At 37.6% G+C, this 143,748-nt stretch overlaps 1 protein-coding gene and 1 long non-coding RNA gene across 2 annotated transcripts; both read right to left on the reverse strand.

Moving 5' to 3' along the window:
- Positions 1 to 8,329: 8,329 nt before the first annotated feature.
- LOC101163490 (opsin-5-like) lies at positions 8,330 to 91,727 on the reverse strand. The gene is made up of 6 exons (XM_004070754.4): positions 91,201 to 91,727; positions 36,053 to 36,140; positions 35,802 to 35,964; positions 30,553 to 30,680; positions 13,936 to 14,270; positions 8,330 to 13,823 (listed from the first exon to the last, which is right to left on the reverse strand). Exons 2-6 carry the CDS (start codon positions 36,138 to 36,140, stop codon positions 13,326 to 13,328), a joined length of 1,212 nt encoding a protein of 403 aa, XP_004070802.1. The 5' UTR covers positions 91,201 to 91,727; the 3' UTR covers positions 8,330 to 13,325.
- Positions 91,728 to 115,074: 23,347 nt separating this feature from the next.
- LOC110015357 lies at positions 115,075 to 121,227 on the reverse strand. Its single transcript, XR_002290546.1, has 2 exons — positions 121,000 to 121,227; positions 115,075 to 118,685 (listed from the first exon to the last, which is right to left on the reverse strand). It is a non-coding gene; the product is annotated as an uncharacterized LOC110015357 (long non-coding RNA).
- Between the last annotated feature and the right edge of the window lie 22,521 nt (positions 121,228 to 143,748).

The raw sequence follows: 143,748 nt of genomic DNA on the forward strand, positions 1-143,748 counted from the left end.
TAAAAAGAACCATCAATAGAAGTTAATACATTTTTAAAAACAGATAAATATGTTTTCATCTTTACTTGATTAACGCTTAGTCATAAATTGGTTTGTCAGGTTGAAATGTGTGCATACTGAACATTTGTCATTCACTGGCACAGAACTTTGTGGGAGATTCAGTAAATGCCAGCCTCTCTAGTGAGTTGTTACATGTCCAGAGTCTGATCACAAAAAAATTATAATGTTATTAGAAAATGATCATAAACATAAGACTCATAGAGGTTGAGTTCCACATTAAAGCCAGTTAAGCAAACTGGTGTTAAAGTTAAGTAGATGAGATCAATAAAATTCATCTCTTTGTCAAAATGTTGTGTTTATGCATAAAGAGATTAGTTTACATTATTTAGAACATTAATTCTTGCAAAAGTGCCAACCCAAACAGAAGGAAAAAAATAGGATTTTGATGTTGATGTTATTACTTCACTGCTGGCATAAATGATAGATTTTGCTCTTGCAGTCAGCAGTTCGAATACATGTTTCTGTCCTGATCTAATGCAGACCTGGCAGAGTGCAGATAGTTTGGCAGATGGTGTTCAGCAGGGACATGTTGTTAAGGTGAAAGAGGCAGATCAATTCCATCTGCTAGCATTCAGTGTAACACACTCATGTCTAGATCTAAGGGGTTATTGCAACATGGCCAGGTGTGCAAGGGCAAAATAATACAAAAAAGTGGAAGGCAAAAAACAGCAAGAGCAGATTTGTATTTATTTGTTTAGTAGAACCAAGTGGAAAGTAAATTTTGACCTTAGCTGAAGGTCCGAGATGAGACTAAACTTCAAATTAGTGTAATCAATCATCACTTTTCATATACAAAAATATAAAATTGGAATATTAGTCAGAATATTATTAAAGATGCCATGGTGCGGGTAAATACTCGATCCTGATTGGCTGCTGGATGTGGATTAAAAGTGATAATCCACACGGCTAAAAAAGAAGTTCCGGTCACATAGCATACATGTTCTATATCACTGCGCTGGCTTCTGTAACCCTATCCTAGGCACTTTAACATTGGGAGTTGGGTCATCTAGACCAGTGTTTTTCAACCAGTGTGCCGCGGCACACTAGTGTGCCGTGGGAGATGGTCAAGTGTGCCGTGGGAAATTGCCCTCATTAACTGATTTAACAACATTTCCCATCTCCAGGATTTCAGCTCTCTGTTCATTCAAACAGGCCCTGATAAAACACTGAGGAGTTAGGAATATAAAAGATCGTAAAATACTTTTTCTTTGCGTTTATTTTATTTTATTAAAGACATTTTGATAAGAATGACGTTACCACGATTCAGCTGCAGCTCCGGCTGTATTTTGGAAAAGTCCCGTCGCTTTAACTGTCTCCACCAATCATTCTTGGGGAGCTTAATCACATGTCATCAGTCTGACCATTCAAAAGTGGTTAAAGTCTTCACTTCCTTGCTCTTGATTTAGCTCGTAAAGTCGCTCAGTTATAACAAAAATACCAGCTAAAGCTCGTCTTTAGCGGTGTAGCTTTGCACAGAATCCGGTGTCAGACCGTGGAACAAGTGAACAAAACAATGAAGCTCCGAAAAGCGATCTTTTGCCGTTTTATGCACTACATTTCCCATGATGCATTGGGTTGTGAGAGTGACAGCGCACAAGGAGATCTGTTGTTAAACGTCTTGAAACCAACAAACACACATTAAACTGTTTTTAAATCTTCTGACTTAACTTTTATTGCATCTTTTAGAAAAAAACAGCTGCAGTTTCCAGCTTTTTCTGTAACAATTATCTCAAAAATGCATGTGAGATTGTGGAGGGGCTGTAGATCAATACAGACTGAGTTTCTCCTTTTTTTTTTAATTTTTGGATGCTGGTGTGCCGCAGGATTTTTTTTAAGGTTAAAGTGTGCTGTGGCTCAGAAAAGGTTGAAAAACACTGATCTAGACCCACTAGACAGTGCGCTGAACTTTTTTTCTTCAATGATTTGTGATCTTCACTGGTGTCCATGGATTACATGAAATCGTTCCACCTTTATCCACCTTCATCAAGGTAGGGAGAACACGTCAATGTAAGGGTGGGTTCATCTAAGATAGCACAAGGGTTAACCGTTGTGAGGTTCACAAATCATTGAAGAAAAAAGGTTTAACGCACTGTCTACATGACCCAACTCCCAATGTTAAAGTGGCTAGGATAGCACAAGGGTTAAAACAACCTTTTACTTCATCATCTGGACAAAAACAAGCGGTAAGAGGTGAACTTTCTCTGAACTGACGCTTTATATAACACATAATGACAATCAGCGCATTTATCACCTTCTTTTGCTGCTGCAGTCAAGCCGGGGATCACATCACACCTGAGCCAGGGGTGTCCGTGTCCCTGTGGTGTGGGTTCTGGTCCTTGCCCCTGGGTGCTGGGCCTCGCCAAATTTCCAACTGTTGCCCAGCCTGGTCGGGCCATCTTTACAACACCCCTCGTGGGCCCCCATTTTCCCCTGGGTGCCCCCCTCCTAGGCGGGGACGGCTGGCCCCTGCCTTGCTCCTTCCTGGACCAACCGTGGGCCTGGTGGGTGGCTGTGTGGAGCGCGGAGCGGGTCACCCTTGGGGTGTCCTGGCTCGTACCTGGGGTTGGGGTGGGGGGATGCCCAGAACTCCTGGGTGGTGATGAGGTGCTTGTCTGAGGCTGTGGGCACACCCGGCGTTGGGCCCTCCCGGCGTTGGGCCCTCCCAGCGCGGCGGCTGCTCTCCTGGTTGGGGCGGGGCTGCGCTCTCTGTCCTCCCGTGCCTCCCTGCTCTCTGGCTCTGGGGGCCCCGCCGCGGTCCTGCTGGCCCCGGCCTGGGTGGCGGATGTGATCGCCCGGGGGGCGGTTGTTCTCTGCTTGCTGCCGTGTGGCGTTGGGGGGTTCTGGCTGCCGCGGCTGCTGCGGCGGGGGTCTTGGTGTGGGGATGGCTGGGCACCCTCCCTCCTTCTTTTCACATTCCACCATCCATTTTAGAAGAACATAAACACTCAATTGAGCACAGTTGTTAGCTCATCTTTGCACTAATAGTTTTTGTGATTGAATGAAATATTTCACACTAGTTGGCTTGAAGGCGTAAGTATGCATGTGTGAACACTATCTGTATTGTGTACATGTTGACATGTGGACATTTTTGCAGCTAACAGGTGGGTTTATAACATTTGAGTGTGTGTGTGGAGTGGACAGGCCCCGCCCTTTGAGATTTGTATTACATCTGAATCTTACCGTAATGATAAACATCCAGTAGCTTGTTGCTTTATGCTGCTTCTTGGTTTGACCCCCCCACTCCTATAATCACCCTCCTATCCCCCCTCTCTAACATCCCTCTCTTTTCTTCCCTTCTTTCCTTTTCCGTCCGGTCCAACACAAAAGATTTTCAAATATGATTAAAATGAATAAAGTTTGGCCTCGATTACAAAAGGGGTTTATTCAGATATACCTCTGGTTTGTCAGAAGATTAATAACCCCTGTTGTTAAAGTAAAATATGTCCAACACAAGAGGCCTTCAGCTCTCATCTGTTTGCCCAGCTGTTGGACAGGACAAAAAAAAAGGTCGGTGCCGGCTTAGCTGGCCAAGTGGCGCGTTGTCATGGTAACGGGACAATGCGCCAAACCACATAACAAATAGTCTGCTTTTTGTGAAAAGACCTATCCACACCGAAAAAATAAGAATAAAATCCTAAAAACTGAATAGTTTTTCTTTTATAAGTGACCATGATATGGGCGGGATAATTGTCTTTAAGTGTGCATTATCAGAAATTAACATAGGCTTCCACGGCGTGCATTATTTCTGACAATACAGACTTTGTCGGCCATCAACCCTTACTTATAAGATGAAAACAAATTAAAGACAAAATATCAGGGTTAACTAGAAAAAAATAGACTGAATTATCCAAGTTACAAGAATCCTGAAAGAATCTTAAATACTAGTCTTTTTGTGGCTGATTAGAGGACAGACCACATATGCCGACAAAAGTAAATATCTTATGCATGACAAAATTTCAGTCCTTACCAAAAAAAGTTCATATAAGTTTGGATCATTTCCTAATATGCTTGTTGCCATTGCCACCAAATTATTCTTATTATTCTTAATTTGTTTTCAATCAGAAACCATCTATATTTGGTGTTTCAACAGCCCTGAGTCCCAGATATTTGCTCTGTTTGCAAATCTCTAAGCAGGGGCTGGGGCTGTAAACAGCTCCGGTCTACTTCCCTGACGTGTCTGTGAGCCGCGACTCTAGTCTCGTGGGTCGCGACTCGCGAAAGCTTGAGCTGTGAGCTGTGACCCGCGAGCTGGCTCACTAAAGCTTCAATATAATTTTTGCCTTAAATTGAGCGTCGCAGCGGCTTTTGGGCTTGTAAATTCAGAATCAGAATCAGAAATACTTTATTGATCCCACATGTGGGTATTTTCTTTGTCACCATAGCAACTGACAGCAGAGGAAAAAAAAAGACTTAAGGCCTGTTCACACCGGGACGAATTTCGCCGGCGATTTTCGCCGACGTTTAACGCCTCGTGACTAAACAAAGGGCACCAATGTGAGTGTGCACACCGACGCGAAAAAACGCCACGCGCCGAAGCGTCAAAAAAAAAAAAAAACGCCTCGGGTTCGTTTTTTTTTTTCTACGCGTTGCGTCGAAATCTATTCAACCAATGAGAATGGCGCTTTTGCACACGTGTCTGGAGCTTCTGAAGTTACAGTAAAACACAACTTGACCACACATACCAGCGAAGAAGATAGACGCCAAGTAGCGTCTACACCGCCGTGAAGAAATAATGACGGACATTATAAAATATCCCCTTACCAAGTACCAGTTGGAGCTACTGATGCTTGAAATATTCATGTTTTCTTTGTATGATTCTGACAAGCACGTAAATTCTTGCTCTCTTCTTCTGAGTGAAAAGCGACTTTAAGAATCGTAAAGTTGCGCAGCGCCACCTTGTGTACAGGAGTATTTCTGTTTACATTAAGCGCCATCTAATGTCAGGGAATGAAATTGCATGTTCGCTCGGCTCATCGTCAGCGAAAATCGCCTGGGTGTGAACACAAAAAACGTGGCGAAAAACGCTGCCGAATAACGCCTGGCGAATATTCGTCCCGGTGTGTACGGGCCTTTAGAATGATATAAAAAAACAAGAACAAAGAAAATGTAGCATTAATGCAAACATCAAGGTAGTCAGCTGCGACCCACGAGTGGCTCTGCGCGCGGACTTCTGCCGTGGAATGCTTATTGATATCATGTTGACAACCACAGTTTATTATAACAGCATGACAGTAGAAAAGTCACGACTATAACCTCCTCTGCTGCAGTGCGTGCTCTGTTACCACGACAACGTATGCACTGCGTATCAAATAGGTAGTAGTCTGCTTTTCGTGAAAAACTATTTCAACTTAAAACATATTTATGAAAATACTAATATTTGATCTTATTCTTTTCCTTCTGCAATTAAACTATTAACGGAGTTAACCAAGTATTTAAGTACGATGCTGATATACTTTGTTACCTGAAGCGGTAGACAGAATGCTTTCCCCCCTTTTGTTGTCAGCAGAACTAAGAAACGGTAAATAACGTATCTATGGGTTCAAGACCAATGATCACATGATTTGGGGAATAAAACTGAATGCATAATGTTTCTCTCAAAAATGATTCCCCAAAATTAATACAACAATTGCACCACGCATGAAGTAAACAACTAAATAACTCACTATTACTAATTTAAACTGTTTTCTTAAATGTTATAAGTGTAAAAAATCAAATCTAAAAGATTCTGTCATTTTAGATGATAGATATTTTGGTTTAAATAATTGCTTTATCTTCAGTAGAAGCCTTTCAATAGTGTTAACGTTTAGTTCTTGATAGCACTAACACCCCAAAGGACAAAAGCAAATTCACAGAAAAAAAAGAATGATGGTGAAGGGTTGTGAACTTTCACACATTTGGTGTGAGGAACCTGCTTTCAGGTTCTGTCTCCTTTTCTGACACAATTCAGACTGTGAAAAACAAACCAAAAACAACTCTATTACTTCTCTGTAAACTGTTAAATTAACCATCAGCATACAAGATGTGTGTTCTATTAGGTTTAGGGAGGTCATATTCTTCTACACCAATTATGGACCATGATTTGTTATCTGATGTTCAGTCATGTTGGAGTAGAAGGGGTCCATCCCCAAACTCCTCCATCAGATTACCCGTTAAAGACGTGTGCTTTGTCTCTTCAGACAATATGTCTCTGATGCTCCAGTGGCATCTACCGGTAATTGAAGTACCACTCTGGAGTCATGTATCTCTGTTGATAGGACTGATCTGCCACAAATATTTATTGGGGCAATTACGGTAAGGGTATTTAAATACAAGAGAAAAAAAGAGAAATAAGATGAAGCTGGGTTCTTTATTTCATCCAGTATATTTGTGTCTGATCATCTTTTTTTTTATAACTTCTGTAATTAATGATTTATCTGTATTTAATAGGTGAGTTATGTTGATTCGCTGTAGCAACCCCTGAAGGGAAAAGCTGAAAAGAAAAGACAAAGTGATTGAGAGCAGGGTTCAAACTGTTCTACCATGGTTTGGATGGCAAGAGGAGCAGAGTTGGACTGATCCTGGCATTTTGCTGAAAAAATTCTGGAGGTGAAGAGAATGTCATGAGGTGAAGAAAAAGAGTTGAAGAATTGATGTTGATGGGAAAGTTTGTTTTTTAGGACAAACAGATGGTGGGAAGCTTTGATAAAAAGATGGAAATGTCAGTGGTGAATATATTTTCCAAAAAACAGAGGACAATATGATCTCAAATCAGTGGTGGGCGAAGAACACAGGTTGATCAAATCTCATGCAGATGTCATGATCTGAAAGAGCGCAGTGACTGCAACAATGTGGCCGGGGCAGTATAGTCAGCCGTGATAGGACGGTGGTGTGTAGAAGGACTCTGGTAGTGAGAAAGATGAAGAGCCACAACAGAAAAACAAGTTTTGGAAGCTAAATAATAAAGATTGCTGTTTGTTTTTTAGGGAGGAGTTAAATCTGGCTTTGATAAATCAGGGGATTCTCTCAGATGACTGAGCAGCAACACCTAAAGTGATCAGGAAGACTGGGAGGAAGATACTTGCTGAATAAAGAAAACAAATAAGGAGAATTGGTGGTGGAATCAAGAAACTTTGAAAGTATGTGAGAGGAAAATGTTAGCTGAGAAAGCGTGGGACACAGAGAGGACAAAAGAAAGAAAACAGGAACACACAGAGATGGAGAACAAAGTGAAGGGGGGGGGGGGGGGGGGGGGGTCAAATGAAGGGCATCTGAGGACTTGATAGGTTGGACACAAAAGAGGTAAAAGTGGATTTGTACAAGTTGGCAAAACAGAGTAACAGAGATGGAAATAACGTGCAGCAGGTTATGGAGGATCAATGACAGGGATGGAAATGTAGTGACAGATTTCACAAGTGTGATGGAAAGATGACGATCTTTGAAGAGCTGATAAATGAGGAAAATGTTAGAAAGCCAGAGGTTTCTGTGGTGAAGCAGGAAATAGAAAGCATCAGTAAGGATGAAGTGAGAAAGATGTTGAAGAGGAGGAAGAGTTGAAAGGCAGTTGGTCCTGACAACGTATCAGTGGAGATGGGGAAGTGTTCAGAAGAGGTGACAGTAGGGACTGGGTTGTTTAACAAGATCTTGGAGAGTTAGAAGATGCTTTAGGCGTGGAGAAGTGCTCTGGTGTCCATTTTTAAGACCAAGGGAGAAGTGCTGAAATCTGGAAACTACAGAAAATAAAGCTGATGAATCACATGAAGGAAATTATGAGAAGTAATAGTAGAAGCAAAGCTGAAGTTAGAAGTGAGTATGTGTGAGCAGCAGTATGGTTTCAAGCAAAGGTGAGTCTGATGCAAAGACTGACAGATGAAGTTAGACAGGAACTGTGGACCATGATCAGCGTAAAAAAACATGTTGGGTAACACCATTACATTTTTTACATATGGGTAATCTATCTCGTGACAGTTTTTTGTTGTTAAAATGCCATTTTCTGAGTGATAAACCCACTTCATTACTATGAATTAATTAAATAAACTGTACTAACCAAACCCACCTCTGTTGAGCTGTAAAGGGACTGTCAGAAAGGGAAATATGGGTGGATAAACAGGATAAGGGATTATAATAGGTTAAGGCTGTGTTTTTTTCAAGGTAGCCAATCAGAGGCAATGTTGGTTTACATGAAAGTCAGGACACTCGTCACACACACATCAAATTGTAGAGGCTGCTGAAAGAGGTGAGAGCAGCTGAAAATCAAAGACGTCCCATGCAGTAGGACTGAATGACTCAGTTGTGTTATTCTGAATTATTTTTATTTTAAATTTACATTACACTTCTGAACAAATTATATACCCTTGAGTAGATGCACTTTACACTTTTCATTTAATTCTTTATATTTCATGACCCAAAAAAAAGTATGTAAACAGTATCACAGTGCATCTGAAAGATAACTGACAACTATTATAATAATTTAATAACCTTAATCTTTTTTTTAAATATTTCAAGTTAAACGTAGCTTTTCATATTTGAACATGTGCACATCACATTCAATCTTGTTTGCGTCTTATACAAAGGGGAGTCAGAGTCTACAAAACTTATGATGTGAGTCATCTGCTGTGGGTATAGTCATACAGTCTGCTCCAAAGCTGAAAATCTCCTGAGGACAAGATGTTTTCTATTCAAAAGAAAGATGTTTAGCGATTCAATAAACTTTCAATTTATTCCTGCGTCTTCCTGATCATATTCAGCTTTATAAATAGTGGATTAGAGTTTGTATTTAAACAGTATTTTTGTGCAAACGGATTTGAATTTGAATCTATTTAATTGTTACATAAATAGTTTGTCCTGATTTAGAGGCTTGCTTTCAAAATAAGATTAGGAAAATCATTGTCGAGTTTCCAGCTAATGTGCTGACAAATACGATTCTGATCCAACAAGAAGAAGACATTTGTCAAAGACTGATATAGGGGGCTTTTATCTGCACCGATGGCAGCAGCACAGCTCAATTCAAGGGATAATCATATCTGCTTCAAGCCTCATGAACACTCCTGCTACATCATCACTGTGGTTATTTAAAGTTATCTTAGCATTTTGGTGCCAAATACCTTTGCATTTCGGTAACAATACATGTTTAAATCTCCTAATTCAATTCTATCAACAAAATGCATTCTGGTATAAATCCGAACTAAACATATACTGATAATCGTATAGAGATGATTGACTTTTAATGAATTAAAATGTGGTTTATGTCTTTTTTTTCTTGTGGTTCTGCCAATATTTGCCCAAAATTATGACCAAAAGGTCAAGAATGCATTTAGATACTTTTGTCGCAATTTTTATTTGTTGTTGTTGGAGGGGAAAGCACAAAGGTACTTTTTTGGATTACATATAATGCTTCTTCCTCAAAACCATTGAATGAAGATAAAAACTTTTGTTAATTTGATGGGAATGTTCCTCAGTCTAACCCAGGTTATTGTACCAGAGCGTTTATAGAAAACTAGCTTTTCCAGATAGTGCTGCTTGCCTAGCTTGTGTTTTTACAGGAAACTGTACATGTGCAAAGGCAAATGGTCATGTCATGACAAATTTAAAGCGCTCAAGGAGAATGGATTCCAGCTCCAGCCTGAAAATTCAAAGACCCTGCAGCTATTTTGCACCAAAATGTCATAATGGGGAAAAAAAATGTCAAACCCTTTGAATGTGAACAGCCGGAAACTGAAACAACATTAGGAAATAAGACCCATCTTCCCCATTTCAAGACGCAGCAAGAATCTCTATTTTGGTTGGTATTTATGTATAATCTAGGAATTTGGCATTGTACAAGCACATCATATGTACATATTTGCAAGCAGGCAACAACAATATTAACAGCATGTCGAGCAACTGTAACAGCTAAAACCAGTGTAAATGACCCAGGTGGGAATGGCTAATATTACAAAATACACAGGTACATACTTTTCTAATATGAATAGAATACAATACAATAAAAAAAAAAAAAATCACAGGCAGATCTTTTCACAGTTTTTCTGGTTTGTTCATCCATCTTTTCCCACATTTTCCACTTAAAAGCCTCTCCAGCTCAAAACCTCAAGCCAAGTCTTTGATATGTATGCTCGGTTCATGTTGACCTGCATATTGGTAGAAAAATAAGAGTGTCCAAAACAGCACATTGGCTTTGATGAATATAAAGGTAATTGTAGCCTTTGGCTGCAGCATGACAAGCACAACGTTCTTGTTGCATTGCACTGGTCATTTATTCTGTTCCAGTCTGCATGAAATCATGTGAGGGGTAGGTTCAACCGTTCTGCACTTATTCTGGGAGGTTGGAATCATGTCTTGTACTGTAAGTAGCTTATCTCATCCTGTACCATCCGAACTGTTTCAGATCACAAGCTGTCAGATACATCCTGTCTATGAAAAGTTTAAGACAGCCATCCTGCTTTACTGCATTGACTAAAGCACATCTGCTCAAAGGTCTGTTTGCCTCCAAAAATGGTCCTTATTGTTACAGCAGTGAGATTTTCACAAGTAGCTCCATGCGTCATCCGAAAGGAACCCTGCCTTCAAACAGCCCGAGGCATCTTTCATTCTATCTCACATCCCAGTAATTCTCACTTGATTTTCACAAGTTTGCACTGAGGTTTGAAGAATGTTTATGGTAGATAACAGTTGATATCATTAGACTGCTTTTATACACCTGTCATTTAAACCTCTTTTTTGTTTTCTTTTTAAGATTTGAAATTTAAAAATGACAACCACAGGTTGAGTAGTTTACTTTACCAGTGAAGATCACAAATCATTGAAGAAAAAAGGTTCAGCGCACTGTCTAGTGGGTCTAGATGACCCAACTCCCAATGTTCAAGTGCCTAGGATAGCACAAGGGTTAAATCAACTGAGATTCTTTAATTAGTGTGAACACCCTGCTTTCATTGAACACTGAGGCAGTCTGTGAACATTGAACCGATTGAGTAAAAACACAGGTTATCAACTAAAAGTTAGACTTTATTTTTTTATTAACTTGCAAGAAAATGCTGGAAGAAAGACTTTTAGTAATGAAAAGTTCAAACTCTGACAACAATGATGATAGCAATAGTCTTTATCCTCCATTTAGAGCTAAAGAGGTAGAAATGATTCTTTGTGGTTGGCGACGATTTGCATTTGAGAGCAGGTCAAAAGTAATCTAAGTGTTGCTAGACATCGCTTTAATATAACTGAGCTGTTTTTGAAAATCTACTACTTAAGTGCAATAGCTGAGTGAAAAAAGGCAGCTTTATTCTTTATGCAGAGTTAATAACTGCTGGAGCACTTTAGTCCTTAGCAAACAATGATAAAAGCCCTGTACGCATGAGGATCTGACCCTCCAGCCACGTGCAGTGTTAAAAGCCCAAGTTGCCTGTTAGTTCAGATGATAATGATAACTTAGATTTTTCCACAGTCTCCTTGAGTGTAACCCAAGGAGTGGGGCAACCACAAAGACCTGATTGTTTTAGCATGATATATTATGGCAGTCAGAGAGTGAAAAAAAAAAAAAGGTCTGTGTTAAGGTAGTTTGTGGGAACTGAATAGAGCAGTCCTCTCCCCTCTAAACACAAAATAAAGAAGAATCATGAAAACCACAGTATTCAACCAGCCCATGTAATCGAATAGATCAGCTTTATCTTGTATGTCTAATCTCATTTTGTTCCCCAGTTTGGTGACTTATGCTGCCAGAGGAAAACAGAAAAAGTGCTTTGGGGCAAATACTGCCATGAAGCTCATTTTCCTTCATGGGCGTTTTCTTTCAGAACAATGTTGGCATGTGCTGAGGAAAAGCTTCCCCGTTGTTACAGTTTTAATAAACTACAGGCAGTAAAAGCACTAAAGGCAGGTGTTCAATGTTCATGCATAGCCGTGACATACTAGATCCTGCTCCTTTTTTTTTGGTGGGAATAAATAAGTGTTAAAAGCCCATTTTAGAGTTCCCTTTTGTGCTGAATTCTGTCAAAGAATTGCTGCTATTCTTTTCCTCATTGCTGCATATACGTAGTTATGCCAATAAAGCAAAAAGAAGCATTTTAGAAAAATGCACAAGATTTGAAAAAAAAAAGTTCCTCTGATCTGACTTTAATTAGTTAAAATTGTTGGACTGAGGAAAAAACCTCAAAATCTGTGGTAATATGTAAGCTATTAAATAAGCTATTTGATAGAATTTAAGAAGCTGTTAACCTTTTCCAGAGATATCAAGAAGATATCCCAATAGATTCGTAAATTGTTAAATCACATACTCCAACATGACTAGATTTAACTATACTTTTAATAACCCATAAATTGTCATACTGAGAATATCCATAAGCACAATAAATAAATAAATACATAAAAACAAAAATAGAATGGCATAATTACTACTATGCCTGCATGTTTGTCCAGCTCCATCTACCTCTTATTGTCTTTGTCCAGCTGTCTGAATGAACCACACTTCAGGCTTTTTTATATTTTATAAGAATTTTCAGGTTCTGTAAATAATTACAAGGTAATTTACTACTGGTGAGAGTTGCAAGTTTGTAAGTCTTTTTTTTAAGATTAAAAAAAATTAATTGACAGAACTGGCACGTCTTCTTTGTGAGGCATCAATACAAGCCTCTGGCCACACTTTACAGGTAACATGGGGGTGATAAAGCAGAATCTTACCCTGTATGCATTTTTTTTTAAATCTTCTCAAATCGGTTTCGTTTTTTCATTTTTTTATGAATTTCCTTTTGTTTAGTTCATTGCTTTAGAAAAAGGTGAGCAGTAAAAACTTTTTTCTGTTGGAAAATGAAAACAACTAAGTGGTCCTTTTAGTTTGCATGCATATTAAAATACATATACATCAACAATCATAAAAAGCACATAAAGGGCTGTTGAGGGAGTCAAAAGTGTCAGTGTCCCTTCCTCTATCTGAAAAAGCAAACATCAAAAATAAAAATGCATTGAAATTTGTCAGTCTTGTTTCCTCGATACTGATTGTTAAGATAAGATATTTCTTTTTTTTTTTTGCTTGTAACTTATTTAAACCCTAATGTTTACATTTGTGAACAGTTTGGCTTTTGTATTGTCCTATTTTGACTTTTAACTTCTTTTGTTTGCTGTTCTATCCTTTTTTATTCTTCTTCGGCACATATTTGAGGCATGACACAAGCTTGGATTTTCCAAAATCATGACACTTCTGAGGTCTCTGCTCATCTTTATGTTTGATATGTTTCACGTTTTTTTCTTCTATTTCTTTAAATGTCTTCATGGTTCAATTGTCTTGCAGTGTCTTTTCTGTTCACTTAAAGGAAGTCGCTCTGCATTTCATTAGAGAGCTGACTGACAGCCATCTCGCTGTGCAGAGATCCTTTCAGGATTCTGGCTGTTTGTTGGGGGCTATAGTCTCCACAATTTTCCCTGGCACCCGTGTCTGTTTCAGGGCAAGGACAGTGTCTGCAGGTCCTGTGATTCTCAGGTAGTCCATTGGACAACCGGGTTGAATTGCACTCTTCATTATGAGACTGTCTACATGTTCCCTTCTGTGCAGAGCTGTGCCAGCACACACATCCAAATAGTGTGCTTCTGCATTTGGCCACATCCCGACATAGTGACTTGCGAAAATTGGGTTTGAACGCCAGGTAAACAACTGGATTGTAAATGGTGGAGGACTTGGCAAAGATAGCTGCCAAAGCAAAAGCCATGGGTGGCACTTCTGTTGAGTTACCAAATGCTGCCCACATGGAAACCACAGCATATGGACTCCATGCTGTCAGGAAACCGATGCAAACCGCCACAGAGAGCTGCAAGGGTAGAACAAAATGCTCAAAAACAGTTTTCATATCAGTCAAAAACTCATTTCATGGCTAATACATGAGTGGTGTAGTATAATGCAAAGTCAGAATAAGTATTTACCTTAACAATAAGTGCATGAGCGTTGGTGATCTTGTTCTGTGGTGACATATGCTGCTGTACAGCCTGCCGAGACCCTCTTACTGTCAGCAGGATGAACGTGTAAGACAGAAAGATGACAGTGCAGGGCACAATGTAGCAGAAGAAGAAGAGGCAAATGATGTAGCTCATAGCTGCAGAACTTTGGCTGGGAGCATGCCAGTCAATGCAGCACGCTGTTCCATAAGGTTCAGCCCCGTACTGCCCCCAGCCTGACAATGGACCAACAGCAAACACTCCAGCGTAGCACCAGACACAAGCCACCAGCAGGCAGGCATGGCTGTATGAAAACTTGTTACCTGTAAAGAACATAATAATGCAGAGTTTCAAATGAACACCACACCAACAACAGACTGCTGAAACATGTAGCAACATGGAGACACATTCACCAAGAAATGTTAAAAAATGTTGCATTTGCTTTCAGCCATCGGATAAGCTTAGGGAGAAGAGTCAGTTTCCCGAAAAACAGAAAATTTCTATTGTCCATTGGCCATGCATATTTGACCTCAGGCATGTTCCTGATTAGAAGTCACATGGTCTGCAGAGATGTTCGAGTGGATTTAATTATTGAAATATATCTAGCAACTCAAGAACAAACAAAAGCACAGGACATTTGCTTGGGGGGGAGAACATGTGAGATAAACCACAACAGAAATACAGATAGAGAAGAAGAGCTCCCCACTGCTTTAGACCTGTGCACACAAAATCATAGCAAAAAGTCACATCTGTTCTATTGGGTGACCATTGCTCTAAGCATCTGCCTGAAAGCACATTTATCCATGAATGGAGCACCTTTTTATCTTTCTACATCAAAGCTTTTGTTTAAATTACCAATGTCAATGATTGTGTAGCAGAAATTGTAAAGAGTGAATCTCTTGCTCCTTGTATATTTTTTGGAAGGATTTCGTGATTTTCCATGTTTTAAACATTACAATCTGCAATGTTGTAGAGCTCTAACTTGCTATTGTACTTGTACCAAAGTATGAATAAGAGGATCCACGGGGAAAAAAAAAAACATTGAAGCAGTCCTCTCTAAATCTGCTGTAATTGATTTAAGCAAGGACTTCTTCAGTGCACAATCGGAGGAGGACGAGAACACAGGCAGTCTTATCTGACACCACCCAGCCTCTTCAGCAGGATGTCAGTTCCTTTTAGTCTTCAAGCTGTGGGTGAGAGGAAGTGATTACACCCAGTGGCACTCATGGAACTGTGTGGCGCTAAGGCAGCATAGTTAGTTATTATAGATGGCTTTTATTTGATGTGAAGCATCTCTGCTCTCATCAAAAAACTCAAGCTATTAATGTGGCTTATCGAGGATCCACAGAGGGAAACTAATTTCAAAGAAAAGTGTATTAAAACAGTATGCGCTCAGATATTTTAACGGGAGATACACCAACTCTTTCTGATTTCATCATCTCAGAAATGATCGGTTAGGCTCTCATAGAAACTGCTCAAATGATACCAACCCTCTCTTTTGAATCCATAAACCTTATTGCATTGAACTCGTTTGAATAATTGCTCATTTATACATTATCTAAGACAATAAATAACTTTTGGTGGCATGTTGCGCCTGGGGTAATACAATACATAATGGTGGTCGGGAACTTCAATGATGTTCGCCATCTAAGAGCCGTGAAATAAGATATTTTTATAATTAATACATAAATGTACGGAAGAGAATTAGGGCCACGGAGAAAGAAAAAAAGAAAATTCTGACTTTAATCTCAGAGTTCTGACTTTAATCTCAGAATTCTGACTTTAATCTCAGAATTATGCGCTACTGCCGCATGTGAGCCATCCTTCAGCACTGCAGAGTCCGAGGAGCTGCAGGAGTGAAACCAACAAAATTGAGATCTGTAAGTGTCTTTTTGCACGCTCAAGGCTTACCGGAGGAGGTCATTTTGCTAATGGATGAACGGAAGGTAAGTAAAAAAGAAACGGTTTTAAACTGGATCTTGTAAATGAAAAGGCAGCAGGCTATGCTAGCATTTTGCAACAGCCATGCGGGGCTTTGCATTGCTGCTGCAAAAAGGGCTGTGTCTAGATGTATTTAGCACCCCCCATTGTCATGCCTGTTTATATCAACAACTACCTTGTAATCTCGTTTTTTATAGCCTTCAGAAAATTCTTTCTACATTTGTCAAACAGATTGTCGTGTTTTACTATGCATGACACCCACCGATCTTTACACTCCATTAATAACATTCAGTTTTCAGCCTTCTCCTCGCGTGACACTTTCTCTCTTTCTATTATCTCATTGCCAAACAAACACTCTGCAAACGACAGTCCCCCGTCATTGAATCATACCCTTTCATAACATTTAATACGATATAGTTTTTGTTATTCTGTATCTGCGTGAGTTTAAATAAAGTTCAGGTGGTGGAAGTCACGTGACACCTCAGAGTAGTGTTGCGTATCCATGGCAACCGCCGTTTCTTCTTTGTGGAACAGAGAACCGCAGCAATGTGTTTACTATGTTCAAAGCACATTAGCACCCACATTAGCGAATCTATCGACACCGCTACAAACTTTACAGGGTACAGTTTATTATATTTCTACAGGGCGGGGTTTATCTGTTTTTTTCGGGAGTGGTTTTTTGAAGCACCGGAAAGCTTGAACGTCACGTCATTATGTTCGTAGTTCTGCAGAATCAGATGATTGACTCTTTTGTAGTCTACTATTTCCTCTCAGCTGCATTTTCATAGTCTGTTCGGATTACCTACGAAAACAAGATAATTTAACTGTTATAGAAACAATCAAGTTTTATTTCATTCTGTTCTATTTTATCCATTTTATCTAACTTTTGTTTTTTGTTTGTTGCTATCACTGCTGTCAAATGATCTTGATTTTTATTTATTTTGTCGTTTTTTTTCTAATTTATATATGCAATGGTACATATCTGAGAAAACCTGCAGATAACTGACATACCTTTTTTCAGTATTTCCATAATAGATGCGTCAAATGCATCTGTTATGGAAATACAGACCTACCTTTTTAATTTAGCTTTTAGTTGAATTTTAGGAATTTATTTGATATTTTAATTATTTATTTTCTCTTTTTACTGGTTTTATGTGTGTATGTATATACATTTATTTATTTGTATTTATTTTATTTATTTTTAATTTTTTAGTCACACCATTTTATATGTCTATTATGGTTTATGTAATTATTTGTTTCTTGTTCATGTTTTAAATATATTTCAATTTTAATTTTATTTCTTTTACATTTTATTTGTAACTCCAGTATGTTCCTCTGAGGGACCCTCCACATCGGTGACTGACTCTTCTCAGTGAACAGGGTCGTTGCAATAGGATCTCCCGGGTCTGACTCTTTTGATCGGATCTGGGGGGTTCTGTGGTAGTGTTCTCCGTGAACTTGGGTGGGGGGTCACTGATGTGGACATGTCCCCAAAATATTGTTTCCCCACTTCAGGAGGAAGCCAGGTCTCTACATTCCATAATTTTATCACTTTTTTATCATGGTGTGTCTCTGTGTGTGTGTTTTTTGCATAGCACTTTGAGTGACATGTGTTGTTGTTAAAGTGCTATATAAATAAAGGTTGATTTGATTTGATCAAATGATAGTAGAAAGTATTAAATCAACTAAATTTCCATTACATGATTCATTTAAATCCTTATGAAATATTCCGTCGCTTGCGTTACATGTATTAGTTCTGCCCTTGTAAATAATGTTTGCAACTCCTATTTAATTTACCCATATGGTAAAAAAGGTATTTTTGACGTAATACTTAAGTAACTCATCTTTGTCATGTGCTTTATCGATATCTTATGATTCTTAATTCTGTCTGATAAAAGCTAGGAACCGGATATTGATAAATCATGTAATAAAATGGTTATAGTATAACGGGGTGGGATTATATAAGTTCGCTTCCTTCCACTCCCTTTCAAGCAATATTTATTAATATGTCTAATTATCCTAAGTTTGATTAGTTACTGTATGAATGTATAACTGATGATTATATTGCTGTTGTGTATTATTTCTACTTAATTGCTTGAAATAAACCATTTCAAAAAAATTAAAATAAAAAATTCATACAAAAACATTTTAGAAGAAAAACCTTTATTCATACATTTTTTATAGAAATATTATAGTTTATAATTTTTAACATAGCAACCATTTATCATTGTTAAGTTATGCATATAATAATAGGGAACGAATTAAATAAGTTTGCTTCTTCCCTTCCCGTTTCAAGCATTAACGGTTTAGTTTGTATTATGACAAGTAAGATACAAGGATGTATACTCACAGATTGTGACTTGTTTTTATTTATTTATATTGGAATACTTTATACAAGTTATCTCATATTTGCTTTTATGCATTACCTTGCTATATAGGTGAGATCATCATGTTTGCAGAAGTGTGTGGTGTGTCCAACTATGTTTCACCGGAAGGTGGAGGTGAAACCCTTGGGGGGTAACCAACTATCTTTGCCTCTTCCCAGCATTAGCATGAGAACTTGCGTGTTAGCTGTGTCTAGACTTGAATCGAAGTACACTCTGTGTTAGTTATCCGTGACAAAAGGCTTTGCAGGTCCGAAGATTGATTTTTTTTGATTTATTGATTTATTTCAAGCATTGTAGTCAAAGCAATAAAAAAAAAAAATTTACACATATTTATCAAACTCATTACAGAAATGATGAAATGCATAGATTAAAAAGACAGAAAACAAAACAAAAATGTCATTTAAATCACATTTGCTTAATTAAATACAGTGATCATTAACTGAAGTATAAGTAGAGTTTGATTTATTGCTTGAAAAGGAGTGGGAAGAAGCAAGCTTATATAATCCCACCCAAGATGATGTGGGAAGGCTGTGAAAAGACAGACATGTCGCAATTAATGTTTTCTGATCGCGCTGAAGCTGTGCTTTTATGTTTCCCCCTCACTTTAGAGCACAGCGCATGTGTAACTTAGGGAAAACCCAACAAACGTAATAAAGGAGGAAGCGACAGAATATGTGCCAGAGTGGAGAGAGCTTGTTGCTGGGTATTATCTCTGTTCGTTCTCCTCGTAAAAGGTACCTTGGTCTGTTGTCTTTCTTTCCTTAAGTTGTTATTCTGATGTTGTATGTAGGTTGGTTTAACCCAACAATTGATATATGTGCTGTTCCTGTGTTGAAGGAAGCATGTTCCAATTGACCATGCTTGAAACAATAAACTGAAATTAATATTGTTTCTAACAACTGCTTTTAACTTAGAATGGTCTTATTTTCCAATATAAACTTGTCACAGCTGCACAATGACGTACTGGTTAGCAGGCGTGCCTCATAGAAAGATGGCTCTGGTTCAAATCCCAAAAGGGTCCTTTCTGTGTGGAGTTAGCATGTTCTCCTGGATGCATCAGTGGGTTTTCTGCAGCTTCTTCCATCAGTCCAAAAAAACGTGATTAATGTAAAGTGTGTGAATGGTGATTGTGTGTGTGTGTTGTCTCTGTCCGAGAGCTGCATCATCCTCCAAAGCGATGACATCACGGTCAATCTGCACAAAAGAAAAATAAATTGATAATACTAATCATTTTTAAAAAGTAAATAAGTATTATTTGATGTCACACAGTAAAAATATAAGAAAATAACTATCTACTTTGTCTTAAAATTAAGTCTTGGCACCTGGAGTTCCATCTTTTTTTTCCAAGAAAGATTTGAAATCCAGATGCCAAGACTCAACTTCAAGACATCACCTGGATAAATGAGAACTTTCACCAACATGGAGCCTCCATATTGCTGTGCGCAAACATTTGACATTTGATACCTGGGAGAAATCAGGTGCATCCAAAATCCTGATCTACACTGAGTCAATTATCGGATTTATTTTGGAGAACTACCTGATGATGTTGCATTGAAACTGTCCCTAACTCTCAAAACTACACCTGTCAAAAAATTAAAGTATATTCTCTGTAAACATTGTAGCAGCATTGATAGACATGAAGTGGTAACGCTTTCTTTTGCAGTACAGTACTTACAGTGTATACTTATAGTGTAACTACTTGGTACTTACAGGGTATTCATATGGTACTTTTTATGGAATTTACTGGGTACTTACAGGATATTTACATGGTACTTTTAATGACTATATCAAAGTTGTTATGCTTTTTATGTCAATTTGAGCTTGTATTGGGATTTTTATTGCAGTTACCACCCCTGAAGAAGTCCTGCACCGTTACCAAACTCTGCTGAAGGAATTTCGACGGACAAACAACACGACCCTCACATGTGGCCAGTGTAATATGGACAAAAATACAATAGATTTGACTGCAACTATTGCAGAAATGACTTTGGTTGGAAAAGGTGAGAATCTGGGGCCATTTCCTGTTTTCACGGTGGGTGACAAACTCATGAGCTATGCAAAGGAGTGTGAATCATTTCTGGAACAACACAAAACTCTGGAAGAAAAGATAAATAATATGAAAAATAATCTGTTCTGTGGAATGCTCCTTTTTACTGTTTTGTTGAGAACTTAAAACAAATTTCATTGTGATGACACTTTGTATGCTGCAGAAGTGTGTCATATTAAAGATTTTTGTTTTCACTGCTGTCTTGTTTCTCTTTAAATTTGCCACATGTTACAAGAAGTAATCAGGCCAGAATATGTTTTTTCAATGCAGTTACTTCACCCTTCCCAACAAGTTAGCATTGTCTCATTTGGTAAGGTCAGAAGACCAAGTGTGTATGTACACTGTACGGGAAGGTAATACGTGAACATACCCAGCATTTACTACTGAAAGTACCAATTAATAGAGTGGAAATAGGGCTGACTTTCTTTTACAGTCCAGTTTCATTGTACTTAAGGGGTAGTTTCTGTAGTAAATTCATGGTAAATACCATGAAACAAACAACAAGTGCAGACTTAAATTCAGGGTACTTTATTTGTACTTACCTTGTTCTTACATGTGGTTAGTGCCACAAAAGACACCTTTGCACAGCATGTAAATACCCAGTAGGTATATTATAAATACCCAGGATGTACCACATAAGTATGAACCAAATAGTACCACATGTACAAAATAAAGATTGGTGGCCATTACAGTCACCCATACTTAGAAAACACAACAATCTGTCGGATAAAAACAAGTACAGTAGTATTTTCAGAACGTAAATCATCTGTAACCCTTGTGCTATCCTAGGCACTTTAACATTAGAAGTTGGGTCATCTAGACCCACTACAGTGCGCTGAACCTTTTTTCTTCAATGATCTTCACTGGTTTCCATGGATTACATGAAATCTTTCCACCTTTATCCATCTTTGTTATGGTAGGAATAACACGTCAATGTAAGATAGCACAAGAGTTAAATTGTCTTTAAATCTCCAGAAATAAAATGATCAGGTAGCTGAATGTAAACAGGCTGCATGCAAACAAAACTTCAGTGTGCACAAATGCACAACTTGAAACTCTGTGAGACTATGTGGCAGTCACAGATGTTTACCTTGATATTTCAACGGCATACGTACGTTTTAAAATACGTTTTACAGTTACAAAATGCTAGCACAGTATGTCGCGGTTTTATTAACAAATTCCAAATATATAAATCTCTTTTTACTCACCTTGTGTTGTGCTGTTAACACAGTGGCCTCCTCTGGTAAACTTCAAGGACTCAACAAGAAACTTTTCGTTAGTTCCACTCGCCATGTATGACTCCACAGTGCTGCTAATGCTAACTGAATGAAGTAGCTCACAGGCCTCCGTAGTTCTGAGATTAAAGTCAGAATTCTGACTTTTTTCTCAGAATTCTGAGTTTGAAGTCAGAATTTTCTATGCCATTCTTTTCCTTCTCCATGGCCCTAATCCTTTTCCACATAAATGGGATCTAAGACTGGAGATGCAGTATTATCTGATCAAAGCAGAGACAAGAAAAATTCTTTAGCATATAGCTTTTGCTTTATTGGTTTTCACTCAGCCTCGTCATAAATTACAAAATGGTTATAACATTGCACAGCCAATGATTAGTTGAAAAAAAAAATCATTATTTTTTTCAAATGTGACTAATGGATGATGTCTCTAACAAACAAACAAATGCTAATGACCAACATCTTGGCAGATGTGGGAGATAACCCACACTGACCAAAAATATAAACGCAACACTTTTGTTATTGCTCCCATTTTTTATGGTATGAACTCAAAGATGTGAAACATTTTCCACATACACAAAATAACCAGTTCTCTGAAATATTGTTCAGAAATCTGTCTAAATCATTGATAGTGAGCACTTCTCCTTTGCCAAGACAATCCATTCCACCTCGCAGGTGTGCCATATCAAGATGCTGATTAGACAGCATGATTATTGCACAGGTGTGCCTTAGACTGGCCACAAGAAAAGGCCACTCTGAAATCTTCAGTTTTCATAAATAAACAAATCCTCTTAAAATTAAGAAACTGCAGTGATTAAAAAATAATAATTTTGCACCGTCTGCCTTATACTGTGATAAATAATATATCTGTTGTAATTGTTTTTATTTATGACTCCTTTCTTGTGATTTTCTTTGTATTAGACGTCAGTTGTTGTTTTTTTAAGTTCCCAAGTTTAAACCCTATTGTTTTAAATTGTAGTTTAAATCCATTTTTGTTCTTCATTGTTTAACTATTTAACTGTTTTAACTTGGTAGATTGACACAGTCAATTTTGGTTTTTACTTAACTTAAATGCAATTATTAATTGTTTTTCTGATGGTTTTGATGATTTTACCCATGATTTGGAAAGCTTTTTTTGTTGAGTGTCTTTATGTTATTGTTTTCTTTCTCAATCTAATGGTGTTGAAATCTTTATGAGCATAACTGCAGAGCAGTGTAGTATGACGTTACTCAAAAATAACATTTAAACATCTTCACTTGACATTGTGACTTCATAAGTCTAAGCAAAATCTCATTATTTCTTTTATCCAAATAAAAATCATCTGACAACCTCAACCCATGACAATTGAAGCATTTTAACAGATTTCTTGCTTGACAGTTTAAAAAAATCTATCCATTTCTATAAAGCTGTATTTAATAATATAATAAATTGATTATTTACAATTTAATAGATAATTAATTATCATAATAGTATTATTTTGGTCTCATAAATCTGAGTTATTCTAGTTTCATGAGAAAATCATCTGCTTTAAAATATTTACCATTATTAACACATACAGGTTAATATAGAACCTTTTTTTTAACCAGGTAGGTCAACTGAGAACTATTTTTTATTTACAATGACACCCAGGCCAAAAAGACCAGTCAAGATGGAAATGTACAGCAAACTATAAATATTATATACATTACAGCAAAGTGTTACATGATTAGTCTAATAGTTCATGACAAGTATAGCAATCTTGGCTTGTAGGGAGTTTTCAAAAGTGGACAGTGGTTTAAATGGGCTAAGACCTTATTGTCCCTTTTTGGTCAAACTTTGACGTGGTTTAACTTTTGACTTCCGTTCAAGGGGCGTGGACTTTGCTGCAAATGATTAGTTAGTGCTGGTGCAAAACCCATGCAGGGAAAGTCAAGCAGGTCCGAGCTTTAGCTTATGTGCTGAAAGACAAATGAAAGGAGCGCGTCATAGAAACCTCAAAGTGACAGACAGCAGTTCTCACAAGCAGAATTATGTCATTAAATGTGGTTTATTAAACATTCGATCCATTTCCTCCAAGTCCCTCTTAGTCAATGAGTTAATCATTGATAACAATCTTAGTCTTTTAGCCTTAACAGAAACTTGGCTCCAACAGGATGACTATGTTAGATTGAATGAAGCACCCCCCCCCCCCCCCCCACTTATGCTAACTATCAGAAATCCAGGATTTCAGGGAAAGGAGGTGGTTTGGCAGTAATATCACAGTCTAGCTTACTTCTCAGCTCTAAAGTTAAAAATGCTTATAATTCATTTGAAAACATCATATTGTCTATAAATCACCCACACAGGAAGACTCGAAAACCTGTTTTATTCATAATTATTTATCGCCCCCCCCGGCCCGTATTCAGAATTTTTAACTGAGTTTTCCGACTTCCTATCGACTATTGTCTTAGATTCTGATCAAACTATAATAATAGGGGATTTCACTATTCATGTTGATGACCCCAGTGATTGTCTAGGAAAGGCCTTTGCAGCTTTATTAGATGATGTTGGTTTCACCCAAAGTGTGAATGAACCCACTCACTGTCATAAGCACACCCTGGACCTTGTTCTAACCCCTGGCATAGAGATCAACCAGCTGAGTGTCCTTCCTCTTAACCCCATAATTTATGATCACTTTATGATTACCTTCCGGTTTACACTGGAACATCCTTCTGTCCCAGTGAATAAGAAACAGCTTAGAAGAACCTTAACTGACCGTTCTGTGTCTGAGTTTAAACACACAGTTCAGCCAGTACTTAGAGATATTCTGAGAAAATACTCTGAGTCCAGCTCCCATAGCATCAGTCCTAGTATAAATGACCACTTTGTTAATGATGCCTTACAAGCCCTCAGGAGTACACTCGATGTTGTTGCCCCCTTGAAACCTAAGTTCGTCAGACAAAACCGAGTAGCACTGTGGTTTAACGCTGAAACTCGTTCTCTTAAACAAGAAACCCGTAAGTTGGAAAGAGAATGGCGCCGCTCAGGTTCAGAGCAGTCTCTGGATATCTGGAAACATAGCCTATTAAATTATAAAAAAGCTCTGCGTAGAGCTAGAAGCCAGTACTATTCAACCTTAATATCAGAGAATGGAAACAATCCAAGATTTCTTTTTAGCACTATTGCTAAATTAACTCGCAGTCAGAGCTCATTAGAACCACAAGTTCCTGTTTCTCTCAGCTCTGATGATTTTCTTACATTTTTCGATAGTAAAATCTCAAATATTAGACATAAGTTAAATCAAGTTATTCCTACTATCAGCCCAGAACAGGCTGAAGCGGTAGAAATGGAGGCATCCATAGAAACCTCTGTAACATTGGACTGCTTCACTATTGTGGATCAAGCGGAAATAACATCAATTATTACATCCTCCAAATCCTCAACTTGTCTGTTAGACCCAATTCCCACTAGACTTTTTAAAGAAACTTTTCCCCTAATTAATGATCCCATATTAACAATGATAAATACCTCTCTGGAAACGGGTTACGTGCCACAGTCTTTTAAATATGCAGTTGTTAAACCTCTTCTGAAAAAGCCCAGTTTGGATCCTAGCATCTTGGCCAACTATAGACCGATATCAAACCTGCCCTTTATTTCTAAAATCCTAGAAAGAGTTGTAGTTAAGCAGCTTTACTGCCACCTACAGGACAACAGCCACTTTGAAGACTTTCAGTCGGGGTTTAGACCCCACCACAGTACGGAAACTGCGCTAGTTAGAGTCTCTAATGACTTATTACTGGCCTCAGAAAAGGGACTACTTTCTATTCTTGTCCTGTTAGACCTCAGTGCTGCCTTTGACACTATCGACCACGGTATTTTACTCCATAGACTAGAGCAGGACATAGGGATCAGAGGATCTGCTCTCCACTGGTTTAAATCCCATCTGTCCGATAGGTATCAGTTCGTCAATGTAAATGGCCATTCCTCTCAGTGCACTCAAGTCAACTATGGAGTCCGACAGGGCTCAGTCTTGGGACCGATCCTGTTTACGCTTTATATGCTACCCCTAGGAAACATAATCAGGAAACACAGCATTAATTTTCATTGTTATGCCGACGATACGCAGTTGTATTTATCCATGAAGCCTGACCAGAATGACCAGATAGAGAAAATGAACGCCTGCATCAGTGACATCAAGACCTGGATGACAATCAGTTACCTCCTCTTGAACCCAGAAAAAACTGAGGTCATTATACTTGGTCCTAAAAACCTCAGAGATACTCTGTCTGCTCAGATAGTCTCCCTGGATGGCATAAGTATAGCCCCTAATTCCACAGTTAGAAACCTTGGGGTTTTATTTGACCAGGATTTATCATTTAAGGCTCATATATCTCAGGCGTATAGAACTGCCTTTTTTCACCTACGGAATATTGCTAAGATCAGAAATATACTTTCTAAGAGTGATGCTGAAAAACTCATCCATGCATTTGTTACGTCGAGGCTGGATTACTGTAACTCCTTGTTAGCAGCGTGTCCTAAGAGTTCCTTAAGAAGTCTCCAGCTTGTTCAGAACGCAGCAGCTAGATTGTTAGCTGGAACTAGCAGAAGAGATCACATCACTCCTGTGTTAGTTTCGCTCCATTGGCTCCCAGTTGTTTATAGAATCAAGTTCAAGATCCTCCTGTTAACCTATAAGGCCTTACATGGAATGGCCCCGTCCTATATTAAGGACCTCATAGTCCCTTACCATCCAATGAGAACACTTCGCTCGCAAAATGCAGGACTGCTTGTGGTTCCTAGAATCAGTAAAAGTACGGTTGGAGGTAGAGCGTTTAGCCACCAAGCCCCTGTCTTATGGAATAAACTCCCAGCTCATGTAAGAGAGGCCGACTCAGTTTCTACATTCAAAGTTAGACTGAAAACATTCCTCTTTGGACAGGCTTATTGTCAGACTAGTTAGTATTTAGAGATTATTTAACTTAATGTTAATTTGTTTAAATTAAACTTAAAAACTATTTCTTTTAAAAGGCTGCTAGAAGTTGAAGCTGGAGTAACTATGGTGCACTGGGGTTCTGTCCTCTGTCCTCTTTTCTCTTCTACTTCTACCCTTCCTCTCCTCTATTCTTGACCATAATTTATCATTTAGTTCTCCATGCCTCTGTTTGGTACAGTGCGATTCATGTATTGTCCCTCTTTTCCTCTCCCCTCCTGGGGAGTGGGAGTGCTTCCAGAATCCAGTTGGTTCATCCGTGCTCCAGTTCCTGACCGTTTACCTCGCCTTTGCTCCTGCTCCTACACCTGGCTGTGGATCCTGCCTCTGGCTCATCTCTGCTCTGTACCTGACCGAGTACCTCGTCTCTGCTCCTGCTCCTACACCTGGCTGTGGTTCCTGTCTCCGGCTCGACTCGCGCCTTTGACTGTCCCCCCAACCACGGCTGGATGAAGCTCGTCTGCTGGACTTTAAATGTGTAGTTGTAGATTTAGATAAGTAAATTCTTCTCTTTGAGTTCTGGTAAATCGCCTGTCCGTCCTGGGGGAGGATCCCTCCTTCATGTGGGCACCCCTGAGGTTTCTTCGTTTTTCCGGAATCCGGTTTTTTGGGAGTTTTTCCTTACCGCGAAGGGGGGTCTAAGGGCAGGGATGCCAGTATAGCTTAGTCAGTTTGTTAGTTCATTTTAGTATTTTACTATTGCACTCTTTGTATTCACGATCCTTTTGAGTTCATGTTTCACTTTGAAGCCCATCGAGACGACTGTTGTTGTGATTTTGGGCTATACAAATAAAATTGAATTGAATTGAATTGATTCCAGTAATTAGAAGCAGAGAGCTGAAAAGAAGAGCAACCAAAAGAGGCTCGGAATGGAAGGTTTGGAGTGACAAGACTATGAAACTCCTGGAACAAAGGCTATACAACTACAGTTGTGAATATTAAGAAGGTATTGCAGATATGAAGGAATTTTTCCAATTAGATTTTTGTAGTTAAAATACCAACCAAATTTTCTATGAGAATGTAAGACGGCCAGCTTGATAGAGTGTAGAGATTGTCATAACGGATATTAGAAGAGGCCCAGTTACAAGGTGGTTTTTAGGGGTTGTTCAGCAAGTTGTGTAAATGAAGATTTGTTGCAATTGAAAAAAAAAAACTGTTTTAGATTTGACCTTTACTAATATATCATTTAAATGTGTTAAATGAAAGGGACTAGTCCAGATGCCGAAGTGTTTGTAACAGTCAAAAAAGTTTATCTTAAAACCATCCAAAGAGGATTTTAGCATCATTAAATTAATGAAAGATGTATCTCTCACTGCATGTTTCCACATCATGTTGGAAATTAAAGGAAAAGCACAATCCTCCATGGCAGGTCACCACCATGAGTGCACAAAGGTAAAGCATAAAAACACAAGACTATCTACCCTGCAATCATCGCTACCACTTATATTACTTTATTTTTCACACTGTAGGGCGCACTGGATTATGCACCATCAAGGAATGGTCTATTTTCCGATTATGTCTTATATAAGACACACCGAACTATAAGGCACAGTGACCCTGAGAGAGATAAGTCCATCAGTCAGTCAGGCCTTATTTACTGCATACACAGTAACACTAGAACTTGTTTGTAATACTCTGCTCATTAGCCACGTAAGCCACTTTAGCGGATTCACGATACCTGTAACCCCCAACCCCATTTGCATCATGTAAAAACAGACTGATATCGCTAAAACAAATGTTTCTGTGACTACACTAACTCCCAACCTTGTCAAGAAAATCCTACATAAAACTGACATTTAGACTGAGCGCCGTGTACATCTCAAAATCGCTTTGACATCAGTAAATACAACAAGAATTTATCAATATATAAGGGGCTCCAGGTAATAAGATGCACTGAAAAAACATAAGGCCTTTAAGGGCACATTATAGTGCGGAAAATGTGTTAGTTTTGGTTGCAAGATAAAAATCTTAATTGCTACAGTTATCACAACATCTAGGAAATCCACAAGTGTTTTTATCATTCTATTTTTAAATGAAAAATTCAGTTTATGACAATCATGACTGCTCATTTTATATGCATGTTTCTCTCAGTTTAATTCTGATCCTATTTTGCGAGCCTCATTAGATTGTGTTAGCAGTGTTTCATTGTTTGGTAACATCACAGTGCTCTCTGCTGGAAAGCTGCAAGTAAGCAAATTCATCTAATTAACATTCCAAACAAAAGTAACCAGGGTTTGCATTGAACTGTGACCAAAAGAAGATCTTATTATTCCAATTTTTCTGTCCACTCCATGAGAAGTAAATCTATAACGCTTCTCTTGCAGATCTTTGAAATTCTGGAAAACTTCAGAGCAGACCTGCATAAGTAGGACATGGAAACTGCTGCAAGTCTACCACTGAGGTCTGAAATCAGTCCTCTTGCAAAGGAGACATATATTTAAATTAATCTACTGAACAAAATGCTTTGGTTGTTTCTGGGGTGGTTACGCTGCAGGGTAGAAATTTGAATTCAAAGCAATTTGCAAAACCAATTGAGCATTACCCTTCCTAAAATTTAGAATGAGTTAAAACATTTCTCTTCATCCGATTAATAACCAAGTTATCATTTATTTTAAAGCTGTATTTTTTACTTCAATGACCACAGGTTTGTTCTTTTCTGGTTTTGCAGGATATTAGAGCACAGCGATAGATGGTTGTGTCTCACCTGGACATGAACACATCAGGACATGAAGGAATCGTGCTGTTTGTGACTGTTTATGTTGGGCAAAAACACTGTCACTTTTGAACTATTAAAAGGCAACAAATTACTGATTTCAATGGGTAATATTAGTTCAAATTTTTGGATTGATTGTTCAAACTCTAGAAAAAAATTGTGCATCTAGTGCTACGTTCACACCGGTCATGTGACGCACGTTCAAGAACGGCCAAAGTCTTCACACTGGACAAGTGGGGAAGGGCTTCTTCTTTTTTCTACTGTTTACTAGTGCAAATCCACCACCTGCAGTTGGAAGAGGCTTAGTGCAGTATGTTGAAGCAGTGCAAATCTTGCATATCTTGCTTCAGGCTTTTTCTTACACAGCTTTATTCCTCTCTATTTTATGAAAGACTTGGTGTCATATGAGCAAATATCAATTTCTCCTTCATGATCCATTTTTAAATGATTGGCACTTCCGTGAATTAAAGGGGTCGTCATCCATTCACCACCACCAAATTCAAGCCTCTGATTGATTAAAGTTTGACCTGGTTTAACTTTTAGCACCTGTTTACTACATAGACCCCAAAATGGTCGTAGAAACTTGTGTAGTGACAAGGGAACGCGAAATTTGTAACGCGGAAGCACAGAACGTGCGTTTACATGGACTTCTCATTGGATGTAGTCGCTTGAATGCACATTGCTGGGCCGGTGTAAATGTAGCTTGAATGTTCTTTTGTATTCTGTTTTGCTCAAAAAGATAGTATTTCAATTATCTTTTTGAGAATTTTGCAGAAAATGCACTTTCCATTACAAAAAAATCTTCTTAGAAAAAACTACAGGCACACACAAAAAAACATGCATGGAAAACCATCCAAAGTCTAAAAAGTATTATTTCTACACTGTATAATTTTAACAAATAAAAGTGTCTTTTGAGATGTCATCACAGCTCTACACACCCTACTCATTTCAGTTTTGATTGAAATAGTGCGTTGCTTTACTGTGATGAAGATAGCAAAGCCTGGTGTAATCACAGAAAGAAAGAATGATCCAGCTTAATTTTCATCACTGCTCTGCCTTATATTCTTTCTGATTTTTCTTAGCCAGAGAACAGAGAACAACCTTTTTCTTTCGATTTCTTCACTTAGAATTACTTTTACTTTTAATTAAATTAAACCAACAGTCTAAAAGTTTGCAATGCTGCTACGCAAACTTTTCTCCTCCTCATTGAAATCAAAATTCTGCACATTGGCAAACATCGTCTGATCCATTATTAGAAGCGTTTTCCAGAAACCTGTAATTGTACTTTTATACTAAACAATATATCACATTATAAATATTAAAATGATTGGGTTACCATAGTTGGGGCAGCAGACCTTCAGCCAGCAGACACAAGAGAGCACAGTGAGGTTGGTCAGACTGCACAGTCCAAACAAAACACCACAAAAGGCGTATACAGTGCAGGTCATCCTGTTGAATAACCACCTGCATAGAGAAAGAAGAAGAAAAAAATACCTTTTTTACTGATTGATGACCTAATATTGAAGTGAAGGTTTTTGTCCAGATTCCTTCAGGTGGAATATAATAATTTATATTCAGAAGATGACAGGTGATACATTTTCTGGTGTTCCGTAACGTCACACACAACTGTGGTGATACACTTTGAACCAACACAGGACAGCTGGCACCCACACATCATCATCAGGGGATAAGAATAGGAAGCAGGAAAGGTCATTAAATGAGGTGAAAAACATTGACTGAAGGTAGTTCAGTTGTCTTTTCTACTTATATTACCACAGTGGTGTGGATGGAATCTGTTTGTTCGTTATAGTAAAACACATTTCCACTGTAGCAAGAAATTTACAAACGGGTGTTTGAGTGCATATGGTCACCAATAGCTATCCAATATATATACATACTTTTTACATTATTAAGATGCTAAAAACTGATTTCAAACTTTTAAAGCATGCACATCCAAGAAAAACATTTTTAGTTACCGTTTCTAAAAGCTACAATACAAATAATCGACACTACTGAGAGTAATACCAAATACCAAAAGGTACTTGACAAGAAGTGCATGAATGTTTTTTTTATTTTTTACACCAAGGCTTGTCTGAAAAAAATAAAATAAAACAATTAATTTTCATTAAATTTCAAAAAAAACCTTTCCACTTTTTCAGTTCACTTTATGGTAGATTTGTTAAAGAAAAACAAGAGCCTACACCTAACAGCAATTCAAAATGCTCATAATCACCAATCAGCAGTAACGCAATGACTGTACAGTTGGCCCTCACAGTTAACATCTCAGTACATTTAAACATGTCTGTGATACACTTAAAACTAAATATGCTTTTTTTTAAATGGTCAGAAAAAATGTTTCAATAATTTTGAAATGGTTATACTTGAGGCTGTTGCCACATCTGTATATGTTGTGGTAGCAAAAAAAAAAAAAAACATGTCATCTTGACATCTCTCAATAATTGCCTGAAAGTTTGTTACTTTGTAGAAAGCTGACCTTCAGTTTTTGTGTATGTGTGTAGTGTCTGTGTGTATGAAGGACCCACACAGACACAGTCAGAGAGCATCACAAAAAGGCTCAAACCCACTGTGAGTGGTCGTAGGATTGGCTATAGGAGTTTTGCTTTATCTGCAAATCCCACTGGGCAGGGTACAGATGTGGAGTTGCTCCAAGTACTGTCCATGCAGCAAAAGTCATAAAATCATGAGGGTGCCTCAAGGTTATGTGCGAAGTGTAAATGTACCATTTTATTTTGAAAATCCAGCGGATATTCTCTTTAATCCATACCCAAGTAAGGCATCATGAGCTCTTGTGATTCTGCTTCACAGCAACAGAAGATACTCTATGTCTGTCTTTATCGCAGCAGCTTAGGGTGCTAGTTCTGGGGTGCTTTTAAAACACAACGTTATGATTCTTGTGTGACCACACGAAGAGACTAGAATGAGTCCTTTCCATTGCTGCAAAAACTATGTGCTGTGACCATGCCTAATGTGTCCGGTCCTCGAGGGATGAAGCACAGACAGCAGGGTCAAATGGAAACAGCTGATTTACTGTGGTGACCTTGTAAAAAATATCAGTAGGAAAATAAAAATAAGAAACTCAAAAGTCTGGTGCTGTGTTAAATCTAGTAGTTTCGAATTGTTATTAGTTTTTTTTTCAGTTTTTCTGGTTTTCTAAATTACCCTTTCATTTTGCTGAAGTTCCTCGTGTCAGGCAGTCATCTTCACACAATTGCCTTCAGCTTTTCATCCTAAATCTTCTCATCAACCATGCGGGTCAAGTAAAAAAGAAAGTGTTATCATTCTCTTTTGATGCTGGGAAATGAATCTAAGGATCCAAAGAACCCTCGGCATGAATGGAAACATTGCTGTGCTAGCGGCAGCAGTAATATAAGTGTCAGTGCATTGTGCATCTGACAGTTGTGTTCCACCACTTACATCAGCAGATGATACTTTAGAAGACGCTTTTCTCCATTTTTTCAACAATGAAAAGAGCTGCAAAGAGTTTGCATAAGGAAGTCTTCTTCAGGCCTCATTATCCAGTCAGAAATTATTAAAGAAAGCAGTGTTAATTAGTTTTTTTTTTCCATGGTAATATTCTCTGAACTTGATTTGGTGTCAGAAGTGAGCGTGTAGACCCTTCTAATCTGACCTAACAAAGCCAGTAAAAGCAGTCTTCAACCTTTTCACACAGACAGTCGCTAGCACCTTATTATCCTTACAGTTAATCCACCTCTCAGACTTACAAGATAGCTCTACACAATTGAATCTGTTACTTTAAGTAATTAAGATAATATTTATTCTAGTGATGATACAAGATGGTGAATGAAGCTTTTGTGCCCTATAGAATGAGTGTGCCAAGAACTTTTGCAACTGAAAATGGTTTTCCCTTTCAAAGGGTAATGAGGTCTAAGAGGTGCAAATGAGATTAGAAGTTGGCATCCAACTAAAACAACAACCTCTTCTCTTTCAGTCAGTGGACTTAACAAAAAAAATAAAATATTCACCATAATTTATTTAAAAACTATCACTGGCAGTTTTGGACAAATTGGCACTACCCCATTAAACTTATATTATTGTGAGCCCCTTTGCACATTTAGAAAACTTCTAGGAGTAAAGTTGAAACACTCCAATATAAACTCAAAACCAAGTCCAGTTAACTGCTCTTTTTATACCGACTACATTTATAGAATCAACCTAAATGAATGAGAATCAACACAGATGTGAACAAAGTCAATCTTAACCTAAACCTGGAATCTGAGAGGGAATTTGCTTTCAGATTTAATGCAACCATCTGTCATGGACTTAATGAAAGTCAAATCAGGATAAAACAATAAGTGAGACAAATGCCCATCAGAGTTTGTCTTACCCTTGTTATTTCACTCCGATGTCTATGAGTAAGACCACTGACCCCTGTTCACTTTAGTGGATCTGCTTAGTGGCCTATACATTGATGAATGTATTTTCCTTGAATAAAAATAACAATTATTAAAGACCTAGCTTATTGGTTTTGTTTGGGCACAATATTCTCTGACATACCAGGAATAATTGTAATCGTTATTGAGTACAGATTTAATTTCCAACCTAGAATGCCTTCAGCAGAGCTAGATTTTAGTAAATCTGAGTCTGCACACAGTCTCTGTCCCCTTGTGAGTGTGCCAGAACACTGCACATTGCCTCTAGACTAAGAGGCAAGATGGAAGTGCTTGCCACAATTGCTACCATACCCACATCAATGAAAAAAGAAGTTGCCGTGGCGATGGCTGAGCTGCTCAGAAAGCTTACTTTTCACCTGTAAAGCTTGATAAGCACTCTGGAGAATCTGATCATTGTGCATTGCATCTGGTCCTCTGGCCTACAGAAGAAGAATTGACTCAAGTCTGAACATTGATGCTAAGGAGTGTGTATTTCTAAAGAATGCCTTAGTCAAGCTGGGACAATGTGTATCAAGATTCTTTCCTCCAAAGTCCAGCTGTAAGATTGCACAGCAATCCGTCTCCGGACAGGTAACAACTTCCTCCAAAAACTAAAAAAAGAAATTTCATGACATCCAACAGTATGTGTAGGGGTGGGGGATACTGGGAATTGGGTATTGATCCAATACCAAGTAATAACAGGGCCAGTATCACCGATATCGATACTTTCTTCTTGAAATGTTTGATTACAGAATACTTTTGGAAATACACATTTTTTTGTTGTTAATTAAGTGTATATTAAAACATTTGAACCGTACCGTAATGATAAACAACCAGTAAACCTGTCTGCTCTATGCTGCTTCATGGTCTTACCCCCCTTCCCCTCCTATTATCACCCTCCTACCCCCCCCTCTCTCTAATGTCCCTCTCTCTTCTTCCCTTCTTTCCTTTTCCGTCCGGTCCAACACCAAAGATTTTCAAACATGATTGAAATTAATAAAGTTTGGCCTCAATTACAAAAGGGGTTTATTCAGACATACCTTTGGTTTGTCTGAAGATTAATTACCCCTCTTGTTAAAATAAAATATGTCCAACACAAGAGGCCCTCAGCTCTCATCTGTCTGCCTAGCTGTTGGACAGGACAAGTTTAAAAAAAAAAAAAAAAAAAAAGTGTATATTAAAACACAGGATAGAGACTTTTGGCAAGTAAAATGTTAATTAAATAATAACAACAATCTTAGTTGTCACACCTGGTGTGTGAAACGCTGTATACACAGACAGAAAGTTTGCTGTATTTGCTTTAAAGCTTTATTGCAGTTCACCTTTTGTGGTCTTGCTGTTTCACAAATTGTTTCTTTAATCCTTTATTGCATGCTTTATTTTATTTTATTTTTCTACGGTCCATTGTGGTATGTGATTGGCTGTAATCCAATGTCACTGCCTGTGTCTCCTACACAGAGTTTGTTCAGCCTTCCACACTTCCAATCTTCTAACTCAAGCAGATCTTTGGCTTGATTCTATAAAGGGTTTAACATTGAGAGTATTTGAACAAAAAAGAAAATGTTAATTTGTCTCAGAGAAAAGTCTGTAAAGTGTGTAACGAAGAGTTTTACAACCTTAAAACATCCATGATGACTAAAAAATAAAGATGTCTACTTTGAAATTTCATCTTTAAAGCTCACTTTAAAAATAACTCCTGCAATAAAGGAGGGGCCACTGTATAGACACTGGGCTCGACTTGTTTTTTGTGACTCTTTGGCTTGCTGTTGTTGCATCGTGATACTAATTATTTGAATACCCATAAATTACACCCCAACACAAAAATGGCTAATCCAAAGGCTTACTTGAGTTTCCTTAAGATTTACACTTTCTAAATTAAAATGACTTTATTTTATGTCAGGCTAGGTACAGATCCTTCTTCTGCAGGTCCAAGAGCACTTCAGAATATAAAACTGAGAATGCAATCACAAGCTTTCTGCAGATGCATTAATAACTTCTCCAAGGGACACTGCTCCACTTTTACTTTCACTGCAGAGTTAAACTACACCTCACCATCCCATCTTTCTCTGAATATTCAGGAAACACAAAAGATGAACTAGTGAAAGGCTGGACGAATAAAATGGGAAGATGTTATGAGAACCAAAATTATGATATGTGCATTTATGTAACTTACATGTGCCAAAAAGCTGAAGGAATTGCAAGCGGAAACAGAGTTAGGGTCATGCTCAGGTCACTGATGGCCAGATTGACAACGAAAAACTCTGCTGGCTTTAAGGAAGACTTCTTTCTGTAAGCCACGAACAACAAGATACCATTCCCCAGCAAAGACAGGGCCCCTGTGGAACAAACAATGAACACAAACAAGATCACTCAGATAGTCCACTCTCAGATATGTAAATAACAAATCCAAAACAATTAATTTACCAAAAATGGTGTAGAGAGTTCCCATGAGGAAGTCATTGCTTTTGGATATTCTGGAAACGAACAAATATGATTCAGAGGCATTTCCCATCTGGAAGAAAAATAGAAAGTAGAAAGATGAAAATATATATATATAGAAATATTTTTAACTTAGACAGTTTGAAAAAAATCATTTACAGTAATTCTATTTTTGTGCAAAGCACTTTGAGTGACCTGAATTGTAAAAGTGCAATATAAATAAAGCTTGATTTGATTTGATTTGATTCTCCACCAAACAAAACATCCAGCATTATTCTGCAATCATCTGCTTTTTTTATATAGCATCTTTATACATAGGCAAGGCAAGGCAAGGCAAGTTTATTTGTATAGCACAATTCGTACACAAAGTAATTCAAGGTGCTTCACAAAACAGAAAAATGCATTAAAATCACAATACATCATAGAAATAATCAACATAAAATTCACTTTAAAAGAAAAGAAAAAAAATTTTGAAAATTGATTTAAAAATAAAGGAAGGAAAGGAAAGAAAAGTGCAGATAGGACCTTTCAGTCATATACACGGCTAAACAGAAATGTTTTAAGTCTAGATTTGAACATGAACACAGAAGAGGCCTGTCTTACGACTTCAGGGAGGCTGTTCCAGATTTTAGCTGCAGAATGTTGAAACGCTGATTCCCCTTGTTTAGTTCTGACTCTGGGAATCAACAGGAGGCCGGCCCCTGAGGTCCTCAGAGTACGAGATGGTTCATATGGCACTAACATGTCAGAGATGTACTTTGGTGAGCGGCCATAGAGACTTGTACACAAGCAAAGCTGCTTTGAAGTCTATTATTTGAGGTACAGGGAGCCAGTGTAGAGACCTGAGCACAGGACTAATGTGATCATACTTCCTGGTTCTGGTCAGGACTCGAGCAGCAGCATTCTGGATGTACTGAAGCTGTTTTACAGCTCGTTTGGAGAGGCCGGTGAGCAGGCCGTTACAGTAGTCTAACCTACTGGAGACAAATGCATGAAAAAGTATCTCCAGGTCTGGCTTTGACACTATGTTTTTGATTTTGGCAATGTTTTTCAGATGGTAAAATGCCGCTGATGTTACTGACTTGATATGGCTGTTAAAGTTCAGGTCAGAGTCCATGATTACCCCTAGATTTCTGACTTGATTTGAGGATTTAAGAGACAGAGAGTGAAGGTAGCTGCTGACAACCTGTTGTCAGTGACACATAGATCTGAGTATCATCTGCATAGTTGTGATAAGATATGTTATTACTGCGTATTAACTGCCCTAGTGGCAGCATGTAGAGGTTGAACAGAAGGGGTCCCAGGATCGATCCCTGGGGCACACCACAAGTCAAGGCCATGAAGTCTGAGACACAACTCCCAATTTCAACAAAATATTTCCTGTCTTCCAGATAAGACTTGAGCCAACTTAGGGCAGATCCAGAGATGCCAACCCAGTCTTGGAGTCTGTACAAAAGGATCCCATGATCAACAGTATCAAAAGCAGCACTCAGGTCTAGCAGGATTAAGACAGTGACTTTGCCATCATCAGTGTTTAGGTGGATGTCGTTGGTTACCTTGATAAGAGCAGTTTCTGTGCTATGATGGGGTCTAAAACCTGACTGGAAAACATCAAATGAATTGTTTAATAAGAGAAAATCAGTGAGCTGTTGGTAGACAACTTTTTCAAGGACTTTTCCTAAAAATGGCAGATTAGAGATAGGTCTGTAATTATTCAGTACAGTGGGATCAAGACCGCTTTTCTTCAGGGGAGGTTTAATGACTGCAGTTTTTAAGGCCTCTGGAAATATTCCAGATTGAAGAGACATGTTAACTATTTGAGTAATTGATGGCAACACACTGTTCAGGGCAGACTTTAGAAATCTAGTGGGTAACACATCAAGGCAGCATGTAGACGAGCTCAGACGGGTGATGGTCTCTTGGACAGTTTGGTCAGTGACAGGTACAAAGTGAGTCAGTTTAGAGTGAGTAGGTGGCCGTTCGATAGTTATATGTGTTGTGGAGTTGATAGCTTTTTTAATGCCCTGAACCTTGTCATTAAAAAATACAGCAAACTCATTACATTTAGGTGTGCAAACCAGTTCAATTGGTAGCTGGGTTGGAGGGTTAGTTAATCTGTTTACTGTTGTGAACAGGACACAAGGGTTGCTGCTGCAACTTCCAATGATTTCAGAGAAGTACCTTTCCCTTGTTCTGCATAAGATCTGGTTGTAAGCATACAACTCCCCCTTATACATTTCATATTGAACCTGGAGTTTTGACTTGCGCCACTTTCGCTCAGCTCTGCGGCACTGTTGTTTCTGTGCCCTGACTAGATCATCATTCCTCCAGGGAGCTTTCTGTCTATGTTTTCTCAAATTAACCTTCATAGGGGCAATGGCATCCAGAACATTCAAGATGCTAGAAGTAACAGAATTCAGCATTTCATCAACATTGGCACCAGAGGCGTTTTCAGGGTTTATCATTTCTACAAACTGTGTCCTAGTGCTCTCATTTATTTGTCTCCTTTGGACAACTGCAGGGCCAGGCGGTGGTTTGGGAGCAACAGACAGGTCAAAGAATACACAGAAATGATCAGAGAGGGCGACATCAACCACACTGACATTGTAAATATTTACCCCCTTTGTGATGAGCAGGTCCAGAGTGTGCCCTCTGCTGTGGGTGGGGCAACTTACATGCTGAATTAGATCAAAGGTTTCAAGGACAGCATTGAGCTCTTTTGCATTTCTGTCATTGACATTATCAACATGAACATTAAAATCACCTGTAATGACTAGACCATCAAAGTCTGTGCACACAACTGAGAGCATTTCAGTGAAATCATCAATGAAACTTTGGCTGTGCTGAGGAGGTTTGTACATGACTATGCAGAGTAAGGGAGGAGTTTGTTTTAACTCAATCTTAAAGGACACATACTCAAATGATGAAAACACACCAAATGATAGTCTGCGGGTTGCAATATTACCTCTAAACAGTGCAGAAACGCCTCCACCCTTTTTATTTTCTCGTATTTCCGATACATGTTTGTAGTTGGGGGGAGTTGATTCGACTAGAACTATGTTTCCTGTGTTTTTGTCAAGCCATGTTTCAGTTAAAAACATAAAATCAAGATTAAAAGAAGAGATAAGATTATTGATTAAAAATGATTTGTTGCATAAAGATCTGACATTGAGTGCAGCAAGTTTGAGATTAGTTTCCTTGGGACTGGTCAAAACCTTCTTGCAAGGGATATCAACTAGATTTCTTTGATTGGACAGTCTAACTGCCCTTTTTGCATTCTACGTGGTGCAACTACAGGTATATCACCAGAAGGAAGCTGTTCATCACAGGGCCCCAGTTTGACATAACCTTTCCTAGGACACTGGGGGCCCGTTTCATCCTGGCTCTGGGGGATAGCACGTCTAGAGGCGTGCAGGGGAGGTCGAGTTGAGGGTAGTTTGGGTGATGGACCACATAAAAGCATTTCAAAATTCTTTAAAGACAGTCAGGACCATAAATATTTGGACAGAGACCCATTCTTTCTCATTTTGTTTCTGTACATTACCACAGTGAATTTTAAATAAAACAACTCAGATGTCATTGACGTGCAGACTTTCAGCTTTTATTCCTTGGGTTGAACAAAAAGATTAAAAAGATTAAAGATTAAAAAGATAAAAATTTGAAAAACTAAAGCATTTTTAAACACAATCCCTTCATTTCATTGGCTCTTAGGTTATTGGACAAATGAAATAACTGAAAACAAAATGGTCTTTACTAATATTTGGTTGAAAACCCTTTGTTGGCAACCCTGAAGTCTTGAACTCATGGACATCACCAGATGCTTGGGTTTTCTCCTTCTGAATGCTCTGCCAGGTCTTTACTGCAGCGGCTTTCAGTCGCTGTTTGTTTGTGGGCCTTTCTGTCTGAAGTTTAGTCTTTAACAAGTGAAATGCTCAATTGGGTTCAGATCAGGTAACTGAGTTGGCCATTCAAGAATATTCCACTTCTTTGCTGTAGTACCCTCCTGAGTTGCTTTGGCTGTATGTTTTGGTCGTTGTCCATCTGTATTATGAAACGCCGCCTAATCAGTTTGGCTGCATTCACCTGGATCTGTGCAGACAGTAAGTCTCTGAACACCTCAGTATTCATTGGTCTGCTTCTGTCCTGTGTCACATCATCAATAAACACTAGTGTCCCAGTGCCACTAGCAGCCATGCACGCCCAGACCATCACAATGCCTCCACAGTGTTTTACTGATGATGTAGTGTGCTTTGGGTCATGAGCTTCTCCACGCCTTTTACATACTTTTTCTCTTGCCATCATTCTGGTAGAGGTTGATTTTGGTTTCATCTGTCCAAAGAATGTTTTTCCAGAACTGTGCTGGCTTTTTTAGATGCTTTTTAGCAAAGTCCAATCTACCTTCCTATTCTTGAGGCTTATGAGTGGCCGCATCTTGCAGTGTACCCTCTGTATCTACTTTCATGCAGTCTTCGTTTTATGGTTGACTTGGATATTGATACACCTACCTCCTGGAGTGTGTTGTTCACTGTTGTGAACGGGTTCCTCTTCACCATGGAAATGATTCTGCAATCATCCACCACTGTTTTCCGTTTACGTCCAGGTCTTTTTGCGTTGCTGAGTTCACCAGTGCTTTCTTTCTTTCTCAGGATGTACCACACTGTTGATTTTGTCACTCCTAATCCAGTGGCAAATTCTCGCATGGTTTTTTCTGTTTTCTCAGCTTGATGATGGCTCCTTTTACCTGCATGGAGAGCTGCTTTGACTACATGTTGTCTGTTCACAGCAAAATCTTCAAAATGCAAGCACGAGCCCTCTAATCAACTCCAGGCCTTTTATCTGCTTCACTCATGATGACATAAAGGAATTGCCCACACCTGCCCATGCAATAGCATGGAAGTCCATTGTCCAATTACTTATGAGCCCATGAAATTAAGGGATTGTGTTTAAAAAATGCTTTAGTTTTTCACATTTTTATGCAATCTTTTGTTCAACCCATGGAATAAAAGCTGAAAGTCTGCACTTCAATGGCATCAGAGTTGTTTTATTTAAAATTCACTGTGGTAATGTACAGAAACAAAATTAGAAAAAATGTGTAAGTCCAAATATTTATGGTCCTGACTGTAGATGCAGTAGCTTTGATGCACTGAAAAAAAGTAAAAATAAATAATAAATAAATAACAAAATACATTAAAGGACATTTAATTAAACTATCAGTCATTTAAACAAGCACAGAAAACCTCAACATAATATTTTATGTTGACGTTTAAAAATTATTTGACAGATTGAAATGTAGTTAGACAACATCAGAGTTTATCTGGAACTTGGTTCTATCTGTGAACAGCATGACTGCTGAACGCAGCTGCATCCTGTTTGCTTCTGATTCTAGCTTCTACAGGATGATTGTGTCCTGCAGATCCCAGAGCCCTGCTGAACTTGAGAACCACGAGTAGATGTCCAGAGTGTTTGTAAGTCCAAGTGCAACATATTAACGTTACCGTAATTGTTGTGAGCACATACAGTGTGGAAAAAGTGGGGAAGTACAGTATAAAGAAAGTTGCAGAAGCAATAAATAAATAAAACATCTTCTCTTCCAAGAAGGTGGATCAAAAAGCGTTTATTTTGCAGTGAACTCTGCAGAAACTAACTGAAAAAAAACTTTTAGTTAGAATAAAAAAAATTAGTATTTTTTTTTATATAAAATGACAAACACAAGTTCTTCTCATGCCAAGACACTAACCTGCCACAGTAAAAGAAAAAAAGAGAACTTAATTTATTAATTGTTAATTTATTACAACATTCTTCTCCTCTAATAAAGTTTTATGTTTCAGAGATAGGTTTCATTCAAATAAACATTATTTTGAAATGCTTTTCTTATTTTTTATGAAAATGTAATTATTGTGAGGTAAAATTCTCATTTAGTTAGTCAAATTATCAGAGTCTCAAAAAAAAAGGATTCTCACACACCAATAAATTTCAAAAGGAAAGTTTTTGGGATGGTTGAAAACGTAAACATTTATCAAGTTAACAATCTCTGGGCTCCCAGAAGCAATCTTAGTTGACCTCAGGGTCATACTACAGTAATAAAACAATGCAATCGCATAAACATAACCTTACACATCACCAAAAAGTTATTTTGGTTAATTTTCAGTCCAAGGTTGCTTTTTACAAGTATAAACCCATTGTGATCCAAATATAATGGTCAATGCTCATTTTAACGGTCTGGTCAATTATCTATTCTATAAGATGTTTTGTCACTATTAAAAATGAGAAAAATGACTTAAATCTGAAAGATAGTATAAACAAAAAATACCTCTTTTATAACATGAAACTTTCTTTTAAAACAATTTTCCTAACATTTCAATACTTAACACACTACTTTGATTAGTTTGAACTTTGTAGTTTGACAAGAGAAAAAAATCAAGTCATGGAGCCATGAAGCTTACGGTGTTTCAAAACATAATCTGTTTCATCCTGAAATTCTGGGACTGATTTGCATACAGTGCATGAGCTAATGCCAATATTGTGACCAAGAGACGTTACTGAGGCAAAATTCCAGTTTGACTGATCTTTCAAGTTAAATTTATGACAAGAGATGATATGGAAATATATTCATAGCCATTCTGTTTACTTAATGCTTTCACCTGTATTGCTCGCATTTACATATGAAGGAAGGGGAGACGAATTCAATGTCCTCAAATTAGGCGGACAGCTACGGTACTTTTTGAGAAATTACTGAACAATAAAAAGGAGCATATTCACTGTAGCTAATTTTCGAGAGAAAGCAAAGGTGGTAAACTATTTGCTGTTTTGTGTGAACCTGTGTTATTTTGATTTTATACTGTTTGGATGTTCATCAGTGTACATTGTATAAATACATGAGGTTTTAATTGTGTAATTAACTGTGTAAAATGTTAAGTCAAGTACCGGTATATCAGTCACTATAACTGTGCATGCTTATTACAGAAAGTCAGAAGAATAATCTTTAAAATATCCTTAGCATTTATCAAAAAAAGGGTATTTATTATTCAATTGGGTTTAGTTTGTTTTTCAAAATCTAACTGTGTTGAAGTTGTGGCATTGGAAGAACCAGCAAATAACTGCCCACATGATTTTAAAAAATAGCTTTCTCTACATATTAGTTCACAGCATACACAGCACTAAGCTAGTAGCTAATGTGCTACTAAAGGTTTGAACAGAGAAAGCATGTAATACATTACAGGTCAAACGCTTTAGAACATTTCAAATATCCAAGGTAATTATTCTATTACAGGTGATCGTTTCAATAAATAGCTTGATATGATAAAATTGTTAGCTGCCAGAAGATCCAAGTAAAAGGTTTATTACTGAAAGATCCAAATTTGTGTTCATAATTACAGGTAACACAAAACACAACATCGTTAACAAAGCCTTACAAGTACGGTAACTCAACAGCTGTTCCAAATTTTCTTTATAATGCATCCATCCTGCCTTGTATCAATGGTTCAGGCTGGTGGTGGTGGTATAATGGTGCGGGGAATATTTTCTTGGCACACTTTGGGCCCCCTAGTACCAACTGAGCATGAATACAACACCAGTCTACCCAGGTTTTGTTGCTGACCATCTCCATCTCTTTATGACAACAGTGTACCATCTTCTGATGGCTACTTCCAGCAGGACAACACGCCAGGTCAGAAAGCTAGAATCCTCTCAGACTGGTTTCTTGAACATGACAATGAATTCACTGGACTCAAATGGTTCCACAGTCACCAGATTACAACCCAATAGATCCCCTCTGGGATGTGGTGGAATGGGAGATTGGCATCATGGATGTGCAGCTGACAAATCTGTAACAACTGTGTGATAATGTAATGTCAATATGGACCAAACTTTCTTAGGAATGTTTCCAGTACCTTGTTGCCATAAAAGATTAAGAAGGTTCTGGAGGCAAAAGGAGTCCAACCCAGATACTAGCAATGTGCACCTGATAAACTGAAGCATTATTTTTTTACCATACACTCTTGACGTCATGACATTTAGAGGAAATTGTGCAGGTATGTTAGCTGGACAAATAATTTGATTGCATTAGAGCAGAGGTGTCAAACTCATTTTCACTGAGGGCCACATCAGCATAGCGGCTGTCCTCAAAGGGCCAGATATGACTTATACATGTAACTAAATGTAATGTTGCCCAATACCATATTTCAAGTCTGATTCCCCCAAGATATGAATAAATACACACCAATTTTTATTTTTTATTCTAAGAAATTAAAAACTTTTATGCTGTTGCGGGCCACATAAAATGACATGGCGGGCCACATTTGGCCCGCGGGCCTTGAGTTTGACACTTGCATTAGAGTATGTGTGATATCACATGTTAAAAACCTGAATGAAAATTATCAAAGCAATTATTCAACAAAACTTCACTTGGCCAGTCTAAGGCACACCTGTGCAATAATCATGCTGTCTAATCAGCATCTTGATATAGCACACCTGCGAGGTGGAATGGATTGTCTTGGCAAAGGAGAAGTGCTCACTATCACAGATTTAGACAGATTTGTGAACAATATTTCAGAGAACTGGTTATTTTGTGTATGTGGATAATGTTTCACATCTTTGAGTTTATACCATAAAAAATGGGAGCAATAACAAAAGTGTTGCGTTTATAATTTTGGTCAGTGTAATTTATTGTTATCCCATTTTGTTCTACAGCAGAAGATAGTATGCTATCTAAACTATCTTGAGACTGTTATGAACATAATTTGTCATGATTTACTATTAATTTCCTGTAGTCAATATTAACATCATCTTGTTGATATGATCCGTGAATATTTCAAATGCATCTTTACCTTCCTTAGAGAAAATATAATAACATCTGAGATTACAAGTGTCTCTTTGACTTGTAAAAGTCCCTTTATGTTATGACTGAAGAGTTGTTCAAATGAAAGAAATTGGACAACAGACAGAATTTTGTGAGAATTAACCAATTTAAATGATTCAAAACCACAAAAAGTAAGTTTTTTATTACCATTTCTCATCATGGTTTTCAGAAAATGTTTTCTTCCAGAAGATGTGCTAACCATAATAGGAGCATTAGCCAGTCAGAAAGGAGTGTGTGTCTTTTCTGAGATGCATAACTACTTTTTTTTTTTAATTGAAAAGCTTTCTCCGCCTCAAGTTTACATACATACAGACTCTTTTCTATATCAGACAGAAAATCCTAGATTACTTTTCCTTTTTCTCTTCATGTGTGGTAAAGTTGCATTTATTAAGTTCTCCAAAATATCTAAAGATTTTTCACATTCAAACACATGAAGCAAAACTATAACAATATGTGAATAAAACCGTGAATTAGAACTTAGCTTAATTTCGAACTGAATGAACTGTTGGCTAAGTCCCTTTCTGCTGTCTGTTTTTCTCTGAAGTGTCAGCGGTTCAAGTGGGAAGATCAACAGTCTGCGAAGATGAAAGGAAGAGTGTGAGACACTTTAAAGGACAGAAAAAGGCAGAGGAGTTTAAGGGAAGTCTCCAAAGTCTCTGTGCTCACCCCAATTACTTTAAGAGGGAAAAGTGTCACGCAAAGAGTGTGAAAGTCACAAATTGTCTATAAGCCTGGCTTTGAATTGTGGTATTATGGATAATCATTGCAGCGGACGTCTTTGCCAACTTAACCTTTGCTTTCATGTGAATGGAACTTGCAGTTTGCACACCCTCACGTGTTCGGACACACTTCCAGTTTAAAGAACTGACAGGGAACAGACTTGGCAAGGAGAATGACAGAGATTAAGAATGTTGTGAGAGGACTGACGTCTTAGAAAAAAAAGGTAAGTGAAGACAAAGAGATAAAGAGATCCCTGAAGTGAAACCTGCAGAAGTGAAGGATTGAAAGCTGAATGATGAAGCATCGAAGAAACAAGACAAAAGGAAGTTCTGAGAAAATCCGCACTGCACTCATTTAAAAACCCATTGTGACTAAAAACTGATTATGAATGCAGTAGAATAAATTTATGTTTAGATACATTTGAAAGATAAATTAACATATTTTAGATCACCACGGAGAGTTGGTTTTTTTTCCCCCCCACATTTTTAATTTACTGGTTGGGGTGTTGGGGCTCAGCTTTTTGCCAGTAATTATTGACTCGTTTTAGCTGTTAATAATACGCTGCATTCTTGAAATTAGAGCATCATTTCCAAGCATTTTTAGCCTGTGCTCGATGAAACTACACAGCAAGAAGTTAAATTCTGAAACCAGATTATGATAATGACCCAAATCATACCTCATTCTAATTAAACTTTCTAACAATGGAGACTCCTGGCAGTAAATAATAGTGTCAATAAATTACAGCTTTGAGTGAAATGCTTTAGGTTAACAGATGCTACAAAGAAAAATGATCTTTTAGCTGTCATTAAAAAAAAAATTGTTCAGTGGGATGCAACTAGGAGTCAACACTAAACAAAATGTTTGAATGCATTAAAAATTCAACAGAAGGTAGCAAATAACATGAATATGCAAAAATAATCCATAATTAAAAAAATGATAGATAAATGGATAAATCAATACTTGTTTTTTTTTTGATATTGTGAAATCTATTTTTGTTATAAAATGTATCCTCCTGAGACCCGGCCCATTCACTAATGTCCTCTATAATGGACATTTTGTTTACCTGTATATTTCTAAGGAATTAAGAGATGCCTTTCCAAATCCTATTCTACTCTGTAGAGGACATCCTGGGCTTTCCATTGATGTGTCATGTGATGAGTTTGCATGCTGGAAACTTTAAGTTTTATCTCTACAAAGATGGCTTCCATGCCATTTACCTAATTTTATGGAAAGGTGAAAGGCAAGTCAAATATTATGTATCTATTCCTTTTTTTACCATGATAATTATATATATTCTTGGTCATAAACATGTTAGGAACAATATTTTTAGATCTGAAAAAGGTTTCATGTTTTCGGTTTTAAAACAGCAGGCATTTAATGAATGTCCACTGTAGAGGACACCGGGACCATTTTAATGTATTTAATGGCTGCACATAATGTATGGAGAAAAAAGTGAAGCAGAGAGGATTCTAGACCAGATAGTTGAGAGAGATTCAGATTTGGAGCTTTATGATGATAAAAAGGTTGAGATTCAGGAAGAAATAACTGTTATTTTTCAAAATAACTTGATTTTTTTGTGTTTTTTAATCATAAGAGGTTTACACCTGTGCTACCAGGGCGCCCTGCCTATCAAGATGACGCCAAAGTTTGTGAATACCGGAGTTCAATCTCGTACTATTCACAGTACATTGATAACATTTTTGAGGATCTGTTTTTGATCTAGTTTTGTTCCAACTACCAGGGAATCACACTCCTCAGCCTCTCTAGGAAAGTCTATAGGCCACAGTACTGAAGAAGACAGTCGGTCCGATAGTCGAACCAGGATCCAGGAACAACAGTTAGGTTTTCGTCCTGGTCGTGGAACAGTATAACAGCTCTACACCCGCTCTAGGGTGCTGGAGGGAATGCGGGAGTTCGCTCATTCAGTCCAGATGTGTTTTGTGGATTTGGACAAGGCGTTTGACCACGTCCGTCCCCCGTATCCTGTGGAGGGTGCTATGGGAGTATGGGGTCCGGGGAGCCTTACTGAGGGCTGTCCGGTCTCTGCATGACCGGAGCAAGACCTTGGTTCGCATAGCCGGCAGTAAGTCAAACCTGTTCCCGGTGCACGTTGGAGTCCAGCAGGTCTGCCTTTTATCACCGGTTCTGTTCATAGTTTTTATGGACAGAATTTCTAGGGCACAGGCAGGGGCCAGAGGGGGTCTGGTTTGGGGACCATAGGGTTTCATCTCTGCTCTTTGCAGATGATGTTGTCCTGTTGGCTTCATTAAGCCGGGACCTCCAGCATGCATTGGAGTGGTTTGTGGTAGAGTATGAAATGGCCGGGATGAGGGTCAGCATTTCTAAATCTGAGGCCATGGTTCTCGACCAAAGAAAGGTAGTTTGCCATCTCTCGGTGGGTAGAGTGTCCCTGCCCCAGGTGGAGAAGTTTAAATATCTTGGAGTCTTGTCCATGAGTATGGGAAAACAGGAGCATGAGATTGACAGGCGGATCGGAGCAGCGTCCGTAGTTATGCGGTCGCTGTATCGGTCCGTTGTGGTGAGGAGAGAGCTGAGCCAATAAGCAAAGCTCTCAATTTACCGGTCGATCTTCCTCTGTAGCAGATGGTCCAACAAGTAACAAAAAAGTGATGCAGAATTTCCTTGTTTTAGAACAAAATTTAATGTTTTTTGGGTAAATATCACTCTAAAGATTTAATCTGCTCTTTTTTCTGATTATCCAAATTGACTTCTATTTTCACAGAAATATCGTCCTGTTGTCCTCTACAGTGGACGTGTTGGGAAATTAAAATAAAAAACATTTTTAAAAAAATTAAAATTGTAAGGTGTTTATTTAGGCCCAAATGGATAGGAAATCACAAAAAAACAGAAATTGTAACACTTTTTTTCCTCGGTTCTCAGGAGGGTATTTCTCATTTTTCAGAATTATTTAGTATGTCATTTTATTTTGCATTTTTCTTCACATGTTTTATTTAGTGCTGTCTATCAATTAAAAAATCAATCACGATTAATCACAATGTTTTACTGAATAAATGTCACATGACAAAATGCAACCATTGAACAAAGACTTGCCAGAGATAATTTTTTCTTCATTTTGTTGTCCAAAATTTTAAAATTTGTAACGTTTTATTTGATTAGATTTGTTTTAACTCAGATATCCCAGAAGTGTAATTTGTGTGCACAAAACATATCAACAGTAAGATAAGCACAACTTTAAAGACTTTTATGTCTGCAGTATTAAGAAAACAAAGACACTGACATACAGCCATAAGAAGCAAACATTGTGTTTCTGCATTTTAAATGAACTTATACCACGGTCCAGGTGAATACTTAATTCTGATTGGCATTTTGTCTGGACAATAAAAAAAAAGTTTCAAGAGATGAACTTTCTCTCTGAACTGATGCTTTATTTATCTTATCGTGTCAAGCAGCATATAAATCGCTTTTCTTTGCCTCTGCAGCTGAGGTCGGTGCTGGCTCAGTGATGAGTTGTCGTGTTACCGTGACAACGGGCCGCACTACGTATCAAATAGGCTGCTTTTTGTGAAAATGGGATCTAAATTGAAAAAAATAACAAGAACAAAGTATTAAAAATCGGTTGAACATTTACTTCTTCTGTAAGTTACCATAAGTGGAATAAAGCCAGACGCAGTTTGCATCTTCAGAAATTACGCAAAGCATAAGACGGTTGCTTCGGGAAGTTTAATTAATTTGTGTTAATGAATACTAACCAGTTCATTTTTTTTATTAATCACATGCGTTAAAACATTAATGTTGACAACTCTAGTTTTATTGCACAACCCCGATTAAGAAGATTTTCAGTACTAGCTTGATTCTTGCTGTTTTGCGCTGCGTTTGTTGTACAGGTAAATGCATGTCTCCTGGAATTGTCAGTCATAACCTGTTTCAGATCAAATGAAAAGCAAAAAAAATAAACTTCATTTGGTTGCAAAATGAAAAGAAAATTGTGTCTGCAGAAATTCTGTCAAAAAACTGTTTATTTGCCCTTTATGTCAGTTATTTGTCAAATGTTTCTTACGTCTCATTTAAAAAACAGTAAATCTATTTTGACAAATAATACAAACAAAAACGAATAAATAAAGGGAAATTGCAAAAAGATCTGAACTATAATTGGTACATATATAAATGGCACATCACCCAAACAAACCAGCACAAAAATGACAGAACAGCCTGTATTTTTCTGTTTTTGTCATTTTTCCTTTTTTTTTATTGTACTTTTTTCACTATATTAAATTCTAGGTTACAGTTTCATTTAAACTTTACATATTTTTTCACTCACTTGTATACATTTTCCACCACATTTCAGCTATTCTCATTGTGACTTAATGGCCCATGTCAATCCAGATAAAAGAGCTCATGATTACAAGCTGCATATTTATTTCCCAAAAGCATTCATCACTTAACTGTCATATAAACTCTTCAGTTTAAAACTCATTTATCACTTCACTCTATTTCCTGTTATGATTTAGTGTTATCCTTTAAAGGTACTATTGCTCATGTGCAGTTAGCATATTTGTAGAATCCCTAACATTTGGGGAACGTTTTGGGATGAATCAGCAAGGACACGAGGAACAATAAAAAGAATGACGACTTTCATTAAAGTTGTACAAAAGTAAAGATGTGGAAGAGTAAATGCTTATTTATAGTCTCTTGACATCTGTTTGTAATAAAATCTTGGTAACACTTTATATTAAGATTCCTTAACAAGCTCTGTCAACACATTAACAAGCATTATAAATGAATTTATAGGGTGTTAGTAAGACATTTATTAGTACAATAAGTCTAATAAGGTTTATTAAATTGCTTAGTTAACACATTTACAAGCATTATTATTAGGATGTTTTCAAGATGCTAATGATGCATTTACTGATATTATAGGTGCCTAACAAATGTGTCAGTGTTAATAAGCTTAATAAGATTTATTAACAACCTTTGTTAACAAATTAAGAAGTATTATTTTTGTTTGGGGTTCTAGTAAGATATTTATTAGCATTATAGACGCCTGACACAAGCCTAAGTGTTAATAAGCTTAATAAGTTTTATTAACTAACTTAACAAATTCATAGGCTTTATTAATGTGTCAGATGCTAGTAAGATATCTATTAGCATTATAGATGTCTTGCAAATACCTGAAAGTGTTAATAACATTTAATAACATCTAAAGTCAGACCATTGTCTTCTAAATCCATATTACTAAACTGCTTATAAGCTTTACAAATGTATTAATTAACTTTGTTAATAGTTTATTAATTGTTTTGCAGCACCTCATCTAAAGTGTGGACGTTTTTTACCACAAAAAACCACAAAGCATAAAGATTGTAAAAAGAACTTTATGACATTAAAACAGACTAAACATACACAAATCGTTCTGTAAAAGATATATAATAATTTAATTCAGACAAATATTTAAAAAAAAAAAACATACTGGTGTTGGATGACTAGCATCATAGCTAATAAGGATAAAGTATTAGCATCTATCCTGAGTGAAACATTCATTGCAAATCCCATCACCAAGAGACAATTCTCTGCATTCAATGCCAACTGCATTCAACCACTGTTGCCTTGCTTCAAAGTCCACAAAAAAGTTGCACAAGCCAGTCATTTTTGAAGACCGAAAGCAAAAAACCTACAGGAGCCATGCTAAAGCTAACACGCTAACCTGCCCATCTCTGAATAAAGATGGGCATAAAGATGGGCAGGTTAACTAAGGTCACCATTGGCTAATGAATCTGTCAATCAAACTCATCAGCAAAACAGGCGTGCTCACTTTCAGCCAATTGAATGGCCTCTTAGACTTTGCTTTCACACAGGTGACAAAAAAAGCCCCGCCCATCTTTGATTCTGTACCGGTCGGTCGTTAGCCTGTTAGCTTTAGCATGGCTCCTGTAGGTTTATTGTCTTTGTTCTTCAAAAATTACTGGCTTGTGCAACTTTCTTGTGGACTTTGAAGCAAGGCAACAGGGGTTGAATGCATTTGCAGTGAATGCAGAGAATTGTCTTCTGGTGATGGGATTTGCAATGAATGTTTCACTCAGGATAGATGCTAATACTTATCCTTATTAGCTATGATGCTAGTCATCAAACACCAGTATGTTTTTTTTTTTAAAAATATTTGTCTGAATTAGATTATTATATATCTTTTACAGAACGATTTGTGTATGTTTAGTCTGTTTTAATGTCATAAAGTTCTTTTTACAATCTTTATGCTTTGTGGTTGTTTGTGGTAAAAAACGTCCACACTTTAGATGAGGTGCTGCAAAACAATTAATAAACTATTAACAAAGTTAATTAATACATTTGTAAAGCTTATTAGCAGTTTAGTAATATGGATTCAGAAGACAATGGTCTGACCTCAGATGTTAATAAATCTTATTAACACTTTCAGGTATTTGCAAGACATCTATAATGCTAAGAAATATCTTACTAGCATCTGACACATTAATAAAGCCGATTAATTTGTTAAGTTAGTTAATAAAACTTATTAAGCTTATTAACACTTAGGCTTGTGTCAGGCGTCTATAATGCTAATAAATATCTTACTAGAACCCCAAACAAAAATAATACTTCTTAATTTGTTAACAAAGGTTGTTAATAAATCTTATTAAGCTTATTAACACTGACACATTTGTTTAGCACCTATAATATCAGTAAATGCATCATTAGCATCTTAAAAACATCCTAATAATAATGCTTGTAAATGTGTTAACTAAGTAATTTAATAAACCTTATTAGACTTATTGTACTAATAAATGTCTTACTAACACCCTATAAATTCATTTATAATGCTTGTTAATGTGTTAACAAAGCTTGTGAAGGAATCTTAATATAAAGTGTTACCAAAATCTTCTGTAGATGTTAAATGTGTCAGCCATACTGGGTGTTTATTAACTTTTACACTAAACTTTTTTCATACCTGCAAAGAGAATATTTCATGTGCCTTACAGACAGCCAATTTGAAGATAAACCTGGACACCCACAATAATCTTAAATGAAATTTTCTCTGGTAAGGACTCCCCATGACATTCTCCTTAAATCACAGGATGCTGAACCCATACATCTCCATCTGAGTGTGAGTTTGCACTTTTGGGTGCTTTTTCAGCCAGTACTAAAAAATATTGCTTTTTTTTTGTCAAGCAAATAAGTTAATTTGTTTATTTACTTTTGCCAGGCATAAAAGTAAAGTCAGCGGAAAACTTGACTGTCAAATATACCTTTGCATATGCTGCAAAATCTGTCTTTCTGCAATTCCGCTGTGTAGGTGTATGTGCCCCTTACCTTTGTGGAGGTCAGAGAGCACTTGTATGTGCTTCTTAGTCTCACTCCTCCAATAAAAATAGGATTTCTCATAATACATGTGGGGGTTTTACCACAGACGAGATTCTGTAAGTTCAGGGGTCAAACTTGAGAATTCTCACAGTCATCCTTTAAGAACTGCTTTCGGGAACTTGAAATCGAACAGAAGTGGAGACATGCACAAGCTGCCAAGAGAGGTTTTAACCAGAAAAGAGAAAGCTTCTCTAAACTGCTGCAAGGGATCCATCTGAATCTGCAAACCTTAAAAGTGTGTTAGAAGATTTAGAGAGAAACTTTATTTAAGTTTTTTGTGCCTCACAAAAGGACGACTTAAAAACTCATCCCTTTGGTCAAGGTTTTAACTGAACCTCCATCAAAGACTGGTGACTTGTATTCTACACTGTTCAATGGCATTTTCAATTGAAAACACTAATAATAATTTTCAGTAGCATGGAGTGAAACTTTTTGTTACATGAAATTCTGCATGCACCTTAAAAACAAGGGCACAGTTAGAAAAAACAAACGTCTTAGAAATAGAGGGATCTCAGAAATGAGCAGATTCTGGAGCCAATTTTTACAAATAAGCATGATTATGTAAACAGGACAGGGGTGATTATCTTTTTTTCTCTCCACACATCACAGATGGGAGGATTAAAGACACAAGACCATTCTGTTTTTTGTTTTTTTATCACTATATAAAACATTTTTTAAATAAATTCCAGAAAAACAATTATTAAAAAATAAACATAAATGCATACTTCATTCTTACTCAGCTGGCTAAATAAATATTCCGGTTTTTGTCTTTCAGAGGACGTAGATACAAAATGCCATTCACAGCTGGCTTTTTTAGATTTAAAATGTGAGGGCAGCTCATGTTGGAGCAGCTTAGATGCACAGCAGGGGAGTAAAGCCCATCATAGTCAGAGCATCAATCCCTACAGTTTATTGCTTGAAATGGTGCCACTTAGTGTTGTCACTCATATTTTTAGTGTTGTTTTTTTGTGTTAGCTGCAGCTTGTGACTCCAATTTTATATATAGTCTTTGCCACTTAATCAATATTTTAGTCTCCCTTGGGGCTATTTTGTCCTGTTCTTGTCTCTTACCCCTGTCGTGCTCCACTGCTGTTTTTAAGAGCAGCAGTTATGCAAGTGCAAATGCTACGATATTTATTACTTTTTTTATGAGTACATTTCTTCAGCTTTTGCTCTCACGTTCTACTCAAGGCCTTTCATCCATAATTCTGAATAATTCTGTGCTCGACAGATTTTGAAGTGTCAGGTCACTGTTGAGGTGCTGCAACAATTTGAGATTTTAAAACACATGTGAACAAAGAACAACTGAAGTACCGTGGTTAAGTGGCTATGTTTTTGATTTCTGAATATGAATCCTTTCTTTAAAACTACTTCAAGGACAGTAAAGTGAGCTTTAATCAGCAGGTCTCTCTGATCGTAATGCAATGGGTTTTTTTTATACTTTCCAACTAAATATATTTACAACTCTGTTAAAGGTTAACAATAGAAGCATCTACTTTTCAATGAAAGACACTTGAATCATGCCACACATTTCAAAATTCTTGAAGGCTTAAATTGAACATTTCTTAAAGAAATATAAAGTAATTGCACACTTTTTAACCACCACTAAAAACACTTAAAGACCCACTCCAATGAAAATCGTGTTTTTGCTGTTTTTAACATGTTTAACATTTTTCTCATAATGGAAAATAGGTGGGAAAATTAGGCTTAAATTTGCATGACTGAGTATTTCTTAACTCAAATGTTTGTAAATCAGTAGCAGATGAAAAAATGTCATTGTTAAAAGCCTGTAGCTGTGACTGAGGTGCTACAGTCAGCCGCTCCATTCCAGTGCATTCACTTGTAGACAAATGCATGCATGTACGTCTTCATATTCCTTGTTTGAGCTGGCATCTGGCTTTAAACTGTACAGATGGATGGCTCCAATGTTGTGCTATTGCCCTGGTAATGTTAGTTTGGGGGTGTGAGGGGCTGTAAGCTAGCTGGAGAGAGTGTAAGCAAAGGGATGATGGGAAATGACAACAGGCTTACTCCATGCCAGAAAATTGTATAATCATTATTAAAGAAACACTGGGAACGCTTTTACAATGGATCAAAACATGATTGGAGTGGGACTTTCAGTTCCATGGAGTCAACTCAAAAAATGGAATTACAGTTGGGGGAGAAAATAGCGAAAACAGTGGGAAATGGCATTCAAGATTGAAGAGGCAGCAACACAACAGTATAGGTGATCAGAGGATGAGAACGAATCTGCAACACCCTCCAACTCTAAATCCTTTTTCCACAAACAGCACAGTTTGATTAATGTTACTGAATTTTTCTTTCTGCTGGAAGCTTTTCAAGAGAAATCAAATACAACTTCCCCACTGATTTCCTTCAAACCACAACCATCACCATGCTCACATTCCTTTGTGTAAGTTTCTGTAGCTTTTGTGTGGGCCAGCAGCCGCTCCCCTCAAGGTAAGCAGATGGGAGCAGGTGTTATAGGTTATATTGAAGCTGCTCATGGTTATAATCTAACCAGTGAATGTCATTGTTTGAACTGGATGCTCATGCAGAGAAAAACAGGTAAACACAATGGAATTCAGTGCATAAGGAAAAACAGCAATTTTTCTTTATGTTTTTTAAAGGCTGCATGGAGTAAAACAATGAAAAGAGCATTTTGGGGGGATTTGGTGGATATATTTTTGGTCTATAAAGCCAGTGAGAAATAGTGGACCATTTGAAAATAAAAAAGTCAAGTTAAAGTCATGTGGTCTTTTGCAAAAATGCTGAAAACATGATTTCAGTCAATGTAAGACTTGAACTTAAGTGTACTTTAGGGATTTCCAGCACGAGTCACCCGCACAGTTTACAGCATATTATATAATCACCATCATCACTGTGTTTTACAGGAGATGTGTCTTCCAACTTACTTTAAAATCATCAATAATGTCATGTTTTGTCTTGGCTTTTTAACTTGGTGTCTAAAGACAAGCCTTCATTTAATCTTTCATCAGTTTTGACAAACCCCAATTCCACAGTTTTTGTGTCATGGAGTTAACCACATCTGGTGCCAATCATTGTAATTGTAATGACGCATTTATAATCTGTTGAACATCTACATGAACACTACTTATCTCCAATTTCAAGGGAAACTATTCAGGTAACAACACAGCTGTACCGTGGGATCATCAATGTCCCCACAATAGACAATCTGCACAAGGAACAATAAGAAAACAAAACCATAACATACTTCAATGGAACTGCACCAAAATTGGTTAAGACAAATGGATGAGACATAGGTTGAAATAAAACTCAGAAAGTAGAAAAATTCATTCACCACATCAATGCAATGTACAGATGCATAAGGTTTTCCCCCGAGAATTGCCAAGAACCCTTTTTACCCTTTTCAGACAGCTTTGTACATGCGAAGGCTGGAATCTGAACATTTAGGTGTACAGGAAACTCACTTACACTGACAAGTATCGTATGTCTGACTTCCACCACCCTCTTAGAAATAGGATATTAGTATTCAGTTTATTACAGAATTCAACAGAAACCATATCAACCTCGAAGGAACCAACAGAGAAAAAGAGTCATATTAACAATGCCTTCAGGAGCTGCACTTATCCCAGCTAGACTTTGGTGAAAGTCCAGAAACTGAGAACTTGCAGGACTGAGCCCAGGAAAAAAGGGAGTGACAGAGAAACAACATTATTGTATAACATAATAGATAGTATGTTATGTCTCAGCTTTGTCTGAAAAACTCAGAAGGATCGTCAACAAGATATACCGATGTCTGTACTTTCAAAACTCAAACACAATAAGATGAAAACAGCTCAGAAGAGTAAAAAAAAGGGGGTTGGGAAACAAAACAAGCCCTTCATAAAAGGAGGACACTCTTTTCACACTGTTTTGACACCTTTTTTTAGGAAACTAGCATCCCATTCAGCCCAGTAACACACAAGTCATAAACCACTAAGAAATAGCCCCACCTCTGAGTCACAAGCAAGACCTCCACCAAGACACAGGACATTAATGAGCCGACTGTTCTGATGATCACTGGATCATTGACATTAGCCTCTGCTCACATGGAGTCTAATTGTATAACTTTTTTCTACACCTCTGAGGTAGTTGGCACATAAATTACCTTATTTCCTTCTGAGCAGTTAAAACCAAAGAATCTACTCTGATGAGCAGCCAAACAACTTCTAGACCAGCCTTCAAAGCTCAGTAACATAGAATCCTGTGATGACATGACCTGATTGACTGAGAGCCTTTAACTATGTCTATACCTCTGCGCCTCCCTGCTCTCTGGCTCTGGGGGCCTCGCGGCGGTCCGGCTGGCCCTGGCCTGGGTGGCGGTCTTGGTCGCCCGGGGGGCGGTTGTTCCCTGCCTGTTCCCGTGTGGCGTTGGGGGAATTCCGGCTGCCGCTGCTGCTGCGGCGGGGGTATGGGTGTGGGGGTGGCTGGGCGCTCCTCCTCCTTCTTTTCACATTCCACCATCCATTTTAGAAGAACATAAACACTCACCTGAGCACAGGTGTTAGCTCACCTTTGCACTAATAGTTTGCATGATTGAATGAATGAAAGATTTCACACTAGTTGGTTTAAAGGCATAGGTATGCGTTCGTGAACACTATCTGTTTTGTGTGCATGTTGACATGTGGACATTTTTGCGGCTAGCAGGTGTGTTGATAATATTTGAGTGTGTGTGAACAGGCCCCGCCCTTTTTGTACTACATTTGAACCGTACCGTAACGATAAACAACCAGTAAACCTGTCTGCTCTATGCTGCTTCATGGTCTTACCCCCCTTCCCCTCCTATTATCACCCTCCTACCCCCCCCCTCTCTTTAACGTCCCTCTCTCTTCTTCCCCTCTTTCCTTTTCCGTCCGGTCCAACACCAAAGATTTTCAAACATGATTGAAATTAATAAATTTTGGCCTCAATTACAAAAGGGGTTTATTCAGACATACCTTTGGTTTGTCTGAAGATGAATAACCCCTCTTGTTAAAATAAAATATGTCCAACACAAGAGGCCCTCAGCTCTCATCTGTTTGCCTAGCTGTTGGACAGGACAAGTTAAAAAAAAAAAAAAAAAAAAAAAAAAAAAAAGAAATAGCCCCACCTCTGAGTCACAAGCAAGACCTCCACCAAGACACAGGACATTAATGAGCCGACTGTTCTGATGATCACTGGATCATTGACATTAGCCTCTGCTCACATGGAGTCTAATTGTATAACTTTTTTCTACACCTCTGAGGTAGTTGGCACATAAATTACCTTATTTCCTTCTGAGCAGTTAAAACCAAAGAATCTACTCTGATGAGCAGCCAAACAACTTCTAGACCAGCCTTCAAAGCTCAGTAACATAGAATCCTGTGATGACATGACCTGATTGACTGAGAGCCTTTAACTACAAAATCCTTATGCAGGTAATATTTTTGAGACATTTAGCATCAGAATTTTGCTTAAGACAACCTTATGTATGGTCTTTATATTATGTATGTTTTGGCCTAGGAGGTAATGCCTGATTAAACCAAGTATGATTCAAACAAAATATATATATACAGTATACATCCAAATTGTTTTTTATTCATTTCATTTTTAAAAACATCTTTTTTTCTTCTTCACAATTTTGACATTATGATTTAAGTCAGGCTTGGGAATTGTGACTTGAATAAGACAATCCTTCCTTAATAAATGGTGTGACAATCTTTGAAAAACAAACAATGTACACATTTATATCAGTCAAACGTAAGTCGTTTTCTGCTATGATCCTGCTTTTCTGTCATTATTAACACATAGCATCAGGAGTCGATTGACCATCAATTTTTAATATATTCATTTGCACTCGAGTTTTTGTATGTTATCTTGTTGATTGTTTTATCTCATTATCCAAAACTGTTTGTGAAGTGAAAAAAATAATAATTCAAACAAAAGAAGCAGGTGAACTAATTGTTACTGAAATTAACAAGTATCTAAAGTCATATAATGGTTTGTGATGGGAGACTGACTTAATGGGTCTATCAATGTTCAGACAATGATGCAATTTAACATTTAACAGAAGGCAGTTTTGTTTCATTTTTCTCTGTTCAAACACTGCCCATTCCCACAGCCATGTTAAAACTGCTCTAGCTTGCCTATTCTTTCTCATTTGCTTTTTCAGGTTCTGATATTGAAACTAAAAAGCATCTCAGTACAATAATAGATCAACCTGCAGTCAGTAACATTTGAAAAAAAAAACAACATAATTTTTGTTTTGGTTGGATGTTAATTCTTTTCCATCAGAGCCTTATCTAACTAAAATCATCACTTGATTGGGTGAAAGACATCTGTGCAGTGATTGTGCCTGCATGTTCTGTGATGTCTAACAGACTCCTAACACTCCACAGGGACAGTGCTTGCACATGTGGAAACAGCTTGCAGGCACTGCTGGCTTGGACAGAACAGAGTGGAGGTAGAGAGTAGAGAGAGGTGGTCCTGCTGCAGAAAAAGACTAACTTGCAGAGCAGCAAACTGCTAAGTTGGCAACATGTTGGTGTGTTCTTTTAAGCTTTGGCTTCAGCAGTTGGTGAATTGATTTTCATTGCACGTCTAAGATGTTTGTGACCATTCATGGAAAAAAGGATTTGTTGGTTTAAGCCATGCATTGGAGCAAAATGAAACTACTTAAAAAATGGAAAAGATCTTTCTTTAAAAATGAATAAACAATATAAATAAGATGATGTTTCTTTACAGTTGTTTGTAAATGAAATAACAAAGCTATTAAAGTTTTCTTGTAATAATAATTAAATAACTCCTGTCTGCTTTTATGATGTTGTACCTTGGAGGCTTTTCCAATTAATGCAGTGAATTTATCAAGCTAGAATTAATGAAGCATATGTGTACTCCTGTAAATAAGGAGGTGTGTTCCAACTGATGGTTGGGGCTTTCTATGCACTCCATCTCTAAACCATGTAAAGGGCACGCGTGAGCAGCTTTCATCACCACACAGCACGGCTGTGGAGAATTCTAATGAGGCAGACCTGAAATCCAGTTTAAAGCTCAGTTTGGCAGAGGACATTGCATAAACCCAGTGAAAGAAAAAGGCAGAAAGAAAAAGTAAAAGATCCAACTTTTTTTCTGTAATGTTTTTGTCGACTCTTGATTCTCGCAGCTGGCATGCTGAGATCTCAGAGAAAACCAAGACTTTTGAAACTAAAGCCAGTAAAGAGAAAAGGATCCAAAATAAGAAAGAGAACAAGATTTTCTTGTCGAGTCTGACATGTTTGTTGGAGACAGACGAAGGACCTGGTGGAGCAAACAGACAAAGCAACAAGCAAACACTCACTCCTTTGTACTGTTCTGAGAATATATATGTGTTTAGAAGAATGTTGTGACTGTTACTGCTCCCACAATCCTTGGGTGTGCAATAAATGCCACGACTCAGCATGTGTGACTCTTGCTAATAATGCCTTAATTAAAGGAATTATATTCTAAATAGATGTTTAAGCATGCCTGTACTATCTCATTCCTGCTCTGGCCATCATGCTTCTTTGCATTTGTTGCATAAAAAAATAATAATTAACATTTTTAGCATATCAAACTGAGCTTTCCACTTGCTTCTGATGGAATTACCTTTAGAAAGCTAATGTCAGGGTCATGAAGACGGTAAGAAGAGCAATAATATTTACTGCTAATGAAACTCTCGGGATTTAAGTCAAACAAATCCCCCAACGTTTCATTACTGATTACACACCAAAGCTACTGGAAAAATCTTGATTACAGACAGAATGCCATTGCAGCTCAGTAAGGAGAGAAATTAAGCAAAAGACTTATTATGGCAAATGAGACTTTGGTTGAAGAAATAAATTAAGTAACAAAAGCAAAGCGGCTCTTCATTGTCAAAGAAGAGGAATATAAATAAAACAATTGTTCTCCTGGGGTAAAAGTCTAAACTTTAGTTTCATTCGTTCTTTCTGCTTAAATAAACCTTTTTAAAGGTAGATAATTCAAAACAACAGATCTATTTCATGTTAAAGTAAGGTGTTTTACTCTGAATTTCTTCAGCTAATCATGTCTTTGCTTTACAGACTGCACAAAGGTTTTTTAATTAACCACCAGAGATCTGGACTTTTGCCTGGAGAGCATTTATATTTCTCTAAGCTGTGTCCCCTTTGTGGATACAACCAGTGGATCAAAGGAAAAAAAAAGTTTTTAAATGTTTCTGAACATTGGCTCCTGACCATTTCCCTTCTGATTCTCCACATCCAAAGAGACTCAATAAGAGTCAGAATTAAACAGGAAATGTTATTGTTTCACTGTTTATAAGCTTTGGCTTTAAATCTGACCTGTTTTCTAAAATCATACTTTTTTCATTCTAAAAAGAATTTGCAAAAGTCTACCACTTATAATAATAGTAATAATAATAATTACAATATAGCGTTTTATTTGTGTGCCACTTTTCACAGAACCCAAGACTGCTGTAAAATACATATAACACTAAAGATATTACTTTTTAGATGAGAGAGACGTAGATAATATCTATTGCTAAACTTGTAAAAAGTGACAAATTTTCAGTCAATAAGTAGTTGTTCTCTTTTCTGTCTGTTCCTCACAGCTTCAATCTGACAGTGACAGAAGTTTTTTTCTCACAGTCACATGTGCACAGGGCCGGCCCTGGTCTTCTGGGGGCCCTAAGCGAAATTTAATTTGTGGGCCCTCTAACTGGTCAGCAGCACCAAAAAACGCAACTGTTGTTGTAATATAAATGAGATCTCTCTATTAATACATTTGTGAATTATGGTTGCTGCCAAATAATTGAATACAGTATATTGCCTGCATGTTGGATGCACATTAAGTGGTGCCAAACAAATTTTAAATGCAAAGAAAAAAAATCAATGACAAATGTATATAGATATATAGATATATATGTTTTAATGTATTATTAGGCAGTCAACAAATGACATTCACAAAACTCCAACTTATTAAAAACAGCAACTTAATAGCAAATCAAATGACAATAAAACAATCCAACATAAAGAAAACAACAGCTCAATGAGGGGGAGTTTGGAAAGTCAGAGTCTTTCTCAGTCTGAAAAGGACCTCTTTGCACCAAATCCATTCTTACTGGATCAGAGAGTGTGGTTAGACATTCAGCTGGACCAACTGGATTTGAGGTAGGTGGAATTTTGGATCCAGTCGGCTCCTCTTCCATATACGCCTCTCTTGGAGCCCCTGGAACATAAAAGACAGAACTTCAATAAAAGCAAACAGTGAAAAGTCAAACAGTCAAATGTTTCCCCTTTCAACAGTAGATGTGGTGACAGGAGTTTCTTCTGCAGCTAAAAAACAAGAATTATTATTATACAATAATCAATGATAAAGCTAATAAAATATATTTAGCAGAATACTAATAATACTTTAGTGGCTCATTTAAAATCTGTGTGCAGGTTTTTCACAATTTCATGATCTTTTGATATATTTATGAGAGGTTTATTGTTTGATTGTATATTTGCATAAGGTCATATTTCATTAATTTAATTATGAACAGTTTGGAGCTCCATACTCTTCAGCTGCTGTTTATGAAAAAAAGGGTTTATGCAGACACTGTTTTTTTTATTACTTTACATGCTTTTAAAATTACCTGAGATGACATCTTCAGTGAAGTCAGGAACATCTTGGGATGTGGACGCTGCACCACCTCCAATACTTTTTGATACTTTTTGAGAGCAGAAGAAACTGTCGGCTGAGACGGAACTGTGCAAAACATCATCATTATGTAGAATCAAAACTGCAAAATACAAATAAGAAATAAATGTACCTACTTATAAATAATAAAACGTGAACACTAATTTGAGAATAAGTGGAAATATAAGCCTTTTATACACTTCTTTTTGTATTATTTTGTATGTTCATAATTTTAAAATTAGTACATTTATTTTGTTTGTCATTTATAGATGAGAACCTTTATTTCCTATGTATTTGGTAGTTTTTATTCTCCATATTTCATGCCGATGCAAGATTTATGACACACTCATTGTTGTAAAACTCAGACTACCTGACTACCTGTCTATAACAGATAAACAGCAGTTTTTATGCTGTAATAAACCGGAAAATGCAGAACGCACTAAATATGTGTTAGCAAAACAATGAAACAAAACGATAACGTGAGTTAAAACATTTTTCAGCCACCATATAGTTGTCATTATTTACTTTTCTTTACTTTCCGCCGTTTTAGAAGGTCATGTCCAACCTCATCTTGGAAACTTGGGTATCAAAATTATTTTCGAGTTTTCCATTGGAAATTACGACAAAGGGGGTCGTTTATGTGCAAACTTCACCTCAGATCGCTTCGTATTTTACGTAAATTGCGCAGCTGCACAGAAATGCTGGATAATGTAAAAATAAAGCCCCAACATCCTCCAAACTTACCTTGTTATGGATGTTGAAGTTCTTTATCTTTTTTTAGCTCCTGGTGGTGGATAAAGTCTCTGAGGCATGACGTTTTCTTGTTGTCGCTTTGATCAGCTTGACAAAATGTGCTGTTTTTTTTTCTTTTCCCCAACTTTATTGAAACAAAATGCGCTCGTAAATGCACACCGTGCCAGACTCAGGTGCAATTATGTTGACCAATCGTTGCTAAATAGTGTAACGTCATTATTTGGGTTGCCAAATTGGTTCATGTGTGCTGACAGGGGGGATCATTAAAGTGCAGGCAACTTTCTTTTGCACAACATTCAGAGCACACGTTGGTAAGGAAGTTCTATGAAATGGGTTGCCAGATTTGGGTCTTTTTTAATTTAATTTTTGTCGCCAGTTCGGGGCCCTGCTGGTGACGGGGGCCCTACGCGGCTGCGTAATTCGCGTATAGGGAGGGCCGGCCATGCATGTGCACAAAGCATTCAAACCTCTTTCTTTTTTTCTGTGTCACAGACAACATTACAAATTACTTCTTGCTGCAATGTCTGACTGTAAGTTAAACTATGTTTAAGAAGGTATTTTTAAACTGTTTAAACAGAGCAATTATGAAAACTAAACTCAGAAAACAGTCAAATTGATTTGTGATTTCATTGCATTGTTGTTTTCTTCTGATGCAAAAACTGAAAACCATTTGCAACTCTAAAAAGTATTGACATGGATGTGGTAAATTATGCTCAACAAAGCTTTGATTTCATTTTGATTCGTTGATTTAATTTGTGTAACCCTGATCACAGAGCATGCCGTCGTTAATCCACTTTTCTACAGTGTGAAACTTGTTTAGTATTCAGTGATGCTCACAGCACTCCCTATAGATGTGCACTTTTTAAATACTTTGATACAAAAGCTCATGAGCTAGCTAAAATATGTCTTCAAATTTTTGTAATGAATAACAAAACAGAAAATTTGTCTAAGAGGTTTCTGGGTGTCAGTGGAACACAAACGGGCATCCTGAACTAGACCATCCCAGTGCTAAGAGCTTAATCTATTACTTTAACATTTAATTTCTTGTTACTGTGTGTGGTAAATCCATTGTGTTTTTTCTAAGATGAATATTATTATTTTTCTACTTCGCTGAAACAAGTAGACATTGCTTCTCCATCTGTCTCCTTGAGGCTAAAGGATGTTGTTGCAAGCAACCAACGATGTAACTCACCTTCGGCCTCATGACAGCGGAAAGTCTCCAATCCATTTATGACACTAGCAAGGACAAAGTCAGTTATAAATAATGTATGCTTACAATTACCTAGACTTGATACTGTAGGGAAGGAAACCCAACTGTGAGCCATTTTGGACTCAATTACAACCAGAAACTTTATCATTTGGTAATGGAAACTGTCTTTGAAAAATTTCCAAAGGTTATCTATTCTTTTCCTTCTTAAGGAGTAAAATTTCATGCCATTATGGATGTAACTCAGTTTATGTTTATGGCAGGCCCTACAGTGTTTTCTTTTTTTAAACTTGCCTGTGTTCTCAGTGTTCCTCTTTGTAATGTCTGTTTCCATCAGTGAGACTCCTGGCACACAACTGCCCGCAATCGTCTCATTTCTTCCAATTACTTCATGCGATCAACCCTCCAACTCTTGTTTGTCAGATTGTTGTTTTAGCAACACATATTAGAGTGTCCATGCTGACTGACTCACCCCCCCCCTCCCCTCTGTGGTCCATGCTCGCCTCTTTTAATCTCCAGGGTCATCGTTGCCTGCAACTCAGTCTCCAATGCCTCACCCACAGACTTTTTAATGAGATTCTTTAGCATTTCTATGAGACTTTGCAAACTTATTTTTTTTTATGCATCGTTGTTGGGGCAGAGGGGAACACTTTTACAATGCCTGTTTCCTTTCCTCCTAAAGGACTTCTGGGGGTTTAAGATCCAACTGCTCTACAGACTCTGCAGGCTCACACTCAACCTCCATCAATATCATCTCCAAACTTTCCCCTTTTATACAGGATTACTTTTCCACTGGTGCTCGGCTTGTACTACACCTTAAGTCTGAAACAAAATTCATGTCTGAGCAGAGATGTGGTTCTTCACCCATTTAGGTGACACCCTCTTTACACCCCCTCACTCCCGCTGGCCCCTTTATCACAGTCAACTTTAATCAGTCTGTCCTCTGGTTTCTCTATTGACACATTTCTCTATATCGTGCTCAGTTTTTTTGAAGTGTGCAGATCAGCAAGTTGTCACTTGGCAGGAGCAAAGTCTTTCAGAAAAAAAGGGTAAAAATAGATTGTGCCCTTGTGTTTAACAGACAGAAAATGAGATTTTCCCCTTTATTTGCCTTCCATGACTGATTAAGTGACCGCGTCCATCTCATTGTGCATGTGTGATGTCACATGGCTACTCCCTCATGCGTTTGGCAAACCGTTGGGAAAAAAAAACCTGCTTGCAGAGCGCAGTCCTCATGCAAAAAGTGCACAGTTTATTGGTGCAGCTTAAAGAATCATAGAATGCATAAGCACTGCATGAAACAGATATTAAATAAGCAGTTTGACATGATACTAATGTCTGATTTGGGTATCAGTCAATAAGTAACAGCAAACATTCTATTTGTATTAAGCTTTTATTTGGCACACGTGAGGAAATACTCAGATGCTAAATGATGCAAAGAAATGTGTGTCCATATACAAGCTTATGTGCTCGCACGCAATATTTTATTTAATAACACTTCAATACCGATTTTGAGGTAAAAATAGCAACATTATTCCTCTTCTTTCAAATGTTTTCCAGTAGTAGCTCAAGTCGACAGAGTATTTATTAGGACCACCATGCAAAAAAAAAAAATTAAGAAACAAGAATAAAGCTGTAGAATTAAAAGAAAAAAGTTATAGTTTTACGAAAATAAAGTTGTAGAATTATGAGGACATTCAAAAGAATTTGGAGGACACTGTGCCTCTTCAGAAGAAGATTCTTAGGCCCACGAGGAGTAAATTTCTGGTGGGCGAACCGTTTACACTGTAGACGGTAACGTTCTAGAGATCCTAATGCATTACGGCACAGAGATTCCTAAACCAAAGCCTTATGGCACAACCATTGATAGATTTAATCAGAATATAATGTAAATGGAGGCTCAATAAGCCAACTTATTTCTTAAAAAAGCATGGCTTTTTACTTGTAAAATTACAATTTTTTTCTCATAATTTTACAACTTTATTTTCATATACTATTTTCTTTTCTTTCATGGTGGCCCTGAATCTCTGTTGTATGAGCAATAACAGAGTATGTCAAAGTGAATACGAATAAGAACAGTTAAGCTTGCAAGAAACTTTTCAATGACAGGATCATGTGAAAAAAAAACAGTTTTTATAAGTCTTACAGCTTTTAGGTTTTTTTTTTTCTCATCAAGCTATACATTTAGCTGCATGGATGTGTGACTCTTCTGTCTACAAAAAACCTTTTACACTGAGAATCCTGCTTTCAGAGTGTGTCTCCATCCCTAAGCAGTTTGCATCCCTAAGTCCCTAAGTGTGTTGCAAATGTAAGTGTGCTTTCATGATGCCTGCAGTTAATAAACAAATTACAGAAAATTACTTCAGTTGATATGTATTACTGCTAATGCACCCAGAACAACAAATCATATTCCAGCAGCAGACGAAAAAAAGATTACAAAAATGTCAAAGGAACACTAGTCAGCTTGAACAAAACATACATAGCTGCCCTAAAAGCTCTTTGAATATTTCTAAGGCTACTCTCGAAAGAAAAAGCCAACACTTGAGTGCAGCGATGAATATTCATGGTTGACTCAGCTGACAGATGCACTTTTTTAAAATGTGTTTCCTTCCCATAATACTTCATTTTAAGGAGAAGCTTAAAAAAGGAAGTAAGGTTAAATTAAAATAACTGATTATGTAGTTGGCTTATTCAAAAGAAGCAACAACAAAAAAGCAGGGAGGTTTTTTTGCAGCGTTAAACATCGGATGTGCTATGGCTAAATGCTTTAAGCTTATAGTAACAGTTATAGTTATAGTTATTAATGGAGCAACTGGCAAAAAAAATCTAAATCAAAGGTCCTATTAAAAAAGTCAAAGTGTCAAATAAAGAGAATGAAGAACAAACTTTGGTTTAATAAAAGGGTCTGAAGAAGCATTTTATTTACTGTATATGCACTTTCATTTCATTTTATGAAACAGCTAAAAGTTATGATATATTTTTTTCTGCTCTCATTAGAAAAGCTGAAAGAAACAAACATCAATCAATGTATTATTGCCAAACATACATAAAAATCACTGCTGATAAAATCTACTACCAAAGTCAAGCTTTGTATTCTGTAGACTGATTATAAGGATTTTAATGGAGCATTTAAAGCGAGTAGCTCCATTTATCAAGTGGGTTTGTCTCTTTATTAGAATTTTATAGAATTATTAACTTCATTAAATCTTTTTTTTTCTAAATTGTTACACATTGGTGAAAATAAAGTTAAAGAATGTCAGACAGCTGCTGACATTTGTCTAGTTCTGCAAAGTACAACTGAAAATGGTTTGCTTAGTTTCTGACACACTAATGTAATTATTCATTCTGAGCTCAAAATCAGCTTGTTGAAGTGCTTGACTAAATTAAATTCTAACTGCAGATCAAGATCAGTGATAAAACATGCATAGAACAAAAAACAAATATAAAAGAAGGCAGACTCATTAAAGATGTTCCATAAATTTAAGATCCAGGCAGAGACAGGAGTTCTGCTGTGTGGTCAGATAATAAAAAATAGTGAATAATTCAGATGGGTTCTGAACTCACCGACTGTTCTAAAAGCCTAACTTTTGGATTGTTTCTTCCTAATAAAAACACAATACTTACAATGGTGGTGTTGTTCCTCTTTTAACACATAATTGCTGAACTGACCAGCGCTTTGGAAAAAAAAGAACCCCTGATCATATAAATGCCTCAATACAAGACACAGTCTTGAATAAAACTGAGCGTAATGCACAAACTGTTTTGGTCTCGCCATCATTAAAGCTTTTGTGTTGGAGAAGACAGGAACGCAGGCTTTGTAATGCCATTAGTACAACTTTGATGGTAAACACATTTTGTGAGGCCTCTAAGCTACCAGCTATCCAATTTGAAATATTGCTAGCAGAACATTTGTTTTACATTGCTTTAATAGTTTTAACAAGTTAGGTTATTATAATTGATTATAATACCTAATTAATTGTGCCACGTGGTCATGAGGCTCTCCAAAAAGGGATTATTCTTTTTTTTTCTTATCATATAGGTGGAATGTAAACATTTGTAATGATTCTTTGCATCACTGTTTTTATTATAGTCTGTCAATTTCATAATAAAAACACAATGTCCAGACTATAGTCGAGGTGTTAGTTTTGCAGTTCATTTCTTTTGGTTTTAAAATAACTCTCGAATTCTGATAAGATTTCAGCATGTGGGTCTTAAAGTAAAATGTTTTGAAAAACATAAGTAAATGCTTAAATAAATGATTGGCAGAGAATGGAAAGGCTATACCATGAGTTAGATTTTAGTTTTAATTTTATTTACATTGACATTACTGTTCAGACTTAAGAATGACTTTTTTTAAAAGTAGACCGGTATACTTGGTTTCTACAGTATGTTAAAATCTTTTTGTCTTTTTTTTTTTTAAATCAAGTTTAGGTTATGTAGTGTTTGTTATGTTGTAACTTTATTCATAAAGGTTTTGGTTTCAGTCACAAGCCTTTTTTTTTTGTTTTGCGTTTGGGCCCATCATCGCCTTACTAACAGTTTGATCAGAAATAAACATCAATTGAAAAAAAAAGTGCAGAGTGATTTGCTCTCGGTTCTACCTTTACAGTTTCAGTTTGCAAATATGGAACAATTAATCAGTCCTTGGCTTTGCAAATCCAAGATTAAGTTGAGTTTTGTTTGCGACTATTGCAGGTGCGCTCATGACTCACAAGACCAACACGAGCTCTGTATCCCCGGCCACAGAAACTACAAAAACTCAAGGGAAAAACAGTTTCCACAAACTAGATCCTCTTGTCTTTCATTACATTTTAGTTTTTAAATAAATGAACTAGGGCAAAGTATGGACCAGGCTCAAGACATAATCTGGCTCCTTTAGAATTTAGACAACAGTGTGAAAAATGACACAAATATAAGTTACAACACATGTGGTCTATGCCACTGCTCAAAATGAGATGTGGAAAAAAGCAGTTAAGCCTTTATTCATATATAGCAAATGTAAAATCAAGCCACTCTTCTGAAAACCAAAAGAACTGTTTAATGCCTCCATGTTCATTTTCTCTGACATCAGGTTTTCCATTACAATGATTTGCACCCGTGTCTCTCTGTATGTCTGCTGCCTTATGTGAACAGTTCTGCGCTGCTGCGAGTAAACCGAACTAAAACAAAGTAAGAAAAGCGCTTGTATTTTCCACCAAAATACAAGCTTTAGAGTCGTTTCATTCGCAATCAACACATCAGTACTTGGGGCGTGTCTCTGCTCTGCTGCTCACCTGCTGCTCCTCTGGGATGAGAAGACTCCTTGCAGCATCTCTTCTTGTCTCATCTTTGAGTCAGTTTGGAAAGCAATGTGACTGCAGCAATGAGGGCATGTCAGTGCTTTAATCGATCCCAACTATGCACGTACATGCATGCGTGTTAGTGCCTCAGATTTTTTACATGAATCTTCAATTTGTTTCATTTAACCGAAAGACAATGTCAGAGCCTACAAAACCTAAAGTAATGAAGTAATTAGGACATCTAAAGTTCAGTATTTTTAATTAATTACCGATATTTTAACTGTAATTTGTAACATTCCTCTGACAAAAGTAAATAAATTACAGTAATTTGTTACATTAGCCACTTTGTTGGAGCAGCACTTTACCAAAGATAATAGTGCAATGTCCACCGCACCTCATCACCAAAAATCTTTATCCCTTGTGCTATCTGAGATGACCCCACCCTTACATTGACGTGTTATTCCTACCATGACAAAGGTGGATAAAGGTGGAAAGATTTCATGGACACCAGTGAAGATCACAAATCATTGAAGAAAAAAGGTTCAGAGCACTGTCTAGTGGGTCTAGATGACCCAACTCCCAATGTTAAAGTGCCTAGGATCGCACAAGGGTTACATGTGCACTCAGGTCTCATGCCTCTGTGCCCTTCACCGAATACCAGCATACCATGAAGACAGTCTTTGAAGTACTGTGAAAATTGCATTAAAACATTTTTAAAGTGTAATATTTTTAGTTTTTATGCAAGTTATTTTTTTCCCCCCAAAATGTAACTTTTCTGTGAATAATTTTACTTCTTTTTGATGGATCCAACTTTTATTTGGTTTACATTAAATTATGTTAGCAGTAACATCAATCTTTAAGGTACTGTACAGATGTTTTCAAACTAATTAAACAATGTTAAACATAGACAGTTATATATTATTTGATCATAAATCACCTTTTTATGATCAAAAAAGGTGATTTTTGATTGCAATTTGAGTTTTTTTGTAAACTCAAAATGCTTGCAATGACTTTTTCAGTTATCTTAGTGCTTGCAAACACTTTTGTAATATAGTAATATCCCTTTCACAATGGGAAGAACTTCTTTGGCTAGAGATGTGAATTCCCATTAGAGACCCTCATCATTTCTTCTGATGTAACTAATCTCACATCCATAATGATGGCTCCATCACACTCATATACAACATTAATTATCTCTTTAATTTTTTTGATTAACTAAAGTGTACTGAACAGTAAGTAGGCTGATTAGATGACATTTTGAATATACAGCCTGGCATAAACTACAGAAGGAACTGTGAACAAAAAAACTAGATGAAAGCAGAGGTCTTCTTATTTAATCAAGGTGCAGTTCTTTATTTCTTTTTCTTTTTAGAAGTCTTCTTCTGCCTTCTTTCTTCTCTGTTCACTCCTCCATGTGTACTTGGTCATTTAATTCATGTGACTGTCAAATCTAGTGTCTTTTTGGTTTGTTTTCTATATTATTCAGCACCGGCATATACATTTTTCCAGCATTTTAATCAATTGAAACTTCAAGGGGGAAATGAGACCTTGTGAAAATAAAGCATGTTAGAGATAATTTGCTCTAAGGTTGCAAAAGGTTACTGTGCCACTAAACCTGCAGTCAACACTTCATAGTCAAATATTCATGATTTTGAGGAGTAAATTTATAGTTAAAAATAATTAAAAACATTGTGTAAGATGAGGATGTAAGTTATTACAGCACATCGAGCAAATAAACTAGAGTTCAAAATTATTAATTTTGTTTTTAACATTTGTTTCAATTTTAAATTGTTGATATACAAACGCTGGTCCAAAACAAACTGTCTCCCATCCATAGTTGACTGGGGAATAATGTCCAGTTAATATACTGCTGCTGTCTCAATGTTCTCCATGCTCAATCACATGTTTTTCAAAGGGAAGGAACACACAGATATGACAGTTGCCTTTCATCAAAAACCCCTTTCTGCTATCATAAAGCTGTGGTTTATGGAGGACAGATTCCAGCCTTGTGGATGATCCTGCCCACCCAGCAAATCCTGGACTTACAATAGCGCTCCTTTAAAAGACTCAGACAGCTTTGGGTTTGTAATATCAAAGCTTCCTAAGCATAAAATAGCTCATAGTGATGCAATTCTAAGAAGATTCTGAGAATCATGACATTATGGAGAATTTCCTCTTAGGGTTAAGACTGAATTCAAGTAAAGATAAAAATGATTCATCCAAAATCTCAGCCTTTGGCAGAACCCCGAGGTGAAACTTGATAGAAGTAGATGAGGGCCAGTAGGAGGCTGAAGGTAATTTTGTTTCCACGTATAAAATAAACGGAGTACAGAAGAAAGGATCTTATTGACAGTGAGTTAAATAAACCCTTCAGATTAGCGCTCACAGGGATAATATTTGTGGTAGAGCTCAGAGATGGGTTCATGCATCCTCTGCCCACAGAAATGATGCCACAACAGCAGCAGCAAAACTAACAAGATTCAGACGTAGTGCACTTAAAAACAAACTCAAAGCTGCTGCAGTGATTACAAAAAATGTATATCAGCCCAAAAAAAAAAAAAACACAGATTTTGCTCCCTAAAAACATATCCACACAAAATTACACAAACTCGATAAATAGGTATATGCTGCATAACAAAATAAACAAACCCTGGAAATATGAAGGAAAATTGTGCTTTTCAGCAAAAAATAAAATAGTGGTTTTTTTTTGCTCTTGTGTCATTTTGTTAGAGCTGGATGCCTGGCATTATTTTTTGTCAACAAGTGGGTTTGGGTTTGTTGTTAGGTTCTGTGTTGTGGAGATTCTCAGGATGGACTGCAGGAGCTCATCAGTGAGACGACACCTGTGTTCTCTTTTGTTAGTCTTCATCAGTCAGGAGAGCTTGACACAAGATATGTGCTACCAAACATGCTCATGGTCTGGGCCGCATGTAGACGGAGCCGGGGCATTTCTGCAGGAATGGAGTGAATAAAATGTGCAGCCCTGCAGTGTCGTACTTTGCCTTCAGTGTGCCAAAACACTGCAGCTCAATCAGCTCCATCCTAATCTGCACAGGTGTAGTTTCTACGAATAACGAAGCAACTCAAAATTCCTTAAGCGTAACCAAAGCGTCAAGCCAAAGTGCATATTTGATGTTTGTCTCATAGCGCCGTCTTAGATGATATTCTTTATTTACAGCCACATTCGCTCCTCAGAGACATGAGACATGCGGGTTTACCAGTAATGTCAGTAAACATTTATTCTGCCTCTAATCGGTTTATAAAGGCTCTGTTTTCAGAATCAACTTTTTCTCTTCTGCAACGCTGCATTAAGGGATTTGTGGTAAATATGTCATTACATTTCATTTGGACATTAACAATAATATAAAATGGCCCACGGGCCTTGACTTTGACACATGTGACCTATAGGATTCTAAATAGTGAAGTCTGAAGGGGCTTGGTCATGTTGACTTGTGACCATAAAGACATAGGAAATTATTCTATTTTGAATTATGCCTTTACTAGTTTCTGAGTAATTCCAGCAGCTAAAAATTGTCAGGGTTTGTAAAAGATTGGAAATGTGCAAACTAGTCATGACACACATTTTGTTTGCTTACTTTAATTTTACGAGAAGTTTTTAAATTACTATGCCTGACATAAAACCAATTTCTGCTCCTCTGCTCAATTTAGTTTTCTCCTTTGTTTTCTCTTTTTTTGTGTGTCTTAGACTGGCGGTTGCATGTCTTCTTAAAGAACAACTTGAATAGACTGACAAGCATTCTTGTTAGAAAATCAGGAAAAGATGGGACTTTGTATTCCCATTATTCTCAGATTGATTGCAAGTCTAGGGATGGTGAATACATGCAAACAAAAACATGTAAGGCAAATGAACCGTATTCTTTTTTTTTCCAAGTCTTTATTCCAAAATAATACTAAAAAATGTCTCTTTTCCAACATTTTTTGAGGAATTTGCTGGTCATTCCACTCTTTTTTGCCTTGAAGAGCATTTCGTTTCTTTGAAGGGTTTTGTTTGATTAAACCAGCTTGGGTCAATTGACTGTAATTACATATCTGAAGAAAGATAAAGACTTTTGTGTTTTTCTTACTCAGAGTTGAACTGAATTATTCACATTTCCAAATGCAGAAAAACACAACAACTTATCAAACTCATCATAGTATATAAACCACTATAGAATAAGGAATTTTTACATTTTTTACACTTTCTGCGGTATAATCTTTTTTTATTATAATCTATTAAACAATCATAGCTTCATTATATAGAGTTAAGCTCATGTGAATTAGCTTGAAAGATACAATGATTCAAGGTTAATTTTAGATTTCACAACACAGTATGTTTTCCTTTTTGATGACAATGTATTGTATGTAGACCACATATTTGCAATTAATTCTATTATCAAATAAATAAAGACAATGTAGTTTTTATTGTAAGTGCTCATGGGGAGAAAAATTGCATTAAAAGGATATAAGTCAAAACTGTCAAAATGTGAGTGCTCTTCTTTCACATTTGCTTGTGGAACTGTAAGCTCTGGTGTGGAGAGAACATATAAAAATTCAGATGGAAATAAAACTTTACTCTGAATAAGTCATATTTTAAAAATCAATATTGGAATGAATTAAAAAAACATTTTGTGTTCCATGAATTTAAAGGTGCATTCTGCAAAATATGAAAGGAAATTGTCTGCTGGTGGAACTGAAATACAATATATTAAAAAGAAGTGTTTGCATAAGCAGCAACAAGAAAAGGAAGCTTTTTAAAAGTATGCATAAAGTATTTTTTTATGCATTATGTTGAACAATGCCATTTTGCACTTTAGGTTAGGATTTTAAACCTAATTTCTTTGAAAGGGGATAGATTTGGATTGGGGATAGAATGGATTCCTGCTTGTGTTTAATGTATATTTTAGTTTTAGTTTTTAGGGGAAAAGTTGCAAGCAGGAAAAATGTTTGGATGCATACTTAAGCAGTCAAGAAAATGTCCAGAAAAATATCCAATCTCCTCAGGTCGTCTGTTCACATCAAAGGCAACCTGTACAGCTCCTTCATTAAGTTGAACAAATATCTCAAAGGTGTCAAATTGTCTACACACTAGAGTATATCTAAACACCCAAGTGATTTACATGAAAGAAACAATCTTACTTGACTGAAAACAAGATGAGAAGATATTGAATCTTGGAAAAAAACATGAAAATGGGAACTAAAGGTTTTTTTGTTTTGTTTCTATTATTAGGGAAAATCCTTTTTATCTTTTAAAGACTTAACAACGGGGTTTAAACCCTTCATGTTCAACTTTATTTCCAATTATATAAATACTGTTCTTTATTGTTGTTTGTTTCCCATTTAAAGGGATAATAAATTAAGTGGAAATAAAATAAAGATGAAATTGTGTCTATTTTAGTAACATACATTTTAAATGGATTCATTGTCTTTTTTTGTTGGTTTGTTTTGTTTTTGTCTGCCGAAATGAACCAGTATTTTTTACATTTCTGCTTGAATGTCTCTTTACTCAGTTGATATTACTGCCTAGTCTTCATGAAAACTGTCAACTTAAGAGTTTAAGGCATTTTGTACAAAATCTCAAAAAATACCTACTTGGCAAAAGGTAATGTGGCCCTGACATTTAGACTCAATGCAGGAGCTCTAACTCTAAATGTGGAAAACACTATGAATTCTAAGAAGTTAATGAAAATCCAAAAATACAGTCTTTCATGTCTACAATGTGAAGTTAGAAGTCATACAAGAGGGTTGCTGGTTTCCCTGTGAAGATTTTAGTCCAACATAGTTTTCATGTACTTTCAAAGCCATTATCTGTGTTTCTGCTAATTATTTTGGGGGGCTAGGGTTGGGTTAGGGTAAACCCCTGATCAGAAGGTTGAAGGTTTACCTGCCCCTGTGTCGAAGTGTTCTTGGGCAAGGCACTAAATCACACATTGCTCCTGGTGGTTAGACGTTGGTGCTGGGCGTGGCAGTGAAAGCCACCGTTTTTGTTTTTTTTTTACTTATAAGAACTACGTTTGAATGAAACCACCAAACTGTTTATAACATTTCTGACAGTGACATTGTTGTTCTGAAAAATAATTTCTTAAATAATCATCTTTACTTTGTGTAGTCCTTTGAAATGACAGTATTTGTGGAAAGTTTTTCAGACCATTTAAAGTTTCCCACTCTATTTTGTGTCAGGACTCCAAAACAATCAATGCTCTCAATTTTGCTTTTCAACTGTCTGCTAACACTGCTTCAGAATGAGAAGGCATGAACATGCTTTTTGAATGCTTTCAACAAACTAAAAAGAGCACATATTTTATGAAAAACAAGGAAACCCAAAATGTACATGACTATTTATTTTGCCAGAGGCACAGTTTCAGTATACAAAGTTAAATATTCCAGCCAACTTTCAAAATAAATCACAAAAGGTAAGAACCAACAAGATGCACATCTATCTATGCAATGTCTGTAAGTTAAAAGTGTTGTAAGTTACAACAAGCAGTAAAGTTTGAGGGCTCTGCAGAAATTTAAAACAGGAAAGTGTTGAAGTGCAGCAATATATTAGGGCCTTGAACGTTTACTGGATTGTTTCACTTTAAATGGACCAGGTTTGTAAATTTTTAAATGTAACCTTCAAAATACAGTTCATGTTTGTCAAAACACTCTTCATCTGTTACATAATTAGTGAAATGACATACTGGCATGTACAAATAAAGTACAGGCCTTAACAGAGACGTGCACTGATGCAGTCCGCAGGGTGCTGGACCACCTGCCCTTTTTGCCTCGTAATAAAAAGTGCCCTTTTTTGTTTTTTTTTGGGTATTTTGTATTATGCATTGTCAAAGATACAAAGAAAACAAATGTGGCTACAAAATCCCCCGGTATTCTATCATACCCATTTTCTTGTAATGCAGGAGTTCTGAACTGCTGCTTCCGTCTTTGCGGCTCTATTCGGACTCAGAGAGGAAGAGACTTACGGACAGCCGGAGAATGGAAGAAACTGCTGCTCTACAGAGAACTGACGTGACAGTGAGGCAAATGAATCTGAGATTTCTGGTTTAACTAGTTTAACTCGCCCACTGATTAAATAGGCTTAAACATGGTTAAATTTTCAGGAAAAGGCTCTATATTAGTCAAGGAGTCACTTTTTACTTTTGCCAGATGTCTCAAGACGGCGGATCTATTCAACACAGGGCGGATCGTGCAGGGAAAGGAAGTTGGGTATTAAATTTCTAAATGAATGAACAGTTTTTATGGCGAAATTTATCTGTTTAACCCAATTTCCCAAGCTGGGATCAATAAAGTATCTTTATTTTATCTTAACGTAGTATTTTCTGATTAGAATCGCCTTCTTTATTCTCTGTATCATTCAGTTTCACTATCTTTTGTATTAAAATCCAAAAGAATGCAAAAGAGAACTTAGCTGTGAATCCCAACATAGAACAAAAGTCACATTGGATGCAACTGTCAGGAACTGGAGGTGTAAAGGCCACAATGCAGGAAACTGGGCTTGGAGGCAGAAACGTAAACATTTAATGAACAGTCTCAGCTTTCTCATGCCATTATTTTATACCATTTTACCCTCTAGAAATCCCAAAATGGATCTGTCCATCCTGGGAGATTACTTCCAAATGGAATGGTATTTGTTTATAAATGCAGACGATCAGTCTTATCTGAAAACACAATGAAGTGTTGTCAGTTTTACACCCATGTCACCAGCTGGTTGGATCTCAGAGTAGCAGGTGTGTGATTTATTTTTTTTTTTTTTAACTTGTCCTGTCCAACAGCTAGGCAGACAGATGAGAGCTGAGGGCCTCTTGGGTTGGACATATTTTACTTTAACAAGAGGGGTTATTAATCTTCAGACAAACCAAAGGTATGTCTGAATAAACCCCTTTTGTAATTGAGCCCAAACTTTATTAATTTCAAACATGTCTGAAAATCTTTGGTGTTGGACCGGACGGAAAAGGAAAGAAGGGAAGAAGAGAGAGGGACGTTAGAGAGAGGGGGGGTAGGGGGTGATAATGGGAGGGGAAGGGGGATAAGACCATGAAGCAGCATAAAGCAACAAGTTTACTGGTTGTTAATCATTATGGTAAGGTTCAAATGTAAAAAAAAAACAAAAAAAAAAGGGCGGAGCCTGTCCACACACACACTCAAATGTTATAAACACACCTGTTAGTTGCAAAAATGTCCACCTGTCGACATGTACACAAAACAGATAGTGTTCACACGCATACTTATGCCTTAAAACCAACTAGTGTGAAATATTTCAGTCATTCAGTCTGTTGAGCTGACACCTGTGCTCAGGTGAGTGTTTATGTTCTTCTAAATCAGGTGTGTGATTTTACTTGGACGTGTTCTTAGAAAAAAAAAAAGTTCTGAAAGATTGGCGGGGTTTGGGATGAAGGTGATTCTTCAGGTAAATGCTGTTTCAGTTTAAAAATTGGAACAAAAAAGGCCCAAATCGCCTATCATATACGGACGCCGTTGCCTCAAGGAAAACAGAAAGAGGGTTTGCATTGCCGATCTTCTCTTGATTCTTTGCTTCCTTATAAGATGCTGCCCTTTTTGTACTGCAGCGTAATTCATAGGAGCGGAAATTAAAGAGGCCCAGTCTTTTAAGTGTCATGACATTTTGATAAACAGTTGCTTAAAGCTGAATAGCAGGTCTAAGTTAAGCATGCAAAAACAGAATTATTATTTATTTTATTTTTTTTTAAACAGAAAATGTTCCATATGATTAGAAATGGGTTCAAGAGTCAATAACAGACAAACAGAATTTCTTCTTCTTAACCCTGTTTTGTATTTTTGATTTAGCCTGACACTTTATTCATTTCCACCCCACTTGTGCAACAAAGCCAGATTTTGTTCACCAGAGAACAACATTTCTCTCTCCTCAGAAGGTTTTATCACTGTGACTTATAAAATGTGACAGTTTATTGGTTGCCACAAGCTCTTATACTAATGACTTTTATTACATTTTCCTGACAATAATAATTCTTTTGTTCTTCCTTTAGATCTGACATGTCAAAAATTCACAATACTACTCGAGTCACAATGTCAGAGTACCGGCTAAGATTTCATGTCTTGTCCTTGCTGACGTTGTTAAATTACGTGGATATCAAGTGTTCTTTGATTAGGCTTTTATAATAGTTCCTGCTGGGAAAAATAGGGTGCACAAGAAAATGTTTCATAGTATTTTGCTGGTCATTGTTAGATATATGAAGCGCAAAGGCTTTAACTGGCACTGGTAAAGTGGTATTTATGATTTCTTGATCTGAAAGTATAGTAATGACTAAACTACCAAGCCATCACATTTTATCCCCTTTTTGACATGAACGCAAAAGTACCAAATGGTACCAGAAGTTGCTTTATCGGCCCCCAGCTCAAAATTTAACAATTTCCTCTTGACTCCTGTGTTTAAGGGTCAAACTTCATATGTAAAACAGTCTGCCGTCAAACATTTTTGTTCAGTCTTTATTTTGCATTTATGATATCTGTAGGGGCAGGTGTTAAATTAATCTTTTTATTTGGCAAATTTCTGCAACTTTAGGAGATTTATTTATCTGTTTTGGCAGGTGGACCGATGGCGTAAAATAAATAAAACACTCACTTTACTTCACTTTGTGCTGCTCTATAGCCGATTTTGGGTGACCTCAAGTCAAAATCCCTTATTTTTTCTGTTTATAATCCTATGGGTGAGCTGTACGGTGGGGTAGTGGTTAGCACATCATCTCACAGCAAGAAGGCCCTGATTCGAATCCCAGCTGGGACTTCTCTTTGTGGAGTGAGCATGCTGTCCTCGTGCATGCATGGGGTTTCCTCCCAATGGTTCAAAAACATGTTTCATTGGTTAATTATTGATTCATATTTGCCTATTTTCTTTGGAGGCAACTTATGTTGGGGCACACATAGACGGAAGCCCTTAGAGAAAAGGTAAAAAATTATCCATTGTTTTTTGACAAACATAATTTATATTTCAGTATCAAAGACTTAAGACAAGGGAGCTGAATCTAAAGCTGTCTTTTTCAAGTTAGAAATGCAACTTTCACATTGCAACTGTTCTCCAAGTCGGAAATTTCACCCCATCACAACAAACTTTCGGCAGTGCTGCCTTTGCTTTTCACTTCACATGCCTCTCCTCCGGTCCGTTTAAAAATTCCCTTGGAAGTGCAGAGCATGTGTTTCGCCATCTCTCTTTAATGATTTGTGACTGTGTTACCTTCAGACCTCACACAATGGCATAATTGTAAGTGTTGAAAGAAGGAAGGTGGTGATGTGGCCTATAGGTTTTCTTATCAGACAGATGTCTGAGGCTCAGATCCACAGGGGAGAGAAACCAAAAGATGCAATTTCATCTTTCAGCACACAAAGAAAGTCTTATTGTCATGATTTGATTTTGTTGTCTTGTTTTTGGTCCTTGTTCTGTCTTGTTTCTGTTTCCTGTTTTATTTTGAAAGTCTCCTGTCTTGTCTGTTTTCTTGAGTTTTACTTCCTTTGGTCCCCATCAGCCCTGATCGTGTCCACCTGTGTCTTGTCTGCCCTGTCTGTATTTAAGTCTTGTCTCTGCCTTCCTCCTGTGTTGGTCCATTAGTTACCCCTGTTATGGTGTTCATGCCATGTTCCTCGTCCATGTTTCATGCCACGCCAAGTAAGTTTTTGTTTCCTTTGTCATCCTGCTCTGCAGCGCTTTTGTTTGTGGTTGTAATTAAAACCCACTAGCCCTGATCCTTGCCTCCTGCCTCTGCATCTGGGTCCAACCGGCTCTCGAGCCACCTCACCGTGACACTTATGAGAAGTAAAAAGTATCCAATTGTGAAAAACTAGGCCTGTTTAATATTTGATAAAGGATGAGTAATGTTTAAGGCTTCAAAGACATTTTTTTCAAATGTCCATTACGAATAACAAATATTAAAATCTTACCATTGAAAATTGAAAAGGTTTTGACTACATTATATTGTAATGGACGTAATGAAAAGTCGGAGACGGCAATTTCCAAATGAAAAGCCTTGAATGTAGCTTCAATGTTTGCTGTTGGCCGTCGACCATGTCAAACACAGCACAAAACGGAAGACTTGCCCTAAAGGCCCGTACACACCGGGACGAATTTCGCGCGTGATTTTCGCCGACGTTTAACGCCTCGTGACTAAACAAAGGGCACCAATGAGAGTGTGCACACCGACGCGAAAAAACGCCACGCGTCAAAGCATCAAAAAAAACAAAAAAACGCCTCGGGTTCGTTTTTTTTTTTTGACGCGTCGCGTCGAAATCTATTCGACCAATGAGAACGGCGCTTTTGCACACGTGTCTGGAGCTTCTGAAGTTACAGTAAAACACAACTTGGGGGCGCTCAAACACAAAACTGCCTTGCTGAGCACACATACCAGCGAAGAAGATAGACGCCGAGTTGCATCTACACAGCCGCGAAGAAATAATGACGGACATTCTAAAATATCCCCGAACCAAGCACCAGTTGGAGCTACTGGTGCATGAAATATTCATTTTTTCTTTGTTTGATTCTGACAAGCGTGTAAATACTAGCTCTCTTCTTCTGAGGGAAAAGCGAGTTTAAGAAGCGTAAAGTTGCGCAGCGCCACCTTGTGTACAGGAGTATTTCTGTTTACATTAAGCGCCATCTAATGTCAGGGAATGAAATTGCATGTTCACTCGGCTCATCGTCAGCGAAAATCGCCTGGATGTGAACACAAAAAACGTGGCGAAAAACGCTGGCGAATAACGCCTGGCGAATATTCGTCCCGGTGTGTACGGGCCTTAACGCTGTTTTATGTGTGAAATTATTGAAAACACAAAATAGGACATCAAGCAAAAGCGTCAGCAAATAGAGTTTCCTAAATGCAAAATTAGAGAAATGTACATAAAGGACTGGGTTGTTTCCATGTTGATATATTGCAGAATATTATAAAATAATGGTAAATGATGGTAATAATGGTAAAGCGCTTTTTACCTTCTTTCGAATTCAATTCAATTCAATTCAATTTTATTTGTATAGCCCAAAATCAAAACAACAGTCGTCTCGATGGGCTTCGAAGTAAAACATGAAATCAAAAGGATCACGAATACAAAGAGTTCAATAGAAAAATACTAAAATGAACTAACAAACTGACTAAGCTATACTGGCATCCCTGCCCTTAGACCCCCCTTCGCGGTAAGGAAAAACTCCCAAAAAAACCGGATTCCGGTAAAAACGAAGAAACCTCAGGGGTGCCCACATGAAGGAGGGATCCTCCCCCAGGACGGACAGGTGATTTACCAGAACTCTTAGAGAAGAATTAACTTATCTAAATCTACAACTACATATATATATATATATATATATATATATATATATAAAAGTCCAGCAGACGAGCTTCATCCAGCCGTGGTTGTGGGGACAGTCAAAGGCGCGAGTCGAGCCGGAGACAGGAACCACAGCCAGGTGTAGGAGCAGGAGCAGAGACGAGCCAGAGACGAGGTACACGGTCAGGAACAGGAGCACGGATGAAACAACTGGAGTCTGGAAGCACTCCCACTCCCCAGGAGGGGAGAGGAAAAGAGGGACAATACATGAATCGCACTGTACCAAACAGAGGCATGGAGAACTAAATGATAAATTATGATCAAGAATAGAGGAGAGGAAGGGTAGAAGTAAAAAAGGAAAGAGGACAGAACCCCAGTGCACCATAGATACCCCAGCTTCAACTTCTAGCAGCCTTTTAAAAGAAATAGTTATTATTAAGTTTAATTTAAACAAACTAACATTAAGTTAAATAATCTCTGAATACTAACTAGTCTGACAATAAGCCTGTCCAAATAGGAATGTTTTCAGTCTAACTTTGAATGTAGAAACTGAGTCGGCCTCTCCTCGAAGGCCCAAAACACTTTACAGTCACAGTCCCATTCACACACACACATTCACACACTGATGGCGGCTCCTTTGCCAAACACTGGCACCAGCCTCCCACCAGAGGCATGGTGGGGGTTCAGTGTCTTGCCCAAGGACACTTCGACACATGGGCGTGCAAGGCGAGAATCGAACCTGAAATCTTACGATCGTGGGTCGACCGCCCTACTGCTGCACCACGGCCGCCTTATAAAGAGTACATTAAAAAAAAGCTTGTGGAACTAATAAAAAATGAAATTGAATGTAAAAATAAATAGATAAACATACTAACAAATAAAACAGAGTCAGAGGAATTTAGCCAGTACAATCAATTCACAATTTACATCTTGCATGTACAGTCTGACATGTAACATTTATACACCCTCTTTGAGGTTTAAGGATATTTGATATCTATAGTCTCATATTTTCAAGTTATGTCATTTCTCAAGGGATTCCCAACGCTCACAGATAAACACACGTGGGTAAATAAAAATACATTTGAACATGTTAACACATACACATGTACAAACGTGCACACACGCATATGCATGCACACACACACACTGTCATTCATGTTTGTCTTTAAGTTTAGTAAACACAGTTTTAGACAACGTCATTGTTCTATTTAGTCAGCTTATTGTTAGACAGCAAAAATCAGTTTTTTTCTGAAATTAGTACGTATATGGCAGTGAAATACCATGTAGTAAAACTAGGCTGATCTTCACACTGCATAAATTCAGGCTGTGTACTCAAGCACATACAGACACGTAAATAACCCAGCGACAGTGATGGCAAAAGCAGCTGCTCAGCCAGGGTCAGAGCTTAACAGTGCAGTCACACTTTTATTTTTAAGCCAAAGTTTGTTTCACTTAAAGTAAAAAGAAATAGAATGACAGGAATTATGTGAACCCCTCACCCCAAAGCATTGGAAGACATACACCGCCAGATGATGTCCAGGATTCTCCAATAACATGATTTACTTGCTCTAATGTTGAAAAATGATCTACAGCTATTTCCGTTCCGTCAGTCATTGTGTGTATTTTTGGTTAAAGAGATGCAGGAAAGGTTAAGGCTTTGGGTCAGACTTGTGTTTTGGTGCCGCCCTTCTGTGACGATTTTGTTTCAAGTTCATTCTGACTTTAAATAATGTGCATGTTATAGCAGGAATAAACACTGAACTGCTTCTTTTGATTTACAATTTTCCACTTCTACCACATTTGATTTCAGTATATTCAACCAAAACAAAACCTGTTTCTGTTAATCTAAATAATCATTATTTTAAACATGTTTTTGTTTAAGAGATAAGACCATTTCACCATTTTTTTTTTCATTTGTTGTTTGCTTTGGTGCATTCATATGTCAGATGTCCCTGGTAATAAAAAAGATGCACCCACATTAGGTGGCTAATTCATGCTATCTTACTCAAGTCTTATGTACTTGTTCATTTTGACATTTTTCTCAACAGCTCTTTCAATGAATTTGAAGCTTATAAATTTACCTTCAAAACATTCTAAGAATTTGATAAGTTAGAAATGTGTTGCACAAAAAAAAGTAGGAATGTCAGCATTTCAAGTCTTTTATGCAAGTGATCATAGCAACTGAAGGGTTAGACTGTAATGTGGATAACTGCTAAACTTTAATTCTCCTTTTCTCTGTTTATTGTCAATAATTTAAAGACCTGTTGTACATTTTTACTTTGTCTTGTTAACCACTAAACCATTTTTGCACAGCATAGGCCTATAATAGATTAAATAACGCACTTGATATGTAAATATACAGTTTTTGACTGTCTTTTGTCACTCTTTTAAAAAGGGAGCATTCAGTTATTAAAAGAGTAAAAGCTTCACTCAATTGTCAATTGAGTGAACCATCTTGCTTTCACTCATGATCTGAGCTGGTTGGAGTTCAGAAATGCCTAAGAAAGAGTCTAGCGATTGAGCAATTGAGCACCTCTAGGGAGGTGCTCAATTGTTAAAATTTGAATTTTACCAAATTAAATGACATTGCATGGTTTCCTTTAAGGCTCAGTGTGCCTTATGCAGCTATTTATAAAGGAAATAAAGATAATTCTGTGCCATGACTTAATGTGCCTGTGACAGTCAGATTACATTGCAGTTGTATTGATCACCTTTCTCGTAATTAAATCAGCCAAGAAAGTCTGATCAGCCAAGGTTACATATCAAGGATGAAGACTTTAACATATGTCTAGTTCACTGCCTTGACAAATGGCCATTAAAAAGGTGTACTACACCTACAAATTTCCAAAAAAAATGGTGAACTGTTTAAGTCTTTAACTTTATATACTGCCAGGCAGGTGGTATACAACCTGGTGTCATATATTATAATCAATCCATTCAGATGTATTGGCAAAGATAAGTAAGAAAAATTATTCTGGTATAAGGCCACAGACTGATCCCAGTTGGACAGAAATCATCTCTGCATCCTCGACTCTTTGTTCACAAAGGGCGACAAATGAAAGTCCCTCTGGTCAAATTTTGCAGAAAAAGACAAACAAACAATCAACCATTAATTGTTTTTACATTTAACCAAATCTAAAATAGAATTTGCAACACACAAGACAAAATTCTATGGCATCCTTAGTTTGTGAATTTCACAAATGTAATGTACATAAGGGTTACAATAGGGATTTAAAGGGCAGTGACTGACCATGAATTTTTTCAGACAGTCAGTTACAGATGGATGGACTGTTACACTTCATTATAGCGCTTCAAATTATCCCCATGCTCTGGTTTTGCCATTGCAAAGCTGCAGGGAATACAGCTCATCTTCTGTTTAGCTCAGCACTTTAGGCAAGCCCTCAGACTGGATTTGTTTGCTCTTTGTCATATGTATTTATTTATGCCAGGCTGTCAAAGTTATCACTGCTGTCCATCCATCATTCTGAAAATTACATCAATTTTATAAACATTTCCCTTTTACACTCATTGATGATTTGATTAAAACAATCTTGCCAAAAACGAGTCACAGTAAATCCTGAACCATGTGCATCTTTGCTGCATGTCACTAAAAACCACTCCGGTTTGCTCTCTGCCTCCTGCCTGATGACAGCAGGGATAGGCGTCAGCCCACTCAAGGATGAGCAAAGAAAAAAATACAGATGACGCTTTGATTCAACTGTCAGAAAAAAAAAAAGAAAGAAAAAAAAGAGTTATACATTTAATATTTATTTAAGGGTGTGTAGTGTAAGGAAATGCTATTCTTCCATTAGAACACAGCAAATGAGCGGGTTCATTTACATTTTTGCCAAATGTGTAATCTAAACAATAGTTTATTTCACAAAGTTTTACTACTTAGTACTTTTACTAAGTCATAATTTTTAGAATAACTATTCCTGCTTTTCTATATGTTCCAACATGTTCTTACTAATCCTAATTTCTTTTTCATGATATTTTTATTCTTTATTGCAAGTTATTCAAGTCATAAACTGACCAATCAGATGCCTCAATAAAAGTATTTGGTGCCCGCTGGCCGACATGAGCCTGCTTTTAGTGAAAGTGGTGTGGACTTCCAACAAGCTCACTCCTGATTGGAGAGAGTGGTAAGAACGGCTAAGACTGTTCCAGAATAATCACTACTCACTGACATCGTCTGGCTGCAACATTGCAGCCTCCATATCACAAAACTGGCAACTAAATGGACTTAATTTCATTGGAGCAGGAAGTAAGCCATTTTCTAGGGGGTGATGTCACACTCACTTGGTCCACCTTTTTATATAAAGTCAGTGGTTATAAGTAATTCTTTCTTTACTGGTGACTTATTTTATTTTTTTACTTTTTTTTTTTACAAAGAAAGGTCATTGCCCCTCTGAGTTTCAGTTGTGCAAAACAGTACATTTCTGGTAAATAACAAATGTAGTAGTTTTTTTTTCCCCCAATAGCAGTCCATATAACTCCCACACAGCTTTTTTGTTTGAAAATAAGTTGTCCGGTGGAAAGGAGAAAAGTCACCTTTCAACTTATGGTTTACCATTTCATAGCGGCAAGAACAACAGATAGGTTTTTACTGAGAGCACAACCGGTTATTTTTTTAAGATACGTAAAAACAGTGACCAGATGGAACTTTTTTTTGTCCTAAAGATAACTTATACCCCCCGCCCTGCAACATTTCTTTTGAGTCAAGCTCAAATGTCATTTGAACATATAGTTAAACTGAGAAATGTGATTTCTTTATGTGTGGATATAAAGTCCCAATAGTATGCACTATATCTTGGCAGCACATTGCATTGCACTAATCCTGGTTCATTATCACCTTGTCTATGCCTGTCTTGTCCTCGCAATTCTGTTTGCATTCACAAAAGGAAAAACAAAATCATGCACATAAAACTGCACAACCTTGAACTCCAGAAATGAATGTCTTCTCTTATGGATTATTGTTACTTCTTGGAGTTTTTTGTTATTTTTTCACATAATTGTGTTCAAGGTGGATCTGTGAGTGGGATGGATAACAGCCTTCGCTAAAGATGTCAAATACAAACAAAAAAGTGTGTTGGAGTTTTAAAGTTCCACTTATCAATCTAACTACTGTTGGTGTTTCAGATATATTAAATGAAGCCAAGACAATTCACAAAGCCGGTGATCATGAATTACGCCTAGAAAAATGACATGGGTGGGTGGTTGATTTTATTAGTCAGCCTAGAAGAAATGCTTTTAGTAAAGCTGTATTTTACAACAGCATTTGTATGCATGTCTAAGCACTCCCACTGGAGCACATTTAATATATTTTCCTACACAATGTCACTGACCTAGTCCACCTACATTCAAGCTCAATCAGAGCATCTTTTAGATTTAAAGATTTATTCTCAACACACAAAAATAAAAAGGGCAGTACAACCTCAGATACAGTGTTACATTTTATTTCCACACTAACTTGAGAAAAGTTCAGTAAATTTATAGGAGTAATGTGTTAATAAAATAAGTCATTACTACAGTTTATTTTAATTAAATACAACTGTAATACAACTGCGCAAATGGAGCACAAAATATACGTAACTGTGATTATTTTGTTTTTATGTTGTCAAAATATAATGAAACACAACTAATCCTAATAGTTAACATTGGAACATAACTGATCCTGTACATTTAGGTTTTGATTTTCATAGATCTGGAAATTGTTCTTGAGACATTGGTGTTTATTTTCAACATTTCTGAATGTAGATTCTCCAGTACTTTTAAACAATTCAGGAGCTTGACCGGTGCTTCAAAAAGAAAGGAGAAAAAGAAAATTAAAAGTCTTTCCAGATTTATTTAAGTGTGATGCGGCAACATGACAGGGTGAAGGAGAGCACTTTAATGAGGCTAAGACTCTTTATTTACATGACAGTCTGCACGCTGAAGTTAAACACAGATTTTAACAGTCAGCGCCACGACGTTGGCCTTTTATCAGAGCGTTGTACAAATCACTCTGATCCATCAGGTCGCTAAACTAGAATCCATTGCTGTGAGGTTCCGCAGAACTTTGCTCCGCTTTGCCGTCAGCATTTTGGCTGATGCTCCATGCATAAGCCGCTGTGCAGATGCAGTGCTTCACACGTTCTTATCTGAGCTCACTACAAAGCAACGTGGCACAGAGTTTTGGTTCGGTACTCAACCTACGTTAAAAACGAAGTAATAAATAAATATTGTCCTAACAGCATTTTAAATCGACACAAATATCGCCAATTGAAATATTGCGATAACCAACCAATTTTTCTCTACACTCCTAATGAATATTCCTAGAACCTACATCCAAGGGTTTAAGTACATTCCAAGAAAGAACTTCACCAAATTTTTACAAAGATGTAAAAATTGAAATGCAAATTTGTTGTGATGGGTTGTTCAAAGCCCAATCCCCATAATATGTAGAAACCAGCTCTCTAATGTTGCAAGGATCCTGTTGATAAAAATTGCATGCACAGTAGATGCACATTTGTTATCACAATAAGTAAATAATAGTTTTTTGCTGGTTGTATCATTTTATCTCGTTTTTTTTTTTTTTTTTTTACTTATTTATTTTTTTAATCTGCCACACCTTAATTTCTGGCCCATGAAAATATTGTCTGATATTAAACTGGTCCGTCTTGCAAACAAAGTTGGGGACAGCTGTTTTAGAATCTATGAACAAATCTATGAACAAATCTTTAACACATTGGCTGAATAAAGAAGTCAAAGTGTGCCTGACGTTCAAACTCTGTCCTAATCTCAACAATCCAATACTCCTCTGTTAATGCCATACATATATCAATAACATTGAAAGTTATTTGATATTGGAGTGCATTCACTTTTTTAGTCCCTTAGTATACATTCCTGAGTTTTCTTACCAAAAAGTTCTTTTTTTTTCTTCTAAGCCTGAAGGCTCCCATTAGATACTGTTTTTGTGTCCTAATACACAAAGTATTCTCACATGAAAGTAAATCTATATCCAACCATGTCCACATTCTCCACTTCAAGAAACTTTTTTGTTCCAGCAATACATTACTGACCACTTCAAAGTAACCAGTACAGCCAGGAAAACCAAAAAGCCCCCGACAGTGTGCAGTGGCCAATAAGAGTGCATCTTTCTCATCAAAGGTAGCAAAAGGCTTTTCCTCCTTCTCCTCTATAGACATGATTAATTATGGGCTAAGCCTTTCACTCTTATTGGCTTGTCATTTCAAATGCCTTCTCTTTTACTACCTCCATCATATGGCACAGTCTGTATATATATGACATGGGTTATTTATTTCAAGTCAAATCATAAATAAAAAAAAGTGAAGGCATGTTCTATGAAAGTCGTGTTGCACAACAACTAAAACGTGTCTGCAACTTTACCAGCCACTGTCCGTCACAAGGACAGCTGCACACGCACGCTAAAGCAGAAATACTGTTACAGGGCAGACTGCAAAACCAAAGCATGAGATGAACACTTAAAAAGTAATTCAACTCCAAGACTAAAAAGCAAAGTACAAGATGCAAACATCAACATTAGAAATCAAATATGGTTCTGTCTCCAAGATTGTAAAAAAGGGATCCAAGGCATATAGATGGATCAATCTGAATTTTTCAAATTCAGAAAAATTAATTGCTGTTTGAATGTACTTCATACAGCCAACTTAGTTAAATCATAATCAGGGAAATGTGGGTCAGCTAAGGTTTTTTAATTTTCTTCAGGATAATGTGACACATAAGGATAGACAGGACTTTTCAATGAACCATTTAAGAAATTGACTCATTATTCGAGCACTTGAAATTGTGTGTATTTCCAGATTCCCGACCTTTTCCATCTCTGAATTCAGATGTAAAAAAAAAAAAAAAAGATGTGCTATTTTCTTGGGGGGAAAAAATAAGACAGAAAACTTTCCAATGTTACAAAGACCACTTTGTCCTTTGCTCAGTGAAGCCTTTGCTCCCACAGCGGTCCTGACCATCACTTGACTCAAAAATAAACTTGGCAGGGTGCAGTAGCTATTACATTTTTCCTCCAGCAATTATGACAGCATGCATGACAAAGCTCAACATCTAATGTTGAATTTTGGACGTGGGCCACCTAATTATTGCAGTAGCCAGGGTCATGCAGGATACCGGCAGCTATAGATATTGCAACGTGGGATCCTTAGACTTTGGAGAAGTTACATAGCGTAGGATAGAATACCAGTAAAATGACCTGGTGTGCAAATGTCTGGTCATTCTTATACCCTAACTAATTCAACAAATAAAATATACAAATACAATGCACACATGCTGCTTCTCACCCAGCAGTTCCCATAAAATCATTAGCACTTTCTCCAAAGATTCCAGGGAATTATGATTAATTTATAACATAAAATGCTGAAGGCAATCCTATTTGATTCCATGATTTGTGCTTCACTCTGGTGTTCTGCTGCAATTTTAAGAAGCGGCACAGAAACTGTGTATAATTAAATGGATAAATCAGATTAACTCTTAAGTTCTGGCAGCTTTTCAGTTAACCAGTAGATAAGAATTAAGTTTCTCCAATCCAGCAGTTCCCTTCAACACCAAACATGCATCATATTAAAACTAAGATTACAACACAGTTTTAATGTTAGTATTTTGCAATTAAATGTAGTTTTTAAAAGGACATTTTCTGCTTGGTAAAAAAAAAAAACAAAAAAAAAACTATTCAAGATGTTTGAGACAAAAGGTTGAAAATTCAGCTCATGAAGTCCTGTGTTGTAAAAACCTGGCGAAAACTACGGACATGGTAAATCCAATTAGGACATGTACTGACACAAGGCATGTCAAAGGAAACACATAATCACTGAAACTACAGAGCCCACGACAGGCAGTCATTCACTAACACTTCATGCTTATTTAAATAAATTGACCACGGATTCTTGAATAATAAAGCACTTTGTGGGTTTGGAGTTGTTTTTGATGCAAGATAAATCTAATATACAGGCGATTACATTCAGAAATGCTGCTCATGGTCCAATATAGCACTTTATATTCTTACCTTAAGAGGGTATGCCAGAGTTGACTGGAGATCATGGGTGTTCTGTCAAGTCCACAGCATTGCTGGTCAAACCTTCACTCATAATTGACTGTATTAGCACAACTCCAGTAGAATCCTGACTGGTGTGTACTACGAGCTTAGAAGCTGCTTCATGCAGTCCACAAACCAGGAGATTCGCTCGCAGTTCTGCAACAGACCAACAGCTGTGCTCAGGGACATCCGAGAGGCAGCGGAGAGAGGCAGACGTGCAGTTGCTGGTTACAGCTCTCTTTCTGAATCTCCTTCTCTTGTCTCTTCTTCTCTCCGTCTGCCGCTCCCACTCTCCCTTCTCGGCTGCTCCACTCTCCCTCTCCTCCTAAATCTCCTTCTTGCACATGCATTCTCCACACCGCATGTCCTTCCTCTAACACAATCGCACACAGGCAGACACCTCTGTCAGCCTTTGTGCCCCACACGTTTTCCATACTCTTACAAGTTTTTTATGTGTCCGAGTGTTATTTTATAGCACAACATCCACGTCATGCCTGTATTCATTTTAAATGTCGGGGCTTGGATCGTATACTTAAAAGACACAAGTTAGTGAAAGAGGAAAAAAATGAAGAAGTCAGTGAGGTGAGAGGTAAAATTGAAATCTGCTTGTGTGCACTTCTGCAGGGTGGAGTTGGAAAAAGGCACTGCTTTGGACTTTGAAGGGCAACAAAAATCAAAACATCACAGGTAATCTTTTTTATCAAGGTTATTTTTTGGTTACAGATAAGACTTCCTGTGTGTGCATCCTCCATAGCTTGTAAGGGTTCAGTGTGATAATGCAATAGGAAGATTTTTGGCAGCATTATAGCAACAGAAAAAAAATCCCTACAGTATACCTTGATTATATGATGTGTTAATTGATAAATGAGTAAGCATAATACCTCAAAGCAAAAATTGTGTTCTGTTCTTTTTAAAGTTTTTGTTTAAATATATATGTAAATGTGAGCCATTATTCACAGGAGGCTTTTCTGAAGTCTTGCAGGATTTCTGGGATGCTCACAATTATATACTGTACATCTATCATCTTTCCTGCAATATTGTGTTGCGTTTGTTTCTAACAATGAGCAGATGGCTCTGAACACAATACCTTTACGTGAAGGATCAGTAAACAGACAGCAGCCACCAAACCACACTGGTAAAAAGGCTGCCAGCTCACTGGCTTCTATAACACAATAACACTATGAAGCAACAATGTTTTTTTGTTAAATAATTTTATTTTTCCTCCCTAACGGATGTTATTTAAATCAAAGGTACTTTTTTTGGAATTTCTTACAGTAAATAAATATGAAAGCTTTGATTTTTCTTCTTTTTCAATGTCTTTGTTTCGAACGCAAACACAAATAGGTTTACCTTTGCAGGTAATTGGTTCCAGTTAGTTAAGTACTTTTTTATCTTTATGCAAAAGATGGAAAAGTAACAATGAGCCCAGTAAGCTACAACTAAGCAACAGACATCAAATCCCAGTTTAAAGAAGTACAATTTTAGCATGAACATTCAGGTACTTTTTGAGTAATAATGGGGTGGTGAGGGGCTGCTACAATCATTTTGGACCATTTTGGTAGAAAGTGGACGTATTATTTGATAATGAGTGAGCCGTCAACTGTGATAAAAATCTGTACGGTACGGTGCATGTTAAGTACTCAGGTATAATTAATTATGTATTGGATTAATTTGTGTCCAAATAGTTTTTTCTGGTAGAAGGTTGGCTGGCCCCAGTGTTCGGCAGAGGAGCCGCCATCAGTGTGTGAATGTGTGTGGGAATGGGTGAATGGGACTGACTGTAAAGTGCTTTGGGCCTTCGAGGAAGGTAGAAAAGTGATATACAAGTATACGCCATTACCCAAAAGTCATCAAAAAACTGTGGCTGAATTCCCCGTCTTTGGGGCTTACTGGGCACAGATCAATCAGCTTTGTAAGGCACACACAGCACATTAATGTCAAAGGTCACCAATATCAAACTGATAAAAACAAATTGTATTATTTTTTGTTGCAGGATTCATTGCTTGAAAAAGCTCAGGTTTTTTTTGATGATTGTATATTTACCATTGGAAAAAAGCTGGAGGGTGTTCATGCAATTAATTTTTTTTTCCCAATCTGCTGTTGTGTTTGGCCGTTAAACCTTTTTTTGTGAGTCCAGTTTGCCAACTTTCGTTTGTGTTCTTCCCTTTGGCCACATATCTCTGATTTTCTTCAGGGTTGCTCCTCAATTGAAGATTAAATAAGAATTTGAAATTGGCGTGGTATTTTTGTGGCAGAGGAGAAGTTAATGGAGCTTGTTAACTGACGCCCTCTCAACTATATTTTATTCAAAAACATCCAAATCAGAGCCTATAAAGAGCCTAAAAAATCTATGTAACTGGATTTATAGTAAAACTAGTTGAAGTGTTTGAGTGTCTGTTTAGAGGCTATAAATAGGTGAGAATGACTAGCAAGCCCCAGCCATAACCACATCATGCATCTTGATGTATTTGTGTATCAAGAAACTACATCAATTAATATATTAATGTCACCAACACTAAAATATACAACTTAAACCAGTCTAACTTGTCACTTATTTTATTTTTTACTACACCAGACATAATAGAAAATTATTTTCTTACAGTATGTTGAGGTTTTCATGAAATTATTGTGTACATATACATGATGCATGCCATTAGCAATAGCTTTTACTGTGACTCAGTATGATTCTGAATATAAATGTAATGTAATCTACGAGAAATGTAAGAGAATTATATCTAATTAATCCTCAAATACATCAATTCCTTAAGTATTGTCTTTAAGAGTCATCAGGAACCGTTAGAGAAGGATAGAATATGGCAGGAAACCAGGCATGATGGCAGGATCTCAGATTCGTTGATAAATAAAAACATAAACAAACTGAAAAATGAGGGAGAACCAAAGAGTGTGATATAGCCGATTTCCTGACAAGGATGAACTGAAAATGTCACCCCAACCTATCATAATCATCTTAATTTAAAACAGCTGTGGATAGTTCACTTGAACCTGGTGTGGCTGTGATAGGGAGAAACGTTACCACCTGAAGAGAAAACATGGCATAAATCAAAACTATAACTGAAATCAAACAAAAAGGCTAAATCGCATAATTGTGGATAAAAACACCCAAAATGCATGGTTATGTTCAACATGGTTGGACTTTTGGATTTTAATATCCTTTATTTAGTTAGTTTTTATTTACAACCATATTTTATAAAACAGCAGGGAATTGATTTAGCTCTATCTCACAACTTCTGCCACTAGCTGATACTCAGATAACACCATGTGGACTATTCAACACATTAACACTGTTAAGCCCACTGCATCAAATAATTGACAGATTTGATTTTTTGATTAGAAATGGTTTATTTCAAGCAATCAAAAATAATGCACAAAACAATACAATCACCAATTATACATTCATACAAAGATGTATCAAACTTGGGATAATTAGACATTAAATTAATGATTGCTTGAAAGGGAGTGGAAGGAAGCAAACTTAAATAATCCCACCCCTGTTCTACCGTAACCATTTTATTACATGATTTATCATTATTCGGTTCATAACTTTTATTAAATAAATAAATAAATAACAATAGATGAGTTGTTCTCACCATATAATTTTAGAAAAGCCCTTCGACTGCCCCTAGTGAAATGATAATCCACTACAGAGAACATGGACCAAGTTATTTACAATGGGTTTTTAAGGAAAGTTTTGACCCTGCTAATGAGATGAGGGGTCATAGAAATGCCCGTATCAAATATGATACAAATGGTTATACTTGGTTAAGATATCTTATCATCAAAGCTAAGTTAAAAATGTAGAAGAAGGACAGGCTATAGTATGTATATACAAATGTCCCAAGAATAAATGTGCAAACCTCCCTAGAACAAGACAGTGAAGAATCAAATAGCAAATGCATTGGTCTGATCAGCAAAGACATGTTTCATTTTAACTGGAGGTATAAGTACATAAGCCATGGATGAAGTGTGTCATTTGAAATATTTCAAGAAACAAAGTAGTGTTTTTTAAGGTCACATTAAGGCTTTTTGAAGCAAGTCGGAACATAATCACCTGTGGAAAAAAAAAAAAATTTTCCTTAGGTGGTCGCTATACATTAATTGCATCTCTATACAATCCTTTTAGGATAAATAATTCAGCAGTATCTTCTTCATTATAATGAGCCATCAATACAGTCAGCAGGAACCCTTGTGGTGGTGAATCTATATGAAGGTCCATTTCATCGAGTGTAGATCAGCATATGTGATTTTTTTATTTTTTTTTTTTATATTTGTCACCAAGTTTCTTTTTTCCCCAAAACTTTGTTTTCTTTCTTTTCCTTCACTGAAATCTTCATTTTAGTTTGATATCAGCTCTGTGTTACTCCTCTTTGTGGATCTTTCAATGGGTTTAAAGGGTTTTATTATCATATGTACAGTAATGAAACAGGTTTCCCTGTACAATGAGATGCTTACTTTGTTGTTCGCTCTGAATGCCATTTGGTTAAAGATTAGATAAAAGATAGGGCAGGATATTTACAGGATATCTGAAACATTCACATCAAATATAAAGTTTAACTATGCAATAAATGAAAAAAACCTATGATGGGCTGCCTGTCATATTCTCTTTGTTTTGTTCAAGTGTTGGTAAAAACTCAGTGTTTTTTATCACATGAAAGCAAGGAAAAGGAAGGGATGACCCCAGAAATAGTGGGTAGAAAAGAATAGCATTAGATTTCAGTTTGCCTTATAAAATAACAAAATCAACCCCAAAATAACCCCCCACCTCTTGCATTGCCAAACTGGCAGGAGTTTAAAACAGCAGGTGCCTTTCCTTGGACAGTCAGGCATCACTTATAAGAAAACATAAGCAACAGGAAAGTTGACTTTATACAAATTCTAATACTGGCAGCTGCGATTTTACAGATCAGCGCTCATACAAAAGAGCATTAAAAGTTATAAATGTTCAAAATATATATTTCCATAATTCTAGCAATGCATTTAGCCATAATAATTCTTCATCTGGGCCCTTGTAGCAGTACTTATCCTCATTATAGGTCAAGACTTCACTTACTAGTTTTATTACTTCAACCTGGCTCACATTAAATGTACTTAGCTGTTGACGCAGATGTATTAATTACAAAGTTATAAATAATGTCCAAATTAGCAAAATGCTTGCACGACCAAAATCTTTAAGAAAAAAACGAAAATGGACTTGTTCGGTTTGATGGCTGGTTGTATCGTTTTAGAACTTGTGTGTTTCAGGTAATTTAATTAATTTTTCTTAATACACATTGTGTATTAAGGAAAATTAAAAAGGACTCCTGAGTTAAAGCTAAAAGCTTTGATGAATCACTGATTGACGTCTCTATTTACAAGTCTACCCCATCTGTAGAGCTGATCAACAGACTCAGCATGATGAAGAGAAGAATACTCAGCACCAGACGTGTCCTAAAGAGCACCATGACATTCCCCAACATCAGAGCGGACCCCCTCTGTTGATGGATGGTTTGTACAGAATTTCCATCAAAGGATGAATAGCTAGTTAAAAATACATTAATATTTTTGGAAGACATATAAGCAACTACATGAAAATGTTGTAAGATAATCATGCTTTAACCAACAGGAATAATTACGATCCTTTAACAAATTTATATAATTCAATAAGGGAATTCTGTCAACTGATTGTTTTCAAGTTATTTTGTTTTTTTATTTTATTTAACTGCCCTTATGGAGGCTTGTATAGTTGATGAGATGCATTTTAATTTGCTCTTACCCTATTTAGGACATGACAGCACAGCAGGAGTTTGGATGCTTTATGCAAACTTGGGTTTCATCACAAAAGTCAAGGCTGTTTGTTGCTCAAAACTGTTTTCTATAAACAGCAGACGGCAGAGAAAATGCAAATCCCAAAGCAAGTTAGTCAGAAAACAGATTAAAGTTAGGCAACAGTGTATACAAGCAAGACATTTTTTTGTCCAAACCAACAAGATTTCTGTTGTTTTTTTCTCAAATCTGGTGTTTCTACTGTGTTTCTTTTTAGTTAACATCTGTCTGTACATTGAGTTAAAAATCTTTTCTTTTCTTTTTAATTGAACATATGGGAACAATATCTATAAAGTATTCATTCATTCCTAGAGGCTCAAAAACCTTACTAAAGAGGGTAAAAATGCACGCAAAAGATTCTTTGGTCTCCTCAGAGAAATGCTTAAATGCAACATGCAACTGTAGAGTTGGAGCATGATTAATCAATGATTGCAAGCGTAAACATGTACGCAAAGTTCACAGTGTGAGTAAAGACAAGTGGCTTGTACTCAACCGCATTGTAATAGCAGGTGCAAACAGACACACTTTTACCCACGAATGGCTGAACTCATTGTTTTGAGGAGAAGACGTTGAGACAACAAAAGGTGACAGAAAGGGCACATCTGTTCTTGTCACGTAAAATTCTCTGCAACGTCAAATGCAAAGACGGATAACCTAAGAGCTAATATGGGACCAGTCATGTTAATTAAACATCATGACATTGTTCTGTTTAGGTATTTTTCTCTTTAAGTTGATGTCACATTTTAATCTTGGATGTTATTTTGGTGCACAGATCACACCTTTCTTCTGTCTATCCAGCGTTGGTCTCTGAGCTCTGGGTAGCTGATGAGAGCCCTGACCTTCCGCTGTACCCCATCTTTGATCTCTCCTCTGAGGGTGTTGTTGTCCATCGTCAGCACGGACGCAGGTTTACCACCTGCTTAATGTGTGATGCAAAAGCTCAAGAGTCCTTCTCCAAAAGTTTGTGCCATAGACAAAAAGCATAGACCTTGTGTTTTAGGTTTCAAACCACCCCAAAAAGGCTCAAATTAAATAAAAAATAATTGTGTTCAGTCTTCATGTTCATTTTATGAGTAATTCATTGTTTACACTACCCTTCTGTCAATCCTGGAACTGAAGGATTGCACTGCTTCGTAGCTCATCTGTGTACCTCCTAGTTCCTCCTTTTTCTCTTCTTACTCCGAGGCTCAGAAATAAGAGTTTTTTTTGTAGAGATTCTTTTTTCACCCCCCGAAATCTTAGTTTTGAACAAAGCCTTACCTCTGAAAAAGTTCCCAGATAAAAGTATTGCCAGCTTGTGCCAGTGGTCTTTGGCTCGGTTCAGAAATTCCTTTAAAAAGAAATTAACTCATTTTGATCATCTAGAATGCTTCGAGGCTCTTTAAAATGTCCGGGCAAAGTGCCTAAAATGGTAAATCAAAGATTGAGGGAATGCTGCCATTTTACTTTTAGACCAATTTAATCCATTTGTTGATTTAAGGGCATATTCATTTCATCTTTTGAATTAGAAAAATGAAAAAAATAAGACCAAAGTAAAGGATCATTGGCACGTTAGCTCGTGTGAAGTGGATGGTTTTCATCCAAAACAACATTCCATATTGATAGCCTCCTTATGCCTACATTGGTTGGTTTAATGAGGCCAAACACCCACTATCAATACCATTTTAAAAGTTTGTATTTTATCATTTACACCTTTAAACTAAAACCATACGTCATTTATGAAAAATATATAGATGAAAACAACTTTGCACTCTCCTATCTAGTAACATAATGCTTATATATATTATCCTATGATATGCTGTATTATGTGACAAAATATATATTTGAAAAATAGTGAAAGTCTGCAAAAACACTGTCTCTTGAAAACTTTTTCAACTGTCCAATTGTACAAAACCACAGCAAATACATGGATAAACAAACCACCCAGAACAAGCTAAAACAGTAAGCTATGTGTATTTTTGTTCAGGTTTGATAATGCATGCACATGTTTGCTTAACAATGCTTTGTAGGTTTTCATTTTAAAGTCTACCTCATGTTTGCCTTTTCTAATTTATCTTTTTTTTCCATTTACAAGGCACTTTTGATGCCACATAAACACTAGGAGTCAGGAGTCAGTCAAAAGAGTCACATTTTGTAACTTAAGTTAATTTGGAATTTAGAAGGCAGGAAAAAGTGTTTCAAGTAGTAGCATCTTGTCACAAGGGTACAAATTGAAATGTGTAAATGCAGAATTATGCAAAATAATTAACATAATGATGGAGTAAAGTGTGTGTGTGTTTGGGTTGAGATTTTTTTCTTTTAGCAGGGAAGCCCCCTGTGGGAGCACTTTATTCCAGTGCCTTGTCAAAACAACCCTTAACAAGCTTGGAGCTGGTCTGTCGATAAAAGCGCAACACTCATCAGCGACATGTGATGTCAGGGGACTTTTCCTACAAATGAGAGATTTTGTGTTGTGATCAATTATAGCTGACAAATAGTGCAACTCAAGAAAGACTATTTCTTTGCGGGTCGACCGCTTACAAAGAATAACCATTTACAATAAGAGAAGTATTTTTAATACCGCTCATGTAATGTCATAATAATAATGTCAGAATATTGACTGCCACTGCCAGGCTGCTCAGAGCTGCACGTCACAAATTCATAATAGACTTTCCCATTGGTTTTATCTCCATAGCAACCATTTTAGATGTTGGTGCCCTGGTTTACGAACAGGTTTAGGTCATTTTCAGAAGAATCTGCAAAAGTTAACTTTAGGAATTCCTTGGCAACAAAGGCTTTTTTACTTACAGCCACATTCATAATGCATTCATATCACGTCATAATGTTTCATTCAGCTTGAGCCATCAATTTGTGCGTTCAATTTTGACAATACTCCTGTAAGAAATGTGCGAGCAACAGGGGAACGCCACCTTGGCGAGCTTGCCATGCCAACACTGTTCAAAATCTTCAACTTTCAACTCCAACATTCACAGTAGCTTCCCAGAGATGCTTGATGAGTTAGGTGGTGATAGATCAAAATCTTGTAACCTTTGGGCCTAAAGATGATTTTTTTAGAAAATTTAAGATGGCAGTATCTTCCAAATGTCAACACAACTTTGGTGGGGGTATAGACCTAAGATGGCAGCATATTTGTGAAATTTGGTGAAAGCCGCTCCAACAAAAGCTTTCCTGTTCCATCTTGTGGGATATTTTGATAATCAACAAATTTCACATTTTGACATAAAGTGTTGAATTTGCCATAGGTCCTGTGGCCATCCCATAATAATTTCAACAGTTCCTTTGTAGATCTCCTACGCGTGTTATGATTTTGTTACTTGAACTATACTTTTGAACTTTATTTTTGAACCTCATAAGAGATTTTGGTTCCTTTCATTCTTTTGACAGACTCCATTGTAATGTCATCACTCCCTGCCTCAGTCAGACTGATTGAAAAAAAAAAAACAACGGAAAATGTCACCAAACGTACCTCATCGCAATAAAGGTGCAATTTGTCTTTTTGTAATTGGTAATCAGGCACTATTCCAGGTCTGTTTCTGCACTCCTTCCAGCTCTCTGTGTATCTGTACTTGCACACATCTTTTTACTTTTTTGTACTTGTTTTTTTTTATTACCTTTCTGGTGTATTTACTTCTTGATCTTCTTATTCTAACCTGTGATTCCTTTTTGTCGCCTCAATCTAAACTGTGACTCTGAGGACCTTGTAAGAATACCAATATGCTTCAATGTGAGTTGATGTATGCATGACAAATAAAAATAGAATAAAAACCTTGAACCTTGAAACCATTATTTTCTTTTTTCTTTTCTTTTTTTGTTTTTGGGGGGGGGGGGGGGGGGTCATTTACTATGTTGAAAATTCATTTTCACTGGATAGTAGGTGCGTGGACATTTTGGTGAGTTTTCGAGTATGTGGTGGGGGTCAAATTTTGGTTCAAATGCAGAGTAAGAAAGAAGAATTGCAAAAATAATATGGTTCTTGCAGTCAGGACTGCTGCAGGCCAGAACTAATCTAGTGAATTGCTGAGCAGGAACAAGTCTGTCTCTTTTCATCAATATATTAATCCAAACTGTAGTGCAGCAATGTCAGAAGATATTTAATAAGCACAATTAAAACAAACTAAAGCTCTTTGTATTTCAGTGTAGTTTAAGGTAAAACTATTTCAGAAAAAAACACAAATTTTAGCTTTTTTTTTCCTCTTTAGTTGTCTTTTAGCTTCTCCCTAATTGCAAGGTTTGACCAATCAAAAGTCATCTGCAAAAGTTTTCATTGGCACCTAAACTGTCTGAAAACCTGGTATTTTAAAACAAGAACATCTTGATGATATTCAAAGGCAGCACTCACTGGTTACAAAACATAATAATCGATCTAACGTGCAGTCTTTTGTTCTGAAGCAAACTGCCTTCTCAAATGTTTCTGTCCAGAAAAAATGATTTTAGGCTTTTGTTAAATCCAGTGAATCTGTGTTAAGTAAAAGGTTTGTGTCCTAAAGGCTTACAGATTTTCATCTCATTCATTTTCAATCCTCTCTTCTTTCCAAAACATTTTGAAGTTATTTATCTGTTGTTTTCGAGTGGTTGAACCACTCAACACAGAGCTAATAACAATCTGAGTATTTCCTTTTGTGATGACACCAAAGGCAAGGTTTGGAAAAACAAAAACAGAAAAATGTCTTAATTGCTGCTCAAAACCATTTTTAAAAACCTAACAGATGTATCCATCTGACACTATTTCTTCGTAACAGCCCAGTGAGAGGTTACTTGGGAGTTGAGAGTTCAAGTCATCACTTATGCTTAGTTTCCCATGTGTCTCTACCCTTTTGTGTGCTTTAATTTTCCAGACCCCATGAAGCTTTACCCACACTCACATCCCATCTCTATGTCTGCACTTCTGCGGTTTTCACATAGAACACAAGTATTAAGGGGAAATGAACTTAGACACAGACAAATATTGATTTTGCCCTGCAGTGAACACAGAAGAAACAGCAGTGCTGAGCTTAAAAAATAATGTAGAAGAACAGAAAAATACCAAAACATGTGTAAACATAGTTTATCCTCGTAAACAACATTCAAAGTTTTCCCTTGATCAGCTTTATTGTGCTCCATTAAATCAAATTCACTTCTTTGGCTGACATAACCCTTCAGAGAGACGCCTACTGTCATAATCAGTCTTTTTCAAGAAAAAAAAAAGTTTCAATTATGGTGTGTTGTATCTTGTTTTCTATATTTGTATCCATTTCTTCTCTTCTTTCCTATCAAACTTACAGATGTGGGTTTTTGGCAGACTGGATTTTTTATTCAGAAGTTTTTTTTAACCATTTTTCTCTAATCCTTGAGATTCATATTGTAATTAACTAAACAAGCAGATAATATTGTAAAATTCAAACACATGAATGCATTTTAAAGAATGTTGATATTTTCTCTTTTTATTACCTTATTTGGCTATTATCTTGTCTGTCAAGAAGGCAAGTTTTGCACCTTAGTCAAAAAATACCAAAAAAAAACATCAGTAAATAAAGGGAAATGATTGAAAAGCTTAACGTCAGGTTGTGGGGATTGTCAGTCCTTTTCCTCAGATCCGACATCAGTTCCTACTTTATTTTGACACCACTGTGCAAATATTATTGGACAGTATTCTTGAAATAGTAATTAAAAACCAAGATCAAGCATCTATTCATATACATTACCCTTTATTTGAATCAGAATTGTTTTTAATAGTTTCTTTTTTAAGATCTGTGATTACTTTGGAGCCATTTAAAGGTTTAAAGATCAAATGTAATATTAAAACTTAGTAGCATCCTTTCTTCATGGAAATTTCAAAAACACAGTACTTGCATCAAGTTGAAGTCCTATTTTTTGTGGTTTGGCATATTCATGCTGTAACCTCATGCTAGAAGTAGTTATAATTCTGCTTCCTTACATATGTTAAACATTCACAAATACATTGAAATTATAAAGATTTGGGCTTGGCACATTTAACCAAATGAAAATGATCTTTTACTATTCCAAAAGTCTTGTAGAAAGTGATATTATTGATGCAAATGGGGTGCACGCAATGCCTTATTTCTACTGCCGTCTCACATTTGACTTCCACTTTCTGAACTCTTTTATTATGTCTACTTTAGTTTTAAGGTTTGAATTACTACCCCGTTTCTCTTCAGACTTCCCCAGTTCTCTCACGATCCACAAGAGACTGGAACACATCGCTTTTAAAAAACCAAAGAAAGCCATAATTAGAGCATCATGTTTATTAAAATGTATTCAAATATATTTAAAGTGATTCAGCAGTGCTTTTAGCACGTTGCTCGTTACCCATTGTGACAGTGGATAAGATCACATTTTCTCACAACATGAATTCACAAACACAATTCTACATTTTTTGGTTTCATTAGTAACTCCCCTTTTTTGTCTTGCTTGCAGAATTATTTGATGCCTCTATATGAATACTTCATTTGCTCTTTAATCTAAGCACAATTCATTATTGGGATGAACCGTATTTTTCAGAAAATAAGATAATATTTTTTTTTGCATAGTTTGGTTGCAGGTGCGACTTATACTCAGGAGTGACTTATATGGGATTTCTTTTTTTCTAAATGGTTTATTTCAAGCAATCACAGAAAGATGAACAAAACTATAAAAGAAGCATTGACATACATTCAAAGACGTATCAAACTTAGGTTAATTAGATATGAAATCAAGGATTGCTTGAAAGGGAGTGGAAGGAAGTAAATTTATATAATCCCACCCCTCTTCTACTGTAACCATTTTATTACGTGATTCATCATTATCCGGTTCGTTTAAAAATAAATAAATAGCAACAACCACTAGAGGGCACTGTAGGTGTGTGTATCAGTATTAGCTACTGACAGCAACGCAGAAGAAGCACCGCTCAGTCTTACGCCGGGCTTGGTGGAATTGTTCCAAAGCGACAGAGGATGAAGAATTCAATGGATTTACTTAAAGTGACATAAAGAGTTCAGTTAACATGTTAGTATGTTCTTCACGCTATGGTTATCTGAATAATGATTCATATATTCCACTAATATCCTCCTATGTTTCATGATGCCTCATTTATTCGGTCAGTCTTGCTGTCCACTTTTGAATAATTTACCCAGTTAACTGGTTTTCTGCAGGTGTAAGCAGCTTCAGGGTAATTAAACAAATAAGTGGCTTACCACTTCAGTTCAATAAGGAAGTTCCTTATTTGTGTTTTCCATGGATGTTAAGTCTTCCTCTTCAAATAATTAATTACAAGATAGGAATGCAGTAAGTAAATGTTCAGTGGGGGTTCGAGTAGAACTTGCTTTCCAGACAGTTACAGTGTTTGAAATGTTCCTTGGACACCCCCTTAGAGGTGGATATTAGTGAGGTAACAACTAGGGGAGCTGGAGACTTTCTGGGAAACAGTCAGTTACTTTCCCTGCAAATTTTCCTTGCTTGTGAAAACAGCACAGTGCATGCAATAGCCTAATGGACGTGTTAATATTCAGGGCAAAGTTGTGTGTGCTCAACAGTTTTCCATAGTGCTGATGGGAGTGAACCAGGCCATAAAACAGCTTTTCTTTACATGGATAGTCACATGGAGTTCATCAAAGTAATGGTGGTCTTTTATGGGAAGACTGGAATAGGGGAATGTCGTTAACAGGCAGACTTGTTGGGACAAGTGTGAGGCCTTTAAATTACCAATGACACAGGCACTCCTTGTTTGTTACACACAACACATGACAGATAAGCACAGCTTTGATCTGCATCTCCGATTTGACATTTAAAAAAGGGGGAAACATTTTCTGTGAGACTAACTTTTTAACTTGGAATACCAGGTGATAGACCAAAAACGTCACACATCATGAAGGTCTAACAGAGACCTCCCTTAGTATGCAAGTAAAAACCTTTCAAGTCTCCCAGCAGTTTGCTTCTTATCCCTGGGTGTGGAGATAAAGATGCCATTATCTACCTGTTTCAGATAGACTGACTTCATCAGGACAAAGCGGGCGGTGCTGTGAGAATCATGTTCTCCAAGATCTTCAGTGTGTTTATTATGATTGAGCCTGTCCTCCAGTGTGCTTTATATGCTCTCAAACTATTTCCTGTTATTGGACAAGTTCCAGAAACACAAGTGGTTGGCCCAAAATTGACTAGCTGACAGAGTGACCGCAGCAGGGCACAATACTCTCTTATCCTTGTCAGTCCAGCAGTACAAATGAAACTCCTTTAAAAGAAGGCCAAGGAATCAGTCGGGAGCTTTTTTCTGTTCAAGTACAGATGCTTAAAGACCTAAGATACTCTAAAATGCAAATGTAATTGTCATAACGTTGAAGATGACTACAGGGAGGAGAAGAGCTGACTTTATTTTTTTCAGCTTTCTTAAGCCTTTGAACTTTTAGCATTTGCTTTTGTATATTTAAACCAATTGTGTGGAATTCCTTTTTCAATGCAGTCATGTGTTTGGTACGTAAACACACAAATACTGAATTAAAAAAAAAAGTCAAACAAATATAGAGGTATTTTTGTGTTTTAAATAAAAATTAAAAGACCTAATTTAAGGAGGAAGCACCAACCAAAGTATAATTAAAAGCTCTGCAAACATAAAATGGTTAAAACAATAGATATTTACTGTGTTTTCTGTGCTGTAGGGTGCTCCGAATTATAAGGGGCACTGTGGGTATTTGGAAAAAATTAAGGATTTTAATTGTGCGGAAAATGTGATGATTCATAAATGAATTGATTGGATATGAGGTTTCTGTCCACTGCAACAAAAAAAAAGAACAAAACAAGTCTGCCATGCCAACAGCAACAGTGGATCTTTTTTTCGTTTAATTAAAAAAGAAGTGACACTATAAAATGTAAATTAAAAAAAGAAATACATTTTAAAAAGTCAGACATCTGTAAGTTTTCAGGTTTCTGCTAAAAACATAAAGTGGTTTAATGTGATGACCCCTGCTAAATAACTTATACACATGGGATTTTGTGTTTATCTATATATACTTCTAAACATTTTTGGCCCCTTTACTATGAGACTCTACAGTGATTAAAAGCATCAAATTTATTCAACCACTGGTGTATTCTGTGCTTCTCCCATTCAATGCTTTTAGTAAAGTGTACTTCTTTTGACTTTCCGTTTGATCTTCCTAAATCTGTTCTTGGTTTGAATTTTTTTTTTCTGCTTTTGCTTTTCCATCTCGGGTTTCCTGTCTTTTTTGCTCTCTGTTTGTGCAGGAGTTGGACAGAGAGTTGGATGTTCCTGGTTTTATTTTCCTCAACAAGCCACACCCCTTACACACTTACAGACACTTCTCTTATCATCATCACCAGAATAAGAGCCAGCTTTTTTACTCATTTGCTGCCAGATTGTCAGTTATCCATGGAGCTCATTATGGATTTATTTAAAAGCCAGCTAACCCTGTCTTTCAACCCTCTGCCCAGCTCGGCTCACAAAATTTGGACTCCATTGAATCCTGGAAATCACTTTTTGCCTGCTGTCTTCTCTTTTGATCCACCACATGACTCAATACAACACATTAAAAAAATAAAGATCTTTGTTTATTCCAAAATGAATTGATTTTGAGAAAAATTGTGAGTTTGTTCTCAAATATTTTGCCTCAGTGGATTCTTCAACATAATGTTAGAATGTCTTAGAAAAAACGTTTTACCTTCACAACGGAAAGGCAACGTTTTGATTTACTTATTATTTTTTGAGAATTAAAATGCACGCATGTCAACAAATTTTTAGTCCCCCATTTTTCAACTGAAATACTGCAAACACAATGCATAAATGCACATCTTAAAGCCCTTGTTTTTCAGAATAAAAGACTAACACAGTCAAGACTCAAAGTTATTATTCCCTGGCAAATTTTAATTTTAATTTTTTTGAATGTAAGTAAATGTTGGTATGGTTGTTTTTCACATCCCTTTTGTACATCATCGTGTTACCTTCTGGGATGTGTCTGTCATTTCTAATTGAGAAAACATTTGCTGATTTAATAAAGTGCCCGTAAGTCCATTTTCCTGGGATATATTTGAAAAGTTCAAGGTTGACTGAACCTTAGAAACACTTTCAGGCTTTATATATCGTACTGGCAGCTAAGTACTTGTAAGAAAAATGTCCTTAAAAATACAATGTCCATTCATTTGTATGTAATTTGGATTATATTGCAAACTTCTAAAAGTATTTGAGAGAACAGGAAAAACCCATCAACCCACCAAATGAAAACTACATTAAATTTCCACTCTCACCAAAACATTGGAACCTTTAGAATAAAGCAATAAAGGTTTTACAGCTTCAGAGTGCGTAAAGAAACAAAAAGATAATCGAGCAGGAAAATGTAGCAAACAGTGAATTACGACTTTATGGAGAATATAGTTTGAAAAAAACAAGTTGTATAAACACATAAAAATGCAGAAAATTCATCCAGGTTGTCAGATCTAAAGAACATTTAGGAATTATTAGTTACAAGTAAGATAAAAAACAAATGCATTGTAGTCAGGTAATTGAAGCACCTAACACCACTTCAGACAACAGGAACTGAATGACAGATATAGAGCTGTCCTCACCATCGTTTTCATTATCAGAAATTGGTCAGTACAAGGTCTTTAATGGTGTGAGTTTTGTTCTCTGTTTTGTCCTGCCAACCAGAAATCCTCCATGGTAAAGGATATCCTTACTATTCCCATCATCCTTCATGAACTAAAGATATTCAAGATTTTCTGCTAACGAAAACATATGGGAAGTCTCCTTAAGAGCTGTTTTGTTCTCCTGTGAAATGATGAGCTCATCCAGCTTTGCTATGTCATTAACTAAAACCAGGAATCCTTTCACTTTCTTTTCAACGCAACTATGATGAGTCAGTTTTCTCTTTCGTTTAGCATTTTATGTTGATAATCTTTGGCAGGAAGATTATGCCTTTCCCTGCAATCCAAAAGACATATTGTAGAGTCAACATCAACCAACTGTCTGTGAAGAAAAAACTCTCATCAAGTTTTAAGAATCACTTCTTCACCACTGGAGTTGATGTACCTCCCTATTACCTCTATAAAATCACCAAGATTCACTCCCATTTTCCGTTTTCTTCCATCATGTCTTGAAAAGGGAAATATACTGTAAAGTAAATTTGAGAAATAAGATAAAACCTTGGTAAACTGGTAAACATACCAATTCTAAAATCAATTCCATGATCAAGGGGGTCTGCTCACCAGGCAACTCAACACCAGCCACCCAAATCAGAGTCGGAGGGACCACCACAAGGGCCCCCAGCACCAAAGAGCAAAACACTGGAAATGGCTACAGGAATAGAATGAAACCAGACTAAAAGACATTCCCTGCAGACTTTGTTGGTCAATTGATGACTGAAATTGTCCCTATGTGGTTGTGTGGCTGTGCGACAGACTGGCGACCCAACCAGGGTGTATACCACCTTTCCCTAAAGGTGGGTGGAATAGGTTCCAGTAACTGCATGGCCTTAAAAGGGACCCAGTGGGTTTAGAAAATGAATGGATAGGTTGAATACTGAATGCCCCAAAAGCCTCAATGTTAGGGGTGGGGGGGTGGGGGACACAATTTAGAGGAAGATGTTGCAAGCATTCACTGGGTCATTCTGGGGACTCTGGCTTCCTCCCACTGTCCAAAAACATGCTTCAGAGGTTAATTGGTTACTGAATTGGTTGGCATAAATTGTCCCTAGGTGTGTGATTGTGGCGACAGACTGCCGACCTGTCCAGGGTGTCCCCAGCCTTTGCCTGCAAGTGTTCGGGATAGGCTCTGGCAGCTCTGTGATCCCGAAAGAAAGACCTTATTGTTTGTGTGCATGTGAACAGGGATGCAAACCCAGGCATTAGCAAATTAAAGTGAGAAGGACTTGTAATTGTTTCTTGAATAACATCTATGAGAGAAAAATGCACACCAACTCCTGTTCAACTTGAAAATAAATCTAATTTGAGATTACGGGACCCTGTAATCCTCCTTACTGACAGCAGTGGAGTAAATGTCACCGAACAGAATTTTCCAGAACAGAAACGTAATTAATTTGTAAACCAATCAAACATTCCTGGCACAATAGCAGGGATAAGAAATGGATGTTGGAAAGCCAATGATTAGTGAACTGAACAATTCATTACTAGACTCACTAAGCAAAAAATATGTTCTTCACAGTGTTAACAATTTCAAATTTGAACTCAAAAAATTCTAGGGATGGACCAGAAACACTTTTTTAAAATGATTAACAGTTCACAACATACAGCGGCACACTGTATTATTACTGAAAACAAGGCAAAGTGCACCCCATGAACAAAATGTCGTACTCCTCCTGACATTAGGAAAATTTTCATTTCAGTATTTTATTTACCACTTGCTGGTCACCATCTCATAAACGTTTCATTATGGTCATCCTCCGCACCTGTTCAGTTGGATACTTAACATTCATTCCATTGTTACCCTGGTTCCAGATCTTTGTAGTTTCAATTAGTTTCAGGGTCAAAGTTCATGTGTAGTCACAGATCCATGTAACTGACTCCAACCTGCTATAACCAAAAATTCCCCTTATGGGTCACTTTTTCGAATGTCCTAATTTTTTACATGACGCTCTGCGCTTCATCACTCCACATCATTTTCCAGACTAAAAACATTTTGTTTTTTAAAGCAAAAGTATTTGACGCATTACTGTCTCACTCTGGTTGGGAGGAGCAAGACCTATATCACCTGTATTTATTTCCCTGAACTATATATTCTTTATAAGTGATGTCACAGACTCTTTTCCACTGTATGTGTTGTTTAGGTTGCACACTTTTGCAACATTGATTGACAGACAGTGCCGTGGGAAAAATCAGACAAAAGTCATGGTCTTTCTTTTTTTTTTTTTCATAAAGAAGGTCCAGATGCTATGCATAACCTACAGGTGATCACACTAATTTGCTTCCATAGAAAATTAAGTAATTGGCTGATAGTTGAACTTTTGATTTAAAATGAGCAAAGTGGTTTTCCTCCCTGTTGTGAAACTGCAGATCTGCTCTACACTTATCACACAGTACCCAAAGGTTCAAGGAGAGTCAATTACATGTGTTTTGTGAATTCAGAGAAGTCCGATGCCTTTCCTTTCTGGTGTTTTGTCTGGGCTCTGTAGAATCAGAGCAGCAACCTAGTTCGTATTGCAAATAAGTCAATCCTGTTCCCGATGCATGATGGACACCAGCCTTTGTCGCTGATTCTGTTCACAATTTTCATGGGACAGGTATGTTTTGGGCTCTACATACAAAACGTGCAGCCATTGAATGCACATCAAAAGTTAAACCACTTGAACTTTGACCAATCAGAGTGTCAGGTTTGGTAGGGATGTTAGGGTGGCATCATTTTCAAAACACGGAAGTGCCAACCGTTTGATCATGAGGGAGAAATGAATGATTGCAGTTTGTGGAAATCTGGAATAAGAGCTGTCAAAGAAAAAGTCTAGAGCAAGATTTGCACCACTTTGACATTTTGTACCAAGCCTCTTCCAACTGTGAGTACATGGGCTAGTATTGGTGGCTACAGTCCAGTATGAACATTATAAGCTAAACGTGCTTTTCGGACTTGCGATCAGTGCATTCTTCAACGTGCCACACACGCCTGTGTACGTTGCATAAAAATGAAAACCTGTCACTCAGTGATTGGACTGAAATACAATCATTGCTTCCTGGGCAGACCTACAGAGGACTTTTTAAAGATGCTCTCATGAGGACATAACAAGGTGAAGCAATAAATCCCAAGAACAGATCATTGGTTTTCCCTTCCTCACTTCCTTTATACAGTATTGAGAGCTGCAGGAAAGTATCTTAAGAGGCAAATGTCACCCAGCTCATTCATTTTTCAGGTGATAGAGCTGTGTTACAACCCCAGACACCACAGGTCACTGAGCAGCAAAACTCAAGAGGTTCCTTTATGTATCAATTTCCTCAGCTGTCAAACTGGTTCCACAAAAAACATTGACGATGAAAAAAAGCTTCTTATTCCAACGAAGTTTAGACACGGGTGAACACTTAAGGTCATCAAAAATGTTATTTTTCTTTTACCTAAGAAGCAGACTTTTGCACAAAGTAGACTCATCTAACTGTACTGTAATGGGTAAATGCAATCTTTGTTTTTTTTTTTCAATTGGCTTCTATGCATTCAATACTTTGCCTGCACATGGCTACTGTCAACTTTGATAGGGGGACCTTCAGCTTCATGCCAGGAAATCTTGGTCACTGCTGGCAGATTTTACATAAACATCATTAAGTTCTTCCGCTAAAGGGGCTCGACAATTATGGATCACCATTTTTACAATTCGGCCCTTGATCAGTTTGAACGTCCATGCAAAGCAATCAATTCAATTTAAAATAAATATTGTTCCTCTAAGAAAAATAAACCAGTGAGTTGAAAATATCCTTTGGTGACATAGTTGAGTCATCTCTGACTAAATGCATCGCTGTGGGTAAATCTCTGGGAATTCATTCCGATCATTCATGATTGACCTTTTTCATGAGTCTAATAGAATTTTCAAACAACATCCCTCTAACATCCCTCTCTCTTCTTCCCTTCTTTCCTTTTCCGTCCGGTCCAACACCAAAGATTTTCAAACATGGTTGAAATAAATAAAGTTTGGCCTCAATTACAAAAGGGGTTTATTCAGACATACCTTTGGTTTGTCTGAAGATTAATAACCCCTCTTGTTAAAGTAAAATATGTCCAACACAAGAGGCCCTCAGCTCTCATCTGTCTGCCCAGCTGTTGGACAGGACAAGTTAAAAAAAAAAAAGTCCACTGATGGGGATATAAGAAATTAAAAAGGATGAATGGGTATTACAGGTCATATAGTCTGTGTTTTTGAGTTCAGTCTTCATTTACATTGAATTTTCATTGAAAAAAAGGTTTGTAATATTTTAAAGACTTAATATTCATACACATTTTCAGGTTTTCACGATGTAAGAATGACCTCCTAAAGCAAAGATTTATGACTTAATTTTACCCTAAATAAACATAGTTACTGGAATTGCATTTGTCACATGTGATAAACACACAAATGCATTTTAAGGTGCAAGAAAAAGAATCTTGCCTATCTATAATGAGAACCCATAGCTATTTTTTTACAAATCCACAACGATAAAATTATTTTACTGTCAACGTCTGACTTCATTTTTAACCTTAGTTTTTGGGTTTAGTTTATAAAAAAGGGAAAAACAAGGTAAACACTGGTGTAGTTTATCCTTGCTGGCTCATGAGCATTTTATTTAGCTAAGATCATCAGAGCATCAAAGCATAGACCTGAGGTTGGACAGTTGGACAGCAAAGTTGTGGAAGGTGATAAAAATGGTTACCGTATATAACCATTTTAATGACAATAGGTGAGCAGTTTGGTGATGTTGAACAAATTCCAGGTTTTTTTTCAGTGCAGTCAATTTGAAATGGTCAATTCAATTCAATTCAATTCAATTTTATTTGTATAGCCCAAAATCACAACAACAGTCGTCTCGATGGGCTTCGAAGTAAAACATGAACTCAAAAGGATCGTGAATACAAAGAGTGCAATAGTAGAATACTAAAATGAACTAACAAACTGACTAAGCTATGCTCGCATCCCTGCCCTTAGACCCCCCTTCGCGGTAAGGAAAAACTTCCAAAAAAAACGGATTCCGGAAAAAACGAAGAAACCTCAGGCCCACATGAAGGAGGAATCCTCCCCCAGGACGGACAGGCGATTTACCAGAAATCTTAGAGAAGAATTAACTTATCTAAATCTACAACTACATATATAAAAGTCCAGCAGACGAGCTTCATCCAGCCGTGGTTGTGGGGACAGTCAAAGGCGCGAGTCGAGCCGGAGACAGGAACCACAGCCAGGTGTAGGAGCAGGAGCAGAGACGAGGTACTCGGTCAGGAACAGAGCAGAGATGAGCCAGAGGCAGGATCCACAGCCAGGTGTAGGAGCAGGAGCAAAGGCGAGGTAAACGGTCAGGAACTGGAGCACGGATGAACCAACTGGAATCTGGAAGCACTCCCACTCCCCAGGAGGGGAGAGGAAAAGAGGGACAATACATGAATCGCACTGTACCAAACAGAGGCATGGAGAACTAAATGATGAATTATGATCAAGAATAGAGGAGAGGAAGGGTAGAAGTAAAAAAGGAAAGAGGACAGAACCCCAGTGCACCATAGTTACCCCAGCTTCAACTTCTAGCAGCCTTTTTAAAAGAAATAGTTATTAAGTTTAATTTAAACAAATTAACATTAAGTTAAATAATCTCTGAATACTAACTAGTCTGACAATAAGCCTGTCCAAAGAGGAATGTTTTCAGTCTAACTTTGAATGTAGAAACTGAGTCGGCCTCTCTTTCATGAGCTGGGAGTTTATTCCATAAGACAGGGGCTTGGTGGCTAAACGCTCTACCTCCAACCGTACTTTTACTAATTCTAGGAACCACAAGCAGTCCTGCATTTTGCGAGCGAAGTGTTCTCATTGGATGGTAAGGGACTATGAGGTCCTTAATATAGGACGGGGCCATTCCATGTAAGGCCTTATAGGTTAACAGGAGGATCTTGAACTTGATTCTAGAATCAACTGGGAGCCAATGGAGTGAAACTAACACAGGAGTGATGTGATCTCTTCTGCTAATTCCTGCTAACAATCTAGCTGCTGCGTTCTGAACAAGCTGGAGACTTCTTAAGGAACTCTTAGGACACGCTGCTAACAAGGAGTTACAGTAATCCAGCCTCGACGTAACAAATGCATGGATGAGTTTTTCAGCATCACTCTTAGAAAGTATATTTCTGATCTTAGCAATATTCCGCAGGTGAAAAAAGGCAGTTCTACACACCTGAGATATGTGAGCCTTAAATGATAAATCCTGGTCAAGTCAAACATTTTTTAAATCTGTGTCAGACTTTATTTATTTATAAAACAAAATTATAAAAATACATTTAAAAAAGGGCTTCTCATACAATGCGCAACTCAAAGCGCTTTAACTTTTAAAAAAACAACAACACCATATTGCAACAAAAACCCACCCTTCACCCTTACCACTCCCCTCTGTCAACACATGTGACATATGACCCCGCACACAATGAATACTTATAAAAGTAACTTCCGTAAGCAATGAAAAGCTTGGCTCTACTGTGAGAAAAGAGTATTTGGGAATCCATTCATACCATGTGCCAGTTGGGCCACAGGAACATTGCCACAGAGCCCACCCAGACATTTTTTAATCAGTGTCTTCATCACACGTCTCCCTTACTCTCAGAAAAGATTTTCTCACTTCCAGTAATTTGTGGGTACACTTGTGTAACTACATCTGTTTTCTTTGTGCTGTACAAACACGTCTGTCTACAAATTACAGAGCACTGTTTTTGTGAACAAAAACATCCCTTTTGTTCTCATATGGAGAAGACTCCTCTGATGAAGAATGCAAGCAAATCAGTGTAATACACTTTGAAGTGAAAAAATAACATGCAAAAAATGATGTATTAAAATGTGCATGTGCATGCTTTCTTGTAAATGGGCCTCTGTCAGTTTGAGTCACATCTGTGTCGCTGTTGATGTGAGCAGAGTTACATAATTAAAACCCTAAAGGAGAGAAAAGAAAGAAATGAGGAGACATTGGAACATAGATGATGCTGTGAAGACTCTCTCCTCCTGACAGAGACCCCAGAAAACACTTTGAGCTAGTTAAAACAACCCCCTGTGATGTTCAAAGAGAAAACAGCAACTCACTTCAGGTTTAAATAAAAAAGAAATGGAAAAATAAATGAGTAGCCCGATGTGAGAAAATTTTGACTCAATACTTTAATGAGAAAAAAGAAGCCACCAATATCTCATTGTGATTTCTAGTGTTTGAAATGTCCAAACATAATGATCCTGTGAGGTGAGCTGTACTGTACCCTGTGGCTACCTTTAGATGCTCGTAGAGTGTTATAGGTTTATGTTTGTTGTTCTCTGGGAGAGCTTTGAGCTGAAGCCCTGCAAATATTTCCACCACATCTTAAGAAAATCAGACTTCTTAAAAAAAAAATAAGCAGGGCTTTTTTTTTTCTTTTCGCCAACTTGATCAAATGCACATTGCTGTTGCTTTTAAAGCAGCCTCACAGAAGACTAAAAGGCTTTTGTCATCTGAAATTTTAATTGAAAAAAATGTGGAAAAGAGGCGGTTGGGCTTTTTTTAGGATCATTTTCCTTCTTTAAACAGCTTTTTGTCCACATCTGTTCCAACGCATTGTCTTGACTGACTTAATAATCCCTGGACATGTAACTTAACCATAATGCCTCCATCCATCTGCCAAACAAACAGCACAGCTCCTCACATATCTGGTGTTTATCTGCATTAGTCGCATATAGGAACAAGTGACAGAAAGATTCACAGAGCAAGCTCAGACTCTATAATAAATGATAAGCCAGCACAAATTCTGCAGACATGTACATGAACTGCAACAGAAGCCATCCTCTATCTTTAGACTTCCAGCAAGCCAGGAAATGTTCATGGTTCATTTAAAGGGGCGCTATTTTTATCAGTCACATCATGTGGAAACTCTTTCCCTAACACATAGTCACATATGAGCAAACAATTCACACGTAGCCAGGGAGCACATGACACGACATGACAATTGATAAGTCTCGCAATGTTAGAAGTAGAAACTAAAACTACACCATATTAATATCTGTTCTGTTACCTCTTTGACATTAAAGGTGAAAGGAAAATGTTTGAAACAGAAAAGACAAAATTGTCCTTGTTTTGGACAATTTATGGTTAGGGTTGCATTTCCCGGGGTGACCTAGGGTTGCTGCTACAGTTTTGGACTAGATGAAGGCAAATGTTACTGTGATTTATCTGTTTTACTTGAAATGTCCATTAATTGTTATCATACAACTAATGAAACTAAACTCCCCTGTAGGTTGGATACATGAGGCACAGAAAGGGATGGAGGACTTGTGTTTCACTAAACTATTGGAAAAATAATTTACATACCAGAAGAAAAAAACTGGAATGACCTGTTATAGGATAGTCATAGAGCACCAAAATATGCAATTTAACATAAGTGAAAAATTAGTATATCAACAATAAATGTTTTCATTGACTGAATCAATAACAAGCAACAACTGAGTTTCTTCCGTGTGAGTTAATGAGTTTCCCCCTGTGTTTTAACCTAGTTTATAGATTTCCAGCAGGAACTGGATTGATGTGCAGCAAACTGTGAACCAGCTCAGATGAGAATTGGCATCTTTAAGTCTCAGGTATTAGACTTCAGGCTAAAAAGAGGAGGTTTTAATCTTAAGTGGGTAATGTGTTGATGCCTATAGTGGAAGGGTGTGTTAATGTCAAAATTCTCTTTAAGTCTAAACAAGAGCAGGGGTAGATGAAAAAAAACTACCTGCCCTTAAAGCTGCTTGTAAAGGTTTTATTGAAGAGAATACAGAGCTCAAAAGCAAAGATGTAATTTACAGGTCTATCTATGGTCTTGGAGGTCTGATCACTGGAAGGGTGAGGGAAAAGAAATAGATTTTAATGCATTTGTAAATGTTAATTGTTATTGCAAGGTCAAGCTGACAGACTGGGGAAAAAAGAGTATTCTGTCAAAGCCATGAGTGTAATCAGAAAGATCTTAAGTATAAAAGTATTTATCTGTCACCTGTCACTGTGCATGTGATCTGATGTGCAGTTTATACTTCACAGCGATCGGCCATCGCTTCAATCATACCACATCCAAACTGCGATCATGCGGTCTAGTTCATACTAAGGTTGGCCAGTTTGCTAACTGTGACTGTCTGCGATATACCTGCAGTAAACTTCTGAGGGACATATATACTTTTCAAACCTGATAGCACGATTGTTTCCACCGTTCCAGCGGTTTGGTGTTTTTCTTTTTTTCATTGTCATATAAAAATAGATCTTTGAGATTCTGTTTTTTGTATAAAGCTTTTTTTTTTTGTTACATGTAAAGTTGAAGATGTTTGCATCTACATAAGTAAGTGTTTCGTTAATAAATGATGCGGACAAGACAAGGTGAATCTTGAATTTTATTTTTTATTTTTTTGCATTTTAAAAGCTTCAGCATACCAAATACCTATACATAAAAATCAAATTGAGTTTTAAATAATTTTCCACCTGCTCCATGTCTTAGTTGCATTAGAAAGTAAATATGTAGTGAAAATTTTTATTTTTATTTTTTTGGAACTTAGAATGAAAATGTCTGACCCCTCTTGTATTCAGAATGCATTAATAGCTGTGACTTCAAAATATACTGAGACATAGAAACTACAATCTTTAATACTTGGAGTGGTACAAAAAAATGCATTTCACTACTGCAATGCAATTTAAGTATTTGACAAATAAAACTGGATTGATTGATTCTAATCGGTTGAAAAGAGAACGAATAAGCTAAATCATGACTGTTTTTATTTTTTAAAAGATTAGGAAATAATTTCTAATCATTCATATGTTACTAACACACATTTTTAATCTCCAACAGGCTCCAGCAACCTTCTGACCCCGAACGAGATGTAGCTGGTCAGGAAAATAGATGGATGGAGATCCCACCTTATAGAAATTCATAAAAGTAGTCAACAAAGCTGACAAGCTTTCATTTGGTTGTTTTATTTTACTCATTTTTTTCTTTTATTTTGAAATTAAACATTTATTCTTCTTTAAGATTTACTTTGAAATTTACTCAGTTCGTGGATTTCTTCTACCAAATCCCTAATTATTGGACCTAATTGATATGGACTAATGTTTCCAAAACATGGACTGCCTTTTAAAATAACCTAAATAAGAAATTCCAAGGAGTGCAGGTGATCTACTTCTATGATCACTTTTCTTAGAAATGAACTTTCAACCTTTTCTTTTAAGCTCTTAAAGCATTTCCCATACTTTGATTCACTGTACTGCAGGCCAAGGATTCCACAAGAAAAGAGAAATATCTTTAAAAGAAAAAGGGCAAGGATGTAAATAAAAAGAAAAAAGTACTTCCATTTTTTCACTAATTTGTTAATTTGTTTTTAATTCAGTTGTGTCAAGTTCACAGACAACCACAACAACTGAAAATCAAAGAGGGATGATTTGGTCAAAGTAGAACTGAATGAAAAAGCAGCAGTGAGACCTTTGGATCAGGTGGTGCACACAAGGCATCCAGACCAGATGAGACAGTAGGTTAGTGATGCCACTGGTGGAAACAGAGATGATCATTCATGTAATGTCACCTCCCTCTCAGCACCAGCACTGACCAGCCAGCTGCTAAGCTAAAATTGATAATGTGATTTGGTGCAATTATACAGACTATATGTCCATACCATATATGGAATGACTCATTTCCTGTTACCCCTGCCCACCAAAACCACCACCATAAAAAGTATACAGGATTTTGCAACGCTTTACAAACTGCAATAATTTTACAATATAAACCAAAGAACATTCCAACAAGAAAAAGTAGCTCTCACTATTTGGAAAAGCTCTGCTGCTGAATAAAGCTGTTTGGTGGGAAATGCAAAGGTTGTTTGATATTCAGTTGAGGTTTGTGGTATTAAATGAGATCTTTTTTTACCTACCTAGCAGAACCTCTCAGTCCAGAAGACTTGTCTTTGTTTGAAGTCTGTCAAAAGATGATGTAATGGTCCCGATGACCACATTTATTCCTAACCAATTGTCACACACTCCTGAAAAAAAAGACAAAAACAGACAATTTTTTTAGTTAAAACTTTAGCCAGTGTAAATTTGTTTAACCAAATGCTGTTTTTGCTTCACTGTTAAGCATGAAGCAGTAAAATGAGATTGGAGATCAAAAAGACTCCTTGTAAGGAGAAAACTAAGAATGAAACTGGAGTTAGCGAAACGGCAAAGAACAAGACAGGTTTGAATGCTTCACATTTTCCCCTCTCTGTGATTGAAATAAATACATTCCGCTAGTAATTTAATCACAGGTTTAACCACCATGGCCCCACAAACACTGGCATGCAGAGCTCAGAAAACTCAAGTTCTCCTACTTGTGCCCATTAAAAGAAAAGAAAAAAAAACATCAAGCACAAGAAAAGACCTTTTAAAGATGCACAGTGTGATGCTCAAAGCTATCTTTAAAGGTTTTGCTCTTGTGAAACTGATACAAACAAAACAGAACAAAAAACTTAAGATCATGAGAGCGGATCAAACGTGGAAACCATTCAAAGACGAGACAATTTGAACTTTGCAAGCTTGTACAGTGAAGGCAGTGCCGTTGTCCCATTAATGCAGCTGTATTATTCAACTTCTACACTCTCACAGAGAAAATAACCATCAGGCCATAACTCACAATGGATATGAAATATCACATTCAACAACCCAACTGTGAAATAGCCATGGATAAAGAAAGACTGTGGTTCTACCCACACAACACATGAGAGTTTGACAGCATTTTTGCAGGCTTTTTACTGCAGTTTACTTGCTCTGCAGCCAGATGCCACCAATCATCAGCCCTTGATGGACTGATCATGGACAGGTGTGCAAAGCTGAAGAAAAGCAGAAGCTGTTTACTGTTCTGAAGCTGTCAGGCAAAGCCAAGCCAACAATTAATGTTATATGAAATTACAGAAAACAAATCAATCACAGAAACAAGTGTTTGTGCACATTCTGTTCAAAACGACCTTAAAACAAGTCCTAAATGATATAAAGCCTAACAATAACAGAGAAAAAAAATGTTAAAATTAAAGTAATAATTCACCATAAAGAAAGATCACAACATTTTTCTAAATTTTTCTTTTTTTTTTTTTTAGGAGAGGAAAATGTCAGCCAACTGATGCTTCATGATGTATGAAAAGGAATGTTCTGAGGAAAATTTGCTTTGGTTTCCAAAACAGCCATTCCACTAAGACTCCAGTGAAAAAGCTTCCAACGCAGATGTCTGACATTAAATTGTATACTTGATCACAACTTTGCAAGATTTATTTTGGTTTCATGTGTAAAATAACTTTTCAAATGTGGGAGAAAAGTTCTGATGTCCTCCCTTTGTTTTCTCAGGGGTCAATTTTAGGTCTTCTTTCATTTTGTCATGGGCTTTACTTTTCTTAAAAGATTCTTCTAATATCCTTCAATATTTCAGAGATTTGTTAGCTGTTTGATTTATTAATTTCAGCAATGGCAAAAACTCATCCTTTTTGTTCCTGTTTAAAAAGGTGATGTGAGTAAAAAAAAAAAAAGAAAGAAAGAAAATAGAGTGTCTTTTAGCTTTTCTGTCAGTGCGTGTCAAGTGTATTGTTTTTGTTTCCTCGTGTCCTTGCAATATAATGGTACTCAGCACAACACTATGGTGAATTTGAGAAAATGTAGGACCGTGACCCTGAATACTGCCTCAAATGCCTTTTTTTAGTAGCCCAGTGATGGTGGTTATGATTTATTTCAAATGCATACTTCAGTATACATCATGTAGTGGCAATAGAATACTCTCCCTGCAGGGGTGAAATTCTTTCTTGTTGTTCTGCAAAACAACAGCTTCATCTCAACGATGTGACTGTGTGTGACACTGTGGCCTTCTGAGAGGAAACATTTCTCTGACACTGTTTTTGTCTGTTCTTATCTCTGTGTTTTCCTTTATTCCGCATACTGCCAACTCTTATACTCGCTTCAACACCTCAGCTCCCCCCCACGGACTGGCTTAATGGAGAGGACTGAACTCCTGTCATCACATTACAGCAATTTGATGATGAAGCAAAATTTAAGGTTACCTAAAATCTCTGGATGCTCGGAAGGGGCCTTCAAAATGTCACAGTGAGACTCCAGTGTGAAACAAGGCCAAAAGATGTTTGAATGTTGGAATTTATTCAAATTGATTTAGATTAGAAAAGTAAATTTTGAAATCATACATTTTTTAAAGTTCTCCTGCTGAACAGTGTTCTCTTTGGGGCATTTGAATGTGAACTTTTTTATCATTTTATATTATTGAAAGTCTGTTCTTAATGAAAAGGGTAAGAGCAAAAGATTGGAACAATATGCAGTAAATACCTGTAAGGTATGTTGTTTTTTGCGGGGTCTTCTGCCAGTATCTGCCAGTTTTCTGCAGTCCACACCATCCCACATTAGAGGGGTTTTCCTGCAGCTGTTGAATCATGCCATTCCAATCTGTTCCTCTGCGAGATTGCCAGTGTAGGACAATAATGATGACATCAGACTACGGTAACACCACTTGGACAAACTACGTGGTGCCCATATTTTCATTTCCCCTTTTTCTTTTGTAACCTAAAGTTATTTTCTCTCATAATTAATAATGCCATTTTGAATTTTAAGGTGTCTTACATAATTGTTTGTTACACCAAATGTAAATTATACTTCAATACATTAAAAGAGCATGTCTTCATACTGATAATAAGGGAGACCCATTGGCGATAGAAACATATTTTACCAATGTGAGTAAATTAATGACTATGAAAAACAATATTTATTTATGCTGTGCAGTCTGGTTTAATTGGCCCAAATGTCAGTTTCAGGTTTTTTTTTATCTCAGAAAAATACATTGTCATATTGATAACTACCATCAAAGACAGTTACCTTCAGCTCTAAACATTTATCAAACACTACACAATGGAATTACAGAACCTCATCAGATTTAACAGTATGATTGCAAAGTTTATATTTCTCTTTTAAAACATGTCGAAAGCATTAACAAACTAATTACAAAAAACAGCAAACACCTTTTTTTTTATAGTTTTAATTTATTATTCAAGTGTTGTTAAAATAAACAAACATCCAACAACATATATTGCATCCATGACTGTCATGTTTGTTGGTTTTATTTAGTTCAAAAACGTCATATATTAACTTTGGATTAATTTATATACAAAGACACAGTCTCCAAAATTGAGTACAACCTTTTGCCCTTTGTGGTGGTAGGAAGGAATCAGATCTACCCCAAGCTGTGCAACTGTTTGAAACAAAACCAAGTGCAGGTTGCCCTGACGGTTCTAATACAACTTTTTTGTCCTGTTCACGTTTGTACATTAAATGTTTACATTTATGCCACCAAGCCGGTCTCCCTCACATTGGGTCTTACTCCACCAGGCAGGGAATCAACTAATGTGCGATGGCAGGAATTTTAAACTCAAATGCAAATTTACTGGTATCTCGTGCAAAGAGAAGGTAAGGAAAAAAATGCCAAGCAGCTCAAAGGTTGAGTTTAGTTTATTTCTTTTTTCTTTTTTGCCATAAGTTAAACAAGAAGCATATCCAATTACTGCAAATAATAAACTGCTGGAAGGGCAGGAAAATGAAAGCATACTTAATATTTACATATAAGTCTAATACTTTTTTCTTTTGGATGTGGTTTTTGACCTTTAGGCTAGTGCGTGCTTTGAGTTGCTGCTGAATTGGGTAAACAGCCTGATGGCTGTAATACACTAATGGTTTTTGTTTGCACGCAGAATACATTTCAGGGAGATGTTTTCTGTGACTCATGCAAACCACGTCAATTTTTTAAATTGCTGTCTCTTAGATTAGGGGCTTTATTTAGTTCACTGCATTTCTAAAGAGAACTTAAACAAAAACAAAACACTCACACAAAACTACTTCCTACATATATAACATTGCTGTCTGTAATTCTAATCTCCTTTAAATAAATAGCAAATTCAAGTGAAAAAGTATTTCTTCTGAATTCCTCTTTCCTTGTGGCACAGGTCCTGCTGTGCTTCCAAAGTGTTTGCTTTGCCCCTTCCCTGGAAGTTCTTTTTTTTCCTGGCATTCCTTTGAAATTTGTTTGGCTCTCATGTTAAACATTCAAAATGTTTTTGGAGTTAGGTTATGCAATGGGGTTGTTTGGCTCATCAGAACAATCAGAACAAGTATGGACCCAGCTGCCCCAAAACCAACCCTTTTAAGATCTTTTTACAAGTTATCCACGATGTTTCCAATCTAGCCACAGGGGTTGCGAATCTAGCCACAGGGGTTGCAAGCCAGTTGCCTCTGTGCCGGTCCCAAGCCCGGATAAATAGAGAGGGTTGCGTCAGGAAGGGCATCCGGCGTAAAAATTGCCAAAATAACCATGCGAATCATCCACAACACTTTAGACATACTGGATCGGTCGAGGCCCGGGTTAACAACGACCGCCACCGATGCTGTTAACCTACAGGGTGTCGGTGGAAATTTGACTACTGTTGGTCGAAGAAAGAGGGGAGGCAGAAGGGCCCGTGACCAGAGAGAGAAGGGAAAAGGCAGGAACATAGGTTTGAGAATAGGGACTCTTAACGTTGGCACAATGACAGGGAAAGGCAGAGAGCTGGCAGACATGATGGAGAGAAGGAAGGTAGATGTACTGTGTGTGCAGGAGACAAGGTGGAAGGGCAGCAAGGCACGTAGTATTGGAGGAGGATACAAACTGTTCTATCATGGTGTTGATAGGAAGAGAAACGGGGTAGGAGTGATTCTGAAGGGGGAGTTTGTAAACAGGGTTCTAGAGGTGAAAAGAGTCTCAGACAGGATGATGAGCTTAAAGTTAGAAATCGAAGGGGTGATGGTGAATGTAGTCAGTGGGTATGCGCCACAGGTTGGCTGTGAGTTAGAAGTGAAGGAGAGATTCTGGAGTGAGTTGGATGAGGTCATACAGAGTTTCCCCAGAGGAGAGAGAGTTGTTATTGGAGCAGACTTTAATGGGCATGTTGGTGAGGGCAATAGAGGTGATGAGGAGGTGATGGGCAGGTTTGGTGTGAAGGAAAGGAATCTGGAGGGACAGATGGTGGTGGACTTTGCGAAGAGGATGGAAATGGCTGTAGTCAACACTTACTTCCAGAAGAGAGAGGAACATAGAGTGACATACAGAAGTGGAGGTAGGAGTACCCAGGTGGACTACATCCTATGTAGACGAGGTCATTTGAGAGAGGTTATTGACTGCAAAGTGGTGGTAGGAGAGAGTGTAGCCAGACAGCACCGCATGGTGGTGTGTAAGATGACTCTGGAGGTCAGGAAGAAGAAGATAGGGAAAACAGAAAAGAAGACCAAGTGGTGGAAGCTACAGAATGAAGAAACTTGTGAGGAATTTAGGCAGAAGTTGAGACAGGGTCTGGGTGGTCAGGATGAGCTTCCAGATGACTGGGAAACTACAGCAGAAATTATCAGGGAAACAGGTAGGAAGGTGCTAGGTGTGTCATCTGGAAAGAGGAAAGACGGTAAAGAGACTTGGTGGTGGAATGAGGAAGTACAGGAATGCGTCCAGAGGAAGAGGTTGGCTAAAAAGAAGTGGGATGTAGAAAGGACTGAGGAAGGTAGACAGGAGTACAAGGAAGCGCAGCGTAGAGTGAAGAGAGAGGTGGCAAAGGCCAAACAGAAGGCTTACGATGAGCTATATGACAGGTTAGACACAAAGGAAGGAGAGAAGGACTTGTACAGACTAGCCAGACAGAGAGACAGAGATGGGAAGGACGTGCAACAGATAAGGGTGATTAAGGACAGAGACGGAAAGGTGCTAACAACTCAGGAGAGTGTACAGAAAAGATGGAAGGAGTATTTTGAGGAGCTGATGAACGTGGAAAATGACAGGGAAAGAAGGGAGGAAGATGTGGTTGTTGTGGAGCAGGAAGTAGCAGAGATTGGAAAGGATGAGGTTAGGAAGGCTCTGAAAAGGATGAAGAGCGGAAAGGCCGTTGGTCCTGATGACGTTCCTGTGGAGGTATGGAAGTGCTTAGGAGAGGCAGCAGTGGAATTTCTAACAAGGTTGTTCAATAGGATTTTAGAGAGTGAGAAGATGCCTGAGGAATGGAGGAGAAGCGTTCTGGTTCCGATCTTTAAGAACAAGGGTGACACGCAGAACTGCAGCAACTATAGAGGAATAAAGTTGATGAGCCACACAATGAAGCTGTGGGAAAGAGTAGTGGAAGCCAGGCTTAGGAAGAAGGTGGAGATCTGTGAGCAGCAGTATGGTTTCATGCCCCGTAAGAGCACCACTGATGCCATTTTTGCTTTGAGAATGTTGATGGAAAAGTACAGAGAAGGTCAGAAGGAGCTGCATTGTGTGTTCGTAGATTTAGAGAAGGCGTATGACAGGGTGCCGAGGGAGGAGCTGTGGTACTGTATGAGGTCGTCTGGAGTGGCAGAGAAGTATGTCAGAGTAGTTCAGGACATGTATGAGAGAAGTATGACGGTGGTGAGATGTGCTGTTGGTCAGACAGAGGAGTTCAAGGTGGAGGTGGGACTACACCAAGGATCAGCTTTGAGTCCTTTTTTGTTTGCTATGCTGATGGACAGGCTGACAGATGAGGTAAGACAGGAATCTCCCTGGACAATGATGTTTGCGGATGACATTGTAATTTGCAGTGAGAGTAGAGAGCAGGTGGAGGAACAGCTAGAGAGGTGGAGGTTTGCTCTGGAAAGAAGAGGCATGAAGGTCAGTCGTAGTAAGACAGAATACATGTGTCTGAACGAGAGGGATCAAGGTAGAAGCGTTAGGTTACAGGGGGCTGAGGTGAAGAAGGTGCAGGAGTTTAAGTACTTGGGGTCAACAGTTCAGTGTGATGGGGAGTGTGGAAAAGAGGTGAAGAGGCGAGTGCAGGCAGGTTGGAGCGGGTGGAGGAAAGTGTCAGGAGTGTTGTGTGACAGAAGAGTGCCAGCAAGACTCAAAGGAAAGGTGTACAAGACAGTGGTGAGACCAGCTCTGCTCTATGGGTTAGAGACGGTAGCAGTGAGACAGAGACAAGAGGCTGAGATGGAGGTAGCGGAGATGAAGATGTTGAGGTTCTCCTTAGGAGTGACCAGGTTAGACAGGATAAGGAACGAGTACATCAGAAGGACGGCTCATGTTGCCTGTGTTAGCGACAAAGTCAGAGAAGCCAGACTGAGATGGTTTGGACATGTTCAGAGGAGGGATAGTGGATATATTGGTAGAAGGATGTTGGAGATGGAGCTGCCTGGCAGGAGGGCAAGAGGACGGCCAAAGAGGAGATACATGGATGTCTTAACAGAGGACATGAAGTTGGCTAATGTTAGGGTAGAAGATGTCCATGATAGAGTGAGGTGGAAAAGGATGATTCGCTGTGGCGACCCCTGATGGGAAAAGCCGAAAGAGAAAGAAGAAAGAAGATCCACGATGTTTCCAGATTTTAAATATCTGAATTTTGGCAAAGAATTGCGTAGCGTTAACCAATCTGGGAGTCAGATTTGCCCTATATTGTGTTGAAGACGTGATCAGCAGGTGGAGTCCAAAACTAATATGGAGGAAAATCTGATCTTTCTCCTCTTGGACTTTATAATATTTTTCTTGTTTTCAGAGTCAATAATACAAAGGTCCCCTAATTTTATTTTATTTTATTTTTCTCCTCCCTGGACAAATGCGGGACAGCAAGATGTCAAACTGAGTCACAGAGAGACGGAAGTACCTCCGAAAGCGGCCATCATCATAGATATACTGATATGTAGTTAATGATTCATTGTAGCGATGGGCCTAAAACCTTTGGACAATATAGCTCCTCCCACACAAGTCAACAGCATCAACACATTAGACATGCATACGACGTTTAGTGTGAGCGCAGCATTACAATGACAGTTTAAGCAGACCAAACTTAGTCAAGCCGTAATTGGTCTAAAAAATTCCCCTAACTTTGCTCACAGTTCTAACAGCAGGGTTACTTTTTTCTTTTTAGAACGCCTGTCTGCAATTTTTTACATACATTTTTCTATTAAATAAGATGCCACTTTAACATAAGCAGACATTATGGATGGATATGACAAGTTTAATGTAAGATTATTTGTCTTGCTTTAAATTTATTGTTACGTAGGTCTAAAAAAGTAAGATTGTACCAAGAACTTTCAATTTGGTTGAATTACATCTGTCTCTAGGAGTAGTCGGTGTCTTTCCTGTAGTTGCTGGTTGTCACTGTGCTCTGGGGTTAAAAAATGAAAACTAAATTTGTAATTCATCTTGAACATTGCATGCTCTTAACCACAGGAAGATTTGTTTTTGTGATTAAATACAGGCCATTAAGGTGATTTAGTTCACAGTATCTATAGTAATCATCTTCACATAACTTTGTTAACTGTGTTAACTGGGGCAAAGACTCTGTTCTAACACTGATTCGTAGAAGTTCAGAAAATGTTGCTGCAAAGCAAAATTACAAGTCCATCTTTCTTTTTGGCAACAACTATTGTTAAAGTTAATCTGACTTTTGATTATACCGACACTTTTCACATTTGTGTAACTCTGCTATTGTCTTTGATACCTTTGTCTGCTTGAGAAATGGCTGCCAGAACGCCGCTTCTGAGCTCATTTTGTCTCATTCCTTGTTTAATCAAAGACTTGCCAATAATAGACTTCACCAACTCCAATCCCGTCTGTTCTGCCCTGTGGGCAAGATCGAGAAGATTTATGTCCGTACAAGTAACTCTTCATTTTCCCTTTAAATGTCAGAGGAGTGTGGAGACAGGAGCACACGATCCAAAAGCAACACTGAATGAATAACTGCTCTTTGGTTGAGAAGCAAAAATGAGCTCCACTCTCCCTACGAGCCATTCTTTCTCCATCCAAAAGTTGGAAATGTTGAGAGGGGTAAGAAAGAGAAGTCATTTTAAACTACAAACAATGAGACGTCTCTCTTGCTGCGCAAAGAAAAAGGATTCTCGCTGTTCACTAAAAGCTCAGAAAGCTCAGGCCAGAGTGAGTCAGTGTCATACAAATTAGGATTTTTTTTTTGTATTTATTTGACAGTCTCACTTTTCAGCTATTCCGTTTTGGATAGGGAAAGTTTCTTTAAAACACAGATAGAACTTGCCACCTTGTTACCAGAAAGTCTGGAATATATTCAGTAAGGTCAAAGTCATCTAACCACATGGAAGCTTTGCCTCTTTAAAAGGGTAGTAAATAAAGTCGGGGATCATCTTCCCTTTTTTTGCCCCATTCTTCATGAAGAAATTAATGTCCTTCTCTATTCAGTCTTCACTGCATTTCGTACTTTTAGCAAATAGTCTACCTTGAGAAAAATGATTGTATTTTCTGGAGTAGTCGAGGTTGATTCCGTAATTGCATAGTTTGTACATTGAGGGATTTCCCTGAATTGTATCTCTTATTCTTAAAAAGAATTAGAACAAAATCAATGTTTTCTGCAATAGAAAGACTACAAGATATTTCTCAATCCATCAATTTTTATAACCCCCTGAATCCCTTTTGGGGTCACAGGGATGCTGAAGCAAACCCAGCTACTGTTGGGCGAAAGTGGGTACACCATGAACATGGTGCCAGTCTGTCCCTGGGCCTTACATACACAAACACGCACACCTATAGACAAAAGATACAGCAATAACCTATGAAGAGTGTCTGTTGACTGTGAGAGGAATCAGAAGTGCCTGCAGAAAACTCACACATGCTCGTCCTCCCTGATGTAAGGCAAGAGCACTTACCACTGCGTCACCGTGCATCCCCAAGACCTTTCTCATGAAATTAAAACATAAGATCTGGTAACACATACTACAAAAATGTGTCTGAACATTAAAAAAAGTGAGTTTGTAACCGGCTTTGTTAAAGAATCCACATTGAATCAGTCCAGCTAGATTAAACAAAAAAAATTAAAAGTAATTGGTGACCAGGCCTGTGTCTTTAAAACAAATATCTCTAATTTTTGAAGATAAACCTTTCCATCCGTCCAACATGATCCATGCTCACTGCAGTTCTTCCTTGCATAGGTGTAGACATTTAATGAGATATGAACTAGCATGTGGAAAACATATAGAAAATTACACTATTTTTGACTATCTGGCTCAGTTGTACCATTAAATGTCTTCAGAAGACCCACTCAGGATATAAAACTGATTAATGTGAAACTGGCCTTTGAAACTGAGGTTAAAAATGTCTCAGTATTTCTTTTTTGTTACCATGCATTCACATAACACATTTTTTCTTGACAGCTCACAGTAAAAAAAGTTTTTTTTTTGTGACTTTTTTAAACCACACATTTTAAGCAGGCTCTCAGAGCTGCAGCTCCCCCAGTCAACCAGATGGATGGAGTGATCCCAGCGAACAATAGTGTTAGGGAGCCCTCAGGTTGTTGGGTGAAGGAAGTTTAAAAACATGAAATATTTTGTGCACTCCAGGGGTCTTGGAACATGTAGAGGAACAGCAGCTGGATCGATTAGAGTCCAGACAAATAGATGTCACCCGGGACGTCTTTTGACACTCGCAGCCTTCCATGTACTGCTGTGACACTTGGTGTATTCACACACATGTATGTAGAAGTCAAAAATCTGATTGTGCATTAAAAAAATATTCAAGATCCAATCCATGGAAGTCCCAGGAAAACAACCTAAATTTGTTTTTTTCCGCCTGAAAGAAGGCTGTAAAACAGCATAAGAATCAGTTATTCTTAATATAAAAATTGGCAAGAATATAAATACTCAAAACAAACTAAAATAAGATTTCTGCTTCATTTTTTGAACACTGCATATCTGCAGCTTAACCCTCGTGTAGTCAAAATGACCCCACCCTTACATTGACGTGTTCTCCCTACCATGAAACAGGTGGATAAAGGTGAAGAGGATTTCATGTAATCCAAGGACACCAGTGAAGATCACATATCATTGATAAAAAAAGGTTCAGAGCTAAGTCTATTACGTTGGGAGTGGGGTCATCTAGACCAACATTAAAGGGCCTTGGTAAGCACAAGGGGTTAAGATTGCAGACTCAACAAAATTTCTCCTTTTTTTAGGAATTATTTGATGCTGTTGCTTCTCCAGAATTAAGTGTAGAGAGGGAGAGTTCAAGAGAAGCTGCAGATTAGTTAGAATTTGTTCTAACTTTATTGTTGTTAAAGAGAAATTTCTACCTGTGGAAACACCATGCTTTAAGTCATTAATTGTGTTTCATTGAAAAAAAATTGTTCTCATCTTAATGACTTCTGCTTCCTGTCTACAGATCTCTCTTCTCTGACATGCTCTCCCAATCTTGAGTTACCTTAGTAGTTTACGTGACCTATCTAATTATTAATCACTTGATTTGTAAAGTAATTTTAAGCATTATTTTCTTTATACGTTTCCTCCATCATCAGAAAAATACCACAATGTGTTAAAAACACCAAAATTGTCAGTGATTTTATTTATTTAAAGAATTTTCGAGAGAAAACAACCAAGTTAAGCCTTTTTTTTTTACTGAATAGCTGGGTGGAAGCTGGGTTTCTTCTTGAATTTTCCATTTCTAAGGCAATAGGATGTGGTCACATGGTGTCTAGAGCCACAGCTGCTTTTAGCGGAATAATGAACAAGTTACCCTGATAATAACATTTCTATTCAAGTGGCTTTTTTTTCCTGTCCTATTTACGAAACACTGCCTAATGCAGCAAAAGTTAGCGGCTGCTCTCGAAAGAACAGGCTACGTTAATAGAAAAATAAATGCAAAATGTAACAACGATATCCCCTCAGTGTTAGCTTATCAACTGATGACCTATCCAGAGCGTACTTTGTTACCTGATGACAGCTGCAGCTTCATCCCTCCAGGTCCCTGAATGGGAGAAGGGCAAATGGAAGGACACAGGGATGGATAATCCTGTGATTGCTGTTTTGCAGATATGTGATATTATCTTGGTGCATGCTGAGGAGCACTTTTCCTTCTTTCAGTATCTGATCAGTGCTTTATAGAGAGATGGTTCTACAACACAAACTCCCTTGGGCCAGTTGTTGCACCACAGGGAAGATTAATCTATTCCTAAAGGAGAAAATGAAAGCTTCGTTGAGGAAAAAACCCAATTATTTGAGGGAAAATTTGTATTTTAGGTTGAATTTCTGTGGCCAGCATCTGAAAATTTAAACTTCTCCCTGAACGTTATCTTATGATGGTTCAGGCTCATTTTCCAGTTGTAATCTTCAAGCAAAACAGGTTGAATTATTTCAAATTTAACCCTTTGTTACAGTCCAGAGAGTCTATATTTAGAATATCCATATAAATGTGCAACTTGTAATGCAACATTGGCACACCGGATGTCATTAAGACACAGAGTGACTGCTTTTAGTTGTTCCTCAAACAGGACATGGTTAGTTTCTAAAAAGCTGTTTTTACTTCATAAAAAGAAGAAAGTAAATAAAAAATAGCAATGTTGTTAGAAAAATACACGAAATAAAATCAGGGTAAAAAAACATCTATGTTAACACTAAAAACTGTGTCTACAGCATTACTGAAGATAACAACAGAAAAACCATTGCCATTTGCTTTAGAATATTTATTCTGCTCATACTGTTTTTTTTTATTATTATTATTCTTTGTAAACCTGAAGTGTTCCTGGACTCTGAAAGCTGTTTACAGTAATGTTTTATCATTCTGCTTCTAAAAAACTGAGAACAAGCATTAGAAACCATGTTAGAAGTGAAGTTTAATTATTTTGTTTAAAAAGGAGCAGATTTTCCTCATTTTAAACATTTAAAAGACAATTAGTTGGTGTGCTGTTTGTTGTTTAAAAAGCATATATGAAGGCTGAGAAATTGCCTTTGATCATATGTGGCTTGAATCTTCCATTTTCACTTCTGTAGAGGAGTTTGTCACAACTGATACCGTTTGGAGCTGCCACACACCAGTGTCAGGACAAAGTCTTAAACCGTTGTTTCATTTACCTTACCACATCTGGAGCATAACCATAATGGTTACCAAACAATTCAGATGTTATCAGGGAGTCACGAGGTTTGTGTAATGCAGTCGGGCTGCAAGAAGCCTTATGAAAGAGCAACACTGTCTTGTCCTGCACTGCGTTTGCCCCGCTCTTCAGATCACATCAGGACATTTCTGAGAATGAGGCTTCTGTTCTGTATCAAGCATTTATTCACAATTTAGCACGGGACGTTCAAAAGAAAACACCACAAAATGTATTACTCATGGCTTTTAGGCTGAGATCTTGATATTATACTGGAACAAAGAGGTTTTATAGTCAAGAATATTTATCTGTAATCAAATTGGTTGGCTAAGAATATTATAGAAAGAAGAAAAATCTGAAAACTTATAAGTGAATATGGAATGCTGTCACCAGAAGTTTGGTTTTCTAAAAAACCTATGGTGAGATTTCTTAAGAATCTAATTAGTTTAAAAAAATGCTAACTGAATGACCTGATCCGATTTCCAATAGCTGTGATAATTCCCTGCACTGATCAAATAGTCTTTCTGTTCTCTATCAATTATAGATAACAGGGCATAGATTTCCTTGCCAAGATGAATAACAGTTTAAGGAAAATAAACAAATAGCAGTATGTTCTTAGATTTTGGGAAATTTTTTTCATTGCTCCTAACAAAAACAACTACTTCTTTGTTTAAACGGCAGCTGTTTACAGCCCAACTTTATGTTTGGATTTAACTACTTTATGGAGTTGAGGAAATTAAAGAAAAGTATGTTTGCTGGATTATTGTCTCTGTTTTAACATTATTGGCTGTATTTACATGGACAGAAGTAATCGGAATAAACGCCTGATCAGAATAAAAATGTGTCATGTAAACACTCCGTTCGGAATACTCTGACCCGGTCAGACTCATTAGGATCAAAATTTCCTTCCGATTAAGATGGGTGGGTTATGCCGATTGTTGATCTGATCTTGGTGCATATGAACAGTTTATTCCAATTAAGGGGTCACAACTGCACTAGCTTTTACGTCATGCATAGATGGTGTGACACTCCAGAGGAGGCTTTGGAATGCAAACAAGACCAGCTGGCTTGGTGCATCCACCGCTAAATGTGGTTGAAACATATTCACCTAATCCTAACCCTTCTTCCGGGTCAGTGCAGCTAAGAACTGGTAATGGTAAGTACTGGTTCTGAGATTTAGAAAATTATGAGCGAACAGTACCTTAAAAATAATAATAATAAAGGCACGTTTAGAAGATACTCTTGCTCTATGCGAAGCTTTGTTTGTTTACAACAAAACTCGCTGTTTCTTCTTCTACGGCTGTTTTCAATATTTTAGATAGTTCTGCGCATGTCGAAATGATTTATTCGGATCGAAAGTGTGGCGGATGTAAACGTTAGATTTAATCGGATAAAGTTTATCATGGCCCATTTAACATTTCAATTTTAGTCTGATCTTTGATCCAATTAAAGACATTGTGACATTGTGTGAAACTACTCCCTTCAGGCAGGCGGCTAAGGTCCATCAGGACCAGAACCTCCAGACACAAGAACAGTTTCTTTCCCTCTGCAGTCAGACTCTTAAACGCCCTGTAACCCCCCCCTAAATTTCACTTCAATGTCCAATCAGTCACCAGCCCACTACCTGCACCTTGAACATTCTCAGTTTGCACTGTTTTGACACTCCTTGCACTACTGACTCTATTTATATTTTTGTTCTGTCCATTGTGTAAAAATTTTGTTGCTTACTGTTCTTCTGTTTTATGTTGCACATTTGCACCGAAACAAATTCCTACTCTGTGTAGCTACACAGAATATGGTAATAAAAACCTCTTGAATCTTGAATCCTTGAACATGTAATCGCAGCTATTGTCTGTAAAAGAGAACTGGATCTTATGACTGTGCCGTCACTCACAGAAACAGCTCCAAAAATTAAGTCAGTCATTTTTTCATGATACGCAGGCCTCCATATTGGAGGCAGACTATGTCAGTAAACAGCAATCGGTTCCGAGTCGGTCTGAGTCATCGTTTCTATGGTAACCACTCTCACCAATCAGGAATGAGTATCTTGGAAGGCCACACCCCTAACACTTGAAAGCAGGCTCGGGAGAATCTGTCAAACGTTTCGAACATTTGACATGAGATGACATATTTTTATTGTGGCATCTGATTGGTCAGTTCTTAACTTGAATAAGTTGCACTACAGAAAAAATATCATCAAAAAATTAGGAAGAACATGTTTCAAAGAGGTAACAGAGCAAGAATTGTTATTCTATTTTCATATTAAATTATTTGACATTCATTCGTTCATTTCTCAATAGAAGTCTATGGGATTCATGCTTCTTGGAGTCAGTGGGTACTTCCTCTTTGGAATACGAGGCGGGAGGGGTTATATAAAGTCAATGGTTGTGACATTGTTTTTAGAAAACAAATCTTTCCTTTTCTGAAACTGTCTCACATTTTTACAGTACATGCATCAATTTGTACAGTACATGCATCAATTTGTACAGCACATGCATCACGTTTCCCGTCAAAAATTCCAGTCCAACTAAATGACTTTTCACAGCAAATATCTTGCTGTTGTTACAGAATCTTGCTTTGAGTTCCTGGTTTTCTACGTCATGGGTTACCATGTTTGACTGATTTTTAAGCTTTATGTGTGTCCGCAGTGGAAAGTTTGTTTGAGTTAGCGCAAAACTATTTGTGAACTATTCATCTCAGAGAGAAAACATCTTAACAAAATAATTTCCTTACCCAGCATTTGGAAACCACCTGCAGTCTTTAGCAGATTTATATTCAAGGTTTGCAGACGAGGTTGTTAAAGCACAGACAAATCATACCAACTAAAGGAATCAATCTTCAGTCAGAAGATTCTGCAGCCAGGGGTCTGCCCCAGGTGCCGTTTGTCATCAGACCCTGTCTGAATTGTGCACTGGCACTTGAAAAAAAAAAAAAAGGGGGGGGGGGGGGGGGGGCTGTATTCTGATCTTGTGAAGATGCTGAGAAAGACGGATTCTGCTGATGTTGCTCCACCAAAACAACTTTTTGTGGTGGAGCTCTGATGTGGCTCATCAGGAGCAATCTCAGTTCAAAGAACTTCAGTGCAGTTTTGATTTTTACACAGCAATCACAGGCGTGTACACTAAAATAAAACCACAGGGGCGCACAATCCAGTGCTTTCCAGAGTCAGGTCCCAAGTCTAGGTAAATGCAGATTCAATTCAATTCAATTCAATTCAATTCAATTCAATTCAATTCAATTTTATTTGTATAGCCCAAAATCACAACAACAGTCGTCTCGATGGGCTTCGAAGTAAAACATTAAATCAAAAGGATCACGAATACAAAGAGTTCAATAGAAAAATACTAAAATGAACTAACAAACTGACTAAGCTATACTGGCATCCCTGCCCTTAGACCCCCCTTCGCGGTAAGGAAAAACTCCCAAAAAAACCGGATTCCGGAAAAAACGAAGAAACCTCAGGGGTGCCCACATGAAGGAGGGATCCTCCCCCAGGACGGACAGGCGATTTACCAGAAATCTTAGAGAAGAATTAACTTATCTAAATCTACAACTACATATATAAAAGTCCAGCAGACGAGCTTCATCCAGCCGTGGTTATCGGGACAGTCAAAGGCGCGAGTCGAGCCGGAGACAGGAACCACAGCCAGGTGTAGGAGCAGGAGCAGAGACGAGGTACTCGGTCAGGTACAGAGCAGAGACGAGCCAGAGATGAGCCAGAGGCAGGATCCACAGCCAGGTGTAGGAGCAGGAGCAAAGGCGAGGTAAACGGTCAGGAACTGGAGCACGGATGAGCCAACTGGAGTCTGGAAGCACTCCCACTCCCCAGGAGGGGAGAGGAAAAGAGGGACAATACATGAATCGCACTGCACCAAACAGAGGCATGGAGAACTAAATGATAAATTATGATCAAGAATAGAGGAGAGGAAGGGTAGAAGTAAAAAAGGAAAGAGGAAAGAGGACAGAACCCCAGTGTACCATAGTTACCCCAGCTTCAACTTCTAGCAGCCTTTTAAAAGAAATAGTTATTATTAAGTTTAATTTAAACAAACTAACATTAAGTTAAATAATCTCTGAATACTAAGTAGTCTGACAATAAGCCTGTCCAAAGAGGAATGTTTTCAGTCTAGCTTTGAATGTAGAAACTGAGTCGGCCTCTCTTATATGAGCTGGGAGTTTATTCCATAAGACAGGGGCTTGGTGGCTAAACGCTCTACCTCCAACCGTACTTTTACTAATTCTAGGAACCACAAGCAGTCCTGCATTTTGCGAGCGAAGTGTTCTGATTGGTTGGTAAGGGACTATGAGGTCCTTAATATAGGACGGGGCCATTCCATGTAAGGCCTTATAGGTTAACAGGAGGATCTTGAACTTAATTCTAGAATCAACTGGGAGCCAATGGAGTGAAACTAACACAGGAGTGATGTGATCTCTTCTGCTGGTTCCAGCTAACAATCTAGCAGCTGCGTTCTGAACAAGCTGGAGACTTCTTAAGGAACTCTTAGGACACGCTGCTAACAAGGAGTTACAGTAATCCAGCCTCGACGTAACAAATGCATGGATGAGTTTTTCAGCATCACTCTTAGAAATTATATTTCTGATCTTAGCAATATTCCGCAGGTGAAAAAAGGCAGTTCTACATGCCTGAGATATGTGAGCCTTAAATGATAAATCCTGGTCAAGTAAAACCCCAAGGTTTCTAACTGTGGAATTGGGGGCTATACTTATACCATCCAGGGAGACTATCTGAGCAGACAGAGCATCTCTGAGGTTTTTAGGACCAAGTATAATGACCTCAGTTTTTTCTGGGTTCAAGAGGAGGTAATTAATTGTCATCCAGGTCTTGATGTCACTGATGCAGGCGTTCAGTTTCTCTATCTGGTCATTCTGGTCAGGCTTCATGGATAAATACAACTGCGTATCGTCGGCATAACAATGAAAATTAATGCTGTGTTTCCTGATTATGTTTCCTAGGGGTAGCATATAAAGCGTAAACAGGATCGGTCCCAAGACTGAGCCCTGTGGGACTCCATAGTTGACTCGAGTGCACTGAGAGGAATGGCCATTTACATTAACGAACTGATACCTATCAGACAGATAGGATTTAAACCACTGGAGAGCAGATCCTCTGATCCCTATGTCCTGCTCTAATCTATGGAGTAAAATACCGTGGTCGATAGTGTCAAAGGCAGCACTGAGGTCCAACAGGACCAGAATAGAAAGTAGTCCCTTTTCTGAGGCCAATAACAAGTCATTAGAGACTCTAACTAGTGCAGTTTCCGTACTGTGGTGAGGTCTAAACCCCGACTGAAAGTCTTCAAAGTGGCTGTTGTCCTGTAGGTGGCAGTAAAGCTGCTTAACTACAACTCTTTCTAGGATTTTAGAAATAAAGGGCAGGTTTGATATCGGTCTATAGTTGGCCAAGATGCTAGGATCCAAACTGGGCTTTTTCAGAAGAGGTTTAACAACTGCATATTCAAAAGACTGTGGCACGTAACCCGTTTCCAGAGAGGCATTTATCATTGTTAATATGGGATCATTAATTAGGGGAAAAGTTTCTTTAAAAAGTCTAGTGGGAATTGGGTCTAACAGACACGTTGAGGATTTGGAGGACGTAATAATTGATGTTATTTCCGCTTGATCCACAGCAGTGAAGCAGTCTAATGTTACAGAGGTTTCTATGGATGCCTCCATTTCTACCGCTTCAGCCTGTTCTGGGCTGATAGTAGGAATAACTTGATTTAACTTATGTCTAATATTTGAGATTTTACCATCGAAAAATGTAAGAAAATCATCAGAGCTGAGAGAAACAGGAACATGTGGTTCTACTGAGCTCTGACTGCGAGTTAATTTAGCTATAGTGCTAAAAAGAAATCTTGGATTGTTTCCATTCTCTGATATTAAGGTTGAATAGTACTGGCTTCTAGCTCTACGCAGAGCTTTTTTATAATTTAATAGGCTATGTTTCCAGATATCCAGAGACTGCTCTGAACCGGAGCGGCGCCATTCTCTTTCCAACTTACGGGTTTCTCGTTTAAGAGAACGAGTTTCAGCGTTAAACCACGGTGCTACTCGGTTTTGTCTGACGAACTTAGGTTTCAAGGGGGCAACAACATCGAGTGTACTCCTGAGGGCTTGTAAGGCATCATTAACAAAGTGGTCATTTATACTAGGACTGATACTATGGGAGCTGGTCTCAGAGTATTTTCTCAGAATATCACTAAGTACTGGCTGAACTGTGTGTTTAAACTCAGACACAGAACGGTCAGTTAAGGTTCTTCTAAGCTGTTTCTTATTCACTGGGGCAGAAGGATGTTCCAGTGTAAACTGGAAGGTAATCAGAAAGTGATCAGAAATGATGGGGTTAAGAGGAAGGACACTCAGCTGGCTGATCTCTATCCCATGGGTTAGAACAAGATCCAGGGTGTGCTTATGACTGTGAGTGGGTTCATTCACACTTTGGGTGAAACCAACATCATCTAATAAAGCTGCAAAAGCCTTTCCTAGGCAGTCACTGGGGTCATCAACATGAATATTAAAATTAAAATCCCCTAATATTATAATTTGATCAGAATCTAAGACAATAGTCGATAGGAAGTCGGAAAACTCAGTTAAAAATTCTGAATATGGGCCGGGGGGGCGATAAATAATTATGAGTAAAACAGGTTTTCGAGTTTTCCTGTTTGGGTGACTTAAAGACAATATGATGCTTTCAAATGAATTATAAGCATTTTTAACTTTAGGGCTGAGAAGTAAGCTAGACTGTGATATTACTGCCAAACCACCTCCTTTCCCTGAAATCCTGGATTTCTGATAGTTAGCATAAGTGGGGGGGGTTGCTTCATTCAATCTAACATAGTCATCCTGATGGAGCCAAGTTTCTGTTAAGGCTAAAAGACTAAGATTGTTATCAGTAATTAACTCGTTGACTAAGAGGGACTTGGAGGAAATGGATCGAATGTTTAATAAACCGCATTTAATGACATAATTCTGCTCGTGAGAACTGCTGTCTGTCACTGTAAGGTTTCTATGACGCGCTCCTTTCATTTGTCTTTCAGCACATAAGCTAAAGCTAGGACCTGCTTGACTTTCCCTGCATGGGTTTTGCACCAGCACTAACCCTAAGGGAGGCTCAGAGGAGCGTTTTACACTGCTGCTCTGCGCCCGGGTCTCGTCTCTGGATTGTCAGGTTAACAGACTAAGGCTAGCAGAAATGTTTCTAGAAAGAAGAGCGGCACCGTCCCGAGTGGGATGGACGCCGTCTCTCCGCATGAGACCGGGCTTCCCCCAAAACGCGCTCCAATTATCCACAAAAACAACGCCGTTTTCTGGGCACCATCTAGAAAGCCAGCGGTTAAATGATGAAAAGCGGCTGTACATTTCATCATTGACTAAGTTCGGCAGGGGACCAGAGAAAATTACAGTGTCGGACATCGTCTTAGCCAGTTTACACACCGAAGTTACGTTTAACTTAACCACCTCTGACTGTCTCCGTCGGGCATCATTACCGCCTGCGTGAATCACGACTCGACGGAACCTGGACTTACTCTGAGCTAACATCCTAAGGTTCCCCTCGATGTCACCAACTCTGGCCCCCGGATAACACCTGACAGTAGCCGCTGGGAGCTCCACGTTTCTAACTTCAGAAGAGCCTATAACCAGAGTTGAGTGTTCAGCGGGTGTGTCGCTGAGGGGGGAGAACCTATTACTAACGTGGAGTCTCGGGTGCTCTAAGTTTTTGCGTTTAGCACTATGTCAGCAGAGTTAGAGGGGAAGATTTTGTCGTTCTCTTTGGGAGTGACAAGGATGGGTGGGATCAGGAATGAATCCATCAGAGGAACAGTTCATGTTAGATATTTTGGAGATAAATGCAGGGAAGCAGATTCAGATGGTTTGGGGCTCCTTTAAAAGGAGGAACAGTGATGCTGCTGCTAAACGGATGCTGAGGTTGGAGTTACCAGGAAAGATCTATAGTAAAAGATGAGAAGAAGAAGATGAGAGTGGCTGGTGTGAGCGAGGTGGATGCAGAGGAAAGGGGGTTAAATGTCAATGGGTGTTTCGCTGTGGTGACCCCCAGAGGGAGCAGCCAAAAGATAAAGAGGAAGAATTATAGACATACATACAGTAATTTAAAGAGGTCAAAAGCCTCAGTGGGTCAAGGATAGCATAGTTTTCTCCTAATCTATTTTGTTGTTGTTTTTTGGGTAGAGAAGGATAGAAAACTGGTTTCCTTGGATTTTTGATAGAATGTTGGGTCAACTGAAAAAAGCATTTAAAGGTCATCACACTAAAATACACAAAGGCTGTAAAAATAAACGGGTTGTCATGATGAATTGAAACTCAATCTGAAGCATTCAATAGTGCTGCTGTAACAAACATAACAATTTGTTTGGATTCAGTCAAATCCAGTTAATTCAGTCAAATCCGCTGTGCTTTCACCTACTGTCTGTATCCTTGTCATGCACTTTGACTTTGTTTGTTTATCTCCTTCACTGCATTCCTGCAACAGATTTTGTCATCTGTGGCCTCAGGTCATTTTTATGACATAACAGGTTAATTGTTTGTTTTGTATATAATGTGCAGAGCATTCAATTTTTTCCCGACCATTTTCTTCTTTTACAGTTTCTATTTTGCTCTGTGTGAGGTTGTGCCATGTGTCCAAAACCACTGCCGGTTGTTTTTATCTAGAGTACGTATTCTAATCTGGAATGTTGAGTGGCAGCTTGTGGGCCAGGGGCCAAAAGGATGTCAGGCCTCAGAGTGAATGTGATTGTGATCCATTATGATGGGCCTGTTTTGACCATCTTGCCTTGTGGGCCAGTGCTGACTCCTCACACAGCTGACCTCATTGCACCCTCAAACAATCTGCGTGAGGTTAACAGAATCCTCTAACTGGCAGATGTGCAACATGAGATCATGGCAAGTCATGAGTTCATTGGGTTTTTTTTCCCTCATGTTTTCTTTTGTTGAAGCATTTTCAAATATATATATATATATATATATTCAAAATTGTGTGAGGTGTCTTTGGGTTAAACAAAATAATTTGAGATTCTGTTCAGCTTTTCTTTTTTTGGCTGAAGTGGTTTCCATTTGTTTTAAGGTTGTTTTCTTCTCTGGCCTTCTCTTCATATTCAAACGGCAAAGCCAAGTTGTATCCAAACAGTTCCTAACACGGGGCGGGTGTGGTGCAGCGGTAGAGTTTAAATCTCTGATTGAAAGATTGAAGATTTGGTTCCCACCTTACCCACCCATGTGTTGGAGTGTCCTTGGGCAAGACACTGAACCTCACATTGCTCCTGGTGGTTATGGGTTGGCGCCAGTGTTTGGCAGCGGCGCCGTCATCAGTGTGTGAATGTGTGTGTGCATGGGTGAATGGGATTGAGACTGTAAAGTGGTTTTAGCCTTCTGGGAAGGTACAAAAGCGTTAAATAAGTATGTACTATTTAGCGTTTATTAGTCAGGGGGAGCTAAAGCAAAATATATTTTGGCATGGGATATTGATACTTGCAAAACAATATTTATGATGACTCATAAGTGAGTTGTCATCAGGATTTAATGATGGGGCTTCAGCACTTCACTCATGTGCCTGCTCTACATAAAAATAAGAATCATTTGAAAAAGTTAAAAGTGTTATTTAATTTTAAATGATTAGAATGAGCATTACTGTGGAAGAACAAAAGTATGAGAATTGTTTCTCTGTAGCGTTTTTAAAGGGCATATACCGTGCAAAATCCATTTTTTGAGCTTTTAAGTGTATTGTAACGTTCATTCCTCATGAAAAGAAACCCCACAACGATTTTTTGATCCCTTCAAGTATTTCTGAGTATTCTTCCAAAAACATGCGCTCTCAGCACCAGCTCCTCCCAACCCACGAAAACAAGTAGGTTTCTCTTGAGCTGATGTAGACCAATGAGAACAGCCCCTTCCAGGGAGAGTCTGCGCTGCCAGCACCGTCCCTGGGCTAACACACACACACTTTCTCCGCAGAGCTAGCAGTGTTTGGCAAAAAGTCTTTCATTGTATATGCACATCCATCTTTTCAATTGTTTGGAAGTTGTTTGTTTTTGTGGGCGAGATGCAGACACACTGGCGAGGCAGACTCTAGGTTGATATCATGAAATGAGCGGCACCCACAAGAAGCGAAAGCCGGTGCCTCAGAGATCGATTCATCTTACTTCCGGGTTGGAAAAGAATTCAGGAAAATAAATATTTAATAAAAATTTGTTCTTTCGTGTGCCAGATGTAATATATTATCATGTACATGGATATTGTTTACTATAACAGGGTTAAGAATAGGCCCTTTTTGCTGACATTTTACTTTAACCCTTGTGCTATCTTAGATGACCCCACCCTTACACTGACGTGTTCTACCACCCATGACAAAGGTGGATAAAGGTGGAAAGATTTCATGTAATCCATGGACACCAGTGAAGATCACAAATCATTGAAGAAAAAAGGTTCAGCGCACTGTTTAGTGGGTCTAGATGACCCAACTCCCAATGTTAAAGTGCCTAGGATAGCACAAGGGTTAACATAAAAAAAAAATGTCACATGGGGAAAAAGAAATCATCCAAACGTACTTCACATCCCTGGCCTAAATTGAATCATTCAGTTCAAAAGGGGCCCAAGTCCAAGAGGTTTGTTTTTCCAGGAAATTATTTTAATTGCAAAGCTTAACCCAGATTTAGCACCAGTGCATAGCTCACAAATGCTATAATATGAAGTACCTCACTTTTATAATTTCAGAGGACTAGCAAACTAAAGTCTCTGGACTTGGGCCCTTCTTGAATTAAACAGGGGCACTGCCATATTGGATAACTAGTGCTGCCATCTATGGGATAAAGCAAAACCCATGCAAGAGAGGCCCATGTCCAGGAATTTTGCACTTAATGCATTTTAAATGTCAAGTATAGTCAATACATTACAACTGACTTGGGACTTTTTTGCACATAATCAGATAGTTTTTCCCTTGAAGAGCATAGAACATATAATATCTCTATTTTGATAAATTGTGGACTTGGGCCGCATTTGAACTAACCCATTCAATTGTACTTTAGTGTGTGTGAACACAAGGGAAAAGTAGAAATGATTGCTCATTTTTCTTTAAATTTTTAAGGTTTTTGCATTTTTTTCCAGCGTGCACTTCTGATATTTGTCTTTTTGAGTTTTAATGTATTCCAGTTTTTCCTTTTATCAAACAGAGACTAAGTAAAAAATGTTTGTGGAAGGCCTCATTACTGAAAACTATTTGAGAAAGCCTGAAGCGCTCATACTCAATATCTGTGAGTACAATTTGTTCTTTCTTTTCAAGTTTTTGGCAAGAACAAAACAAACCTTTGGGCTAAACTGATCAGTTCTTGCACTACATTCAAACTGACATTGTGGAAAAGCCTGTGCAATAGGTCTGAGAAAAAAATTCCCCAAATTTCAAAGTACCCCAGAAAACTGTTGACCCTAAACTTCTGACTTTCATCTACTGAGGACAAAGTTTCAAGAAGTCATCCTCACCACATGCGTATTGTGGTGAGGGCTGTCTATCCTTACATTTCTGTCTGAGACTTTTTAGCAGTTTTTCAGACTCTTGCTTTCATCTCACCAAAGAGCGGAGTGATTTATGCGTCTGCACCAATACAGGGAAAAACAAAAACAGATGGTCAGGAGAATATTGAAACCTCAAAAGGAAGTGACCGATTTTGTGAAGAGAAATGGTTTTCACATGTCTTAGACATGTTTATGGGTAAAATTCCTTTGCTGGTTTGGGGTCAACAGGAAAATCTATTGTACATGTATGTTTACATAGAGAACATACAAATCTACGCAGTGTCATCAATCAGCCGTCAGAGTAGAATTAGAGTTCATGCATTGTGCAGAATGTGAGTGCATGCTCCCATTTGTCTATTCATTTTACATCTGTAAAGTATTTGATGGTCCATTGAATTACTTAGAGTACTTCACGATTCTTTAGCAAATGATTGACCATTCTGAATCAATGGATTTACACCTTTCAGTTGTCAAAGAACAAGTGATTACACTGTGCATGCTTCTATAAAAATAAAAGATAAACTAGTGTCTTGTGTTAAAAACATAATAAAAATTCCAGAGGAGCTCAATAAACTGGTTTCTAATGAAAGCGATGAGCACAGAAATAGAGGCTTATGTACAACAACAACAAAAA

This window comes from Oryzias latipes, chromosome 7 (genome assembly GCF_002234675.1).
Source record: "Oryzias latipes chromosome 7, ASM223467v1".
Classification (NCBI taxonomy): Eukaryota; Metazoa; Chordata; class Actinopteri; order Beloniformes; family Adrianichthyidae; genus Oryzias; species Oryzias latipes.

Excerpts from the sequence above, each read along its gene's own strand:
- LOC101163490 (XM_004070754.4), bottom strand. The coding sequence starts at position 36,140 with ATGGGAAATGCCTCTGAATCATATTTGTTCGTTTCCAGAATATCCAAA. Across the intron at positions 14,271-30,552 it reads GGTCTGCTGCCCCAACTATG|GTAACAAGTTTTCATACAGC; the intron begins GTAACCCAATCA and ends TGTTCTTTACAG. Across the intron at positions 13,824-13,935 it reads CTCATGCACTTATTGTTAAG|CTCTCTGTGGCGGTTTGCAT; the intron begins GTAAATACTTAT and ends CTACCCTTGCAG.